Source organism: Heterocephalus glaber, unplaced genomic scaffold (genome assembly GCF_053883595.1).
Source record: "Heterocephalus glaber isolate CG9 unplaced genomic scaffold, H.glaber_assembly_v1.0 deba00001688, whole genome shotgun sequence".
Lineage (NCBI taxonomy): Eukaryota > Metazoa > Chordata > Mammalia > Rodentia > Bathyergidae > Heterocephalus > Heterocephalus glaber.
This window is the reverse complement of record NW_028258413.1, coordinates 2,217,996-2,362,174: the sequence shown is the minus strand read 5'-3', so window position 1 is coordinate 2,362,174 and position 144,179 is coordinate 2,217,996. Positions and strand designations below refer to the sequence as shown.

Genomic DNA, 144,179 nt, shown 5'->3' with positions numbered 1-144,179 from the left:
GTCTGTAATGCTCAATACAGATGCGAGTATTTGGTTGAACTCATGAATGCCAAATTCATGCATACAGAAGGCACCTGCGCTTGGCTTCTCTCGTGGGACTGTAGTCTAGAAGTCTGCGTGGGCTTGCCTGGGTCTGGCTCAGGGAATCAAAGTTCAAAATCAAGATGTCCTTTGGACAAGCCTCTTGAATCTGGAGGCTCGGGGGAAAATCCACTTCTGAGCTCTCCTGGTTGTTGGCAGAATTTGGACTGGATTTCCATGCTTTTGGCTGGCTGTCAGCCAGATCCCTGTTTTCTACAAGCTTCCTGGGGTTGGGCACACATCCAGCACCACAGGCTTCTCCTGTTGAATCCCTTTTCTCTTTGGCTGGCAGGTGAGGAAAACCTCTCAAGTGCTTCTAAAGGGCACCCAGGCTTAGCTCATGCCCGCCGCAGACCCTCTGTCCTAATTCAGTCATCCAGTTAGTGCACTGATTTGCCAGGGCTACTGTCAGGAGACCTAGTCACTTAAAGAGCAGACACTTCCTTTGTCACCGTTCTGGAGGAAAGAAGCCTTGTCAAGGGGTGGTGGGTCGGTTCCGGAGAGGCCAGCTTCTCCCTGCGTCCTTGCCTGGCTCTGCTCTGTGCCTGTGCCTGGGCTGTCTCCTTTGTGACCTCCTTTTTATAAAGATGGCTGGTCAGGGTGGAGTAGGGTCCACTCCAGCAGGCTTGTTTGAATTTACTCAGCTCTAAAAGCCCGGCTTCAGCTTGAGTCACATTCCGAGGCCCCGGGGGTTAGAACTGCAGCACTGGAGAATCTGGCAGGGAGGGGAGGACCCGGCGGCTCCCACCGCAGGCTGAGCCCGGGGCTTGCGCTCAGTGAGGCTGCTGTCAGAAGTCACACTCTCAGCCAGGCAGGACCGAGGGCTCCTGGGGATTAGGGCTCCCAAACAGGAACCGGGGCCACCGGCAAACCGAGGCCTGGAAAGAGCTCGACAGATTCACTGGAGAACAGCTCAGCCTCAGCGTCAGCGTCCACGAAGCCACTTCCTGGTAAGTGACAGGAGCAAATCATTCAACTCTCCAGGCCTCATTTCCTTAACTGAAAACTAGGCGAATGCGCATATGCCTATCACAATAGGTGCTGGTGAGACTGAACGAGAGAAGAGAAAGAAGGCAGTCGGCCTAGGGTCTGGGAAAGGGTAAAGGCCGGATGAGTGCTGGATGTACTATGGTCACGAAGGTGACCTCATGGGGCCACTCACCCTTCACGATGAGACCACAGAGGCCGAACAGAAGTGGAGCCGCCTGGTGCCCTGTGCTGCCGCAGGTGAAGCTGATCCCAGGGCTGTGTGCCTGGGACAGAGCCGCCTTGTCATGGGAGTGGCCCGAGACAGCGATGGGACCCTCAGGGAGGATGAGACAGAAGAGAAGTAGCTGCTGGACCTGCCCCCAGGCAGCCCTGCGCCAGCACACGGAGTCCCTTGCGCCGACAGTGGCCACGAAGCGCACACAGAAACCCAGCGAGAAGGCCGCGCTATGGCCACGGCAGGGCCAGCGCAGGATCCCTGCCCAGACACGGTCGCCTGGCCGCCCTCAGCCGACCGCACTGGCCTCTCTCTCTCCCCCGGCCCTACAGAGGTTAGGCCTGCGGTGTGGGCCGCGTCTGCACCGCGCAGCTCACCGGGGAGAGGAGCCCTGAGTCCAGGCTTCACCTCCGCTGAGGGCAGCTGCGAGCAGGGCAGTGAGGCGCAGGCTCCGGTGAGACCGGGGGGAGAGTGCACAAGTCCCTGGGAGGTGAGCAGACATGGCCCTCGGGAGGGGCGCCTGGGACGCCAGCCTCCTCCAGCTCCCCTTTCAAAGTCTCTCAGACTCACGCTGAACACCAGACAACCAGTTTTTAAAAATAAAATCTATCTTTTCTCTGTGAATTTATAGGGAGTATTTTTAAAACAGGCTTTTTGGTGTTGTAATTAGTATCTTGGTCAGTGGAATTGACCCTTTTAGCATCCTAAAGTGAATGTTGGTATTCAGGTAAATATTCACCAGATTTTCTTAGGTTAGAAATTTTTGCATACATATAGTGAGTTCTCTTCACATGAAGGCAAGCTGACCAGTGAAAATCCTTAATTTGACCCTAAGGAACTTGATAACCAGGCACAGTGGCACCTGCAATTCCAGGGCTCGGGAGGCTGAGACGGGGTGATCCCAAGTGCACGCCCAGCCTGGGCCACTTAGCAGGACCTTGCCTCAAAAACAGAAACAAAAACTGTTAAAAAGGAATGAGTTTAACCCCAGAGCCATAAAAATAAACAAACAAAAAACCCAAAATAAACAACACCAAAAAGCAAGAAAACTTGATTACCATTCAGCAGCCTGACCAGTGCTTGGCGGGGCATCCCTTCTCACCTCCTCCTTTAACCCTTAATTTCTGTATCCATCAAATTTAGCAACTAATGAAGCCCAGCTGAGTAGGCAACAGAGGCCCCAAGCATGATCCTACCTCTAGTTGAAGTACGGATGCGAGGAGGCAAAACAGTTTGCTGCAAAGAGAGTAGGTCTGCTCTGGTCGTGCTGCGCTTGGGAAGGTGCGAGCACATCCGAGAGGCAGGCGTGGAAATTTTGGGCTCTGTGGCTGAGAGCAGCCGCCAGCAGGGAGGAAATGTCCAGCTGCCGCAGTGAGTGACAACTTCCATGGCAGAGGTGCAGCTGTGAAGTGAATCGGATGCTAAGCATCTTTGGGGAGACACGCGGCAATCAGGGGAGCTCAGAGAGAACCACAGCACCGGCCTGTGTCTGCAGCAGCAGTGCTGGGCGAAGCTGCAGCAGGGCCATGCTAGTTCTTCGAGCCTGAAATAAAAAGGAAGACCAGAAAAGAAAGAGAAATCCAGCATCATGGGAAAAGAATGTCAAGAAAAAGCTCTAAACAGTTCTGTCAGAAAAGACAAAGCAACATTCGCGGCCGCCACAGTGGCAGTCCACGCTGGAGAGGGTGCCAGCCGGCTTGCTAGGGATCGATGGGACATAAAGGGCGAGTCTCAGAAGGCAAGAGGGAAGGACCCAGCAAGGCGGCCAGGGCAGCATGGAAGAGAGGGGAGCAGAGGGTGCCGAGCGCAGAGAGAGAACAGGAAGCTTCTTTTGAGGGGACAGGGTGTCCATGCAGTTGCACGGAGCTAAGCTGCAAAATGTTAGGGCGAAGCAGTATTTTTTTTTTAATATTCACTTATTTAATAGAAAGATTAGCTTAGCAGCAGCATTAAAAGCAACTTCTGTGTATGCACAATTCATCCTTATGATTGTAACTAAAAGTACACTTTGATTTACCAACGTGTTTAAGGGCATGAGATCATCTGATTAATTTCAGGGCTTGGCCTTTATTTCCCTGATTTTAGAATTGTACTTAGCTTGTTCCAGCCCTCCTCAGGGAGACTTGTTTGCTCACCAGCTGCCTCAGATGCAGGCAGACGGCGACCTCTTCCCAAAGGTCTTTGTCCAGCTTTAGGAGCAGGGGAGCTAGTAAACTAATTACACTGCGAGCTTAGGAAAGCATCCCTCCCTCACAGCACACGCAAGCCAGAAGGCTCCCATGCACACACTGCTAGCCTCAGGCTTTTATTTCACACTTGGGAAAGAAAAGTGGTTTTGTTTTGCTTCATTTCACTTTGGCATTCTATAGTGAAGCTCAACAGATTCGAAGAATAAAGCTATGCTTGGATGGACGATACCGACATTGCACACATGTGTATGTTACCCGTTTGTCAATCTGACAAACTAGCAAAATGTCCTTTAGCTGTTGAAATTTTGAGATGGCTTAAAAAGGGGTTAACTATTGATGTCTCAGAAAGAAAGAAACGCCATGCATTAGCCATTGGCTGGTGAAATGTACTTTCTGGCCAGGCCACACAGCTGAGGGAACTGGAATTAGCGGCTTGTGCCTTCTGACCCAAAGCTGAGACTTTCCAGCACATCGAGCTGCACCATCCCTACCTCTCAGCCCCACCAAGAGAAAAAATAAAATCCTCCCAGCCATGACGATCTTACTCCGAGTCCTGAGCAGTAGAGGGCAGGAGAGCTTGCTCCAGCTGAAGATCAAACTTACCAACCTTAGAGTGCAAATGCCGTGCAGTTTTATGCCGAAGAGGCAAGGAGTTTTTGACAGTTTCTCTTCATTCAGCCAGCTCCGAAGACAGCACCTGGTACGCCATGGTGCTCCATATGCTTTCCATGTGAAAATGGTTCTGGTTAGGGTTGCCTAGGCTACTTAGCAGGCTATGGACCCGCCTTGAAAGGCAAGGCTTCCCTTGCTTAGGAGCACGCAGCCCAGGCACCTGTGCAGACGAACGGAGTGCGCTCTGGCAGCTGCTGACACCCGGACCGTGGCCGAGACAAGCTCAGCCTACATGTCCGTCCTCTCTCACCAGCGCTTCCCCTCAGACCTGGCGGCTTTGGCTCTGTACCCCGAGATTTCTTACTTCCTTATGGTTTCTCTGCCTAACGTGTTCATCTCCTTACACCCCCCAATTCCACCCATCCTTTGAATCTCCACATGAATTCTCTTTTCCCAGCAAAACCCCACGGTGCTTTATCTGGGTCACTCCTAGCACCGGTGAGTCCACTGATGATTAATGGCCATGGTGCACCTTACCCACAGTCCACGAGGGCCGGGAGAACCGGGTCTGGAGCGCACTGATCTTTGAATGTGAACGATCCTTTCTACTCTTGGAGCCCAGTCTTTAAGCATCACACACTCAACAAATATGCACTGTGTTTGGGGGCATTAATTTGCTCTTTACCATTGTGTGTGTGTGTGTGGCACAGGGGATTGAACACAGGAGCTTTGCACTGATCTACATCCTTAGGCCCCTTTTAATTTTTTATTTTGAGACAGGGTTTTTCTGAATGGCTAAGTTGCCCAGGGTGGGGTCCAATTTATGATTGTCCTGCCTCAGCCTTCCAGGGTGCTGGAGTTACAGGTGAGCGCCACCACACCCAACTCAATCCTTCGTATTCTACCTGTCCTGTCCACCACAAAGCTGATTAGTCAGCTTGACTGGTGGAGGGGTGAGTTTCCCTTCCCCGGGTCTGGGCTCCTGCAGGGCACCTCCCCACAGCCCAGGCCTCCAGGCCTCAGGCGCAGGGCGGGGTGAGCAGCCAGGTCCTGCCTGGCCCTGACGCTTCTCCTGCCCTGGGCTGAGTTGTGGGCCAGGTGGGAACGTGGAATTAGGGTCAAGGCTTTGCAGCCAGCACCAGTCTCTCTGCGGGAATCACCACGTTTATCCTAAACTTGCAGCCTAATACTATAATAAAAACAGCACCTGCTTCTTTGGCAGCTGTATACCAAGAGTTCTTATAAATAATAAAATCGTGCTTGCTTCTTTAGCTTTGTTCTACAACTCACACGTTCTCTCTGTCTGTCTGCCTGCCTGCCTGTCTCTCTCACCAATTCATGAACCTAATTTGTCCCACAGTTCTGGGGAAGGTGGGTGCGTTCACATTCATGCGAGGAAGAGGCCGTAATCGTGTTGTCACCTGATGGAGGTGGAGTTTGTGAAGAGAAGCAAAATTTTGCAGAATGCTTCAGTTTGCTGACTGAATTGTTTACAAAAAGAAGTGTTCTTGATCCGAGGTGTTACTGTGTGTTATTATATTTACATATCAATCAGGACTTGCCTATACTTGGAATGAATAAATAATAAAAACAGTGAACTGCTCGTGTACAGCTTACTACTGTGGTGCTTCATGTGCCAGACTGTGGTCGAGCACTTTGCCAAGCCATGTACTTAACACCCACGACAGCTCTGTCAGGTAGATATCGTCATCATCACCACCAGACGGATGTCGGAGGTCCAGGGAGATTAAGCCACTGCTAACTCTTGACAAAGCTGCAGTTCAAAGTGGGGCCATCCAATTGATCAGCTTTTCTAATCATATTGAAGTTCGAGTCCATGAAGAACACAACAGTTAACTCAGAACAAATGCAAATAATTTAGACTTCAGTTGTAAAATGCAGAAACATTGTTGCCATATGAGTTTTTCTGTTCATTGAGTTGACTCCCCGCCAGTATTTAAAACAAACTCAAATATAAAGTTGCCCACATGGCTCATGCACATGCCTTTACTTGCATTTTATCATTTCATTAAGGTGACTTCCCATCACAAGCATCATTGCTTTTTAGTTAATGAATATAAAAATGTACAAAATGTACAAAAATGTACAAAATGAATCTGAATCTGTGGAGCACAGTGTGGAGCTTGGCAGCGCAGGGAAACATGTCCACACAACTGCAATCATTTTGTCATGAACATGTAAAGATCAGCATGTGTGTCCATGCAGGGTGAACTAATATTAACCTTTACTGCAAGTCTCCCTGAGGGATATCTGGTGTGCAATGCTGTGTGGTCTCACCCGATTCTCATGATGCCGTGATGAGTGAGCTCAGTCTTGCTGTTATCCTGCCTTTCAGATGAAGTAACTTGAAGAGATTAACTTGTTTATCTGAGGTTGCTCAGGAGATAAGCCAGGGAGCAAGAACCCAAGCCCACATGGACCTCCACAGTGTCAGGGGGCAAAAGTAGAGCAAATGGTTAGCTCCAAAGCGGGAACATGAAACCGCTACCTGGTGGTCCCCCACCTCCCTGTCTGTCAGGACTATTGTGGAGCAGTTGCAACCAAACCAAACTAAACCAAAACACACATGCAAACATGTTTATGTTCGCAGGCTTATTCTTTATCTCTGAGGCGACATCCAACCATCTAGAATTTTAAATGTTTCCAAAGGTTATTCTGATGTACCGCCAGAGTTAACTCTGTACAGTGTTTGTAGAGTTGTAGAAACTTTCCTTTTTTATTACACAGGCATGATATAAAGTTTTTATTGAATGATTCAAATGATATAGGAGCATGCAGAGCAAAACAAATCTGGATGCATTTCCATGGTGTCTTTACTTACTGTCTCATTGCTGGGACAAAATACTTGACACACACAAGTTACAGGAGAAAAGATTTATTTTAACTCACAATTTGTAGAGGTTTCAGTCCATAGTCAGCTGGTTCCAAGGCAAGGCATCATGGCAGAGGGGCATCACAGAGGAGAAACAGTCCATGGCAGGGTAAGCAGGAGGAAGCAGCCAACAATAGCTTTCCTTCTGCTTTTCCTTTTATTCCATCCAGGGTACAAGCCTATTGGCTGGTGTCACCCACACCCATGGTGGGGCTTCCCATTATCCACACTTAGAACTATGCTAAACAAATCAGTGGGCTAATCTAGTACCACACACCCATAATCCAGTATCACACACCCACGATCCAGCCACTCTCCAAGGCCCCATCTATGAGTGTAGGAGGCTTTGGGGGCATAGCTAGATATAAGCTGTAACACATGGTGTTGTTTTGCTGTTCTCTTTCTGGTATTCCAGCACACATTCTTGTATGTGCTGACAAAACTTCTCATGAGAAGCGGATTGCTTGGAAGGCAAGGTGGCTCTTCTGTCAACTTGAATCACACATATCCCTTGGCCAATTTGCTTTTTGTGTATCCTGTTCCCTCAACAAATTGATGTCATTGTCTAGATGCCCAGAAGTCTTGTGGATTGTGTAAGGCAGGAGTCTGCTGTGTGAATCACAGTAGGTCCCTTCCTCATTCACTGGCTGCTCAGTCATTCTTGGCAGGACCTGTTCCTGCCTGCAGCTCTGCCTTTTCCCCATGGGCCTTTGGCAGTTTGGCTTAAGACAACTCCCCTTTTCTCTGACTGCTGTAAGATACATCAGTCAGGCTGCCCAGGGCTCTTCAGCCGTTCTTGTTCATTTTGATTTCTCCAAAACTTATATTCTACTGCTCTCCAGGATGGAGGATAGATGGAGTGGGGCTTTCTCATAGGCAGAGAGGCACTGGCTGCACTGTTCCCTGATTCAGGCAGCCCTGCAGACCGTCTTCCTTGCAAGATTCCTCTTCCTCACGGGGAGGGGCAGGAGTCCGCTGTGGCCAGCAGGCTGATTCGATGAGGGTTCAAGAGTCACAGCCAAGTGTGCTGCACACAGGTGTGCAAGGTCACAGTGAACCACTGTTCTGTAAGATCGGTTTGCCTAATAAATTAAAGAAGGAGAGAAGGAGGGAAGGAGAGGGGCAGAGAGGGAGGAAAGAAGAAGGAAGAGATAGTGGATCAGTAATGACTTAATTGTTCTGCCTGGCGACCTTGGTTTCCTACAGTTCATTCCCTCGTCTGAAGAAGGTTCTCCAGTGCGATGCCATGGTGCTTCTTTAATCAGTAATGTCTGCCAGTGAAACCAGCCATATTCAAAGTCATAATGGAAAGCTTGGAAAGCGCTGTCCTCTCGAAAACAAGGTGAAAATGGGAGGAGGTCTCCTTGCCCATCCCGGCCTCAGGGTGCAGCAGAGAGTCTGCTCCCCTGCTCCATGTCCTGGGAGGCTCATCTCACGGGGCCTCCAGATGTCAGTACCCTGGCACCACAGGCAGGGACTCTCAGCAAGGACAACCGAGGTGAACCACGTATGCCCTGGGGCTCCTCTCCTCAGGGCCACCAGGGGCGAGCTGTGCCCTCCAAGCTAGGTGGTCTGTGATGCAGGCAGTCCAGTTTCCTCTCGGCTTGGGTCCCAGCAGGGCCCCACAGCCGCTGGCTTGTGTCGTAGCCTGGCCCTGCTGATTTCTCCACACACTGCCCGTGCCTTGGCACACTGTCCGGTTATTAGCTGCTTTTCTTGAATTTCCGCGTTGGTGCTGTCTCCCGATGGCCAGGGAAGGATTCTGAAGCTGTGAGAAGGAACTGAGCCAGCTCTACCCCTGGACAGGCTTTGTGGAAAGGGGATCTTCGGGACTACTCAGTAGGAGGTGCTGGAAGGGTTTTGTTAGGCCGAAATTTAAAAATACATGGAGGAATAGAGCAGACCCTCAAGAGAAAGAGCAGCATTATTTTCTGGAATGGGAACATTTCTGCTTCTCTTGAGGGAGTGGAAATCCTGGCAAAAGGTGACCAACTCACCTGAAGAGACTGGCTCGTATTACAGGGCTGAGCCTAGTTTTTTAAAGATGGATAATTTTAGCATTCTTCGAATTCTCTCAACCTGTTCCTTTATCTTAGGCTCAGGTTCCTGCTCTTTACCTTCTCAGTGAAGCCAATTTCTGGGCTTTCAGTAATCCCGAGGAATTTGGGGTGTGATGGGTCAGGAAGGAAAGGGGCCTAAATGTAACCAAGGAAATGTGGATATGGATTCCACTGGGTGGCTTCAACCAGGTGGCAGAAGTTGCAAATTGTCCTTACAGTGATCCACCTCCAAAAACAAAGTCAGCTTCGGTGCCCGCATAATGCAATAACCTCCCAAACGGGTGAGACTCCAGATCTGAGCCCGCACCTCCTCTCATAGTGTGACAGCCTAGGGCTGCTCAGGACAAAATCGTCACCTCACCTCGTGGCCCTGGGCGGCGACACAACACCTAGTGTCAGGCACAGGCCCTTGTCTGCCTTCCATCATGAAAAAGCAGGTTTTCTCTGACTGCAGGAAGGAAAGAAATCTCCCTTTTCTGCCCTAAACTGACCACAGGTTCAACAGAGTTGGGCACCGCCGTGGGGAGAAGGGAGGACACACCCGCCCTGTCCAAGCCTCAGGTTAGACTCCTGCTGCTCCCACTGGAAGTCCACCACTGGGCTCTTCTCTCTACCCACAGAGAATTATGTCAAAAGAAGACTGAGCAAAAGTACTTATCATAGAGCAAAAGCAGAAAGCAGCATTTATTGTAAAGCAAAAGCAAAAGGCCCTGCAGAGACGAACCGGAGGAGCCAGAGCGGGCTTCCCAGGAGACGCTTTGTCTAGGCTTTCCATGGAAAAGTGACTGCATCTCAGCCAAACTGAGACCAGCCAATGAGTTACAAGCAGGAAAGTTTGATTTAGAAGTGGGCCTTAGGAACTCGGGGTATGCAGCAGGCTTACTTTTGCAAGCACTGTTAACTGTAACTTCTACATAGCATGAAGACATTCTTCAGAGAGGTTTGAATATCAGTCCTGGGCGAGCAAACCCTGCTGGTCCAATGAGGCCTGTTTGTTGCCTGTGGTGCCCTGGCCGGGGCCCTGGTGCCCTTCACTAAACCTCCCCTGGCTGGCTGTCCTGCCTGCAACTCTCTTGCCAGAGCCCTGTCCACCCTCCTCCCACTGACAAATCCCCACATCCCTCCCTGAGCAGGGTCCTGGAGGTGTAGATTACTGTTCGGAGGAAAGGAAAATGACCTCAAAGCTTAGAAAATGGGCCCTAAGCCCAACCATGCCAGTATGCGGGGCTCGGGCTTCATTCTTCCCGGGTCTCTTGTTAGCTCCCTGCTTCCATTAAGTAGCAACACTGATGCCGGGCGGAGTTGCTTTTCCTCCTCCTTTCCTCCTCACCTTCTCTACACACACGTACACATGCCCGTGAGAAATTCCCCCTTCAATTCCATTCAAAAATTAGGGCCCTTCAGCCCTCCACACTCCAGTCCTCCAGAAGAGGACGCTCCTGTGAGTCACTGTAACATCACTCTTCCATCTGGGAAATAAAAGTCATTGAGAGTTCAGCAGCAACATCCACCACGCGGCTCACAAACAGATTCCCTCGGTCCCCTACATCCTTCATTACTAGATTTTCCTTCAAGTCCAGGATGCAATCCAGGTTGACGTACCACCGTCTTTGGCTGGCATTCCTGTTCAGACTCCTCCAATGCTGATCTGTACCATTACTCCTCCGGTTCACAGTATGAAATCTTTGAAGAATCCCACAGAGCATCCTGTGCTTTGAATTTGTCTGTTTCCTCATAGTTAGGCCCAGATCGAACATTTCTGGCAAGAGCACATTGTGGGCAACACTATTTAGCTTCCTCAGCATAACCTTGGGGGACAAGAGGTCAGGCCATCCCCGTGGTGGCCCTAGAAAGTCTGACCATTCGGAAGATGTGGTAATTTCTCCATCAGAAAGGCATATCATCTTACCATAAATAAATAAGTCATCTAGGGCTGACAGTTTAAAACTACAAGACCATACTGTCATCGCAGAACTTTTCCCCTAATAGTTTAAGCAACTATTTTTGATGGCCTGAGTCCATTTTTATATTGGAATTTAAAAAGGGTTTTCTTATCCTAGTATTTCTTTCACGTTTTGGATGAAGTGTGCTTTACCAAACACTGAATAAAAGGACAAAGTTGCATCAACCAAAGGAGTACTGACGATCTCATCCCCAGGTTAGCACTTCTGAAATCCTGGCCCTAGTCTGTTCAGCGGCTCTCTCCGAGTCCAAGGGCAGACTGTGGGGTCCAGAGGTGCTGGGAAAATCCCGGGGCCATCGTGCGTTTCCAGCTCCGCCACACTGGAGCCCATGGCCTAGGCCCCGCCCCCTCACCCCGTGGAGCGGTTGTGCCCTGGGAAGTCTCTCCCCCGTGACCCAGGGGCAGGCAGTGGCTTCACTTGTCACTACCTGCACCCACGCAAGCTCCCCCAGAGCACCCCTGACATCTCAACGTGTGAGTATCGTGCTCATTTCCTTCCCATGGGCCCATGAGGACGGCTGCCTCGTCTTATTGGTCTTCTTGCCCGTGTCACCTGTTGGATTCTCAGCACAGACTGAACTAACAGTGATGATCTAGGAGCCAGGTGCAGCTGTGGGGCCAGTGTGCTTGCCTGACATGTGCAAGGCCCTGGGTCCAGTCCCCAGCTCAGGAAGTAACAGTGCGTGATCTGAAGAGGCCCCGAGAGTTAGGTGGGGTGCATGTCACCGTTCACCTCAGGTAGCAAGCTGCTCGGGGAGGGGGTTCCGTCCAGCCACCGTGGGCTGAGCTGCTCACCCGGTGCTTTCAGGGTTTTCAGGGATAAGGCAACACTTCCAACATTCCTTTCTGTCACCGAAGCTCCTGCTTACTTCCTCCGGCTCGGCTCTCCCTCTGTTGTACATTCTCTCCTTTCTTCTGATTACTAAGGCCGGTGTTTAACCTCATTAAAGGGGAGGGAGAGTCAAAGCAAGATCTAAAACCCTGCCCCATCTCGCTCCTGGGTACAAAGTGTCCAGGATTTACCCGCCCCCAGGAAGGACTTCGGTGCTCCCACTTAGGAGCTTAATCATCGCTTTAGAGACAAGAGTCTGTCCTGGCAGAGAACCTCGCAGGCAGGAACTTCATCTCCTCGTTTTCATGGAAAAGTTCAGTCTCAGAGAAGGAGCCGGCAACTTCCCAGGCCACTTAGTAAGGAGCAGAACTAGGCTCTGAGCCAGGTATAGGGCGCAGGCCTGTAATCCCTGCTCTTGGAAAGCTGAGGCAGAAGGGTTTAAACTCAAGGTCAGCCTGAGCAACTCGGAGACTTAGTGAGACCCTGCCTCAAAGTCAAGCAAATGTTTAAAGGGTTGGGGTTCATGCCCAACAGCCTAAAGACAGACAGACAAGCAGCTCAGCTTTTGAACCTGCTGGTGCCGTCACAGCGGAGCTGCTGCCTTGCTCGATCTGCTGCCCTTGCTCCTCGCACTCGGCCGGAGCACACCCAGAGGACGGAAGCCGCCCTGTCGGGAGCATGTGCTGAGACCGGCCATGTGCAGATCCTCCTGGCACCTGGCCTCCGTCTTTTCAGCCCACCCAGCTGCCGTCCACTTGCAGTCACTGAGCTTCCGTCCCAGCGGAGGAGCTGGATGGGAACATGTGAGGAGAAGCAGCCCAGCGAGGACAACGGGGCAGGGGTCCCCTAAGCCTTGGGGTCCACGGCTCAGGGAACAGGCTGCTGCGTGTGTGCGTCACCTTTCCCTTGGGACAGTCGCCGTCAGCGTTGAAGTAACAGTGTAGGGACAACTGGGAAAGTCACTGACCTCAGCAGAGCGTCGGAAAGCACCATTGGCAGAGTTAGTGTTGCTCTTTTTTTTTTATTGGTCCAGATTTACGGTACAAAATGAACATGCTCATAGTGGGTAGTTGATAATGCGCATAACACATCTTAATTCTTTTACTTCCTCTTTCCTCATCCTCCTCTCCCTCCCCCATCTTGGTCCCCTTCCCATTGGCACAAGATCTGTCTCCCTGTTTCCCATGTCTACCTTTTATTTCGTTCTTTGATTACTTATACTTTGGGTTTCTCACAGAAGAGAAACCATGTTATAATTAAGCCCGTGTGTCTGATTTGGTTCACTCATTATGGTCTCAAGGGCATCATTTTCTACAAATGACTCAAGTTTATCCTTCTTCATAGCAGAGTAGTGCTCCACGGTGTATAAACACCACATTTTCTTTATCCATTCATCTGTCGATGGACAGATAGACTGCTAATCACCAACTTTAGGTCCTCATAATGAATGAAATTACAATAGGTGGTATTTACTTTCTTCTTCAATAGGATTTGTAGTCAATGTTCTCATTTAAAGCTCCATATATTAAATGCACATTGATAAGAGAAGAAGCTAACATGACAAGGCTACTGCTCTACACTTTCAAACGCAGGACACTTTGGAAAAGGAAAACTACAGAGACGCTAAACTGCCAGTGGTTTCCAGGGATTTGGGGGAGGAAGAAGGGATGGGCCCAGGGCACGCAAGGGAGTTTCAGGACAGAGGAAGCTTTCTCTGTGGCACTGTCTCACTGCACATATGTTATTGCATGTTTGTCCCATGCAGTGCACGCCAAGCACTAATGTGAGCTGTGGACCTTAGTTAATGGTGACACATCAGCGTTGTAGTAACTCCACCGCACAATGCAGGGTGGCAACGGTAGAGGAAGGCATGAGCGAAGCGCAGAGGGGAGCGAGGAACTCTCAGTGCTGCCCACTGATTTTTCCATAAGCCTAACACTGCTCAGACAACAGATCAAGGACTTAAACACACAGGCAGATGCCTCAATGGACAGGCTATGTTTAATATATTGCATCTATATAACAGGAATGGGGGGTTTCACAACAGGCTCAGTGCCTCATATGATAAAATGCAGGGTTTTGTTGTTGTTTGCTTAGCCGTTTTTTGAGACAATCTTGCTGTGTTGACCAGGCTGGCCTTGAACTCACTGTGTAGTGCCGGTTGGCTTCCCATGTTTAATTCTCCTGCCTCAGCCTCCCCAATGCTAGGATCACAGGCGTGTGCCGCTGTGTCTGTCAGAACATCCTCTGGATGGGTTTAACCGAACCCTTGAGTTATTCCTAGTGAAGCACGCTACTTCAACAGGGCTGAACAGCGGGGCCACGTCCTGTAGGAGGCTAAGGGGCCTTTTCCTCCTGGGAAATAGAGCTGTATTAGTGATGCACATCCCTCCAGCCTATTGGAAGCAGCTTCAAGCTAGCTAGCTTCCTCCCTCCCTCCCTCCCTCTTTTCTTTTCCTTTCCTTTCTTCTTTCTTTCTGTCTTTCTTTCTTCCTTTCTTCCTTCCTTCCTTCCTTCCCTCCTTCCTTCCTTCCCTCATGGTACTAGGGATCAAACTCAGGACCTTGCACTTGTGAGGCATGTGCAGTGCCACTGAGCTAAATCCCTAGCCCTAGCTTCAAGCTCTTTCTAACTTAAACAAAACAAGTTTGTTGGCCAGGAAAACCCAGGTCAGTTTGCCCACCAGAAAGACTGACATGGGAAAATATTCCTCTGGCTTTTACACAGGTGTATTTGCTCTTCAGCCCAAGTTCCTGTTTCTGAGAGCATGTTCCAGCCACAGAGGTGGTACAACATGCACCACAAGAGCTGTCATAAAATTCCTCTTGGCCAGGAGCCCACACCGGGTCAGAGCAGAGACAGAGCAAGGGCTGAGGGCGCTCAGTGGCCTTAGCGCTCCATGGGGTGTGGAGAACAGTGTCTTCCGGATCAATGAGTTGGGCAGATGAGGATACACACATGGAAAGCAGGGCCTCTGTTTCATTTATCTTTTCAAAATCAGGTCATGAACACGATGAATTGGAAATTAGAAAGAAGGGGCAAAAATCCGAGAAGGAGGCTGTGTTTGTTGGGAAAACCACATGCCAGTAAGGTCTTGTCTGGGACATACTCACAGACCCATAAAATCAGAGGACATGGGCATGGGAGGGGGGACAGGGGTTAGTGACCCTAAAAGAGGGAGTATAAATAGAGAAGAATTATTGGGGTTCTGGTGGTGGTGGTGGTTCTGGCTGTCTTCTGAGTGGGAGTGGGGTTTAGGAAGGGAAATGACACAAAGTCCACTATAAACCCCGTAGATCCTGTGGTGCTGGCCGGGTCTTCGGAGCTATTAATCAGCCCCCGAGCTTCCACAGTGTGTTCCATGCAGCCCTGGGGATTTCCAGGCTCCTCTGGGCCATGTTTGTGGAGAAATCTAAATCAGCTCAGCTGTGGGCCATCTGACCCCCACTTCTACCTGCATGCTTCGGCTTTCATGGTTTTGATATTGAGGGTGCACATAAAAATATTTGTGCACTTGAAAAGGTTTTCACCTCTTCAAAGAATATATTTTTATAAAACCATCAGTTCCATCAGTTCAAAGAGAGAGAGAATCCTCTGAAGCTATTGAAAGTGCCTGTTGTCATTCATCCAGGTGAGAAATAACTGAACGCAGCCTCCTTGGCCCTCACTTTTACTAATGAAAAATCTAAGTACACAAAATAAATCCCATTACCCCCCCCAAAAAAAAACCTCTCTATGGAATTATCCAAATCATTATATTGTCCTTAGTAATGTTTGAATAACAGGTAATATTTGACAATTTTGTTAAAATGATAGTAAGCCATAAGTTACCACTTTTTTACAGAAATAGATTCTTCCAGATGTTATGGTTTAGATCTACAATATCCCCCCAAAAGCCTCATGTATTCAGAGGGGGGAATTTCGGAAAGTGGTCGATCCTAAGGGTCCTTGCATCGTCGGTGTATTAACACACTGATGAGATCATAATGCCGTGGCAAGATAGGAAGCTGATGGAAATCTAGGGTTGAAGGGAGAGGTCGTGGGGTGTGACTTTGGGGATCATTTCCTGGTCCTAGCCTCCTTCCTCTCAGGCTCTTTCTCTTTCCCTCTGCTTCCGGGCTGCCACGAGGTGAGCAGCGTCCCTCCCCCATGCCCTCCGCCATGGTTTCTCTGCCTAACCACAGGCCCAAACGCAATGGAGCCAGCTGACCATGAACTGAACCCTCTGAACTGCAAGTCCAAGAAAGTCTTTTCTCCTTTCAAATGATTTATCCCTGATGGTTTTTGTCACAGCAATGAAAAGCTGACTAACATACTTATCTTTAGGGATAACTAACTTTGATTGGACCAAGAGATGGGGGGAGGGAGGGGAAGAGGAAGTAAAAAGGACTAAGATGCATTGAGTTCATGTACCAGCTCCTATGATGAATGTAGTCATTATGTGCTCCAAACTTGTTCTAATGAAAATTTTTTAATGTTAAAAATAAAGTGTTCATTTAATTTAATGGAATCTTGTATGAAACAAAGTCTTACAATGACTTGGTCCTTACTCTGAAATTAGTCTTCATTGTGGTTATAAATATAGAAAATGTAAGAAACTTGGCTGAACTTGGCTTTTCTTTGAATTATATCTTACCAGACAATTTTTAACCCTGTGGGCCCATCACCCCTCATTTGCCTGGAGCATATGAGATTTTCACTAGAATGGAATTACCAGACCACAGGATATTAAAATGTTCAAATTTACTAAAAAAGAGCTAAACTGTTTCTTTATTTTTATATTTTTCAAGGTATTACATTTTTCAGGTATATTTTGAGAAGCAGGTTTTAAATGAAGTTCATCAACTTTTTATTTTATATTTAATAACTTTTTGTGTGTCCTAAGAAATCTTTGCCTGTTCCTAAACTGTTTTTTCAGTATTGTAAATTGAACCCAGAGCCTTTACATTGAGCTACATCCCCCTCCCTTTTTTTTTTTTTTACTTTGAGACAGGGTCTTGCTTAGTTGCCCAGACTGGGCTCAAACTCATGATCTTCCTTCTTCAGCCTCCCAGAAATTTTATAGTTTTATTTAAATCTCTGATCAATTCAAGTTAATTTTTTGTGTGGTGAGATATTAAGGGTCAGGATTTTTCTCTATATAACTGTCATCTGTGCAGTTATTTCAGCTTTGTGTGTGTGTGTGTGTGTGTGTGTGTGTGTGAGAGAGAGAGAGAGAGAGAGAGAGAGAGAGAGAGAGAGAGAGAGAGAGAGCTCTAGGTAACAAAAGGAAGAAAGAAAAGAAAAAACAATCCTTTCCTGTGTAGGTATCTTGGTCTCTGTCAAATTTGATTGTCCATATCTATTTACCTGCCTCTGGTCTCTTTGTTCTGTTTCATTGTTCTACACATCTATTCTTACACTTTATCTGTTGTTTACTGAGCTTTATAATGTTTTAAAATCCAAAAGTTTAAGTTTCCCAAAACTTTAATGTCCTTTACAAAATTGCTTTGATTCTTCTAGGCTTTAGGCTTTTATATTAAATTCTGAAGTGGCTTATAAATTTCGACCAAAGCACATCTATTAGAATTTTGCCTGGAATTGAGTTGAATCCCAAGATCACTGATACCCTAAAAACAATGGCCTCCCAATCTATGAATATGGTATACTTCTTTATTTGGGGAATTTTTCAGCTTTATAGTTTTCAGTATGTAGGTCTGATACATATGCTGGCAATTTTATTGCTAAGTACTTGATATGTTGGGAAGTTAGCAGAGTTTGGTGATTTCTTGGTGGGTGTGTGGGAACTGTGATTCTCATTTATAACTTTGTTCCTGCAGTCACTGCCTCTCAGTTCTCCGACTCTGCACTCAGGACTCAGCTATGCTCCCTGTGCATCTTTTTGGTAAAAAAATAAGCAAAACCCTGTGTTTCTGGCTAAGTAGATTCCTTAATTACTTATTTTCTGTTTCCTATTGTCAAGAAATTAATGGATCAGGGCCAGGGATTTAGCTCAGTGGTGCCGGCTCCTGCCTAGCAAGTGCAAGGTCCTGAGCTCTATCCCCAGTACTGAAAAAAAAAAATAGGTGAAGAAATTAAGGATCAAGACCCCTTTTGTATTTTGTACTCATCTTTCTTTGTTCAGTTCAGAGTGACAGTGTTTCCTCCCTCAGAAGCTCTCCACAGCCTCTTGCATCATGTTACAGTGCAGTGTTGGAAGAGAATAAAGAGAACCGTGTAAACTTTGCTCTGGTATGGCTGCAATCATTCCTGATTCTGTGCTATTGTTGTCTGATAAGTCATAATCAATTTTGTATAATTTGATGAGTTGTGAAGCAGTGTAGAGAATAGGTGAGAAACATACAGGGCCTCTTAAATCAGACCACGTGTCTGTCCTGCCTGTAGGCTGTAGTCACTGTCTCGTTTCATTCGCTTGCTCCACAGCAGATCGGTTTTGCTCCCACTTCATCCCCACCCCGTGCTACCACATCCCCATGTCAGACCTTACGTGTCACTGTCCTAGCGACACATTGGGGTAGTTATTGTTCTGTGCAGTTATCTTTTAAAAGAGTTAAAAGAACCAAACCAAACAAAACATATATATTCTGTCTCTTGTATTCATCCACATAATTACCAGTGTACTTTCTATGGATTTGAGTTGCTATCTGATGTTATTTTCAAATTTTCTCAGTCTGTTCATTTTGGGGTGTTTTTAATTCAGTTTGTTCTTGAAACACATTCTTGCTTGTTAAATACTGCTTTAAAAACTGAGGCATCTACCTTGGGTATAAAATTTAAGAAAAAATGAAAATCTCAGTTATGGAGATAAAAAAATTTTAATGCCATATTTAAAATTAAAATGGGCCTGGGCTCAGTGGTGCACACCTGTGATCCTAACAGTGTGAGAAGCTGAGGCAGGAGGATTGCAAGTTCAAGTCCTGCCTGGGTAACTTAGTGAGACCAACCTCAAAATTTAAAAAGTGAAAAGGGCTGGGGATAGAGCATAGTGGTTGAGCACCCCTAGGTTTTACCTCCAGTATTAAAAGAAAGATGTAATGAAACCCATGAGAGCAAAATATCAAAATTGAGAATAGAGACAAAATCAGTATTACACATTTCCTTTTGGCCCAGGCTTCTGTGTGGCATGTCTGCACTGCTGGGTGTAACTCTCTGGGGGTAACCCTTTCTCTTTCAGAATTTTTACTTTTTCCCATCCCCTTTTTCCCTAGCTGCTTTCTGGTCAGCGCTGTTCCTGATGAGAAGTCTTCTGGTCGTGGGATTCCCTTGAACATGAGGCATTGCTTCCTTTTCTTGCCACTTTTGAGGTTCTTTCCTTGCCTTTGGCTTTGCATGGATCCCTTGTGAAGCCTCTGAGAGTTTATTTCCCTCTATCTTCTTTGAGCTCCTAGGGTGTGTCTGTACCCTTCATCAAATCTGAGAACGCGTAGCTGTTTTCCTTCTAATGTTTTATTTACTTGCTCACCTTTTTGGAAACTCCCTTACTCCTTTCGGGAGCTCAGTGTTTCTCATGGACCTCAGGCTCTGCTCATTTTTCTCTATTTTTTGTCTCTCTTTTCTTCAGATTGGGTTGTCTGTATTTTTTAACTTCATCTTGATTCTGTTTTTCCCTCAGCTCATCTTTACTCTTGAGCCCCTGTAATGAATGTTTTCACAACTCTGTATTCCCCAGAAATTACTAGAAAGCAACGTCTAGCCTGGGAGGCAGCTCTGAGGTCGGGTGTGTGCTTAGCACGCGCCAGGTCCTGGGTTCAGTTCCCAGCACAAAAGAGAGATGTGATTTCTGCCTTTCCTGGTAATCCGTAGCCAGGGAGTCCCAGCATCTGCCTTAGTCCCTCTTAGAGCTCCACTCCTAGCACCTGCCGTGCTCCTCACCGTTCTGGGCCAGAGGCTCTGGGCCAGGGTGCGGCCTGGGTGTGCCCTTCAGCCAGCAGACTGGATTTCTTACTGCGGCCCCCAGGGTGAAAAGGGGCCAGCAGCTTTCTGGGCCTCCGCAATGGCACCAGCAGTCCCAGTCACAAGGACTCGGCCCTCATGACCCAGCTTCTCTCTGAAGTCCCCACCTCCTGACATCACATCTATGACTGGGCTTCAGACTGAAGTTTGGAGTAGAACAAAGGCTTAGACCCTAGCAATGTCGTGCTTCCTGTAAGTCTTTTTTTCTTTTTCTTTTTTGGCAGTATTGGGGACTGAACCCAGCTCCTTTGGACTGAGCCATATCCCATACTCTTTTTTAGTTTTATTTTGAGACAGTATCACTAAATTGCTAAATTGTCCAGGCTAGGGTCAAATTCAGGATCCTCCTGCTTCAGCCTCCCAGAGTGCTGGGATTACAGGCACGCACCACTCCACCTGGCCTCCTTTAATTCTTTAATCATAGTTTTCACAAGTTTTAGAAATATATTTATAATTGTTTGCTTTTATTTATAACGGTATCCATTCCCTACCTGGTCTCATCAAGACAGCTTCCATAGCTGGGTGTGGTGGCCCACACTGTAATCCCTGCACTCTGGAGGCTGAAGCAGGCGGGCTGCAAGTTCAAACCCAGCCTACATAGCAACTAAGCAAGTCCCTGTCTCAAGATACATTTTTAAAAGGGCTGGGATGTAGCTCATAGTTCAGTGTGAAGGCCCTGGGTTCAGTCCCCATTACCACAGGGAAATAAATAAGACAGTTTCTATTGTGCATGGGTTATATTTTCCTTTTTGTTTTTATTGTGCTCATTGTTCTGCTGCCTCATCGATTTGAAAGCTGGACACTTTGGAGGATACATTTCAGCAGCTCTCTCTTCCCCGCCTAGTGACTCCCTGAATGAATTCCCTGTGTTCTGTCTCCCGGAGTACGCGGCTGTTGATGCTCTGTTTAGGTCTGCTTATCGATTTACTGCCGTAATTTTACAGCCCGATGCTGGGGCCTTCTCCTGGGTCTGCCTGCCTTGCTGTCCCCCAGTGGGTGAGGGAGACGGAGAGGCCCCGCTCTGCAGCGGGTGCAGGGCCTGCTGTCTTCCCTGGGGGCCCGGCAGCCTGGAGCCAGCTCGGGGAGCCGACCAGGCCCTCACCGTCTCCCCCAAATCTCCATAGCTGTCCCTGATCGCTGACCTCAGCGCTGACCACCTGCCCTGTGGCCACCACACCCCGAGCTCTGAGTCGAGAACGGGGTGCGCCCAGGGAACCCCAGCCTGGGCCCCCACTGGCACTACCATTTTTACCCAGGTCCAGCAGCCTTTCCTGAATAAATCCCTGCAGGTTGTTGGGTCTTTGGTCAGTGCCAGAGTCCTGGAACTACTGCTCTTGGAACTTCTTGACAGTTTTCTCTGGGTTCCGAGGTGCATGTGCATTAAGCTCCTCTCTCGGTTGTTCTGGAGATGGAGGCTTCTGGACACAGGAACACCCTTGTGTAACCACGCTGCCCTGTTCTTGCCAGAGAGAAGAAAAGACATATTCAAGAAGAGAAAGAGAAGAAACGATAGAAAACAGAACTTTTATTTCAGATTTACAGTGCAAAGCCTTTGGAATGCCCAAATTATAGTCAATTTAAGCAAAACATAATGCACATTTGAAAATGTGTAAAGAAGGCACATTGAGTAGCTGCAGGAGTATTTCATGGTACTGGGGACTGAACCCAGGGCCTTTCCCTGAGCTACATCCTCAGCCTTTTTAAAATGTATCTTGACACAAGATTCCAAAAAGTCATCACCTGCCCTGGCCGGGCTGAAACCACCCTCCTCCTGCCTCAGCCTCCCACAAGGCTGGGGTCACAGAAGTGTGCCGTGCCTGGGTCTTGTATGGAAAAATCAAAACAAAACTTGACGTGAAGCAGCTCTAGGGGAAAGTTTGGTGAGGAAGGGAGCCCTGGAAGTTCACACTGTGGTTCACAGTCGGGCTGGCTCCTGCTGAGGGGACACGGGGCATTTCCTGGGCTGGGGGTGGGGGTGGGCGGGCGGCACCCTGGTTAGGAACGAGGGAGCGCGCCAGGGCAGGCCTTGCTGAGAGCCCGGTCAGGATGCCAGCCGCTGCATCCCAGACGGAACCGGGGATTCCCGAGGCTGGCTGCCCTCGTGGTGGCGGCCCCTCCTAGCCCTGTGCCCCGCTGGCTCAGCGCCTGGCTGGCTTGGGCCCTGCCGCATCCCCTTGCGCCCGCCTGTGTAGCTGTAACCCGGGTGAGCTCAGGGCACCTTGCGTTTGCTTCCTGCTTTTCCAGATGTCTGGTGTCTGGAACCACTCACGTCACATCCCCAGTTTTTCATTTCAGATGGGGGACAAATCTAGTCCCTCCAAATCCACCCGAATCCATTCAGACTTAAGTAATCTTCCATGTTAGGGAGGAGCATTGGGGAAGGCCATGCTTTTTAAAGTGTCTGAATAAATCTGGGCGTGGTGGCACTTACCTCTAATGCCAGCACTCAGGAGGCCGAGGCAGGAAGGTCACTAGCTCAAACTGAGGGATATCATCTTGCCTCAAAGTTGAAAACAGAAAAGTGGAAAGGACTGGAGATGTAGCTCAGTGAGAAGGCCCTGGGTTTAATTCCCAGTACCAAAAAAGTCTAAATAACAGAGATTTAGGGATGGCAATTTATGGAAAGAAGGACGTAAAGCACTTTCCCTATATTAGAAAACTCACTTGGAAGGAGGCGTGGGCAGGAGCACACTATGCCTCTGCATCTCAGTCTCCTCCCACCCTGAGGCTTTTGAGAGTTGCAAATTTGTTCTGCATTCCCTCAACACACTCAAAGGCCACTTTTGGAAAGTTTTACCTGTGCAAGTTAAAATTGTACCTCCTTCCTGACACCTTAGCCAGAAGAACGCCTGACCGCCACTGAGTAAACTCCCACTGCTGGTCCAAAGGTACATGGGCCCCACAGGTCCTGTCCCGGCTCTCGCCGTCTGGCTGGGTCCTGTGGACGCGTGAGACACAGCGGACGCGTGGCAGGGAGGAGGTGCTGACCCTCAGGCCTGGGACAGCACGAGGCCACCCCAGCCAGATCCACCCAGTGTCCACATTTAGGGGGACACAAAGCGGCTAGCACACCCAGTGTGGATCCCGGGTGACTCTCCAGAGTGGCGTCCTGGGGACGTCAGAGGCAGAATGAGCCCCTTTCGTGGGCAGAGTGGATGCCCCAAGGCACTGCCCTGTCCAGTTCCGACAGAGACAGTTACTTCCGGCCCCTCCAAGACAGAGGCTGGATTTTCCAAGAACCCACCCCCATTTGCTCACTGGGGAACACTTCAGCTTTCAAGTTTTAAAGTAACTTCATAAGAGTGACAGCTTTGGATGCTACTGGGAACATGTCTGCAACAGAAGTGCCTGAGGTCGAGTGGGGAAACTAAGTCACACATTGATTGGCAGTGACACAGGGAAGGGAGGCACGAGGAACCACAGAAACCTGGGCTAGAAGACAGCACAGGGCCATCAGGTGGATGGCAGAGAGAATCACGGTATTTCTAAACTCAGAGGGGTCCGAGAAAATGTGCACTCACTGCGGGGGGGGGGGCTCCACGGCCTGGGGAGTTGGTGGGGCTCGTGCCACGCCTGAGGCGACTGCAGTGAGAGCATTCTGAGTGCTTCCCCCACAGGATTCACTGTGGCTTATCACGCAGAGCTTTCACTTCAGAGCGGAAGGGAAGCTGCGAGAGAACCAGGATCCCTGGGGAAAATTCACCACTCCAGCCAGGGAGGAGGCGCACACCTGTGATCCCAGCACTCGGGGAGGCTGAGGCAGGCCGATTGTTAAACTGCATCCAGCCCAGCCACTAGTGACTCAGTGAGAGCCTGACTCAATAAAAACTAAGAAAGATTGGGCTGCAGCTCAGGGCAAAGGCCCTGGCTGAATCTCTAGCACTGGAAAAAAATCTCCACAGCAGAGACTGAAACACAACTCCTCAAGACAGGGAAGAGTCCAACTGTTCCCTGGTCCTCCTGCTGCAAGGTGGGCCAGAATCGTCTCTGAACTCTTGGGGAGGTGGCGGGGAGAGGCCGGTCCCCAGGTCGGCTCGCTGAGCGGGTAACAGCTGGAGAATCACCGTCCCTGCAGTCGGTGCTGGCCAGGTGCTGGCCAGGACTGAAGGACAGGGACAGAGCCACCGGCGTGGACACCAGGCGGGTTGGGAGCATCTCCAGCAGGCCGCTGCTACAGCCTAGCTGAGTCCGGAGCCGCTTCCCAGGCAGCAGGGAGGACACGGTGACCCAGCCGGCACACAGAGGAGCAAGTGCCCCTCATGCACTGGAGAAACCTCGCATGGAGCCGGGCAGAAGACTCGGGAAATCGCACAAATGCATGAGCTAAGCCGGGAAGAGGGACGTGCCCAGCTGGGCACCTGAGAGAGAGTCAGAGAAACGCACCCAGGCCTGGAGGCAGGTGGGCAGGGGCACCCACGCTGACCTCAGCGTCCAGCGCCTGCCTGGCTCTGAAGGACAGAAAACCCAGGGGCCACTTCCTGACCTCACGAGATTGCAGCCTGCAAAATAGAGATGAACTTCCAAGCCTCTCCCGAGAGTTAAAGGCGCCACTTACCGTGACCCGTGCACACCCACGCTTCTAGCAGCACAGTTCACAATAGCTAAATCCTGGAAGCAGCCTGCATGTTGTTGTTTTCTGGGGCAGGGGGGCGGTACTAGGGCTTGAACCCAGGGCCTTCATACTGAGCTACACCCCCAGCCCCATCTTTTATTCCCCAACCCCTTTTAATTTTTGAGACAGGGTTTTCACTAAGTTGCCCACGCTGGTTTGAGCTTGAGATCCTCCTGCTTCAGCCTCCCAGAGGCTGGGCTTACAGGCCATGCACCACCCCACCTGCTATAAGCTTTTAGATATGAGGCCAAAGTCCTGTTTTTCTTATTCCAGTACTTATCAAAATTCTTAAATGCATTTCCACTTGAAGAATAAGTATTACAAATTAAATCCAAGAGCTCTACCCTAATTTATCTTTTGTCAAAGGATAAAATTATAACAATGTGGTATAAGGCTCTTAACTGGCTTTATTTTGAGGTTGTGGAATTGTAAGATGGAATTAATGTTCCCACGTGGCAGGCAGAGCAGGCTGGTTTTGTAGACAGAAAAGGGCTGAAGGGCACAGGAACAGGAGACGGAAGTGGGCCAGTCACTTCCAGGTCACCGTCCCCAAGGCACCGGTGATGATGCTAGAAGCCAGCTGACGGGGCACGGGCTCCTCGTTCCGGTCAGGACTGAGACAGGGAGCCCCACCTCCCTGCCCTGGCACCAGCCTTCGGGACACTTGCTGTCACGCCCGCCCACCTCGTTCCCTGGGTGACACGGGCCTTCACTGTGAGTGACTCCGTTCTGGAATCAGCCAGGCCTGTCGGGCCCAGGACAGAGTGTGAGCCCACAGCAGGGCCACCTGAAGTTTTCACTTAACATTAAAAAAAATAACAACCAGCCGGGCATCGTGACGCAGGCCTGTGATCCCAGCACTCTGGGAGGCCGAGGCAGGAGGATGGCACGTTCAAGCTCAGCCTGGGTGACTTAGTGAGACTGACTCAAACACAAAGTAAAAATAGGGCTGACTACGCAGCTCAGTATGAAGGCCCTGGGTTCAATCTCCAGTACTACAAAAAACAAAGAATCAAAACAAAACAAAGCCACAAAAACCAGCCAACCAGCCACTGTGCACTGCTGGCGTCAGTCTACCTTGCTTACGTTTCGATGTGGGCATGGAGAACAGAGACCCTTCCCGGCTCATCCACCTAGCAGTGCTGACTGGTGCTGAGGCTTGGACGCAGATAACCACAGCAATTAGTACTGAGTCACGTGTGCTACGCATGCTTGTGTCTTACACTCTCAAAACACAGAGGTCAAGGAGAAGCTCCAAGGTCATCAGCCACTGGGCACATGGACGCCAGACCCCTGCCCTTACAGGCATTTTCAGGGCTCGAGCTGCAGCTCAGGCTGAGCACCGGCCTTGTGTGCTCGGCCTGGGTCCCACGCCAACTCTAGATACACACAATTAAAAACGCTAAGATGTCAGTTCACGGATTATCAGTTTTACTGATCATCCTCCACACACTGGGTGTGGTGAAGAAGAGAATTTGTACTGCAAACAGTGAAGTCTGCAAATAACGAGCCTTGGGTTTCCCTTCCAGTGGAAGAGCCCTGGGCCAGGTGCTCCACCTTCTTGGGACCTTTGGAAGATTTCCTAGCCTCACCCTGGGGTTGGCTCTTATCTGTTCATCAGATGCTATCAAACAGAACTGCAGCTGGGATTCCAGGTGCCTAAGGAAGATCCGCTTAGCTTTCGGGTTAGCTCAGCACAGGGCAGATGGTTCTGGGGCTGAAGCCCAGCCTGGAATGCATCCCGACCCGAGTTTGGAGGCAGTCCTCAGCCTGCGGGTGGACGGAGGCCCAAGGCCAGGCTGACGACACGGCAGCTTCCGCTGGACCAGAGGTCCCCAGCGAGCAGATGCACTGGTGGGCAGCCTTCACCCCAGGCAGCAGCTCCAGGAATCTGGCGCAGGTCGAGGGCAGGGAGTCTGAGAGCCACAAGAGTCTGCAGTGGCCAGGAGGACTCTGCCTCCCAGGGAGGCTGGCATGATCCTGTCCCAAACCTGGAGCCCTTCCCCCAGGCAAACAAGGCGCAGGAGACAGACACCCCTCGAAGTTCTATTTTATTTCAATTCTCAAGCAAAGCAAAAATACTACGCAGCTGCTGTGCACCTGTCAATCTGAAGCAAGGTGCACACAGGGCGCCCTTGCTCCGGGAGCCTGGGGAGGTGGGTGACATGCACATTAATAACCCCGGGGCAGAGAGGCTGTGAAAAGTGGGAAGCGGTTCAGCGGGATACAAAGTGATAAAGAGAGCCATACACCTGTGATCCCAGCACTCTGGAGGCTGAGGCAGGAGGATTGCCATGAGTTTAAGGCCAGCCCAAACTGTACAGCCTGACCCTGTCTCAAAAAGAAGAAAAAAAGGAAGTGCTAAAGTGGAGTGTTAGAGAGGAAGTGAAAGGTGTGTCGTTAGTTATCCAGTGCTGAGGATCAGCCCGGGTCCTACACTTGATCTTAGCCAAAAGGCCGAGAAGCAGTCAGCCCAGGTCCTTACCCACACTCGGTGGCCCGGATCCCTGAGCCACGTCCCTCTGTAGTTTGTATTCCTTTTACTCAGGTCCTTGAGCTTGCAAGGCAGGCGACAGGACCACTGAACTAAATCCCTGGCTCTACAGTGTGTATTCTTTTTTTTTTGGTACCTGGGATCGAACTCAGGTCCTTGAGCTTGCACAGCAATCTTTAATCAAAATCAGATGGAAAGACATGAAGGTTGCATTATGCGCACGAGGACCAAGTGTCAGGAGTCTCAGGAGAAGCCGGCTTGGGTGTGCTTGGTGTCTGAGCCCTGAGACTGTGCTGTGAAGCAGAGGCCTAGGTTGATGGGAGGCATGGAAAGCTGCAGATGGGGAAAGGTTTAGACCCATCTGAGCAGAGCACAGACAAGGGTGGGAGAGGGGTTTGAATTTTGTTCGGAAAGAACATGAATGTCTCCTTTTGGTTTAATTTAATGGGTCAAGATTTATAGAGTTGTTATTAATGTATAGGAAACTAACAAATACTAATAAAAATTTAAATGTTTTTCAGAAGAACATTATAATATGGGACGTGTTCATTTTTTGTGGAATTCATAAATGTATCTGCAAAAAATACTCTAAACCAAAACAAAAGGAAAACAACAACATAAAATTGCAAATTAATTTTTCCATAATTGTACAATCACCAAAGAAAGTCTTTAACATATATCTTTACAACAGCAATTTCGGATAGTACATATCAGCTTGGGTTTTTTGTTTTTGGAGACAGGGTCTTGCTAAGTATTCCAGGCTGACCTTGAGCTTGAAGTGATCCTCCTGCCTCAGCCTCCTTGGTGCTGGGACTATGGGTGTGTGCTACCATGCCCAGCTATCTTGTTTGTTCTTTATCACTTTATGTATATATACGTTACATTAGTAGTTTTCTTCTTTTTACATAATAAGCCAGTATCTGGTTAGGAATTTAAACAGTTAAATAAAACACTATACTAAAAATGATCAATATCTTATAGAGAAAGGCTGGTTAAACACTGTTATATAAACTACATATAACAGCATTAAAATTTTATGTGTGGTATAGTTAAAATTTTAAATTGGCAGTAAAAGGGGGCCATGAATCCGTCAAGCTAAATTTGATCTGGCTGTAGCTCCATCTGCTAATTCTGTCTGTATGGTAATAATAATAACATCTTCTGTAAACCTGGAACCACCCAGGCCAATGCAGGGAGAACGGGGGCTGGAAATCACAGTAGAGGACGCTGACCTCAAAATCCTGTGCTAGGAAAAAGATACACCTATGTCGAGCAAGTGGGACATGATGTAAAATGGCAGAGGACAGGGGACAGTATGCATGCGAGCTCCAGCACCTCAGGGAGGACAGGAGGGGGGTCCAGGCAGCGAGCTGTGCTGGGCTTGAGCCCCAGGAGCACAGCAAACCTGAGCAATCTGGAGGTACACTGCCCACCCAGCCACATCAGTACTGACCACTGGGAATGTGTGCCCAAACTAAGATATGTGTGCAGCCGGCTGATGGAGGTGCACACCTCCAATCCCAGCACTCAGGAGGCCGAGGCAGGAGGATTGCCTCCAATTGAAGGCCAGCCTGGACTACAGAGTGAGACCCTGTATCAAAAAAAAAAAAAAAAAAAAGGGCCTGGGATTTAGCTCAGTGGCGCTGCACCTGGCTCACAAGCACAAGGTCCTGAGTTCGATCCCCACTACCAATAAATAAATAAATAAATAAATAATTGAGATGCACTGTCAGCATAAAATGCACTAGGTTTGATAGTATAAAAATGTAAATTCCTTAATTTTTTATTAAGTGCATGTTTTTATTTTGTACACAAAATATTTTAGACACACTGTGCTAAATAAATTATAATATTAAAATTAATTTCTCCTGCTTCTGTTTTATTTCCTTGTATTCGTTTTCTGGGAAGCTCTCACGAGGTCATTCAGGCTGGTTTGGTACTCGCAATCGTCCTGCCTCAGCCTCCTGAGGGCTGGGATCACCAGTGTGCACCCCCACACCTGGTGGTGGACACTTTTCAGTGGGTCTAGTAGAAAAGTCAATGTTGTGCACATGGCTCATCCTGGTTTTCTGTTAATACTGCTCTCGGCTGTTAAAACGCAGACAAGACACTGGCGGCTGAAGCTGCCCAGGAGCGGCGTGGATGGCGTGGACGGCGTGGACGGTGCGGAGGACGTGGCCCTCGGGCAGTGGACACGCGGAGGCCGCGCCGCGAGGAATTGGCCAGAAGCGCCTCAGGGGCAGCGCGACTCCTGTGCGAGTGTCGGCCCCCACGTGCAGAGGGAAGCGCAGTCCAGGTGCGGTCCGGGGGACGGAAGGTCGAAGAAGTCGCTACCCATGCGCGAGAGGCGGCCCTGGACCGCAGAGGTCACTTTGCCCGGATTGTCAGGTTCCTCGCCTGCATAGGCGTCAGGCCGACAGCTGCGCACTCTTTCGCGCCTTGGAGCGCTGGAACCAGTGCCCGGCTTCAGCGGCTAAAGAGCAGCAGCGCAGTACGGGGCTCTAAGCTCGGGTGCAAGCGACGCGAGCAGCTGTGGACGGGCAGTGCAGGCTTCCGAGGGACGCGGGACAGGACGGGTGAGGGCCACTGAGTCGCTGGATTGGCTCAGACTCGAACCCCCGTCTTTGTTCACCAGGGAAACAACGCCTTCAGCCCCCGACTGTGGCCATGGCTGAGGTCACCCCGGGCCATAATGCTGGAGCTGAAGCACACGGAAAATCAGCCAGCAAAAAGATGAAACTGCTGGGTGGGGTGGTGCACACCTATACTCCCTGCACTTGGGAAGCTGAGGCAGGAGGGTTTTGAGTTCGAGGCCACCCTGGAGTATACAGCAAGACTTTGTTTCCAAAAACAATGAACGAACAAAAGAGAGAAAGAAAGGAAGGAAGAAAGAAAGAGAAAGAAAGGAAGAGAGAAAGAGAGGGAGAGAAAGGAAGGAAGGAAGGAAGGAAGAAAATAAACTTTATTAAAATAATCTGAAAACTAACTCAGCTATTCAGCCCAGCGACTTACTTGGGAAACAGAACAGCGAGCAGATCGCATCCATCACAGCGTAGTGCACGACACTCCCCAGTGCCATTCTCTATTCTAACATTCGTCACCAGGACGCTAATAAGGTGGGCCGTGTGTGCACTACCTCGATTACAGGCCTGTTCTGAACACTTCGTGGATGGAGGCCGCCCCAACACTGGAGGGGGCAATGAAGGCAACGACTGTCGTGCAACACACCGATAACAACTGAGAGTTAAAGAAAAGGTGTGCGTGAGAAGAAAGCCCAGTCCAGCCCCCGAGCACCTGTTGGGGCGACCTCCCAGTGTGCCCAGTCTTCCTCTCAGACACACGCGTCAGGCCTAGGATGTAGTGGATTCTTCACGAGAAACAAAATGATAACATGGTTTGTTGGCTCGACCATCTGCAGAGGTCTGTGTGGGTCGTGAAGTAGCGGAAACAGACTGCTCGGGAGAGCGCAGGCGCTGGCCTTGGACAGGACTGGCTCCTCCTGAGAGACCCGAGACAGCCAGCTGGAGGGCGACAGCTGGGCTCACAGCAGCTGGATGCTTGGAAAGTCCGTGGCGGAAGGGCATCTGCAGCCAGTCAGCGCCAGGGGGCTGGCCGTGCTCCCTCCAGCCCGTTCCTCCTTCCCTCCACCCAGATGAAATTACTTCTGCCCACACGTGCTCCTTGGCATTCTGCAGGGCAAAGAGAATGATCTTTGGGAAATGAGTGGGGTGTGTGTGTGTGTGTGTGTGTGTGTGTGTGTGCGGGTGTGTGTGTGGCCAGTCTGGGTTTGGAGCTCAGGGTTAGCCAGGACAGACACCGGGGTGCCCTCCGTCTCCACGCTCAGCTTCCAAGTTCGGAGATGGCTGGCTTGACCGTGGGGCCGGAGAACCAGCGTCCTGGACAGCACTGACCCGAGCGGGATGGAGACCAGCTGGTCCAGTTCCTCTAGCTCCTAAAATGCAGACCACTCTGCGGCTCTGCTGTCTTCATTGTGAATCTAGCTTGCTATTTCTGTCATTTTCCTGAATCATGGGATTCAGCAAAGATCAACTGACAGGACTGAAGGAGCAGCCAATGGTTACAAGGGCCGGGGATGTTTCTGGAGTTGGTCCTAGTGCTTGGTGAGCCACAGCACCCCAGGGTCACAGAGGCCAGGAGCCTCTGTGGAGTGTGTGGTTCCTGGACCTAACAAAAGAGCTGCAAAGCGGAGCTGCCTGCCAGAGCAGGGAGCCGCAGCCGGCTAGGCAGTGTCAGGGTGAGCCTCCTGCCTCGGCTGCCTGCAGCAGGGAGGCCTCACCCAGCGCCCGAGGCCGGATGAAGTTTCCAATCCTTGTCTCCATGGAATCTTTCCCATCTTCCTTGGAATTTGAACTGGTTTTGTTTTGCCTCAACATTCCTGGCATGTTATATCTACAAGCCCCCATTCTGGATTCTTGCTGTTCTTTCCCTGCCTTGTCATTTGTGCATTTGTTACTCAGTAAATAACCAAGAAACATTTATTGTGTGTCAAACGGGGAACAGATACTGGACTTTGTACTTGAAATAGAGGATGATGGCAAACACTGTCAAAAGCCTAGGACAGTGATGGCGAACCTTTCAGAGCTTTCAATGACACAAACAGCCCACTGCGGCACACGTGCCAGAGGTTCGTCACCACTGGGCTAGGACCAGGGTGAATGGCTGTCCAGGCACTCCACCGTCCTGCTCAGGAGCAGCCTTTCTAACTGTGTCTAACGTCGCGTCTTCGCAGCACGATTATCCAGTGTGAAGCATCGATCTAGAGGATGTCCTATGACGGTTGTTCGATCTCCGTGTAGGACCAGACGCCCTCTCTCCTTCTCCTCCGCCCAGGGGCGGCCTTGACCGGACCTTGGTCGGATCGTCAAGGTCTAAGACTCGCCACAGGCGGAGGCTTCCAGTGTCTGTGACAGGCAGGACGGCAGGCCCTGCCGCATGGAGAAAGCTAGCGGGCTGAATTCACACCCTAACGTGTGGCCCCCAGATGCTGCCCGCTCCCACGGCTATGTGCTTTGCTCTGTCCATTAGGCCACCCTGGCTCGCTGGTCCTGATAGGAGGCCGTGTCCTTTATGGGGTGCAGTCAGCTTCTGTGGGTTGGTGCTGCGATGTGAGCCTTAGACCCCAAATTTGTGCACACGTATTTCCCATGTGTGTTTAATGCACTTCATTTCTTCCAGTAAAAAATGTGTACTTTTATAATGACTCCCTTGGGGTGGAATTTCAGGCAGAGTAGGAGAGCCAGCGTACGGCAGTGGTCATTCCAGTTCCCCACAGGGTCCTCCACCCCAAGGCCTGTTACTTCCCCTCGAAGTCCAGCAAGGGTCTGGTGTTGAGATCACTGACTCCGTGGACCAGGTTGATTTCAAGTTAGCTCGCATATGTTTGCTTATCTGAGATGTTTTTTTCAATGTGTCCAGCTTAGCCTAATTTATGCACGTTCTTCCAAAAGGTTTTCTTTTTCATGTTTCCTTTCATTAAATTGAGGTACAGCTGATCCACATTTTGCCTTTTGTTTTTGAGACAGACATCACAATGTCAGACCCATCTAACCCTTAGTGAAATGTCAGATGCTGTTTTCATTTTTTTTTTTTCTGGTACCGGGGGTCGAACTCAGGATCTTGCACTTGCAAGGCAGGCGCAGCGCCACTGAGCTATAGCCCCGTCCCCAGAAGCTCTTTTCAATAAAAGTGTTTTGAGTGCTAAAACTCAGGAAGTCAATTTGCCAAATTTAGACACACTGTGATCTGAGAGAGTTTAGGGTTGCTTCGGAATGTGAGATTAATAAGCCACAAGTTGGACTTATAATTTAGAAAAACTTTATCTCCCTTTTCATTCTTTCTCCTGTTATCCTTCGAGAAAACAATACAGTGGACTATTTCGCCTTACATTACTTTTGCGTTTTTGTTCGTTTAGTTTGAAATCGAGAGTGGTTTCGAGCAGCATTTCTCACCCTCAAAAGCTATTTCACCAAAAAACAAAACAAAACTATTTTGTCCACTGAATGTGGAAATCAGTCCCCAGTGTTTCCTCTCCTGGAGCCTCACGCTGGGTCACCATCTGGAGGTGAAAGAAGAGATAGGAAAGAAAATTTTGGCTTTATTTAACCCATAACTGCCTGTTCTGTTCCAGTCATTTAGATGCAAAAGATTTTCATTGATCATGGATTTCTCAGTAGGCCAAGTTTTGCGTCTGGATTCTGCTGCAAACCTATGAAGTATGATCACAAAATACAATGAATGTTTCAATTTTGAAAACTATTACAGTAAATATCACATTGCCACAAACCCCCCTAAAAACCCTTCCCCTTTCTTCAAACATGCTCGTCCCATCGTCCTCCTCACTGTTTGAGCAGCTCTGGAGTTCTCTCTCCTGTGAGTCCTTAGCTGTGCTCTCCTGGCTGCCTCCATGTCCTGAGCTGACTCAAAGTGTTCCCCTTCCGAGCTCACTTTGACTTTGGGGCAGAGCCAGAATCTCAGTACCAGACGCGGTGACGAAGGTGGAGGAGGACACAGCATCGTGTTTTACAAACCTGCCTTTCTGTTGGATGGCAGTAGCCAGCAGCGTGGCCTGTGGTTTTGATCACACCTTGTAAAGTCACTCGGGAAAGAGGACGCCAGAGGCAGCAAGAATAGGATGAGCGTGTTTGACAGGAGTGGAGTGGTTTTTCTATTTAAATAAATATCATATTTTGTGATCGGCCCTTGTAAATGACAGCAAGGTCTATAGCAGTCAGTCTCACCTGGAGACAACTCCAGAGCCGGGCTTCCCTCTCTCTCTCTCTCTCTCTCTCTCTCTCTCTCCCTCTCTCTCCTCCGCTATTTTCCCTGGTTCCTTTGTGTCCCCCCTTTTATCCAGCATCATCTGAACCGCTTTGGGGTGACCAGGCTCTACTTTCCCACCCCACCAGTTCCACAACGATTTCCTGCACACCCACGTGACCTTCGAATTTATGAATCACTCCCAGCACCGGCTCTGGGATGGGCTTTTCCAAAAGGGCAGCACTGGAATGTTTATACCCTACGGGAGAAGAATGAAAACACTCAGCTTCTTTGGCAGGCGACCGATAAAAAGTGAAATCCAAGAAGCCCTTGCCTTCAGCAGCCCCTGGAAGCCCGGCAGGAAGCAGCCTCTGGCAAAGGCTGAGTTTTTCTCTGGTCATTGCAGCTCCTAGCCAAGCGCTTTCTCTGAAAGCTGCTGACCAAGCCTTGGCAGGAGCCCCATCCTCCCGGCCCATAAGCCGCCCTGTTTTATATTTAACTATTTAACTCGGCCCAGGCAGAGGGAGGGCGGGCCGGGGTGCGCGGCTCATAAGGGGGCAGGTCTGGGCCGCTGGGCTCAGCTGTCTCTCGGTGCGGCCTGGAGGGCGCCGGGCTGCAGGGGCCGCAGGGAGAGGCCGCGTCCATCCAGGCCCGGGGAGCCAGCCGCCAGGCTGCTGCGTTCAGCACCTTCCCCGGTAGCCTGTGACTTGGAGGCAGCATGAAGTTCGCGGACAAAGCGGACTCGGGGAGACACTGCATCCGAGCCAAGCACGTGGCGGTCATCTGCGCCGTGGTGGTGGCCGTGGGGCTCATCGTGGGGCTGTCCGTGGGCCTGACCCGCTCGTGTGACGCTGCAGGCGGCACGGGGCAGGGGCCGGGGACCCCGGCTCCGCCGCCCCCGTCCGCGGTCCCGTCGGGGGTCCCCCCGCAGGACCAGAGCGCCTGCCCGGCCAGCGAGGACGCCAACGGGCCGTGGGCCGGCTTCCGGCTGCCAGACTGGGCCAGCCCGGTGCACTACGACCTGGAGGTGCGGCCCGAGCTGGAGCTGGACACCTACGCCGGCAACGTGAGCATCGCGCTGCGCCTGGAAGCGTCCACGCGCCACCTGTGGCTGCACCTGCGCGACACGCGGCTCACGCGCGTCCCCGAGCTGCGCTCGCCCGCGGGCTCCCTGGTGCGCGTAGCGCGCTGCTTCGAGTTCCGCGCGCAGGAGTTCGTGGTGCTGGAGGCGGCCGAGGAGCTCCCCGCCTCGGGCGCCGCGCTGTACAGCCTGCGCCTGGAGTTCGCGGGCCGGCTGGACGGCTCGCTCGTGGGCTTCTACCGCACCACCTACACGGAGGGCGGCCAGCTCAGGTGAGGCCGCTCGCTCCCGGCTCTGACGCAGGGCCCCAGAAGCCCCCTGCTGTGCGCCCGCTGTAGCGCGAAAACCAGCCCCGAAGGTGGTCCGGGGCGAGCTCGGAGGAGGGGCCGGGCAGGCGGGAGGCGGTGGCCCCAGGGACGGCCGGCGTGGAGCCGCGCGTGCTGTCCCCCGGCGGTGAGCGCAAACTAGGCGCCTAAAGCGATCGTGCCTGAGATCCGTAAAGGCGGGTTACCTTCCTCCATTCCACGGAGAGTAGGGACAAGGTGGGAATGTTCCGGGACTGCCAAGCGCCAGCTCCATCTCGCATGGCCAGGCTGTCCCGCGGCCCGGCGCAGCCTGCTCGGCGCAGCGGGGTCGCTACTGCTGCTCGCAGAGAAACATGCAGTGGATACAGAGTATCAGATGCAGACGCAGAGTATCAGATGCAGATACAGAGTATCTGATGCACGATGCGGATACAGAGTAGCCAGGGACGGGAGCCGCCTGCCCAGCGCCCCAGGGGAGGCGTCTGTGGGTGCGCGGAGCTCGCGCACTTGGCGCGCTCGGCGCGGCAGAGCGGTTCAAAGGCGCCGCTCTCTTCCAATCTACAAACTTCCGGGGCCGGGCCGTGCGGCAGGGAGGAGGGAGCCGGGTGCGAGGTGAGACCTCGGCCTCCTAGGAGTCCGCCCGGGCGGACGTGGGAGCTCAGCGCGGGCGCCCACGAATCCCTCTGCCCCGCCGTCGGAACCTCTCCCAGAGCGAATTCGGCAGGACTTTGGGTCAAAATTCTCCCCACTCCTGTCGGAGAGGTTCAGGGAGCAAAGAGCAAATGCTTCAGTGTCCCTGCATAACTGCGTGGTGCACAGACAGATCGAGTAAAACTGATAACCTGAAGAAAATATTTGAATCCCAACACTCCCCGGGATTGCAAGTTCAAGCCTGGCCTGGGGAGCGAAGCAACTTAGCAAAATTAAAAATTAAAAAAGGGAGGGGATGCAGCTCAGTGTGAAAGTCCTGGGTTCAATCCCCAGCGCTGCAAAATTGAATACCTAAACTAATTAATAATTAACTAAAATTAGATGGGCTACGATCATATAGATCTTATATCTTAATGTTACCAGTAACAAAAGCTTATTTACTGTTCCCATTTTTCTATCTATAAAAATTACACTATAAAAGGCATAGGAAATTATTAAAAAGGAACTGGGCTGGGGATTTAGCTCAGTGGCGCCACACCTGCCTCCCCAGCGCAACATCCTGAGTTTGATCTCCTGTACCAAAAAAAAAAAAAGACTTATGCAAGTTTCAAATATTTTTCTAGGTAATCAAAATTGTAATTGCATTGTGTCTGTCTAGCTATCTGTATGCCTTTTAAGTTTAATATGTTATAAGCATTTTTTCTTATTAAATATTCACAGGAACCTGATTTTAAGGATCATACATGCTCCACCACATGAATGCACTGAAAATCTTGGCTCAGTTCCCTATTCTTGGCCATATGAGTTGCTTCTAGTATTTTATTATTATGAACAAGTCAGAAAACAACACAGTTGTAAATTCATCTTTATATGTTTATTTTCTTAGGATATTATCCTCAAAATAGAATTGCTGGGTCAAAGTATACAAATATAGCAAGAAACTTGTAACCCTTCCCTTGTTTATCATTACATAAACAATATACATTTAACTGGGAAGATAGAGGAACTAGGAAAAAAGTAAATATCTATCCATCAATTCATTCTTTAAGTACAGATAACAGCTGCATTGCTAACATTTAGGCAGAGCAGATACTCTATCTTTTTCTGACACAGATAAATATAATGTTGCTCTATTGTACAGTAGTAATACACTTTGTTGACATGCCATCAACATTTCCACTGTGTCATTTGGTATTTATCCAAAAATGATTTGGTGAGTATTTTACTGACCATTGTATAACTCTAATGTAATTGTCAACTTTTCCATTAAATATAGGTATTTGTTGCTCCTAATTAATGCAATGAACTTCCTATTAAATTTATGAACTTTTTAATATTTAAAAATTCCTAGGGAATTGGCCCAAATCACAAATGTATGAATGCATTTACACATGTGCATGGCTCTGTACATGTTGTACACATATAACCTAAGTGCAAGAGCACACTTGTGTGTATGACTCCAACTGGCTTTCAAGCTTTAGGCCCCAAATCCCACCAAGAGTGTATGAAAGCACCTATTTTTCTGAGCTTTTAAAAACATCATTATATTTTAAAATATAAATAAATATATTTATATAATATATATTTTATTTAATACATAAATTATATTTATATATAATATAACAATATTTTAATATAATGATTTATTTATTTATTTATTTATTGGTACCGGGGATCAAACTCAGGTCCTTCCACTTGTGAGGCATGCAGTGGAAATGCTGAGCTAAATCCCTGGCCCTGTAATGATTTTTTTAAAAAGTGTTTGGCATTTCATAGAGGCAAAGAAATAAGGTTCTTAACAGTGTCACTCAAAAGAGACGCTGAAAAATTCATCAGTGTAAAGACAAGTCAGGATTTCAAAATTATCACTAAAATTTTAAAAGCCATGGAAAAATTTATCAAATGAATAAAAATTTATACACTGCAGGAAAGGCCCCATAATATGGAACAAGTTTCTATTAATAATTTGTTACATAGTTTGTAGATTCTTTTAAAAAGATGATATACCTAAATGTATGATATTCAGTCTGACTCTGGGTTATTTTTCCTTGCCAGTTAACTTTACCCCAAAATATGTACTGGTCAGAGCCACTCTGCACCTCAGCGGGCTGAGGGTCCAGCGGGCAGAACCTGCAGGCAGGGCCCGGGCCTTGGAGCTCGCTTCCCGGTGGAGGTGCTGGCCACAGGGCTGTGGCCGAGTCTGGGCCGGTTCCGGCAGCTGCTCAGTAACTTCACTGAGGCCAGTGGAATGCTCTTTGTTTTCCTTGTGAATATTCCAAGACAGGAGAAGAGTGCATGATGTTGTTTTTCTGCAGCCTAAGGTGTTGTTTGCCAGTGCAGCGCTCCAGGGTTCGAATTCGGAGTCCACAGGGGACCCCAGTGTGGGGTCATCATCCCAGTGTTGCTTTTCCTGCCACACAGTGAACGTGGCTGCATATGACATTCACAGATATGTTTTTATGTACTCACTTGTTTGCCTATTTATTCAGTGAGACAGGGTCTCCTTATGTCAGAAGGGCCGGCCTAGAACTTACTGTGTAGCCCAGGCTGATCTTGAACTTGTGATCCTCCTGCTTCAGCCTCCCAAATGCTGGAATCACAGGCATGTGCCACCCCACCCACCTGACAATTTTATTGGTGCATTTTAGGTTTGCAGTCGAGATGCATTTTCTTATTTCTTCGGCATATAAAAGTGTGCATGTATGCACTGTGTAATGTTCAGATCAGGGTGGGCATGTCTGTAGCTCTTCAGACATTTATCAGGTCATGGCAGTGAAAACATTCACAATTCTGTCAGCCAGCTTTTTGAAATGTGGAATTTGTTAGCATTGTGTACTGTCCACCGCTGTGCTGCGGCAGCTGTAACTCAGCCCCCATTCACCGGCCTTTCCCGGCCCTCTAACCCTGCTACACCCTCCGGTAGCTATCCTTCTTCTCTCACTTCTCTGAGGTCGGTGTTCTTCAGTTCCACATGTGTGGAAGCTCAGGCAGTGCTTGTCTTTCAGTGCCTTGTTTATTTCACTTAGCATCATGTCCTCCAGTTGTGCTCGTATAGCTGCAAACAACGAAATCTCATCGTTTTGTGGCTGCATAGTATTCCACTGTGTGTCACTTTTTCTCTATCCATTCATCAGCTGATGGACTCTGAGGATTTTCCCATTTCCTAGCTATTGCCAATAGCTCTGCAGTGAACAGGGGAGTGCAGAGGCCTCTTCGGCATACTGATTTCATTCAGTGTGAATATCAAATTTAACTCTGGGATTGAGTTTCAGTGCTTTGGGATATTATGCAGCTACCAGTGCAAGCTAAACACGGCTGTGCTCAGTAACCCGGGTGGCTGGGGTTGCACTTGGCAGCAACCCAACCCACTTGATTTCTTAGACACAACCAGGACTTGAATTTCACAGAGAGGAAACCACAGTCCCAGAAGCTTTCCCTCAGGATTGCGAGGCAAAGGGAGAGGGACAAAGAAGGGAGAGAGGTAAGGATGCCTCAGCAGTCCTGCCCACGGCGGCTGGCTGGGGAAGGCTGCGATGCGGCTGGGGGAGCGAGGCTGTCCTTCCCGGGCTCCTCTTCCTGCCCTCCCGGAGCTCCTCGCCCCGTCTCCAGTGTGGATTCTCTTCTCCGGTGCTCAGTCTGCCCTCTGGGTCCCTGGATCACTCTGGGGCAGCATTCCTCCAAGTGAGTCCCATGCATCTGGCCCGTGATCCCTCCCGGAAGAAACGGCAAGGGAGGGGTGCTGACCCACAGTGCTGTGGGCGAGGAGGACACTGATGTGTGCGCTGAGTACGCATCTTGGTTTTTCTTTTTTTTGAAGGAGGATCTTTTCTGAAACTTACCTGATGCCGCTCAGTGTGAGCTCTAACAAACCGACAGAGCACACAGTGTCCCACCACCTGTGGCCTGGGACTGGGGACCTCTTCTGTGAGCCCGGAGGAGGACAGCGGGGCTGCTCTTTATGACCCAGCCCCCAGGAGCGCTTCCCGTGGTGCCCGAGGCAGTGCTGTCTCGCACACGAGGGGTGGCAGCCCCCTGGCCCCTCCCCAAACCATGTCAGCTTTCACCGTCACCTTCTCACTTAGCACCTCCTTTCGCCCACCATGCAGGAAGGAAGTGGGTTGTGTCGAACCTTTTTTGACTTTGGAAGGTGGCCTTTGTAGTTTAAGGGCTGAGAATCACTGGAATTGATAGGAAGTACAGCAAGAATTTAGGAAAGGGACAGCTCATCTCTAGCTTGTGTTTGGGAGAGTTCTTCACAACACTGGTATGGGCTGAGCTGAATTTTAGGATTTTATAGGATTTCAATAGGCAGTGGCAAATTGAAGGTGAATGTAGACAGAAGGGTAAGGCACCAAGTCAGAAAATCATGAAGAGACAGGAAGGGTATCTAAAAGCCACTGGAGAGAGAAAGGGAGGTTGGCTATGAGAGACACCGTGGCAGAGCACTGCCCAGTGGCTCTGTGGATGTGGATGCTGAAGTAAAGGGTTACCTCAACCTGGGGCAATGAGAGCTCCGACAGGAGTCCAGGAAAGTGACCCGGGACAGGAGGGGAGGACACACTGGAAGGCAGTTTGGAGGGAAAGCAGCCAAGACGTGGTGGGTTGAATACGGACTATGGGGAAGGGTTGGGGTGAGGTTACGGGTGTACGTGCCCTGGGTGTCTGATCTCATGCCCGTCTCCTTTCACTGATGTTGGAATGGGAAGAAAAAGTGGGTTTAGAAGGGGAGAGGCCCCAGGTCAGAGCTAGTCCTGCTCAGGACCTGTTAGACAGCTGAGAAGAGGCAGGAGTTGGCGTCTGGATACATAGGCCTGTGGTGGAGGTTAGGGTTTGTGATAAGATGCAGGAGTTGAGGGGAAACATCAATGAGATGCTCATATTGAAGTGAGTGTGTGCGTGTGTGTGTGTGTGTGTGTGTGTGTGTGTGTTCTCACATGCATGGGAATTTACATTTGAGCACGTGTAGTTTTGGTCTTGAGATTTTAGTTGCAGTCTGCTTAGTCTGTGTTCTTAGACTGATGTGTCAGCCTGTCACCATAGTCACTAAGGGAACTTTCTTTACTTGTTGGAGGAGGTTCAGTAATTTCCTTCATTTGGAAGCAAGGAAACAAAAAGAAATTTTGCTTGATCTTGAATATCTTCTGCATAAAACAGCAAAGCAATTGGACATCAACTAATTAACTGGTTCATCCAGGCCACCAGAAACTACCTTGAGGTCCACATAACCTGGGTGGGTCCCTGGCTTGGCCGACCACTCCGTGTGCACGCGTATGCGTGTGCGTGTGTGTGTGTGTGTGTGTGTGTGTGTGTGACTCTGGAGCCGTTACTGAGACAGGTGGACTTGGCACTCATGGCTGCCTGTCCTCCACCCGAAGCCTTCTGCTTAAAGATCTCACCGAGACGTTGCTGTTTATTTGGCTGGCTCAGGTTGTGAAATTCCTGGGAGTCTTTGCAGGAAGAAATGTGCCCCTTGATTTATGCGATGATCAGGCAGTCTTTGGTTTTTGTTTTGCTGAAGTTGGTTCAGAGGCAACTGGATGTGTTCTGTGTTGTCGCCTCCTCTAGGGTCACCTTGGCCACTCGGGGAAGTCCGTGGACCTTTGGTGAATTCGTGGTTTAGGGTGCTACGTCCAGCGAGGGACTTAACAGGGCCAGAGATGCCTGAGGGAGTGTTTCATTCCCACCCCTGCACCAGCACCACTATTCAGGACACCAGGAGCTGCTTCTGCAAACTTTCTGCCGCTACTCGGGCTTTTCCCATCCATTTGCCACACAAGTCATCAGATTTTAAAAAGAAGAAATTTTAATCAGTGAATAAAACCTCTACAGAGAAGCTATGATCTGAAGTCTATCCCTAGAGCTATCCCATATACCTGGCTTTCAAGTTTGCATAATGTTTAGAAACATTTATAATTTGTAAATAATAAAGTGCAAGTATTTATAACAACTTACAAATGTTGCTGAATAATTCAAAAATTTATCATTTATAGATAATATACAACAGTTTACTCTTGACAGAATTGACATACATAATTCGAGGCTTCTGGGTTATTCAGTAGTCCATGAGGAAAATAACAGCTGGCCATTCTGAAAAATGGTTCCACTGCCTATGTATTTATACACAAAGTGATTTTGTTCTCCTATATATTCTAGTCAGGTGAGTGAATTTTAAATGCTGTAGGTTGTGGAAAGTGCTATGTCCAAAAGCATACTTAGGCTTCTAGGTTACAGGACATAGAGTAAAGGGCCCCTCAGCAGGTAAACGTCGGGGGGATTTCAGACATCCCGTGTGATCACCCTGCTTCATCCCCTCACCTGGGAAGAGGCTGGATTCACCTGGTGACACTAAAAGAAAGGTTCTGGATGTGCTCAGGGTCATTCACAAGGGGTCAGAGTAGGATTAGAATCGAAGAGCTTTCATTCTTAGAAGAGTTTCCCTCTAAATCTCATGGCTGTGCACTCTAACAGAGAAAAGACACTCTGCAGCACGGTGGGGGTGACGCCCCTGACCTGCCCGGCAGAGTGGCAGAACTGTGGGATCTGAGGTGATTCTCATTCTCAGGTGAGGACCAAGACAGCCAAGGCCCACAGCGAGGTCTGCAGCGCTGCTGCTCTGGCCACAGACAGATCGGGAAAGCTCTATCTCTGCGGGGCAGTGTTGGTCCACAGCCGAGAATGCAAAGGGTGGAAAAGCCCGCTCGTGGGTCTCAGGAGTTTATGTTCTAGCATCTGAGAGAGAGTGAGGCAGTGTTTAAAGCCAGCACCACGGCAGCTATTGCTTAGGAAGGGAACTTCTGCTGCCTCCTTACGCTCTGCCTCACTCCCAGCTTTGTTAGCTGGCTCATTTCTGCGGGGTGACATGTTTCTAGGGGGTGAAATTATCCCTTCCTCTGCCTCAGAAACCAGGAGAATTCAGAGGAAGAAAGACAGCTGCTTAAGCATGGAGCCGGAGCTTGGTGGGGCATAGTATGAAACCCCAGGACCCCGGGAGCTGTGCAGCGCACATCCCTTTGTGGCACAGTGTTGACGGCTGAGTTGCGCCTGCAAGGTGTCAGGGCCTTCTCCGTGCTGAGCTGATTGGCGGTTACTCTATTGCAGAATTCGTTCTTGGCTGAGGCTTTTCTTGGACAAGTTTTTATTTGGACACAGTTTACAACTTACACAAAAGTTACGAGGAGAGTGTGTGAGGCTTCTAGAGAGAATTTGCCAGACTCGCCAATTACCCGCAATGTTTGCTTTACTTCTTCCTCTCCCTTCCTCCTTCCGCCCTCCACTCTTCCCCCTTCTCTCTCTCTCCCTTAGAAAGTGCATGGAGACATTGTTTCCCTTCACTTCTTAGCCTCAGGGCAGAGTTCTTAAGGGCAGGGGAATTTTCTAGCATAACCACAGTATAGTTATTAAAACCAGGAAGTCTAACGTTCATACGATTTTGTGTATAACCCGTGGCCCATAGTTAGATTTCATTCATTAATCAATAACGTCTATCAGGTGTTTTCAGTCCTGTATCTGTCCTGAGGTCATGCATTGCATTTAGCACCTTGTCTGTTTATACTCATGTAACCCGGAACAGTGCCTTAGCTTTTCTTTTTCTTGAGACAGGGTTTTGCTATGCAGTTCAGGCTGGTCTTGAACTCACGCCATTCTCCTGCCCCAGCCTCCTGAGGGATGGGATCATAGGCGTGCACCCTCATGTCCAGCAATGTTGATATCTGACGAGCACAGGCTGGCAGTGTTTAAAATGTCCCTCAATTGTAGTTTGGCTAAACTAAATGATTTACAATTGCAAGTTAAGCATGTCTGTCAGGAGCATCACAGGAACGACCCTATGCCACTCTCCAGAAATGACACCAGGAAACACATCTTATTGGCTTTGTTTAATTCCTAGGGATGCTGCCTTTAATTGGTTGCTGAAATCAGCATCCAACAGGTTTCTCCACCACAAAGTGATAGTTGTTTCTTTTTATAAGTAATTATCTCAAAATTCTTTGAAAATCTGCAAATATCCCTTCCTCTTCCAACTCCATCTCCTGTTTGGGCAACCACTGATAGTTTTCTGAATCTATGACTCCAAAAACTACTGCTCTATAACCTACTTACCTAAGAGCTTTCCCTTCCCCTCTATCTGTTTATTTATTCATTTAAAAAATGAGTGTAAGGGTTCACAGAGTCTTATGTTATTCAGGGTTATAACCCCGTTGTTATTTACTGTGGTTCCAGTTCCCCCAGGTTTGGCCCGTGGGGATCCTGTCCAGCAGCCCTGGGACCTTGGACCCCTTCCATGGTCCTTGCGTACTTCCTGTGTGGCTCAGACAGATGTCCCGGGGTCACCTTGGGCTTTCTCGACCCAGCATGAGACTCGGCCATTCCTCCACGGAGTCCTGCTTCCTTTCTGTGGAAAACAGCGCCTCAGAATCATCGTCTTGGAACTGACTGTCTCCTGACCGCGAGCTCCTCCCTGCATCTAGTGTTGCTCCCAGACACAAATAGGAAATGTGCGTCTCTTTGTGGGTGTCTTTATTGACAGTCCTTGAGTTCACTGAGGCCTGCCACTGTGGCTCGCTGTCACAGAACTGCCCCGGGTAGCAGTGAGAACCACCTGGCACTGCCTTCCACTTTCAGTTTTTATTTGCCAAGCTTAGAAAGCAGAGTTGTTTCCAGATGGCTAACACAGAGCCACTGCAAAAATATTTGTTTGTTACTGACTTACACTTTTTCAGGTGAGATTTATACACATGGAAACACACAGCTCTGGTGAACACGATTCAGTGAACTTGGACAGATACCCATATCTCTGTTGCCCCCATTTGAGAAATTTCCCTTCTCCAGGCAGCACTTTCTGGTTTTAGTTCTTTTACGTAGATTTGTTTTCTTGGCCAAGTTTTTAATAAGTAACTTTCTTTATATCTAGAAGGTTTCTGGGGGAAAAACCCCTGAAGTTATTTCTCATAGATAGATGTTGACCTATGGTACATCACTGCTTAGACAAATCAGTGTCCACAGTAAATCCTTGAAGCAAAATCAAGTGCAGATTCCTCCTCAGTCCACATTATTCCCTGGCCTCGCGAACCCCGAGCCCGTCTGGGGTTTCTGTGGGCTCCAACCACCCGACACGGTGGCCTCCGGCAGCCACGTCCAGGTCCCCTCACCAGCGAGCCTGCTGGACCCCTTCCCCTCATCTCCCTGCTCTCGGGCTTTGTGCGGTCAGCCCAGCTCCGGTCAGCCCAGCTCCGGTCAGCCCAGCTCCACGACATCTTGGAGTCCAGGCGCTCGCTCCCTTGCCGGCTGCCTCACCTCGCTCTGCCCCTTTCCTGCATCGCCCGCGGTCACTGCCTCCTCTGTCCCAGATCAGTCACCTGTCTTGTTGTTGTTGTCTCCTAAGATGCGGAAGACCTGCTTGATTCGTCTCTGTTGTTTCCTCGACACTTAGAATAACGTCTGCAAGTGTGCGCATGCGTGTGTGTGTGTGTGCGTGTGTGCACAAGGACGCAGCTCACTATTTGTGGGATGAAGGAATGATCTAGTAATTCAGCTTGGTACTCTTTGCGATATACCTTCCCTAATGCCGGAAAGTCCTAAAGATAAAATATTTTCATTATATAAATTATTGATGAATATAAATCAACATTTCTTTACTTTTCCTTTCTTATACCTTTTACTTTGCTTAGTTCCTCAATGAGCAAATATACCCTGTTGTTTTACTGTAATATGCTTACATGTAAAAAGTGTATGTTTATTGATTTTTTGAGCAAATTATTCAGAAAAATAGTATTTTTACTTTGAAATTGTAGAAATACTAAACATTAATGTTTTAGCAAACACAAGCATATGGCTAGTAAGAGTCATAAAAAATGCTGTCTTTTTTCAAAAGTAGCTTTTTAAAATTAAAAAAAAATGTATTTTGATGCTGGAGATTGAACCCAGGGCCCTGCTCTTGCTGAGCGTGTGGTCTCCCAGCGAGCTGCTCCCCAGCCGCAGAGTGGACTTCATACTGGGCCACAGTGTACGTAACCTGGGAGATGACTCAGCACCTCCCTCCCACGAGCTGAACCGGGGTTTTGTCCCTGATGTAACACAAACAAGAAAGAATGTGTCACTAGGGACGGGAGCGGGGATGCTGGGAGATACTTCCCCGGCCGTGACGGGACACAGCTGTCACCGTGCTAGCTGGAAGCAAACCTTTGAGTTTGGCTTCATGTTTGTCTCCTTGTTGCTCAATGGCTTTGGGTTGCAGAGAGTCAGAGTTCATAATTGGATTTATTTTTGCTCATTGAACAGATTTTTCGGTTCTAGCACCAGAGTATCTCAATATTCTGATGAAATATGGGAAGCAGTCTCTCTCCAGATTTTCATTTATTTGTTAACCTTAGAGTTCCAAGAGAGACTGTGCCAGTTACTTGAGTGTGTTCTAGATGGGAGCTCGAGTTAACCAATGCGGTAGTTGTAATTCCATAGGTAGCTCATTGTTTGCTGTAGGAGAGAAGCCGATCGTGAGTGGAGGTGGTATGCACAGGTCTGTGTTTGTTTCTCAGGAGCATTGCGGCCACTGATCATGAACCAACAGATGCCAGGAAATCCTTCCCCTGCTTTGATGAGCCCAACAAAAAAGCAACTTACACAATATCCGTCGTCCACCCGAATGAATATGAGGCACTTTCCAATATGCCAGTGGAGGTGAGCATTTTTAAATGTCTCATTTGTGCAGATAGTCTGGTCAGTGTCAGTTAAATTACCTGATTTGCCATGCAGGAAAAGTCCCCCTGAATTCTAAAACTAAATGTGCACTAATTGTTGATTTACAATTGAGAGTATAGTTTTGCGACTTTTTTCTTTAACTCCTAGAGGACATCTCAGTCCAGCAATAAAATCACTTTGGAGATTTTAAGCAAGAGAGAATTCAATAGACATACAACAGGTAATCAAAATACATAGTGAATGTTAAATTTTAAAAAATTTATTACAGTTGCCTCGCAAGCACAAGGTCCCGAGTTTGATCCCTGGTACAAAAAAAAAAAAATGTATTACAGTAAAAGGCATTGCCATTGATAGGCCTCAAAATACTCCCTTTGCAGGGCCAGGGATTTAGCTCAGTGGCGCTGTGCCTCCCTTGCAAGATCCTGAGTTCAATCCCTGGTACTGGAAAAAAAAAAATACTCTTTTTGCTTCAAACACACCCCATTGTTCTAGACACTTTCTAAAACAGTTCTGAAAACCTCTTTAGTGAGTGTCTTTAGAAGGTATGATCAAAAATATGGTGAATGCTGCTGCTGACCACCATGACTTTTGAGTTTCACAGAAGCGTACTTCTTTGCTTTTCCCTAGGTGCAGAAGAGGGAGAATATTCATGGTCATTGGGAGATCAGAACTGATATGCTAGGTTTTCTTTGTGGAATAACTTTGCTGGAGCCCCGACATTTTTATACAAGCACGTGCATGCACATATATGCACGTGCACACACACACACACCCCCCCACACACGCACACAGTATTAATTATATGTGGGTTTTAGTCCAGCCTGCCCTGCTTAGTCTCCTTCTGCAGCTTCTCACTTGGTGGCTATGAAGGGATGCGGAAATGTTTAAACAGTGGTTTCAGGAATTGGGGAAGTGTCCATGGTTCGAGTGTTAGGACGTCATTGGCACAGCTAGTGAGGACCCAAGACCAGAAGGCCTGGTAGTTGGGCCACGCTGTGGAATCTTCTCTCTCCATGGTCACCAAGGTAATGATGACCTTGGATAGTCAAACCACGGGCCTTCGATGTAGACAGCCAGAGGTGGAAAGAGACCCTGATGTTCACTTATTTCCAATACAGTGATTGAACACATAGCACACAGTCAAGTTAACATCTACTCAGCTCTCCCTCTCTGAGTGCTAGCTTTTGCTTCATGCAGGGATCACAGTACCCCTAGAACATCACCATCAGGACGATGTATTTACTGAAGAAGACAAACTCCTATCCAGCTGACGCCACGCTTGGAATTTCTCCCTCACAGTCTGAGAGTGTGTAACTCAGTCACTGACAGAACTGAAAATTAAGTGAATTTTCCTTTATTCTTCTGAACATTACCACAATTTTACTCCTAAGATTTGACAAAGGAATTCTGACTACAGAATTTGGTTTGGATTTATCTTGTGATTAATCTTTTGATAAATAAAAGATTACCTTGTGTTTCCCATAGAAAAAAGAGCCACTGGATGACAAATGGACTCGAACAACTTTTGAGAAGTCTGTCCCCATGAGCACCTACCTGGTGTGCTTCGCTGTACACCAGTTCACCTCCGTACAGAAAACCTCAAACAGTGGGAAGCCTGTGAGTCCCGTTAACGCTTCAAAATTTACTGCCTGTGCATTTAGGATGAATGTTCTGCTTTTTAAAATAGTTTTATGTGTGTCTGTTTTCACACAGTGGGCCAGACAAGTCTGTTAGTCACCAGGGTTTGTGAGCTTGATGACATGTTGAGCAATATGGAAAAATGTTAGCTGAAAGGACACGGGGAAATGAACAAATGTGGTCTTGAATTATTCTGAGGGGAAATGCTCTGTTAATCAAGAGCCAGCTCCTAGGTACCTCAGCATGACCCATTAAAGTAGCCGGGCACAGCCAACGTGGGAGGTGGGGTCCTGGGGGAGGTCCTAGGTATGGACAGAGGGAGCAGGATAGAGAGACGGCATAGCACTGAGCAGGGCAGGTCTCAGTTCACAGGTCGTTTGGAGCAGGGCAGCAGCAGAGGGTCTGAAGCATTTTATAAAAGTATGAGAAAAAACCAAGATGATAGTTCAACCATTTCCTTTGGAAAAAACAATACTAGCGGGGGATTTAGCTCAGTGGTTCCACTGCCTGCCTCGCAAGAGCAAGGACCCGAGTTCGATCCCCGGTACCAAAAAACAAACAAACAAAACAAAACAACAATACTTTCACCTATTTTTTTAAATTCTGGAGTCCCCCATTTTACTCATTCCTTCTCTCCATATTTCCATTTTTATGTGTTTCCAAATACATATAAAAGTCAAGATTCTTCCACCAGTTGTCTCAGAGATCACACAAAGAAGCTCAGTGTGCAGAGCACTCACTGGTGCCCTTCAGCCTGTCTGCTTTGTACATGCTCCTCCTTCAGCATCTGCTTAGTCTGTACCCGAGCTGATCCACCTCTGTGCCGTTTGTATATAATATATACTGCTTATATTATGTAAGAGTATGCGTATATGTCTGTTAATGTAACTTAATCACAGTGTTTGCAATATTATTTTATAAGGAAAAATCACTGCCCCGTTTTATAGATGGGGAAACTGAAGCTCAATGAGTTCAACTCATTTGCTCAAGGTCTAGCTGACCAGATTCCTAGGGGGACACAGATTCCAACTTCTTTCCACAGAGTTCACCCTGCTGAGCCTTCTGAAATGCGATACTGTGAAAATACCTTTACCCCTTTGCCAGCTGTGGGCATGCAGGGGTGGATGGTCTCCTTCCTTCAGGAGAAAGTGCTCGGGAGGCGCATCCGCGCTGCGTTTCCAGCTGCCTAGACTGGTCCAGACTGTGGGGCCTGGGAACAAGCAAACCTCGCAGGGGCCACATGAGTACCAGGATGACTCACCTATTTTCTCCTTTCTCTTGCCATGTGCCTTGCTCTGACCCGACTTTCAGGGGGCCAAGGGCACTCATTTCCGTGGCGGACAGCTAATACCAGCCGTGACAGACACTGCGCTAGAGAGCGGAAGCTATCTCTCCTGGGTGCAGCTGACGCGCCTCTTGCTTGTGCGTCAGTCAAGCCACCTGCACATGTGACCAGGGCATGCGTTCCTTTTCATTCTAACTCGGAGAGGGCATAACACACATTAGCAGTGGAACCTTACATCATATGCAGAATATCCTCGCTGCCTAGGAGGTAAAATACTGTAGCTCTGAAGGTAGTCCAGAGCCCTTCCCAGTCTGCATGTCTTCTTTGTGGAAGAGTGGCTGCATTGCATTTTGAGTCAATCCTGAGAAAATAGTAAGAGAAACTTGAAGAATTACTCAGAGTATTTTTTGCAACAATAAAAGGCAACCTCTGATAGAAGGATTCTTTTTTACAACTTTTGGCAGGAAATGCATTTCTGAAGACTTTTTTAAGGTTTGTTTGGCTAAGGGTTTTCAAAGTAAACAATATCACTGAATTCCATTCCAGAAAAACCAACAAAACCCAAACTGTACAAAGTACAGAGAGATTATATGACTTTTTGTAAACTAACTCTTCAATTACAGGCTTATTGTTCTCTTAGGAGTCATAGCATGGGAAACAGTGAACATATTGTTAGCTCAATATTTTAGCTCAAACCATCCCTCTGGGATATACAGTGGCACCTCAGTTCACAAATGCTTTTGTTTGCAAACAATTTGGTTGGAAAACAGAAGCGTTTGGCAAAATTTTGTTTTTGTTTGCAAATTGCATCGGGTGACAAACATGACCAGAGCTACCATTTTCAGAATCATAGAACAAATTAAGCTCATGAACTGAGACATGGCATTGTGATTCATTTTCAGATCCAGAATCATGAGGATTTAAGTGTATTTTACAGTATTTTACATTATAGGTTTAATATGCATATATTATAGAAAAACTGGAAGAAGAAATTGGAAAAATCACCCCTAGTGCCTCAGGTAAAAGCGTTTTAAGTTGCTAGGTTTGTGATGCCTTCACACGTACAGTTGGTGTACAGTGCCTGCCAGAATTCCTGAGCTTTGAACCTACCTTCAAGGAATCAAATTCAGGACAAAGTAAATGGCTCGGTGCACCTGCTCTGGAGCAATCATAAATTCTAGTTAAGCCCTGAATTCCTTTGGCAGACTCAGCCTCTGTCTTTGCAAAGAGGGATGTCCAAAAAGCAGCAATGACCTTGCTGGAGATTACTTCAACTCTAGCCAAGGTTTTCTTGACTTCGCTGAGCAAAAGAGAAAGTTGGGAAGGGAATGCTAGTTGCAGGTATCACCCATTGAATTAGGTATATACAATAATCATATGAATTCTAGTAACTCAGTAAGATTATACTGTGCTTCCTTCCAGCAGTTCTTACAGGTCAATCCCTGAGTAGTTAACTGTATGTAAAACTATACATTTGAATAAATCCTACTTTCCTGTAACTTCTTGGTTCCTTCCATCATAGTTTATTGTTTGTCTGGACTAAAAAGATCAATTGAGGGCAAAGAGAATGCATACCATGAATTCATTTTTAGGAAATAAGCATTATACTATAAAACCATTTTAAGTTTTGTGCCATGGTTTTTAATTTATGCATTTCTCTTCATAGAAATAGTCTTATGAGAAAAATTTGTTTCAATACTCAGATATATTTTTAACTTATTGTGAAATAGTTTTAGATTTACAGAGAATTGCAAAGATACAACAGAGTTCTACTCTTAGTTTCCTGTAATGCTAACATTGTACATTACAGGGCCAGGGACGTAGCTCAGTGGCACTGCACCTGCCTGGCTAGTGCAAGGTTCTGAGTTCAATTGCTGATACTAGAAAAAGAATTGTATATTACATAACCATTTTTCATACATTCACCAAAACTGAGAGATTAATATTTGTGCAATACTGTTAACTAAACGACGGTCACCAGAGTTTCCAATATTGTGCTCGTTCTGTCCCAAGATCTAGTAGAGGACACAACCACACATCACGGAGTCATCACATCGGCTTAGTTTCCTCTCTGACGTTTGCTGTCTTCACTTATTTTTTATGGCCTCGACAGGTGTTCTTTTTCAAGTGAACATGACCTCAAGATTTTACTGTCTTCATAATGGACCAAAAGAGGAGGCTGGGAATGGCCCGTGGCCCCATTTTCCTTCCCTCCCTGTCCACCCAGCTCTGTCCCTCTGGCTGCTGTCCCTGGGGGCCTGGGCCTCTTGCCCTCCACCCGAAGCAGTCTTCTGGGTGGTTCCAGCCCGTTTTTGGAAACCGGCTTTGTCCACCCACTGGGGCCCTGATTTCTGTCCTGATTCTACCTCCCTGGACACCCAGGGATCCACACCTTTCTCATCCCCTTCCCTCTGCAGGGCCTCCACTTGTCACTTCTTCTGCGAGTCCAGGGTGTTCGGGGACATTCACCACGATTTCAGGAGCACTACAGGGATGGGGCAGAGTGCTGGTCAAGTATCGTGTGGACTGTGGCTCAGTTTGGTGTGTGCAGGTTTCAGAGGATTCCGTTATCAGGGGTCGTAGCAGCGATGCCACGCATGGGCAGTGCTAACTTGGGTGGCTTAGTTTGGAGAGATTTGCTGTTTTATTTTTCCCTATCCTGTTTGATGGTGAGGATCGCTAAGTGTGGTCCACATCCATGGGGAAGGGAATGAAGTTCCACTGCGTGAGGCAGGAGCTAAAGGATTTATGGACATGTGTTACAGCCACTACAATAAATAAACACTTAGGGAGAAATCAGTGAGCTATGTTAGCATCTTATTTGTTCTTAGAGTTTGGACCTTTCACACGTTCATGGGTGGATACTGTCTGCAGCGACTATTATTCCCGTGTTGTAAAGGTGGCTTTCTATTTTCCTCAGAGCTATTTTTGACATAGATTAATTTTACTATTTTTATTGGTGTATATTTGCCATATACAATGGTTGTGTTTGTTTTAGGGAACTGGTACTTGTATATAACATACCTTGATAATTTTCAATCCCTTCACCCCTACCTCCTCTTCCCCCAGTCCCCTTCCATATCTTCAAAAGTCTGGCTTCTCGTTTCCAATCATCTCTACTTTGGTTTACCCATTTATTTGTTTGTATTTTAAGTTTTGTTTTCTTATAAGAGAAACCACACAATATTTAATTTTTTGTGTCTGACTTATTCCACTTAACATGGTCTTAAATTCCACTCATTTTCCTGCAAATGGCATAATTTCATCCTTCGTTGTGGCTGAGGGATATCAGTTGTGTGGATGTGCCATTTTTCGTTATGCATTCATGTGGTGGGGGACACCTAGGCTGTTTCCAGTGCTTAGCTGTTGTGAACTGCAGTGCTGTCAGCATGGGTGTGCACTTATCACTGTGGTTCGGTGTTTTTTAGTCTCTCGAGACTTTTCCAGGAGGGTTATAGCTCAGTCCAGTGGAATTTCTAGTTTTCTTTTTTTGAGGACTTTCCGTACTGATTTCCCCGATACATTCCACCAACGGTATAGAAGGGTTCTTTTTCCTCCACACCTCCCCAGCATTTCCTGCTTTTTGTGTTCTTGATGATAGGCAATCTGACTTCGTAAATCGGGACACAGCATTGGGTTTTGGGTTTTTTTTTAATACCAGGGATCAAACTTGGGACCTTGCGCCTGTGATGCAGGTGGTGGTACCACTGAGCTAAAGCCCCGGCCCTCAGTCTGCTCTTTCTTATGTGCAGAAGCTTTTCAGTTTGATGCAGTCCCATTTGTTGTGTGTTGGTTATTTCCTATGCTTTGGAGTTCTGTTGAGGAAGTCCCTGGCTGTGCTGCTGGCTTCCGGTGTTTCCCCTGTGTTACCTTCTAGCGGTTTTGAAGTGTTTGCCTTTGTACCTGGGCTTTGGTCCATTTTGACCCCATTTTCGTGCAGGGGGAGTGAGTGATCAGGGTCTGGATTCGGTCTTCGGCACGTGCATGCCGTTTCTCCAGCACCATTTATTGGAGCGGCCGCATTCTCTACTGTAGCCTTTGGATCCTTTGTCGAAAGTCAGAGAGTTCAAGGAGCGAGGAGTGGTTTGTATGCTTTCTGTTCTGTTCCATTGGTCTCCATGTCTATTTTTGTGCCAGCACAAAGCTGTTTTCGATACCATGGCTTTGGAGCCTAACTTAAAATCTAGCATTGTGATGCCTCCACTCTGCTGTTTTGCTTAGGATTGCTTGGCTGTTGTGGGTCTCTTTTGGTTTTATATGAATTTTAGGACTTTTTTTTAGTTCTGTGAAAAATGTTGGTATTTTAATAGGATTGCATGAAATCTATAGATCACTTTTGGTAACAGAGTCATGTCACTTTGCCTATGTTAATTCTGCCTGTTCAGATGCAGGAATGTCCTTCCGTTTTCTAATATTTCTTCAATACCTTTCTTCAGAGTTCTGTAGTTTTCATTGTAAAGGTCCTGCACTTCCTTGGTTAGGTTCATTCCTGTGTATTTAATTTCTCTTTGAAACTATCATAAATGGAATTGTTTTTCTAATTTCTTTCTCAGTACGTTCATTATTGTTGTACAGGAATACTATTGATTTTTGTGTTGTTTTTTTTTTTTAATTTTTTTAAATTAAATTCTTTTATTGGTACATTGTAGGTATACAACACAATTACATTTCTCATTGGGAATTGTACCTTTACATAATGAATCTTGGTTCTTATCTTTTCCCCATTCCTAGCCCTCCCTTCACCCCCTCCACCCTTCCCTATTTACAAAGACTTTATTTCCATTTTTTCCATTTCTCATCATTTTTCCTTTCCCTTCTTTCCTTTCCCCTGCCCCTCCCACTACCCCTACCCCTTTGGACCTTTTTTACATTTTCAATTATTCATTCTAATCATTGGTACATTTTAGGTATACAATATAATGACATTCATCATTGGAAATTTGCACCTTTACATAGTCTCTCTTGGTTCTTATTTTTCACCCTTGCCCAGCCCTCCCTTCAACCCCTCCATTCCTCCCTATTTACAAAGATTTTGTTTCTGTTTTTCCATTTTCTCATATTAATCCCATTCCCTTCTATCCTTTCCCCTAGCCCTCCCACTTCCTTCCCCTTTGCCCCTTTTCTTCCTATTTCACATGACCTATTATACATTTAGTCCTTATTTACACTTTCAGTTTCTCACATCAGAGAAACTATTCGGTATTTATTCATGTGTGTCCTATTTATTTCACTTAAGAGTATTGCCTCAATGTGCATCCACTTAGCTATAAATGTGTCCAATTTCTCATTTTTTATGGCTGAGTAGTACTCCATTTTATTAAAAAACCACGTTTTCTTTATCCAGTCTCCAGTTGATGGGCATTTGGGCTGTTTCCAAGTTTTAGCTATTACAAACTGTGCTGCTATGAACATGGGTGCACATATATCACTGTGGTATGATTCTTTTAATTCTTTGGGGAAGATCCCCAGCAGTGGAATAGCGAGGTCAAATGGGACTTCCAGTCCTAGTTCTTTGAGGTTATCTCCATACTGATTTCCACAGTGCTTGCATCAGTCTACCCTGCCACCAGCAGTGGAGCAGGGTTCCTCTTTCCCCACAGCCCTGCCAGCATTTGTTATTGGTTGATTTCATGACAGCAGCCATTCTTTCTGGAGTGAAGTGGAATCTCAGTGTTGTTTTAATTTGCATCTCTCAAATGACCAGTGATGTTGAACATTTTTTCATGTATTTATTTGCTATTTCTACTTCTTTGTCTGAGAAATGTCTGTTCATTTCAGATGCCCATTTTCAGACTGGGTCTTTAAATTTGGGAGGTCTGATCTTTTGAAGTTCTTTATAGATTCGAGATAGTAGACCTTTGTCTGAGGAAGAGCTGGTGAAGATTTTTTCCCACATTGTGGGTTGTCTCTTCACACTGCTGGTGGTTTCTCTTGCTGTGCAGAAGCCTTTTAATAAGAAGAGATCCCACTTGTTGATTGTTTGTGCTAGTTCACGGGCAACTGAGGTTTTGTTCATAAAATCTTTTCCTACACTGATGTCTTCAAGGGTTCTACCTATCCTCTGTTCCAACTGGTTCAGAGTTTCTATTTTAATATTTAGATCTTTAATCCATTTTGATTTTAGTTTATTGCATGGTGAGAGATACAGGTCTAGTTTTAATCTTTGGCAAGTTGAAGCCCAATTTTTCCAGCACCATTTATTAAAGAGGCTATCTTTTCTCCAGTGAGGGTGTTTGGCTCCTTTATCGAAGATGAGATGGCTGAGTGTGTCTGGCATTGTTTCTGCATCTTCTAATCTGTTCCACTGGTCCTCAGGTCTGTTTCTTTGCCAGTACCATGCTGTTTTTATCACAGTAGCTTTGTAATATAGTTTCAGGTTGGGGATTGTGATGCCCCCTGCCATGTCTCTGTTACCTAGAATTGCTTTTGCTATTCTGGGTCTCTTCTTGTTCCAAATGAATTTTTGGATTGTTTTCTCAAGGTCTATGAAGTGTGCTGCTGGGATCTCCATTGGAATTGCATTAAATCTATATAGCAGTTTTGGAAGTATGGCCATTTTCACTATATTAATCCTTCCTGCCCAGGTGCAGGGGATGTCTGTCCGTTTTCTGATATCATCTTCAATCTCTCTTTTCAGAGTGCCATAGTTTTCAGAGCAGAGGTCTTTGATTTCTTTCATTAGGATGATTCCTAGGTATTTCAGTTTTTTGGATGTTATTGTGAAAGGAATTATTTGCCCTATTTCTCTCTCAGTGAGTCTGTCATTGGTGTAGAGGAAAGCTATTGATTTTTGTGTGTTGACCTTGTAACCAGCTACTTGACTGAATTTGGTTATTAAGTCTAGAAGACTTTTGGTGGAGTTCTTGGGGTCTTCTATATAGAGTATCATGTCATCTGCAAATAATGACAATTTGACTTCTTCATTTCCTATCTTTATTCCTTTTATTTCTTTCTCTTGTCTAATTGCCATGGCTAATGTTTCCAGAACTATATTGAACAAGAGTGGTGATAGTGGACATCCTTGTCTTGTTCCTGATTTTAGTGTGAAAGATTTCAGTTTTTGACCATTTAATGTGATATTGGCTGTTGGTTTTTCATAGATGGCTTCTATCAGTTTGAGGTAGAGACCATCTATTCCAATTTTTTGTAGGGTTTTAATCATAAATGCGTGTTGGATTTTGTCAAATGCTTTTTCTGCATCTATGGAGAGAATCATATAGTTTTTGTCCTTGGCTCTATTGATATAGTGTATTACATTGATTGATTTTCACATATTGAACCATCGCTGCATCCCTGGGATGAATCCCACTTGATCAGGGTGTATGATCTTCTTGATGATCTTCTGCACTCTGTTTGCCATTATCTTATTAAGGATTTTTGCATCTATGTTCATTAGTGAGATTGGCCTATAGTTCTCTTTTTTGGTTGGGTCTTTCTCTGCTTTGGAGATCCAGGTGATGCTTGCTTCCAGGAATGAATTTGGGAGTATTGCTTCCCTTTCAATTTCATTGAAGAGTTTAAACAGTAGTGGCAGCAGTTCCTCTCTAAATGTTTTGTAGAATTCAGCAGTGAAGCCATCAGGGCCGAGGATTTTCTTAGTTGATAAGTTTTTTATTACATTTTCAATTTCATTGGTTGATATTGGGTTGTTCAGAATTTTTAGGTCTTCTTCGTTCAACTTTGGTAATTCATATGTATCTAGGAATCTGTCCATTTCTTCTGTGTTGTCCATCTTATTGGCGTATAGGTTCTGGGAGTAGGTATTGATGATCCTCTGGATTTCTGCTGGGTCTGTTGTAATTTCACCCTTTTCATTCCTAATTGCATGGATTTGGGCCTTTTCTTTCCTTTTTCTGACAAGGTTGGCTAAAGGTTTGTCAATTTTGTTGATTCTTTTGAAGAACTAACTCTTGGCTTCATTGATTTATTGTATTGTTCTCTTAGTCTCCATTGCATTGATTTCTCCTCTGATCTTTATAATTTCCTCCCTTGTATGAGCTTTGGGGTTGTCCTGCTCTCCTTTTTCTAGAAGCTTGAGGTGCAGCATCAGGTTGTTTAATTGGGCTCGTTCTGTTTTCCTAATATGCGTATTCACTGCTATGAATTTCCCTCGTAAGACTGCTTTCATTGTGTCCCATAGATTCTGATATGTTGTATTGTCATTGTCATTTAATTGAAGGAACTGTCTGATTTCTTCTTTAGTTTCCTCTGTGACCCATTGGTTATTCAGAAGTGTGTTGTTCAATTTGCACGTGTTTATGAAATTTTTTGAGTTTGTTTTGCTATGGATCTCCAATTTCATTGAGCTATGTTCTGATAATATACAGGGGATAACTTCAGTTCCTTTGCACTTACTTGAACATGTTCTATGTGTGAGTATGTGGTCTATTTTGGAAAATGACCCATGTGCAGCTGAGAAGAATGTGTATTCTGATTTTGTGGGGTGGAAGACTCTGTAAACATCTGTTAAGTTCATTTGTTCAAGAGTTCGATTGAGTTCTAGTATTTCATTACTTATTTTTAGTCTAGTTGATGTATCTATTTGTGACAGTGGGGTGTTGAGGTCCTCCACTACAATTGTATTAGTGCATATATGACTTTTCATGTCTGTTAGTATTTGTTTTATATAGTTGGGTGCACTCGTGTTTGGTGCATAGATATTTATGATTGTCATCTCTTCCTCTTGGATTCTTCCCTTTACAAGGATGTAGTGTCCTTCTTCATCTCTCTTAATCAGTGTTGGTTTGAAATCTACTTGATCTGCCAAGAGGATAGCTACTCCTGCTTTTTTGGGGGTTCCTGTCACATGGAGTATTGTTTTCCACCCTTTAACTTTCAGTCTATGGGTTTCCTTTTGAATTAAGTGTGTTTCTTGTATGCAGCATATTGTTGGATTTTGCTTCTTGACCCATTCTGCCAGTCTATTTCTTTTGATTGGTGAATTGAGACCATTAACATTAATGGTTATAACTGCAATGTATTGACTTGTCATTGCCATGACTTTTTCTTTTTGTTGGGTTCTCCCCCTTTACATTTAATTTCTTGTCATGCCAGATGGGTTCATTCTGCTTTGTTTCCTGGGGTTGTGATCCTCAATGTCTGTTCCTAGGCTATTGTGTAAAATTCTTTGGAGTGCTGGTTTGGTATTCACAAAGTTCCTAAGGTACTCTTGGTCATGAAAGTATCTTATCTCTCCATCACTTTTGAAAGATGGTTTTGTAGGGTACATCAATCTGGGTTGGAGGCTGTTTTCTTTTAGGGCTTGGAATATGTCACTCCAAGCTCTTCTTGCCTTGATGGTTTGTGTTGAGAAGTCTGCTGTGATTCTAATGGGCTTTCCTTTGTATGTGATTTGTTTCTTTTCTCTGACTGCTTGGAGAACTTTGTTCTTCTGTTGTGTTTCTGGAATCTTAACAATTATATGCCTATGTGTAGATTTTTTTTTGATCAAGGCTATTTGGAGTCCTATATGCCTCACTTATGTGTATGTCAAGCTCTTTTCCCCTGCTTGGGAAGTTTTCTGCCATTATTCCTGTGAAGAGATTTTTTTATGTCGTCTCCACTCTCTCCTGTTTCTTCATTGAGCCCAATGAGTCTTATGTTATTCTTCTTTGCATCATCTAGCAGCTGCTGGATTGATTTCTCATGTTCCCTTATAATTTTGAAGCAATTTTTCTTTTCCTGGTCACTAATTGCAATCTTATCTTCTATATCTGAAATTCTGTCCTCACACTGGCTCATTCTGCTGTGTAGACTTTCAATGGAGTTTTTCATGTCCTGGAAATCTATTTGCATCTGTTTTATGGATTCCATTTGTTTCTTATGTTGGGATTCCATCATGTTCCTCAGCTCCTGTCTAGATTTATTAATCATGTTTTGCACTAGGGGCACAATTTCTCCTGTTATCTGAGAAATTATTTCTGATTTCATTTTTTCCAGATCCCCTTTTGTTGCCAGTTCAGTGGGTCCAGGTGGTTGAGTATCAGAGTGTTCCATCTCATTTCCCTTTGGGGTTGCTGTAGGTGATCTGGAAGTCTGGTTTTGAGACTTATTTATGTGTTTTCTCATTTCGACTGGGGCGGGGGGCTGTTAGTGCCTGCACGGATTACCTCCTTTGAGCTGGGAGAGGTGGGACAGGGGCCAGGAGCAGAGGTAGGGATGCTGACCCAAAAGCCCTTTCCTGTGGGCTGGGAGCAGTGGGAGGGATGGTGGCCAGGAAGCCCCTTCCTCTGGACCAGAGTGTCGGCCCCCAGGTGCAGAGGGAAGTGCAGTCCAGGTGCAGTCCGGGGGACGGAAGGTTGAAGAAGTCGCTACCCATGTGCCAGAGGCGGCCCTGGACCACAGAGGTCACTTTGCCCAGATTGTCAGGTTCCTCGCCTGCATAGGCGTCAGGCTGACAGCTGTGCACTCCCTCGCACCTTGGATTTTTCTTATTAAACATGTTACTTAAATTAAGAATTATTAATATCCCTTGAAGGAATGTGCTTAATTCAGGAAGCCATGGAAGTTTGCGAATGATTCTTATTCCTAATTTTAATTTATAAAAATATAAAATAGATAAATACAAAGTAACTTAAAATTGTGTGAGGTAAAAAGTTAGTCTTTTGAAACACTTATTATTTTAACAGTTCTAGTGCAGTAATAGTCACTAAGTGTCAAACAACTTATTTTAATGGAAAGTTAAGCTGCCAATAAATGTTTCGAGTAACCTAAGCGAGTATATTGTTTCTCCTCAACAGCAGAAGCTGCACAGCCATGGCAGAAAGAGAGAGAGGGCTGGGGATTTAGCTCAGTGGTCCCGGCGCCTGCCTTGCAAGTGTAAGGTCCCGAGTTCGATCCCCAGTACCAAAAAAAAAAAAGAAAGAAACAAAGGGAAGGAAGGAAGAAGGAGGAAAGCTAGGCCATATTCACCCAAACTCTGAGGAAAGGTTTTGCGTGACTGGTACATCACACTGAAAAGGCAAAACTTGAAAAATCAAAAACAAAACAAAACCCCTGCCGTGTCACCAGTCTTTTCTGCCGAGTATCCCTCTCCCCGAACTTTCTGCCCACTGCTAGGAGGACATTTAGAAGAACATAAACCCCTAACATTCAACGGGGGACGTCATGTTTAGCAATAGCAATTACGTGCGTTCAGCACGGATGAGCAGAATTTTGAACAATACGGACTCCCCTTCTGCCCTTGGCTACCTCAGTTTTGATTTTCTTTTTTTTTTTTTTGGTACCCGGGATCGAACTCGGGTCCTTCCGCTTGCAAGGCAGGCGGCGGAACCACTGAACTAAATACCCAGCCCCTCAGTTTTGATTTTTAACAAGCGAGACCAGTCCCTTCAGTCGATTACCTCCTAAGTCCCCGGAACACGCTCTGTGTGCGCGAGAGGTCGCCGGGTCCGAGGAAGGAACGGCCAGGGCTCTGCGCCCATCGCGGGTGAAGCCGGGGCCTCGCCGCAGCCGCCCGGTGCCTCCGAGCGCCTCAGCCCTGCCCCGGTGGCGCCGGCCTTCTGAGAGCGGCCCGCACGGGTCCTGGCTCGTTGAACGGGCGCCCCTTTGGAGCAGGTCGGGTGAGAGCCCTGCCGGAGCCGCAGTGCGAGGTCAGGCTGCTGTAAAGGGAGAGCGACCATGGACTTTATCACCTATGGAGCCTGAATAACAGGGAGAGGCGGGAATTGCGCTGGCCAAGAGCTGCGAGCGGACAAGCAACATGGGTCGCTCTGGCATCAACAGACAGGCGCTGTAGAGCTGGGCCGGGGACAGCTGAGCCGCGCCCCCGGGCCTGGCGGGCCTGGCCAGCGTCTGACCGAGCAGAGCGGCAGTCCGGGAAAGCCAGCTCCTTTCCATCCGCGGCCTTTCCAGCAGCGCTCGCTTCAGACCCAGCGCACCCTCCGGGTCGGGTCCTGAGCCGCTCACTGCCTTTCCTCCTTCCCCTCCTCTGACCCCGGGGAGTCTTTCCTCTCCTCTCCTTGAGACACGTCTGCAGGTCTCTGCCATTCTCTCTCCGACCTCACAGCAGAAATTCTGTGATTCGCTCTATTCCTGGCTTTCTGTTTGTTTACTGCTAAAAGCCTTTCAGAATAAGGGTCTTGAAAATCAAAGGGTTTTGGCTTTCAAGTTTATTGTGTGAGCATCAAGAGCCTCCTTTGGGTGTCAGAATGCAAATTTACCCTCCTTGCATTCCTCCCGCGTTCCTGATAGCTACTGGGAACAGCAGCGAGTGACATCACTCACACCTAAGGACGTGCACCAAGGGAAACCCCAGAGCTGAATAATTCATGTGTTATCTGTGATGAAACCGATGCTGCCTATGGGACACATAGAATCGGTGTGTGTCAGTCCCTTGTTCAGTCCCTGCAGCAACTCGGTGATGCTCGCGCTGCTGTTTTCTCTAACTTCAGCTAGGAATTTAGAATTCAGTCTCACCGGTAAGAGGCCGCGCGGTACAGTAAGAACCAAACTTCTCAATTCTAGTGCCACTTGTGCCTTGGTCTTTATTTTTGTCCTGCATACAGTGAGGAAGTTTGTTGTGATATCCTTTTCAAGCTCTGAAATTTCAGACAGGGGTCTGAAATCATGTGTGATCTCTGTGACCAGTTGTACGCTGGGATCCGTACCCTTTTAGGTTTGCGAAAGGCATTGTGTTGCACTGGTGTGTAGGACCTGGGGCGGAGCTGCATGACCCTCAGTGATGTTCTGCAGCAGTTTGGAACAGGGAAGGATGATGATGTACAAAGTCAGTTCCTGTCAGATGGTGCTGCCAGATTAGTTTGCTTAGAAAAGCTTTTGATTTTCAGAGCTCTTTGGATTTTGTAATTGTGGACAAGGGGTGCTGGGAACCAGACTGGAAAAAGGGCTGGCATGAAGCAACCCTCGGTAATGCAGAATGCTGTGCTCTGTTTTCATTCAGAGTATCAGAGTCATAGAACCAATGTCTAGCAAGCAAGGGACCCTGCATGGGAAGTGATTATTGCATTCCCTGACGAGTTTTAGGTAGTAAAAGACTTGTAAGAGATCGTAATAGTTGTGCTGCTGAACTTCGCTCATGGTCTTGGTTGCAGAGACATAAATAATCACTGGACATAAAGATGGTACGGGCCTCATCTAGGGCTTCGGGACAGAAAAAAGAGGAAGGAAACAATGGACAAATCCCCATTCCTCTGTACTATTTCAGAATGGCTAGCCATGCACTCTAAACATGTCTCCGTAAAGCCAGCATGTAAACTAGAAAGAGGGCCATTATTATTAAAAGCCAAGGGTAATTGCCTGCACTTTGTCCTGGACAGAAATGCTAAGCAGATGGTGGAGGAGACTTACCCACCTCTGCCGAATCCCAGAGAACGGCCAGGGGAGGTGGACAGAGCATTGTTGTGGTACTGGGGATGGAAGCCAGGGCTTCACACATGTGAGGAAAGCACCCTACCACTGAGCTACATGCCCTGCCCTTTTCATGTTTTATTTTGAGATAAAGTCTCACCAAATTGCCCAGGCTGGCCTTGAATTTGCAGTCCTGCCTCAGCCTCCCAAGTATCTTGTATTATGTGTGTCCACCACCAAGCCTGGCTGCAGATGGAGCATGTGCTGCATGTGAGGCCGAGGTCACAGGGCAGGAACAGTCTGGCAGAGGAAGCACCAAGCTGTCTGGAGAGTGAGGGATGCTTTTGTAAACCCCCAAATCCAAGCAGTTCTGCAGCTAAATGCATGCCGCACATGGCACGTGGGAGCTGACAACGTTAGCAGGTTGGTGGTTTTCAGCGTAAGGATGCGTTCCTGACCCACAGCAGATAGGACACACTCGTAGATAGGCTCTGGCTAATTAAACTGCAGAATCAATGGGCTGTGTCCATATGCTCTGTGATTACTTAGCTCAGTTAATCGAAGAGGTGGTGGTAAACTGTGGTCGATGGCCCTGCTTGGAAGGCACAGGGACCATAGGTCCCTGCAGGCTGCTCAGGCTGTCCACAGCACACTTCTGTGGGTGTGGCCTCCTCAGAAACGGAAACATAGGAACTGCTTTTATTTTGATTGAACTGACATTGCCACCAGTCTTATGTAAAGCCACCACATTTCTGCTGCTGACACCAATGTGGAGCATGAGAAATGGAGGCTACTTTTTAGATGCATACTGCTGAAAGGGAGCCCATCTACCAGCATGGGAAGTGGGAAAACCTTAGCGAGAAGAGCCTTTGAGTCTTTCTACTCCCCACTGCTTCCCCTCCACCGGGAGCCTCCCTACTGCCTGCTCTTCCACTTTCTCAACTTTTTCCAGTCCCTAAGCCTGTGCACCACAAAACCAGAGTGTGTGGACGACAGTGGAGTGAATCAAGAAGAGCTGCCCTTACTCCAGTGTGAAGGGTGGAGAACAAGTACCGCAGGCCATCGGGGGAGTTTACTGAGTGTCTGAGCCTCTCACCGACAGCGCAGCGTGGTGGCTCTGTGGGAACAGATCAATTTGGGTTTCATGTGGCCAATTGCCTTTGCCCTGTCACCAACTGGCTCCCTGGTTTCACTTAACTGCTTGGAAAATACATGTCATTGTTCCCCAAGCACACAAGAGGGCGGGAGCGGGAGATGGAGCCATCACATCTGGAAACACAGCCAAAGAAACAAACACTCAGAGCACTGAGGTGGTCGTTCAGTGAGCTGTGTTGCTCTGGAGGCGAAGATGAACACATCTGTGCACAAAGAAGGCAAGAATGTCATTAACCAGTGGAGGGAGAGTCGAGAGCCAGGCATGACAATTTCAAGGATGCTCTTTCAAAACTTTGTCCTTTATGGATCTTTCCTCTGCTGTTTATTTCTAAGAAAAGATGACTCAAGCTGTGAGCCTAAATGAAGAGCAACACTAGCAGTGCATTGCGAATAGTACAGGAAAAGTGTAGGCGTCATTTCTCTTTCTCTTTCCCTTTTTTTCTTTTAAATCTTGAGTCATCCAGTCTGGGTAGGTCAATGGTTTTGAATTTGCTAAATGAGTGCATCTTTTGCTTTCCTTAAAAGTTTTGGACCAGGGCTGGGAGTTGGCATGCATATCTCATTTAAATTTCTCGCAAACTTTAGCAGACCCTACTTGTCTGAAGGACTCTTCTTCTCCCTTCATACGCTGAGCAATGCAAACACCTGTGATATTCCTGTTACAGCCCTGCTGTCTAGGGGACCTCATCCACTCCCAGGATGCTATGTTTAAAAGGATTTCTGATACTTGTGTAAAGGTATACATGCTAGAATTGGAAGGAAAGTCTCTGTTTGGCTCAACATGTGTTATGTCATTGCAACATACAGCTTGAAAATTGCTGTCACTTTCCACGGTGCCTCCCAGAGAGGAAATTTTGGATCATTATAAGCTCTGGGAATAATTGAAATATCAGAGGAGTAATTTGCAAAAGCAGGATGGAATAGCACAAAGGAAAAATGTGTATCCCAGGGCTCTTTAGATGGGAAAAATCCCATTCATTCATTTCTTCCAAGACAACATGCAGAGAAAGACAGAGAAAGATGAGTGGGCTGGTGGGGGTAGGAATAGAAATAGGTTCATAGACACTAAGACAACATGTGTTTTAAGTAGGAAGAGTAATAACACCTCTTAGTGTCTGGAACAAAGTGCCAACCGTTGTGGCTTGCACTGTTTCTAGTCACTGAAATCACTGATTGAGTTATGGAATTTAATTCATGTTTCACATGAGTTTCAGAGATGTGATTTGTCCAAGACCGCATGGGCAGTATGAAGCAGAACCTGGATTCCAGTTAGACTTATCTGACTCCAGAATCCTCCTTCTTTCAACTATATCATGTATCATAGTTTTTTGTGCTCTATCAATGAAGAATAATTCTCATTGAATTTTTTGTGTTTTGTTTAATAGCTCACTATTTATGTCCAGCCAGAGCAAAAACACACAGCTGAATATGCTGCAAACATAACAAAAATTGTGTTTGATTACTTTGAAGAATACTTTGGTATGAATTATTCTCTTCCTAAGTTAGGTAAGAATTATTTTTTATTTTCTTATTTTTTACTATTGTCTTTCTTTTTACCTAAGTTAATTTATTCCACCCATTCTATCGCCATTAGTTAATGGTCATGCCTATAGTTTGTACCTAACCCTTTATACATAGTGAAATACCCATTCTGGATTTCTTGAGAATAATGTGAATACTCTCCCTTCCTGACAAAGGGTGGTGAGCACTGTGCCCAAAGCTGCACACCTATTCACGATAGAACCAGAAACAGCACTTAGCTCAGTGGGTTTAAAACTTCAACACTGGTCCTCATCACTTACCTGCCTTCCAGCATCAGAGCCTTGGAAATGACGGGGTAAATGAAGTGGTGAGTCCCACGTGCTTCCAGTCTTCCCATGGTTGAGTAAAACCAACTCCAGATTCCTCAGCAGTTAGCCCTCTCACAAGTATAACTTTTTCCACCGTATGGAAGGAGGAATGCTTTTTTAAAAACAAAAATATGGCTACAATCAAATGGTGTAGATATGGCATTGCCATCCATAGCAGAAATACTTTATTCATAGACTTGAGGCGCATTAGCAGAACTTTAAATGTAAGCTCCCTTGAGATGGCTGTAGGAGCAAAATGAAGGCAGTAAGGGAACCAACCAACCAACAATTGGCCTCCCTGTGCTGTTTTTGGCCTTCCTTTCATAAATTATCAGTGCAAAGTACCTGGGATGCCAAGGTCTCCTCAGGAGGGCAGCTTGGTTCTGAACAAGCTCCTAGATGCTGTATTTTCTCTTCAGTGGAAGTGGTGTCCATTTTTTATTGCTTAACAGCTACTGGAGGAGACAGAAGGAACCAGCAGCCTTTCATCAGCGTCAAAAAAATAATTAATAAAATGTCAAGCTCCTGAATTGCAGGGTCTTTCCCCCCTTATCCCACGTGCAGCCCCTGTGTGCGCTAGGGAGTGGGACTCCACTTCCCCCTCTGCTCTCCTGTTTGTCCCAACCCCCATTCGCTCTTCTTTCTTTTCTCTGTGCATTTTCAACACTTACAGAATTAGCTCTACCACAGGCCTCTTGGAAATGTGCTGGTGCTGATTAGTTATAGTGCCAAGACCCACCAGAGACATGGGATAGCAAAAATTCTTTTGTTCAAGGATTAGGTGCATGTCACACTCTGCAGCATTACAAAAAGTACTGGCCCTGGCAGGAGGGACTCCCCCACTCCTTAGGAATGTCCTTACAACAAAATGGCAAGCCCTGAAAGTATAGATAACTTGAAAAGAAGCTATTACCATGCTTTCGACCTCTACCTCAGATACATCATTTTTGTTCTTTTATAAAAAGCTTGACAAATATTTTAACCAGAAAGAAGGGCCTTTCTTACATGTCAGATGAAAAATTCAATTTATTTTCATTTCTGTGCCTCATGTGAGTTATGCATAATAATAAAGAAAGTACTTTCTGATTAGAGTTCGTTAACAGAGAAGCTGTGTTTTCTACTAATCGACAGAGCATTTTCTATTTTGGGATGGAACGTAGAGCTGCTCCACGCTGCCTCCTCCTGTGAACTACTATGTCCAGGGTTGTAGACCCCAGCGAAGAGAAAGAACAGAAAGTCTTCATAGAATCTGACTTCTTAGATCTTGGAGAGCACTGGGAAGAATATGGTCCACTCCATTTTTCTCTAGCTTCTTTAATACATCTACATGGTGGTGACTGCAAGGCGGGTCAAGTTGACCTTGAATCATAGGATTAGGGAGGAAAACAGAAGTTTATGTTCTCCCCACTCTGTGTCCTTGACGACTTCTATTTCTGTGCACTCAGAAGCAGCTGTGCATCCTTAGTCCCCATTTGAATGCTTTATTCTTTTTCCCCACTGCTCATCCCCGAAACAGGCGCTTCCCATTACCGAGGTGAAAACCATGGGAGAGAAAAGCTCCTCGCTGTGAAGTACTGTACAGACAGGAACAAATGATGCAAAATAATAGAGGCCTGGAAAGAAACAGCCCTGAGGATCCTTGTCAAAAAAATAAGGCCACATTGATGCCTAGAACGAGCAGGAAAAGCACCGTGGAAAGTTTGAGCGCATTGGGACTGAAATGTTTGCACAGATGACTGCTGCTCTCCGCTCTAAGAAATTATTTTTAGCCTCTAAAAAAACATTCACCCAAGGAGCTTAATTGGGTTTAAAAAGGCTGTGAACAAATGGAAAGAATGTCTTTCTTACTGGACTTTTTCTTTTTCCGCAGATAAAATCGCGATTCCGGATTTTGGCACGGGCGCCATGGAGAACTGGGGACTCATCACGTACCGGGAGACGAACCTGCTCTACGACCCCCAGCAGTCGGCCTCTGCCAACCAGCAGCGGGTGGCCACTGTGATCGCCCACGAACTGGTGCACCAGGTACAGGGTCTCCACCGCAGGCCGGCTTGCACAGAACTGGCTCAGGGCCAGAGGAGTCATTTGGTTACGATTTAGCACGTAAACAATAACCAGCTCAGAAAATCCTGCTGAAAACTAGTCTTCCTGCTAATCAACACTGAACCATAAAGAAGCTTTCAAATCCATTGTTTTACCATTAGTCAATCCATAAGCAGCCTTTCTATAACTTTAATATTCCCAGTAGAACCTAAACAAAGACAGTAAACCAAGAAGCATCTAATATTCAAAAATCAGGATAAATAAAGCAAGAAATAAGTGTCAGGTGCAGTGCCTGCCACTTCCGTGACACAGTGACAGAACTCTCTATCATGAGAATAAGAATTTAACTATCTCTGTGCTGCTTCTGATTTCAGTGGTTTGGAAATATCGTGACCATGGACTGGTGGGATGACTTGTGGCTGAATGAGGGTTTTGCCTCCTTCTTTGAGTTCCTGGGAGTAAACCACGCAGAAAAAGACTGGCAAATGGTGAGCCCAGACGCGTGAGCTCCGGGTGTCTGCATCCCTCATGCAGAGCAGACTGAGAGCTTGGGGCTCTGATGGGCCAAGAGTTGGGCCAGGGGTGGTGGGGACTGGGAAGGACCCTGAGGGCAAGGAGGAGCCAGCCTTGCTGAGAGCTGAGCCAGGCCCTGAGGAGCAGCTGGCCCCGAAGCCCGGGGAAATCTTAGGTGGTGTCACTCAGACCAAAGGTCGAGGCAGGACCAAGGCATCAAACGCAGAAAATGCCAACCTGTGTCCAGGAAAATATCCAGCAGCTGACTCTGAAGAAGTCATGTTCATTTTGTAAACTGCTCTCCCTAGACGGCTGCTAAATCGGTGCGGTGAAGAAATAAAAGTCAAACTCAGTGCACAGGCTCAAACCCTGGACACATTTCTCAGGTGCAGAGATGTCAGTTCTCTGTTCCCTGTCCCGTAAGGGTAAGCGCTGCCCTGGGCATCAGCATACTGTGTCCCTAAGTGGCCGGGAACAGAAATTTCTCTGCACCCTGTAGATTTTTTTAGAAAAGCTACGTGTGTGTTGTATGTATAGTTAGAGCATGTGAGTATTCTTATCTGATTGCATGTAGGAATGTGTGTGTGTGTGTGTGTGTGCACGCATATACAGACACAAATGTGTGGATGTGATGTGGAATACTGACCTCTACTGGCAGAAATAAAAATAAGATGCCGGAAGCCTTTGCCGCTCTAGCTCTAACCTTTCAAAGTGGGAGAGTGATTTGCAACAGTTGCTTCTTTCAAAGTGTAGCCGCACCAGGGCTTTTCAAGGATGGGCTCTGCTGCTGACATTTGGAGAAAGACAGTTCTTTGTGTGCGAACTGTCCTGGGAATGAAAGATGCTGAGGGCATGCCTGGGCTTTGTCACCTTCTGCTTCAGTTGGTATCAAGCAAGTGTCCCATGCGCTTCCTCATGGCCCGGGGGACAGAAGTGTCCCTGGCTGAGAGCCCTCATCTACATGAAAACCGCTGATGGCACTGTTATCAGGAGTCACCGCATACATGGAGAATTATTTTACCTTCTGATTTGCCTCTTGGAGTAGCCCGATGCCCTTTTTTTTTTTTTTTTTTTTTTTTTTTTGCTTAAATTCTTTTATTGGTACATTTTAGGTATACAATACATTTACATTTATCATTGGGTGCTTGTACCTGTACATGATGCATCTTGGTTCTTATTTTCTCCCCATTACCTGTGCGCCCTTCACCCCTCCACCCTTCCTATTTACATAGACTTTGTTTCCATTTTTCTCTTTTCTCATCATTTTTCCTTTCCCTTCTTTCCTTTCCCCATCCCCTCCCACTTCCCCTACCCCTTTGGATCTTTTCTTCCTATTTCCAATTATCAATTATTCATTTTAATCCTTATTTACACTTTCAGTTTCTCACACTAGAGAAACTATTCGGTATTTATATGTTTGTGTGTCCTATTTATTTCACTTACGAGTACGACCTCAATGTGCCGATGCCCTTCTTATATCTAAATGCTACAATAAATTATGACATTTTAACATCACCCAATGTTAAAATTTCTAGGTTTACAAAGCACTGAGTGGATTCCAGAAGAATTTGGTATGCAGGTCTTGAGATTTCAATGAAACTTAATCACATGGTACAATCATACGCACCATTCATTCATTCTTCATTCAGTGAGTGCTAAAGGGACCCAAAATGGATAAAATGTTGGTTTAGCCTTTAAGAAGTTATGGATGAAGAGATCAGATAAATACAGTATTTTATAAGACAGCTTGATAAATACTGCTATAATGGAACTTCCTTTCATCAGTGAAAAATCTGAGGGCCAGGACTGTAATGAAACTGACAGTTACTAAACAGACAAATGGTGTCAAAGGTGAGTGCAGTCAGATTTCCTGGTGCCAACAACAGGATTCTTTCTACTTACCTAGCCCTCTTATGTGTATGAAAAATCAAAACCCAGATCCAAATTGCCTCGATTGGCAGCTATCACTTAGCAACAGAACCTTGCCTGCTATAAATGGAAACCACAGAATTGGAACATGTAGAGTAATATAGCATGCTTCTCTTTTGGAAGTGTTAATTAGATGGGATCAATAAAGTTTTTGAGTTTTTAAATTAGTAATGGTTTAACAGATTGGAATCTTGTTGCTTAAGAATTCCCATAATAGCAGCTGATGTGCTGGATTTTCACTCTGTACCAGGTGCTAGGCCAGGTACGTAGTACGAGTCATAGCTTTGCCTGTGTGGAAGTCCAGAGTGTAGATGCCATTGTTGCCCTTATTTTAATGAAAGAGGGCGCTTGCTTAAATACCAAGAGAATGGAAAGACCGAGCCTTGAACCCAGGTCTGACTGTCCTGCTAGACCTCTCGGCCACCCTGTTTTGCTGGGAAAAGCCAGGACTGAAATGACAGTTGATTATTGGAACTAAAGATAAACTCTGTTTTCTTTGATTAATTACAAGTCACCCAAATTCCATTGGCAAGATGACATGAAGTAAAAGCCGAACATCAGCTCTGGCAAACTGACACGTTGCCGCACTTATTTCTCAGAACCAATGTGGGAACTGATGTTACTGCACAGCTATGGAAACGGCCTGGGAACGTGGGCACATGTCCACAGTCAGGCGAAAGTGGCTGAAACAGAATCCACAGTGCCCGCATTTTCTTGGCCTGTCATGTGGGAGAATTCAAGGGAGTTATATACAGAAGAAGGGAACGAAATCAGTAAAGAGCAATATTAGGGTTGACCTCTAAAATGTCCCCCAGAGTTGCATGTGTCTGGGAGGAGCCTGGGTCATGGGGCCACTCATCTGTGGGTCCATCCATTGACGAGTTCACAGCTGAATGTGGAGTGCAGCCTGGTTGGAGGTGGTGCCTAGGGTGTGACCTGGAAGGTCGTGTCCCTGGCCCTTCTCTTCCCTCTCTGCTCCCTGGCTGCCCTGGGATGAGCAGCTGTCCTCTCCAGGCCCCTCCACTGTGCGTTTCTGCCTTGGAGCCAGCTTACCATGGAGTGAACCCACTGGGAACTGTGAGCCGAAAAAAACCGCTCCCCCTTAAAGCTGAGGGCGTTGAGTATTGTGTTCCAAAGAGGCTAATACCAGCAATCAACACAAAATATAATTCGTTTGTTTTTTTGTGGTTTTTTTTGGTACCGGGGATCGAACTCGAGTCCTTGCACTTGTGCAGCAGGTGGCGAAACCACTGAGCTAAATCCCTGGCAAAAGATAATTAGTTTGAAGGCCTAATATTTGTTTTAAATAATTTGAGTCTTTTAAATTTATCCTCTCCATTCATATCGTATGTGGCATCATAAAACACAAACAAGTGTTAAGCAAATGCTGTATTTCTTTGGCTCATTCTGTTGTTGCAGCTGGACCAGGTGTTACTTGAAGATGTATTACCTGTACAAGAAGACGACTCTTTACTGTCTTCTCATCCAATTGTTGTCTCCGTGGCGACCCCTGCTGAAATCACATCTGTTTTTGATGGAATATCCTACAGCAAGGTGGGGAAAATACAGCATTGTTTTGAACATCTTTTTATTTATGACTTTTCTTCTAGTAGATGCTTACATATGGTGAGAATGGTTCCAGTGAGCTCTGAAGAGTAGTCAGAACGTATTCTCAGCGATGGGTATTTAACAGCTTGTGCTTTTCAGAAGAACTGAGTAGTGCTGATCATTGCCACATGATTTTGAATCCAATTTTTAAAATTTTCTCTTTTCACCTTTGCTTATAACTGTTTTCATTTTGATAAGTCAACATCTAGGCTTTAGGCAACAAGTTAAAAATTTTTTCCTTAATGACAATATATCTTACTTTTCTGTATGGCCAGAAAGGAATATCATATATGTGGGCACCTTTTGTAGTAGAATCTTTTATTTCTCTCAATAAACATTTAAATCCAACTCAGTTGAAGGAAACATTTTTTTTGATTTTTACATGAGATCTAAGGATGGCTTTGTTCACATATTATAAATGTGGCATTTTTACCCATTCAAATTTTGTGAAATGTTGCTGAAAATATATATCTGAAAGTTTTATGTTACCCATTCTCTCTCATAACACCTCATCCAGATTTATTCTTTACCTATATGTAAAATAATTTTAAATTTTATTTTAATAATTTTCTACCCATTTCTCATAGATTCCCCACTCCATTAAGTGATTCAAAGGCTGCTGTAAATTAATCCATTTTGTTATCTGGAGTGATGCCTAAAAATATTACTATTTGTTTATATTATAATTATTAAAATGAATACTGAAACCAGCTTGGATGAAAAAACTACACAGTAGTATTTGGAATTTATGGCATCATATTTTGGGGCTCTCCATATATTGTTTTCATGGCATCTTTCCAGGGTTGTCTTCTTCATTTTTTCACATTATCAATGATTCTCTTTGTTTTTGTGTTAAAATGAAAATATCCAGTCTACTTATAGCCACTTGTAATAACTCACACAGAAGAAGTTAGAACCGATTTTTCCCCAAGTCCTAGATACTCCATGGGCTAAGATATTAGATCATAAATAAATAGGGCTGGGGGTTTAGCTCAGTGGTTCTGCTACCTGCCTTAAACACAAGGTCCTTTGATCCCCAGTACCAAGAAAAAAAAAAAGAGAGAGAGAGAATGGAAGATCATAAATAAATAAATGCTTCAAATCCCCTAGCCTTCTTAGTAGGTAGAAAAATAGTTTAAAATGTTGGATAAATTACAAAATAATTACTAAGTTAAGTGGGGAGAACATGTTTTTCTGATGTTACTTGGAAATTGATTTAAAACCTTACAAATAGTGCATCTTGTTATTGATTTTATAACACATGAAAGGAAAGTAGGAAGCAGAGGTATGCATCAGATTCTTCACATGAAAGAAAACCAAATGAGATAAAGTGTGATTGAAGAGAAAGTTTATAATGCCTAAATGACATAACTATTCATATGAAACAGATAATTCTTCAACTCTCTACTTATATTTTTGCTAAATATAATTATTTTCCAGTTTTGAGATATATTTAATAAATTGCCATCATTTTACCCTGAAACAATGTTTTTTCATCAAAACCTCTTTTTTAACTAGTCCTCTCTTTAGCATTGCTCCATCTGCTGGTTCCTGTGAGGAAGTGCAGGTGTTATTGGCCCTCAAAGCCTCTGAAATGACAATTTTGCCAACCTCTCTTTGCCTTTTATTTTAGAAGCATAGATTTACAAAGAGTGTACCAAGTGATATTTTTATCCTAAAGTCATAGAACTATAACCATGCAGTTTAACAGAATCATGTCCAAGAAATATACTTTCACAAAATGATCATGCAATAAAGGTCACGGTAGCGACGACTGATATTTGTTCCTTTTCATAACCTCGATCAGCTTGGTTTGCGATTTTTCTCTGCCACAGGGAGCTTCCATTCTGAGAATGCTGGAAGACTGGATGACTCCGGAGAAGTTTCAGAGAGGATGTCAGGTGTGATTTATGACTTTTAGCGATACTGAAAGTAAACTGCCCTGACAGGTGCTGGTGAATGCTGAGGATTCTTATGGTTAGTTCCCTTTTACCTTCCCTAAATGGGCCTGATAACATAGCAGAAGATAAAAAGCAGTTTCACCCCTGACGTCTCGTGGGGAGGTTTAAATGGATTAGTAGCTGCGATGCCTGTCACGTGTGCATTTGCTCCAGCTCCGTAACAAACTAACACAGACCAGCTTGGGCAGTAGAACCTCCTCTCCCACGGCTCTGAAGGCAGAGCAGCCCAGGATCAGGGTTCCCACGGGGTTCCCTTCCTGGCCACCCCTCTGGCTACCACCCACCTTCCTCCTGAGTCCACCCTAGTCTTCTCATTTGGCCTCACCAATGCTACCCCATCTGGACCAGAATACTTCCCAAAGCCCCATCTAAGAACACAGTTGACTCCAGAGCAGTTCGATGTCAAATTTCAATATCTCTGAATGGCTATTCCCTTACAGTGAGTACAAACTTCTTCCTTCTTGGTGGACTGGAAAATGACTATATTCCTTTTACAATGGAGTCACTGAATAAAGGGCCCACTGCTTTGAGGAAAGAGAAATAAAGGCAGTTTTTCTAACACTTTCCCCACATCCCATTTAAGCATATTGCTCTGGTGGGTATTTTAGGTTCATTTTCATTTTTCTAGCAGACCCTCAGCCAACAGTCCCAGAGCTGCTGCCTTATAAACTGTGACACTCGAGTCTTCAGTGTGAAGTCTCCTGGCAGCAGCTTGGTCCTGCGGCAGCCCAGGACTGGACCTACTCCGAATCCTGGTGTCCTGTCTTTGTTCTCCCTACTCTGATAGCCAGATGTTAGGGGCATCCACCCCGTAACGCAGCACCCTGTGAGCACACCAGGACTTCTTTGGCACGCGATTCCCCAGGACAGGGCCGCCAGCCCCATTACTGCTGTCTTAGTGGCACCAGCTCTTCCTATGATTCCCCAAAGGAAATGCTTCCACTCGGACCAATACTAAAATTTCTTGGTGACTACTAAGGTAACGAGTAGGACTGAGGTTTAAGAACAACGCGAGGAATGTGCCATTTGTAACTTTCCCATCAGCTTCAAACTCAGATGTCCTGCCATCTTCTCCCTGGGAGGCTCTGCATATCTTTGTGTCTGCTCCAGCACCTGGCACAAGGCATCACACACAGTAGTAGGTGGATCAGAAGATGTTTGTTAAATGAATGAGTGAATAGTCTATGCCAGTGAGAACACAGTTAATAAAGAGAAAGGTTCGTTTTCAAAAATTAAGTTGAAATTCCACTGGCATAGTTTTCATTCCTAATTAAATTGTCATTGATAATAAAATAACACATCTTTGGTATCTTCAGAACTGACCTCAGATGAAATGATCTTTCATTTTCCTCTTTTAGGGAAGCGCCAGAAGAGTCCTTAAAAGTGACTAGATAGAGCGAGAGACATAGCTTACAGACAGAGGGCTTGCCTGGCACGCGTGAGGGCTCGGGCTCCACCCCGGGCCTGCCGAAGGGAAGAGGGAGCAGGAGGTCTCATGGTCCACTGCTGCGCTCAACACTCCTTCAGTCTAGCATCCGTGTTAAGTCGATTTTAAATCTTGTCTAAAACTGATTCTTCTCAAGTTGAAACTTTCTCTACCCTGTGAGCACAGGTAGTGCTGCCCTGAACTCTGGTAAACAGGTGGTGTTTTCCTGTGCTGGTGTAGCGCCGTGGAACGGGTTTGCAACCGACCCCCCCCCAGCGCTCTTTTCTTCCATCTTCCAATACCAGCTAAAACCGGAAACAGCCCGCGATCAGTGCGGCCGCCCTCAGGAAGAGCGGCCTCTGGGCTGCCGCTTCCCAGGTCGGAGCTGGGGGGCACCCTGTGCTCCGCCCCGATCCCGTTTCCCGTTTCCCCTGCCAGCTCTCCCTTTTGGCCAGTGTGTTCCTCCCGAGGAGCCCGCTGGAGGCCGAATCTGGGCCCGGCCAGGTGTCTGCTCCTTCTCCTCCATCCGCGTCCCCCAAATCCCACTTGCAGACGGCAGAGTAGCGCAGAGTCGGAGAAAGCAAAGCAAAACCGTCTGCTGCAGGATCCGCGTGCAGCAAGGGCAGCCTGTAAGCGGGCATCGGGACAGCGTGGTTACCGTCGCCAGACGGCAGCCGGGAAACGCGCCTGTCTTGCTCCTTCCTCCGAGACAGACCGCGGCGTTGCTGCTGACCGGACGGGCTGAGCCAGAAAGCGCCCTGGCTCTTTCTGGGCCGCAGGCGGGCGAGGCCCTCTGGTGCCTCGTGATGGTTCCAGTGAAGTAAATTTCTTAATGTAGGATACTCAGGAGCACTAATTAGACAAAATAAAATCAGTGCCTTTTGCTGCAGTGTTTATATAAATTTCCATTGGGCCTGTAGTTCAGGAGAAGCAGTAAAATGCAATTTTTAAAATTTAGTAAATTGCAATTTAAAACACAGCCGTGATGAAAACCGTGCACATTGGTCCAGGGTCCAGGGTTCTCCTCATAGCGGTCCGGGGCCCATCTCTTCCCCTCTGCGGGCGCCAGGCCGGGCGCCTCCCGCGCCTCCGAGACGGGGCTTTGTAGTAAATCCTATTAATATCCATTCTGGTCGCTTAGATGGCAAACTCTGTGAGTAACACATACGTGTTATAAATCAGTTTTAAAAGGTGTATTCAATATAAGTTTACCACACAGATAAGGTTATAATTTTAGAAGACTAAGCATCCGATTCTTTAATTAAAGTACCGCGCTTCTTGAAATCCCGGGAGCAGCCGCGGACAATGGTAGGTTAGCCGCCTCTGCTGCCCTCTGGTGGTAATGTTGAGAAGTGCAGCGGCCGAACCCCTCCGGGCTCGGAGTTCTGAGAATTCTGTTTTCTCCCCCGTGCATGCAATGGAGAAGAATTTAAACCCTACCGTGACTTCGGTACGGCACCTAGTGAAAGTTATGGCGAGTTAGATAGAAAATGATGCGTGTAAGGTTTAACAACTGGGGACATTTACGAAGGAGTTGGGGCTGTGGCAGGACTCCTGCCCAAGGAGCCCAGCTCGGCACTCATGCAAAAATCCCCAATGTAAGAAGACTCCACTTCTGTATTTCCAAGACTTCCGCCTCTAAAACAGGACACGTAACTCTAAGCCAGCAGGGACGTGGACGTGTCCCGAGCCCCCGCCTCGGGAATAGCCACGCTATACCTGACAGCTCGCGCACAGGTTTATGAGCAGCTCTGCCCAAGGGGACATTTTCTGCTTAAAGATTCACATTTCTAAAATACCTGAACAGCGAAGACTTACTCGGTAGAGCAAATAATTTTCTCCTCCGCCATTATTATCATTGATATTCAGGAGGTTTCATATTTGTTTTTTTTTGGAGCAGAGATCAGTAAACTTCCCTATAGGCTGAGGGCCGGGGATTTAGCTCAGTGGTTTCACTGCCTGCTGCGCAAGCTCAAGGACCCGAGTTCGATCCCCGGTACCAAAAAACAAAAAAACCCCCAAGAAACTCTATAGGCCGAATCTGGCCCACCTCCCATTATTTCAAGGTTCATGACCTAGAAAAGGGATCTGTATTTTAAAATCATTGAAAAATCAAAAGAAGAGATTTTATAACATGAAAATGATATAAAATCCCACTATCAGTGTGCATAAATGATATTTTATTGGAAGTCAGCCACGCTCACTAATTTACACGCGGTCGGTCACTGTTTGGGGGCTGCCGTGAGGATGAGAAAAGCCAACACTGAGTTCTAAAGTATTTATTATTTTTCACATACAGATTTACTTGCAAAAATTTCAATTCAAGAATGCAAAAACTTCAGATTTTTGGGAAGCCTTGGAAGAGGTAAGAAAGAGGACGTCCCCGAGTGTTTCTTAGATTTGCCAACCGCGTCTCTCATTATCTGCTCCTCTTCCTCTCCCTTGGTCTGTGAATGAGCCCATCTCCGTTTTCCACGCCAGGCCAGCAGCCTGCCCATACGGGAAGTGATGCACAGCTGGACCAGCCAGATGGGCTACCCCGTGCTGACCGTCAGCAGCGGCAGGGCCGTCCGGCAGCAGCGCTTCCTGCTGGACGCCAGCGCGGACCCGGCGCAGCCGCCCTCGGCTCTCGGGTAAGGCTCCCGGCCGTGCGAGTCCGTCCCGTCCGCGTGCAGGCCCAGAGCCGCGCGGTACCGGCCCGGCTGGCCCCGCTGGGCTGCGCGCCTGCCGGGTCTGCTGCCCGGACCCCGCCCAAGGGCGAGCGTGAGTCGTGCGGGCCAGGGCGGGCCAGGGTGAGGAGGCTGCCCGGGCGGGCGGTGACCCGGGCGAGCTCGGCAGAGGGAGCTCAGGGCCCCTCCTCCTGCCTCCCACGGTGCAGCTGCCCGGTGGAAGGGGCGGGGCGCCTGGGCAGGCCTGGCCGGGGAAGCGGCTGCTCAGAAACACACTTCCTCCTCTGATCAAGGAAAACCAGCTTAGGGTGTTTTCTTTTCAGTGCTACAGATGGAATTCAGGGCCTTCACACTGAGCTACATCCACAGCCCGTTTTTCATTCCTTATTTTGAGGCAGGGTCTTGCTAAGTCACTAAATTGCCCAAGGTGGGCTTGGCCTTGCATCTGCAATCTTCCCGCCACAGTCTCCCAGAGTACTGGGATTACAGGTGTGTGCTACCGCACCAGGCCAGCTCTTCTCTCTTTAATATGAACGGACCATCAAGGGTCACAGGATACAGGAAAAATACACACGCATAAAATGTTACAATCTCATGGGAACAAACAAACAAAAAATCTGACTCTAGAAGATGCATAATGAAGGAAACAAAATAAACTTCTGAAATGATTCAGAGATCAAAGAATAAGACAGGATACTGGTACCTGGGTTCACGAACTCGCATCTCTCCACGATTCTGGTCACAAATGAAACTGACAAGAACCAAATCAAACTTCCCCATAAGGTCGGCATAGAGCCTGATCGCTGAATTTGATCTGGCTCTTGTCCAACTCAGTTAGCGGCCAGAATCGTGGAAAGAATCAAGGTACTTGGAAGAGACAAACGGATAACACAAAAGAGTTCTAGAAGATTCCATTTTTGCTTGTCAAAAAAAATATTAGGCCAATTGGAAGTAAATTTGAGAAATTCTCCAAAAATGTAGTGCAAACACACATATAGCTAGGAAACATAAAAGAGAAGACAAATGTGGAAAACCTAGCACCTGACTAATAGAACGCAGAAATTGAAAGGATGAATTATATATATATATTTAAAAAGATACAAGGATTCTGATTAAAAGGTGCCCATTAGTACACAGCACAGAAAGGAAAAATAAAAATAAAAAACCAGGCTGGGGGTGCTCAGCGGTAGAGCAGGCACTTAAACCATGGCTTTTTAACACCGGCTCTTCTAGAGTCTGATTAATGAGGAGCTTATGTACAAAGTCTCCTGAGCATTTAAGCAGCTCTATTTCGATTAATTAGATACTTAATTAAGCAAATGCTCTTGCATATAACATTTATAGAAACCGATCAATGTAATCATTCTTCTAAACACTACTAGTTAATATTTTATTAAATTAATTTCTAATTTCAAAATACAAACACCTAAATAAGGAGGTTTATAAGTCTATTTGTAAAAATTTCCTTTATACTTTTATAAATCTAACTAATTAAAACACAGATATATTGTATCAAAATTTAAAGATATTTTATCATGTTAAAATCAAACCCTTGACTTTATCAAACAACATTTTTCTAGACATTTAAACATAGCTATTAAATTACTGTTTTCTAAGTATCTTAATTAGAATTACAAATCCAGAGCCAGGTGCGGTGGTGCACACCTGTAATCCCAGGACTCTGGGAGGCTGAGGCCGAAGGATTCCAAGTTTGAGCCCAGCCTGGGCAATTTAGCAAGACCCTACTCTGTCTCAAAAAAATAGAGTCTAGTAGAACAGAATAAGAGCTGGGGGTGTATCTCACTGGCACTGCACCTGCCTGACAAGTGCAAGGTCCTGAGTTCTATCCTCAGTATAGGGGGGAAAAAGACTAGAATAGAATAGAATAAAAAATAAAACAGGGCTGGGCATATAGTTTAGTGCAAAGCCCTGGTTTCAATTTCCAGTACCAAAAAAATGTTTCATTACAAATCCTTTATATCTTTTCCTCTAATTTGTCTCAGATTTTAAAAAGTGTTTCCAATAATGTAAAATCTGACAAAGCACGCACAGCACCACAGGGATGGCAAAACTAGCCTCATTTGAAGGACTATAACCTCTCCAAAGTCTTAGCACTATGAACGTTTCTGTATAATTAAGTCGTTACTTTCGTACATATTTCTGGGGCACCAACCACCCCTTCCCAGCTGAAGGGAACAAACCCAGTCTCACATGCCCAGCCCTGGGTCTGTCCCCAGGAAACCTCACTCATCCTTTGGGACGTTGTCCCGGCCCTGCGTATCCAGCTGTGCCCTGGAAGCACAGATGCAGTGACCGGAGCGCACAGTGGGTCACTGGTCCCAGGGGCTGGAGTTAGCTCCCCACCCCTGGAAGAGATGCCAACACCCACAACCTAAAGGAGGCAAGGTTTACGGCACTCACAGTTTCAGTCCATGGTCCAAGGCAGCAGCAGGATGGCAGAGGGGCCTGGCTGAGCAGATGCTCGCCCCATGGCGGCCAGGAAGCAGACAGCGAAGGGGGGAGAGAGGAGGGAGCAGAGCCTCCAGGCCATGCCCCGGTGACCCCATCTCTGATGAGGCCCCACCTCTGAACAGCACATTCAGCTATGGACTCACGAGGGCATTAATCCAATGGCGCGTATGGCGCCCCGTGATCCAGTCACCTGAGGCTTTTGGGGGACATTTAGACCTAAACCGTAACACTGGGCAGTGTTCAGTTTCACCCATGCCCCATTTTTACTGTCCCCCCTTTTCAACTTTTCTTACTGTACTTAGTGGCGGTAGAACTTCATGCCTATGCATGAGGGTCCTCTGGTCTCCATGGCCTGATTCTCACTGAAGGACTCTCTGTCCTCTTTACCTCCTCCCTAGTGGTTTCATGGTCATTATTTCATAATCACATGTGTAAATTATCACAGCATCAGTGAGTAGAACCACACGAGAAGAAGGGAGAATTTCCAGGTGTGCAGAAAGCATTTCGGACACTGTTCAGTGACTATAAATTGGTTCCTTTGTAGTTACTGTTTTCTATTCTAGCGCGCTAACTTGGCCAATGTTTGGACTGCTCAAGCCTGTAGATATTAAAATCTTAAAACATTTTCCCTCTTGTGAAGCAGGCTTCCATTTGGAAAGCGGCTCAGTAATTAGTCTCTGCTGTCACATGGGGCCCCGATTGGGGCGGGAAGCGTGGGCTGAGGTCACAGATGCTCATCCCCAGGATGCGATATTGAAGGTGAATAAATTCACCCGGGCGGGGTGACCCTCCGGGATGTTAAAACAGCAGCTGTAATACGCGCGAAGGCCCCAGAGTTAAGAGGAGCCAGCCCCGCACTTACTGAGCACCAAGTGGCTCGCATGATTTGAGGCACAGTGAGTGTATTTGTAAGAGCAGGTGAAGCAGCGCGTGATGGAGGAAGTCCTTCAGGGTCACCTAGAGACAAATCCGGAAGTCCTGCCTGAACACAGGCTCCTAGGAACCGACAGCCCTGAGCCGCAGGAGGTGTGGGAGCGGAGGTGCAGGGCAGGCCCGCGCATGCACCCACGCTGAAGTTCTGGACGGTGGGGTGCGCGGGTTCCGGGCAGAATCGTCATGGTCAGGATCCCGCAGCATCTGTGAAGGCTCCCCCGGCTGCGGTGTGCAGGGCAGACCGGGCACGGGTCTGGGTGGAAGCCGGGAGACCCCGGTGACAGGTGTGGGAGGCGTGACAGAGGAGGGCCGGGCTGCCTCGTGCGGGTGGTCCGCAGATTGGGGTGGAGCGAAGACTTTCTCATTAGAAACTAAACCGTTCGCAGGAGACCCGGCCAGGTGAGTTTGCGGAGAGCAAGCTCCCTCTAGACCTCTGTCTTCACCTTGTAGGCCGGGGTCCAGCCGTATTTCTAGAGAAGGAAGGACGGGCTTGGACTTGCCTTCAGATTTTAATTCAGTTGCTAGAATCAACACAGGAGTCTTCCGTAATCGTTCTGTTAACTATAAACTGCTTCTTTTACGGTTACCGTTTTATGTTCTAGCAAAGGAGATTGGATTTATTTAATGCTGCTGGAGTCTTCGGCTATTACGATAGAAAGGAAAGACATTCTCTTGCAAGACGAGTTTCCATGGGGAAGTTTCCCCGGAGCTGTCTTGTCCTTCGCTATGGATCCACAGATTGGTGAAACCCGAAACAGCCCACACTGGTCTGGGTCCACAGGGCTGGATTTTTTAACCATTTCTTGGACATGAATTCTTTTCCACACAGACAATTTTATTACCAAGTGAATTAGATATATCATCAGATATAAAATCACTTTTTAAACAACAAGCCTTTAATTTTATTCACTAAGACCTAGAGAATGGGGATACATTAACATTTACACTTTTTTCTAGTATTTGTCTTTATTGTCTGCCCTCAAGTGTGGTTTTTATTTTATTTATATTCATAAAAGCATGATTTTTAGTGGTCATTTATCATAAAGTCAATACACTTATTCTGGTTTTGTAAGGAAAAAAGTTTCATATGAATATGAAAAGAAACTTTAGAAAATAAATTCTTCCCTGTTGAGAGCATTTGTTAAGAATCAATAGTAGCTGCTGACTGAATAAGAGGGGTTCCAGCAAGTGAGTCTTCCTTATTTTTCCTGTTATTTAAAAAACTAAATCATGGTAAGTGCCTTCCCATACCCAGAAAGGAAGGGGTTCTTTTCTAAGTTTGGAGGCTTGAAAGCCCCCCCTCCCCCATTCCTGTGTACTCTGTCTGGGAGGCAGTGTGAGCGGTTAGCTCTTCCCGGAGTTGCACGGCGCCTCTGCTAGTTGCTCACTGTTTAATTGGAGATTAGAAACACTTAGCAACAGAGCTGTTAACTCAAAAGGGCCCAAGGAGAGTACAGGACCATCTCGTGTAAATGGAACACTCCCCCTCCATCAGAAGGACTACCTCCCCTTCCTGCCTGCCTTCCTCTCCTTCTTTCTCCTGTGGTACAGGGGATTGAACCCAGGGTCCCCGTGTGCTAGGCCAGCGCTGTAGCTCTGGGCTCCATGCCCAGTGTCAGGTGGGCTTTCAGCCTTTGACAAGCCTTTCCTTGTGAGCAGGCAGCACCCCTGGGGCTGGGTGTGTCATGCTGGGGCAGTGAAAGTCAGTTTCTGTGGAGAAAATAAGATGCGCCACGTTTAATATGAAGGGAGCCTGTTATATACCTAGGGCACCAATTATGCCCTTAAAAGATGAATTCTGATTCTCTTGAATTTTAGATGGCATGGAGAATACTCTATCATTTCATTTACACAATTTTCATTTCTTGACATTTTACATTCCTAAATCTGACATTTTACTCAGTTTAGAGAAGATTAAACTCTATAACACTAAAATTATAAAATTACGTAGCCTCACCCTGCCCCTTTTGTCTTATGATGTCTTAAGGATCTCCAGGCAGCGTGTTTGTACCCGGCCTTGGTAGCATAGCTTCCAGCTGCTTTTTTGCTTCTTTTTTTTTTTTTTTGGTACCGGGGATCGAACTTGGGTCCTTGGGCTTGCAAGGCAGGTGGAGAAACCACTAAGCTAAATCTCTAGCCCTCCAGCCACCTTTAAGCGTGGTGTGGTCCTGGCCATCGTGGCTTAGCAAGGACAGTCAAGATGTGAAATCTCTACCATGCTCATAGGTTTCTGCCAGCTCTGCTGTTTCCATCAGGCTGGTCCTGGGGAAGACGAGGAGGAAGGAAATGTCATTGTATGGGCAACGCCAGATCAGCGAATCAGTGGCAGAGTGAGAGGTATAGGTTGAGGCTGCTTTAAAATGCTTCCTCGTGAAGGATCAACTTGAGTCATTTGTAGGAAAATAGATGCACCTCGAGATCACAATGTTAAGTGAACTAAATCAGACACAAGAGTTTAAATATCGCATCGTTTGTTATATGAGACCAAAGTATAAATGGAGAGCAAAATAAAAGATAGATCATAGGAAATAGGAAGATAGATCTTGACAAAGCCAACCAAGAGATGTGGCGTGGGAGGGTGCAGAGGGGAAGGGGAAGAAGAGGAATTAAGATGTGTCATAGCATCACAACCCTAAAAGAGTGTAGTAATCATGTACTGCAAGCATGTACCAGTAAAAATTAAAGTAATAATAATTGAGAAGCGCTTCTTTGTCTCCAAGCTGCAAGGCTCTTAGGGTGGTCGCCCTGAAAGCAGAGCAGAGATGGCCACTGCCATGAACGTGACTCCCTAGCGGGGTTTCCAGGGGAGACGGGGCGTGGAGGGCAGGCCCCCGGGGAAGGTCGGGCTGGGCACAAAGTGCTGCAGGTGATCCTGAGGCGTGGGGCAGGGTGGGCCTCACAGCCGCTGGGCATGGTGGATGGCAGTGGCCCAGGAACCCGGTGTCGTGTCGGCGCTGTTAGGGGAGGTGTACTGGCGTCTGGGTGTGCTAGGATGACAGAGACACAAAGGTAAAGGTGACGCAGTCCACGGCCAGTCCCAAGAAAATGATTTACATATGACTTCATGAAACGGGAAGCCCAAACAGTGCCCTGCAGGAAACTCCAAAAGGCCTAGTAAAAGTCCTGCAAACTCCTTCAACAGTTACAAAGCAAAGGATTACTTCTTTCCTGTAGCTAGCCCACGTATTTTCTCCTTGAATGACATCAGTTTTACTGTTTCTTATGAGGAAGAAATGCCAACCCTAACTCCCCGGTAAGGAATCGAGTACTAACAGCTGGCCCAGCGGGGATGGAAATTCAGAGCTGCCGTTGGCACACGGGTCTGCACTCTGGATTGCCTGTTCTCTCCAATATATGAGATGATGTGAGGACAAACTGTCAACAAGACACTTCCGGTCTCCTTTCTGAGACTTCTGCACAACAGAGTAGCTAGCGAGAGTGACTGGAGCCCCAGAGCATGCCTATCTTAGGCCATCCCCTCAGCAGCTGGGTCCTCCTGATCCTAACTCACACATGTTTAGAGGGAGATGGCAGTGGTGATACAATTTCAGTATTACTTCTCTCATGTATTTCATTCACAGAATTTTACAGATTGCCTTTTGAATTCTAATAACATTTTATAACTATAACATACTAGAGTTTTAAAACTCCAGCATACTAGAGTTTAAACAAGTATGCATGCATACAAATGTGCAATATCATAATGTCTTGTATGTATGCAATTTATGCAGCATCTGTATTTCAAAGCCTCAAGAATAATTTTCCTCAGCTTTAGCTACTTTTTGATGCAATTCTGTATTTTATGGATTTCTAGAAATTGAGAGCAGTTGGGCTATCTTCATCCCTAAAGGTTTTGCATTAACTGTGTTAGTTGCATACTGCACACAGGGCAATTAGTTATAATGCAAATGTGCTTGTCTATTGTTTATTACTTTTGAAATTTTATCTTTTGCTAATAAAAGTTAAATTTTTCTTTTTTAAAAATTTTAGTTACACATGGAATATTCCAGTTAGATGGACCGAAAAAAATCTATCAGATATTACAGTCTACAATAGGTCAGAAAAAGGAGGTAAATATCAATTGATTTATTTCTTCTTTGAATCGATGTGCTACATTAATCTACTATAAGCATAAAAATCAACAGTGACATTGGAAGTTATGTAACTTTTAGCTAAAAGAGATTTCTTAAATAATTTGCCAGCAATTCCAAATCTTTATCTATATTGAGGACTTTTCTACCTTGAGATACTGTTTTTATGATTTATCAGGAGTGATACAATGATACATACTCACAATCAAGGATAGAGGTACATACCCAACCCTCGGAAGACGACGAAGGCCTACACTGATTTCCTCCCTTCCGTCCTATCAGATAGTTAACCCATTGAATTACTTAAAATGATATATAATGAGCCTTTTTAAAAATGCTCTGATTTAGTCCATTCATTCTCTTCAAATATATTTCTATGTTCTCTTTCTATAGATTTGTCTTTTCCTCACTTGGAAAATCTTATGTGAAAGCAATGAAATGTTACCACAGACCTCCAGATCACTGGGAAAATAATAAATAAAGCAGGTTTTACACCAGTCCCAACAGGTTCTTGCTCTTCATCCTTTTACCCTTGTACTTGTTTTGTGTTTCAAACAGTTCTTATCAAAGACAAATTGGCCTCTTCTTCCCTCCCTGCCTCCCTCCCCTGGGGACTTTGCCTCAGAGTGGCATTTGGTGTGGGGCCCTCTTGAGGCTAAAAGTAGAGCATTCATCCTCCATGTGGCCATGCCCGCAGCAGCGCGACCCTCTACAATAATGCCTGGCACGGGGATTTTACCCGTTTCCAGTAGGATAAAAGAAAAGCATGATGTAGATACAACTCACATACCACACAACTCACGCATTTGCCTTACGAATTTCTTTATTGTCCTCTGTCCCCAAGGTACTGCCCCAGCCCCAATTCCATGTACACTCCGGTGGTCTTCGTTACATTCACAAATGTGTGAAATCATCGTCATAGCCACTGTTAGAGCATTTTCATCACCTCAGAAACCCCACCCCTTTAGGCGCTGCTCCTCTACCTTCCCATACCCCACCCCAAAGAGCCACTGATTCTTTATTTCTCTATAGCTTTATCTATTCTAGACAATTGCATATAAACAAAATGACATACGTAGTGTTTTCTATCTTTTTTCAATTAATATTTACAGGATTTACCCATGTTGTAGCCTATGAGTGCTTTATTCCTTTTTATTGCCAAGATATACCCCATTGTATAGATAAATCACCTGTTCTTTACCAGCTGATATTTGAACCATTTCCACCCTTCATCGTGTATGAATAATGCTGCTGTGATCATTTGTGTACAGGTTCTTCTGTAGCTCCAGTACGTTCTCTCAGCCTGCTTTTTTTTTTTTTAACTCTTTATTGCAAACTCTTATGATTATGGTTTTACTGTGAACTCTACCAGCTTTGGTGTCATGGAAGTAAGGCTCCTGCCTCTAGGGCCTTCTTAACAGAGACCACTGATACAGCCGAGCTTTCCCTTCATCATTTATGTCAGCAGTTATTATGACACTGTGTCAGCTGTCCTCCTGAAATCCCAGTAATGCCATTGTGTCTTAGTATTTACTTACATTTTGGTTGTGTGTGAGCACCAAGTTCTTTTGTTTTTTTCTTAAATTCTTTCATTGGTACATTTTAGGTATACAATACGTTTACATTTATCATTGGGTGCTTGTACCTGTACATGATGTATCTTGGTTCTTATTTTTTCCCCATTACCTGTGCACCCTTCACCCCTAAACCCTTCCCTATTTACATAGACTTCATTTCCATTTTTTTTTCTTTTCTCATAAATTTTTCTTTCCATTCTTTCCTTTTCCCATCTCCTCCCACCACCCCTACCCCTTTGGACCTTTTCCTATTTCAAAGAATCGATTATTAGTTATTAATCCTTTTAATCCTTATTTACACTCTCAGTTTCTCAAAATAGAGAAACTACTCGGTATTTACACATGTGTATCCTATTTATTTCACTTGAGTATCGCCTCAATATGCATCCATTTAGCTATAAATGACTCTACTTTCTCATTCTTTATGGATGAGTAGTACTCCATTTTATAAAAAAAAAACCACATCTTCTTTATCCAGTCTCCAGTTGATGGACATTTGGGCTGTTTCCAAGCTTTAGCTATTATAAACTGTGCCTCTATAAACATGGGTGCACATATGTGGTATGATTATTTTAATTTTTTGGGGAAAATACCCAGCAGGGGAATAGCTGGATCAAATGGGACCTCCAGCCCTAGTTCTTTGAGGTATCTCCATACTGATTTCCACAGTGGTTACACCAGTCTGCACTCCCACCAACAATGGAGAAGGGTTCCTTTCTCCCCACACCCCCGCCAGCATTTGTTATTGGTTGATTTCTTGACAGCAGCCATTCTTTGTGGGGTGAGGTGGAATCTCAGTGTTGTTTTCATCTGCATCTCTCAAATGACCAGTGATGTTGAACATTTTTTCATATGTTTGTTTGCTGCTTTTACTTCTTTGTCTGAGAAATGTCTGTTCATTTCAGATGCCCATTTTTGAATTGGGTCTTTGAATTTTGGGGGGTCTGATTTTTTTTCAGTTCTTTATATATTCTAGATAGTAGCTCTTTGTCTGAGTTACAGCTGCTAAAATTTTTTCCCACGTTGTAGGTTGTCTGTTAGCTCTGTTGGTGGTTTCTCTTGCAGTGCAGAAGCTTTTTAATAAGATGAAATTCCGGTTGTTGATTCTTTGTGCAAGTTCCCATGCTATTGAGATTTTGTTCATAAAGTCTTTTCCTATGCCAATGTCTTCAAGAGTTCTACCTAACTTATCTTCCAGCAAGTTTAGTGTTTCTGTCTTAATATTTAGATTTTTAATCCACTTCGATCTTAGTTTAGTGCATGGTGATAGATATGGGTCTAATTTTAATCTCTGACAGGTTGAAATCCAGTTTTTCCAACACCATTTATTAAATAGGCTATCTTTGCTCCAATGAGGGTGGTTGGCTGCTTTGTTAAAGATGAGGTGGCTGAGTATGTCTGGAGTTGTTTCTGCATCTTCTAGTCTATTCCACTGATCCTCAGGTCTGTTCCTTTGCCAGTACCATGCTGATTTTATCACAGTAGCTTTGTAGTATAGCTTCAAGTTGGGTATTGTGATTCCCTGAGCTGTGTCTCTGTTGCCCAGAATTGCTTTAGCTATTCTAGGTCTCTTATGGTTCCAAATGAATTTTTGGATTGTTTTCTCTAGTTGTGTGAAGTATATTGTTGGAATTTCAATTGGCATTGCATTAAATCTATGTACTAGTTTTGGAAGTATGGCCATTTTCACTATATTGGTTCTTCCTACCCAAGAACAAGGGATGTCTTTCCATTTTCTTATATTCTCCTCAATCTCCTTTTTCAGGGTGCTGTAGTTTTCAGTGTAGAGGTCTTTTGCTTCCTTTGTTACATTGATTCCTAGATATTTCATTTTTTTTGGATGCTATTATAGAAGGAATTATTTCCCTAATTTCTCTCTCACTGAGTCTATTTGTTTATAAGAAGGCTATTGTTTTTTGAGTGCTGACCTTATATCCAGCTACTCTACTGAATCTGTCAATTAAGTCTAGAAGTCTTTTGGTGGAGGTTTTTGGGTCTTCTATGTAAAGTATCATATCATCAGCAAATAATGAGAGCTTAACTTCTTCCTTTCCTATCTTTATTCCTTTTATGTCTTTCTCTTTTCTAATTGCTGTGGCTGATGTTTCCAGAACTATATTGAACATGAGTGGTGATAGTGGGCATCCTTGTCTTGTTCCTGATTTTAGTGTGAAAGTTTTCAGTTTTTGACCATTTAGTTGGCTATTGGTTTTTCATAGATAGCCTTAATCAGGTTGAGATAAAGACCTTCTACTCCAATTTTCTGTAGGGTTTTTTATCATGAGCGAGTGCTGGGTCTTGTCAAATGCTTTTTCTGCATCTTTTGAGATGCTCATATGGTTTTTGTCCTTGGCTCTGTTAATATGGTGTATTACATTTATTGATTTACGAATGTTGAACCATCCTTGCATCCCTGGGATAAATCCGACTTGGTCAGGGTGTGTGATCTTCTTCATGACCCTCTGTATTCTGTTTGCCAGTATCTTGTGGAGGATTTTTACATCTATGTTCATTAGGGAGATTGGCCTGTAGTTCTCTTTTTGGGTTGGGTCTTTCCCTGGTTATGGAATCAAAGTAACACTTGCTTCCGGGAATGAATTTGGAAGCCTTGCTTCCCTTTCAATTTCCTTGATGAGTTTAAAGAGTAATGGCGATAGTTCTTCTTTAAATATCTCGTAGAATTCAGCAGTGAAGCCATCAGGACCTGGGCTTTTCTTTGTTGTAAATATTTTATTACATTTTCAATTTCACTCATTGTAATTGTAATTTAGAATTTCTATATCTTCTTCATTTAACTTTGGCAATTCATATGTATCTAGGAATCTGTCCATTTCTTCTGTGTTTTCCATTTTACTAGAGTATAGTTTCTTAAAGTAGGTATTGATGATCCTCTGGATTTCTGCTGGATCTGTTGTGACTGCTCCTTTTTCATTCTTAATTGCATGGATTTGAGCCTTTTCTTTCCTTTTTTTGATAAGGTTGTCTAAAAGTTTACTGATTTTATTTATTCTTTCAAAAAAACCAACTCATTGATTCATTAAGTTTTTTGTATCATTCTCTTAGTCTCCATTGCATTGATTTCTGTTCTGATCTTTATAATTTCCTCTCTTGTGTGAGCTTTGGGTTTGTTATTCTATTCTTTTTCTAGGAGTTTGAACTTCTGTATTAGGTTATTTATCTGAGTTCTGTCTGTTTTCCTAATATGGGCATTCACCACTATGAATTTCTCGTGTAGAACTGTTTTCATTGTGTCCCATAGATTCCTGTATGTTGTACTGGCATTATCATTTACTGTGAGTACCAAGTTCTATCCCATGTGGTCCACCTTCTGCCCATTTCCTTCCCCATAAGCACTTTTGCTGAAAGAAAATGGAGAAGAGAGAAAAAAGACACTTAAAAATATGTAACAGCACTAGTATAAGGCATAGAAAGAAGGTTAGGATTTCACTGGGTAGTTTTCAGTGGGTTTGGTAAAACTATGACCACATATTTTCCCCACTCTTCACCATGTTTAAATGAAGGTTGGAAGAAAGTCTTGGCAGCAGCTTGATTTGCTGTTTACAGATATAAAAACATGAATAATTCATCTATCCTAACAGAATTTATCCAGCATTTTCATAGAATGGGAATAAACTTATACCATTGAGTTTACCAGATAAATAAGCCTTCCTTTATAAATTTACTTATAAAATAAATTTCAAAAGTTGAGAATAAACATTCTTTTTATATTTATTATGTGTTTACTAGGTAAACCATTGGAATGCTGAATTTAATCCTCAGTCAATTAGTTAATTCTTTCAGGGAAGCATTTATGGCACATGCCTATAATCCCAGTACTGGGGGCGGAGCTTGTGGCAGGCGGACTGCAAATTCAAGGCCAGCCTAGGAAGCATGGCGAGGTCTGTCTCAAAGATAAAACAAAAAAGCAGGTATTATTAAAGTGACCACACCCGCCAGATGCAGGGTAGGTGTGGAGATAGTGCGGGTGGGGGAAGCACAGCCCTCCCCTGTGTAGACGCAGTGCAGGGCCAGGCCAGCACATGGGCACAGCATGGCTCTGGGGCGCTGGTGTGGCGATTCAGAAAGTGAGGGGCGAGGGCACAAGCGCCCCAGCCTGGACTGGGGACAGGACAGGCTACTTCAAAATGACAGCTAGCCGAGAGTTGAGGAGCTGGCTGTGGAGAGGAGCGGGTGACGGGATTGGCCGAGGGTGGGGACCTGTCCCAAGGACAGAGGGCTGGCGGGGGCGGGGCCCCTCCTCCTGTCCCCCTCCGCTGAGGTTCGCACTTTTGCTCTGACTGCTGACTTATCTGTGCCTCTCCTCCCCTCGATGTTCCTTGAGGAACTGGCACTCTCCCTGTTGTCCTCCCTGTCCTAGCTCTCCCAGTGCTATCAGTAGGCACCTAACGCTTGCTTATGGAGTGGGAGGATGCAGAAATGAGGGAGGCAGTGGATGGATGGATGGACGATGCCTGAAAATGCTCTCACACAGCCTTGATGACAAACGCACCTTTATCTGGGGCTTCAGGATCATGACCGGTCACTTACCCACAAGCAAACTAGACCTCTCCTACTTCAAAGGGCCTGCTCCATTTTTAGGCTGTGCACTAAGTTCCTGTTTCCTGTTTGAGGACATCTTTGCTCTCAGCTCAGGGCCAGATGACAAACATGTCCTGAGTGTACTGAATGGGCGCTCGGCTCATGTTACCCACTGCCCTCCTCCCGTTCTTTGATGATTCACCAGCTAGAAATCCCCTGGCCAACAGTGGGACTGCCTCGAGATCTCTCATTTACAGGCACCTTGTACATGATCTTTTAAGCATTAGAAAAAAATGAAACGTGTACTTTTCAACAAGCAAAAGGACCTCTATCAAAAAAACTTTTCTGGCTATTCCAACCTATCCTAAAAAACCCTCTCATTTTAATAAATACTAACTGGATCCCATTTTGAAAGTATTTATTCTTACCAAATAAATTTATTCTTTTTTGTATTAAATTCTTTTATTGGTACATTGTAGGTATACAACACAATTACATTTCTCATTGGGAATTGTACCTTTACATAATGCATCTTGGTTCTTATTTTTTCCCCATTCCTAGCCCTCCCTTCACGCCCTCCACCCTTCCCTATTTACACAGACTTTATTTCCATTTTTTCCATTTTTCATCATTTTTCCTTTCCCTTCTTTCCTTTCCCCTGCCCCTCCCACTACCCCTACCCCTTTGGACCTTTTCTTCCTATTTTACATTATCGATTATTCATTCTAATCATTGGTACATTTTAGGTATACAATATAATGACATTCATCATTGGAAATTTGCACCTTTACATAGTCTCTCTTGGTTCTTATTTTTCACCCTTGCCCAGCCCTCCCTTCAACCCCTCCATTCCTCCCTATTTACAAAGATTTTGTTCCTATTTTTCCATTTTCTCATATTAAGCCTGTTCCCTTCTATCCTTTCCCTTAGCCCTCCCACTTCCTTCCCCTTTGCCCCTTTTCTTCCTATTTCACATGACCTATTGTACATTTAGTCCTTCAAATAAATTTATTCTTACCAAAGCATTACACCCTTCCTTATCCTTATTGCTGCTCTTTCCTCATCAGGATTTTTACTATAAAACAGTCTTTAGAAAGACTTTTTCTATAGAATATTTCATATTAGTTTCATTTGTCCTTATTCCTAGTATTGTTGCATTGTACTTTAATCAAGGTAATAGTAATTTAAGTTGCATATGCTCTCTCTTTTCTTTTTCAACTAAATTATAAACTTGAAGACACAAGCTACACACCCTATTTCTTGTCCCCGTCCACATAATAACAAGGCACTGTGTACACCCGAGGAGTCTGATAGGTCCTCGTCTGCCAGTCTGCTGTATTTTCAGAGATCACTTGTGTACACTTTAGTTATGTCTCTAGCTGTAGTGTCAGCTACTCTCTTGGCTGTCAATGCATCTACATTTAGCAGTATACTATGCTTTTGCTTTTAATTTGCTGCTCTCTAACACTTAGTGTGATTGCAGCAATCAGTCTTCCAAAAACAGCATCTTTGGATAGGCATCCTGAGAACACAGGGTCTGAGACAGTGTAAGTCCTGAGGGAAATAAAGAGTTTGCTGTGGCTACTTTTCTTACTCCTAGATTGGAAGACACCCTCTGGCTACTTCAGATAACCAAATTCTGACTATCACAGAAATGGGTTTGCTAAAAATTTTAATAGCTATACTTAATTATGTATTCTTAAAATAATGATAAGCATATGTTTCCATATAAATGAATAAGAAGGAAAGACTTTTTTCATTTTTTCAAGCTAGGCTTCATGGAATGTACAAACTGTGGGTGATTATGGATTTGGTTTTGCTGGTTTAGAAGCTCAGTTCTTCAGTTCAACTCTGGTCAACCTCAAGTCTTGGAAGATTTATTCACCTAAACCAAACATACAAGAGATTAACCAAGAATGCTAATTTGCTAATTTACACAGATAAAATATCCTGGCCTAGTGAACCAGTAAACTCATGTCAGCTAATTAGGTGTCTCTTCCCAGGAAGAACGTTTACTTAGTAAGGATTAGAGGAGAGTTAAGGCAGATCGATTATTTTAAAGATGTCATCAAGCTGTGATAGCCAGATATATTGCATGATCCAAGTGGGCCTAATTATTGCATTTAGAAACTATCAATGGTGGCCTGATGCCATAAAAGTTCCTTGTTTGTGCAATAGTTCACAAAGAGATATTCCTGGCTTGCCATCTCTCCCAGGTGGCTCAAATCCTGTTTTCTTGCTTCTTGTAGTTCTTACAACCCCTGGGTGTTGGCTGCCCTAGCTGGATCTTTTGTATCTGAGAAGAGGGGAAGTTAATAGACAACCAGCCTAGTAGTTCATCTGTTACTTCTGTCTATGTTTTGTGGCCAGTTCTCAACTGTGTGCTACTGCCTAACTACCATGATGCATGTAGTCTAACTCTGTGCCAGGAGACCAGAGGGGATCGTGGGTAAACAGCTCACTCTCTCTGCACATATGGACCAGACCTCTCAGAGGCCTGAGCGCTTTGTACACTCAGCTGGGCACCTACTTTTCCCGGGCAGTTGGAGACACCCGGGCAGATCTTCACCGTCCAAATCTCCTTTGCAATTATTCTTCCCAAGCCTCACATCACCACTGGCGATAATCCTTCCACATGATTGGCAGGTTCCATTTTTTCAGATTCTTGTTTGTTGCATGTTACATATTTAAACTACATCTTTTTTTCCAGGCAAGAAAAAAAGTACTGAGATTTGAGGGAGACCCTATAATTATTATCTCAGTACTCACCACGTACTGAGATTTGAGGGAGACCCTATAATTATTACTGCCACAGGCACGAATGCTTTCTTGAATACTTTCTTGAAAGTATTACCAGATGGATAACCAATCCATTTACAATAGACCATGTTAGCCTTAGTTTCAGGGTTTGAAGTTTTCTACCTTGACCCCAAATTTGATGGTGTGTCTTACTTGAAAGTTTCAGCTCTTGAAGCATACTCTGTATGTATTAGTCCCAAAGTACCACTCTTGTACCTTCTAACTCTTTTACTGTTAAGTGTGCATAACTCTTTCATATTACACAGAAAAATAATTTGCTTAAAAGAGTAAAATTATACACTGCCTTTAGATCACCAAAGATGTTCCCCTTATGTAGGAATCTCATGTTATTGCAAGTTATTTGTCTAATTAGTAATTATATAATTACTTATATAAAATAGTAACAAGAGTAATTTTTATATTCTTCCATCTACTTTATTTTTTATATTTTCCAAGTGTTCCATAAAGAACACATATTATTTCTATAATCAGAAAAAAGCTAAAAGGAAACATATACCTAGAACAGGCATCATTATTTCAGTCCTGCTTACTCTTTTTTTTGTACTGGGGATGGAACTCAGGACCTTGTGCTTGTGAGGCAGGCACAGTGCCACTGAGCTAAATCCCTGGCCCTTGTCCTGTTTACTCTTATGTAACTAAACTACTGCAGAGTATTTTCCTGCTGACCACTGTCCTGAAAGTAGTATGAACTTGGAATGTTCTTAACTACTGACTTCCTGGGTCTCAGCTTCCTCATGCATAAAGTGAGAAAAATCACAGTAACTCGAGCCAGGCTCAACTGGGTACATATAATGCATACTAAAATACTGCGGTATTTAGATGGATTGCCAGGAACTTCTCAATGTTATTTATATTTGCTTTGCTATTTATAGAACTGGCAGTGTATCCCCTTTCATAATAATGGGGATAGTTACCATCTGCTGGACACATAAGACAGAACTATGTGACCAACACTTTGCCTATGTTATCTTATTTAATCTTCCCAGCAGCCCCAAGAGGGATTTTTACCCATATTTTCCTCCTGGTGAACTGAGACACAGAAAGGTCAAGTGATTTGGCTGAGGTCACCAGACAGTAAGTCCCAGAGAAAGGATTTTATCCCAGGTCTGTCAGACGCACAAGTTCACGTTCTTCATTCTGTAACATATGCTTTATGCTTAGCAAGAGACACTCCTCCTGATACAAACATCCAAAGGGTAAGGTTGCCAAAAGATTAGCTTCCTTTCAACAACTTGTCCACGGGAGAATGACAAAGAAAGATTAATACCACAGGAGTGAGGTAAGGGTTTATAATTTGTCAAGTCCCTACTCCGAAAGGTCCTGAAGAAACTTACTGTCTTGTTGAAGAGCTTCTTCATATATCACGAAAAGCTACTATGTCCTGGACATCTTCCAGACCTTGCAAACGCCTCCAAAATTTACATCACCTTCCCTCCCTAACTGACCGACCCTCCGCCGCCCTGTAACCATTTCATCTGACCATGCAAGCGCCCTCCCTTGCTTCTGAATGTTGACATCAAGTTGGAAAAGGCCGGTGTGATGGATCTCTTGGAGGCATCACCTTCCTCCTGCTCATCTCCACATCCTTTGCCCTAGACCAGTGGCAGTGAACCTTTTAGAGACGAGTGCCCAAACTGCAACCCCAAACCCATTTATTTATTGCAAGGCGCCAACACTGCAATTAAACCCGATATTGAGGTTTTAGATTAGTAAAAAGAACCCATACATTAACATCTTTTGTCTTAAGAGCAACACACGTGCCATGGGTTCGCCCCCACTGTGCCTAGACTACTACAGTGGCTTCTAGCTTAGTCTTCTTGTCTCTAGAATCTCCTCTAAAACGTCTTTCATATTGCTAGCACAACAAATGCCTCCCATATTCCTAGCAAACAGACTTGAGGATGTTACTTTCTTGCTTTAAAATCTCCTCTTGCTCCCCATCTTTCAGAAGATGGTTTGCTAACATGGCGCATTAGCTTCACGCTGAAGCTTTAGCCTCATTTCCAGCCTCAGCGTGTATTTCCTGGGATCACTGCCTACATCACCACCATATTCAACTATGTGAGATTCTTCACATACACTGTTTCCACGCCATTATTAAGTTGTGTATTGTCTATATCCATAAAGATGATGTGAATTGGGAAGTAGAGGAACAATGCTAATACTAATCATGTCACAGCATAGCTATTTTTAAGTGTGCATGTTTTACCTAAAACATAAGTCTCTGTTCCTTCGAGGCTGGGCTTCTAAAGTCTGCTTCTGGAACTCTGTAAATGTTGAGCTAATTTGGTAAATCCATTGATTAAAAAAACATTGTTATAGTCGTTGAAATGAGGAAGTAGGAGACCTTACAGAGATAAATAAAATGGGAAGAGCAAGTATGGAACAGATTATACCATCAAGAGTGTTGTATTTGGATTCTAATGGTATCGCAGGCTTTCTTGACATTTTAAAGGCATTGCTGATTCTCAGATCTTTATTCTGCTTAGCAGTAGCCATGTCTACCAGCTTTGATGGCTGATGTTAACACAGCATTGTTGTAAATGTTTACATTTTTGTCCCTTCCCCAGGCTGCCCAGTGAATATTCTTTACGTAATTAACCCATTATTGTCAGGAATATATGCATTACTCCCAGAAGGCCTGGACCCTCTGCCTTTAGGCATTGTTTTCCTTTAGTGAAGTATTGGCCAGCACAAAATTATTTCACCCATTTGGCAAGCTTCTGCCAGTAAGAAGTGTAAGTCGCGAAGGATAGGATGCATACTGACATTATTTCTTTTTCAGCTTCCTCCAGTGACATTCTAAAGTTAGGCAACTAAATAAGAATTAGGCTTTGAGGCTTTGGATTCTAATCAAACTTGACTCCATGAGCTAATATTTCTTTTCTTTTCCTTTTTGCCCTCGGGTTCTAATTTTCCCGTGTTTACAGTATATGCAAACATGTTTCTCATTAGTGTTTATCCACTACCGCAGGAATCACTTTGAACTCCCTTGATCCTACTGGAAATGCTTTGCTCAAAATAAACCCAGATCATATTGGGTTTTATCGTGTAAATTATGAAGTACCAACTTGGGGATGGATAGCTTCTGATCTTGACTCAAACCACACGGTAAGAGACAGCAATGGTTATGAATTGTTTTGTTTTTATTCTAGAACAACATTTTAATGATACTAATTGTTGAAACACACTCTGAGAATCATGCTCGTTCCTCTTTTCCCTTCCTCTTTGCAGAACTTTTCTTCTGCTGACCGTGCAAGTCTTATTGACGATGCTTTTGCCTTGGCAAAGTAAGTTTTGGAATAATATTAGATCACTTAAAATAGCATGAGTCTTTACATGATTTTTTGAATAAATCACAACACCATTTATATGTTAATCAACTTAGTCTAAACTGTCAAAACCCAATACTTTAAATATTATTTTTCTTGACCTCTCTTAAATGTGCATATGAGCCTTACATCCAGAGTTCCTGAGACTAGCTCTTACCATTTGAAAGCTCACCTACCCCACTGGCTGTGCGCAGGTTCTGTTCGGTAGCAGAGTCCTGGAGCTAATCAGGAGTGATGTTTGCAAGACCTCAAAGGTGCACTTCATAATTTGATTTAATAGAAGGACGAACAATGTGATTCATTAATTTAGTTTGTTGAGCCTAAGCTCACAGTAAGATTTTAGTGCTAGAATTGTCAGATCTTGCTCCGGTCTTTGGGGCAGGAAGAAGGGCCAAGGTGCTTCAGGACTGACCTGCGTTATGCACACTGAGGAGCTGCCTCTCCTCCATGACCTAAAGGTGGCCTGCACTCGGGCAAGGATCATCAGCATAGGTTGGGGCCGTAGGGCTGGTAACCCTGGCGCCTCTATGTGCGTTTCAGGTCGTCAGCACTAGTAGCAAGTTTGCAGGACTTTGTAGGAGCTGGAGACACAGCATACTGTATTTCTCTGAGTTTGTTGTGGCCTCGTTCTGAACCTGAGCAAGACGCTGAGAGGGAGAGGGAGGCACCTCTTGCTTAGGTGGCCTCCTGTGGCTCCTCGGTGGGGTGGGGGCCTCTTAGCCGCCATCCTGCCCCACAGAGTTACACTGTGACCTGTGACCCTGAGTATCACAAGGCAGACGCCTGAGCCCATGACTGAGGGCTGCTGCACAGGTTGCTCAGTAAGTACCAACATGCTGCTCAGTAAGTGTTAACTAAACAGGTGGCAGCTGGGATGGTGGGGCAGCAGTGCAGGCACGGAAGAGGTATTTCACATGGAGTTCTTGCTGGCACATTGGAAGTCAACAAACCTTTTCGGCATTTTTCAAGCAAGAATTGCAGGGTTTAAAAGTGGGCTTTGGAACCTGATGAAAATCCTGGTTCCATATAAACTCTTTACCTCAATTTCCTTGTGAGTAAAGTAGGAGTGACCTTATAAGACTCTTGTGAGGTATAAATAACAGATATAAAGTTCCTCAAAAATTCTCTGGCTTATAGAGAATGCTCAATAATAAATAATAATAATTGTATTATTTCTAGCACTCTGGAAGGCTGAGGCAGGATGATTAAAATTCAAGCCCAGCCTGGGCAACTTACCAACTTGGTAAGATGCTCAGTCGATCAGTCAATCATCAATCAGGCGGGACTCACTACGAACGCCATGGATTTCATCCCTAGTACCGGCAAAAGACCATATGTATATATATTTATGCAAATATATATATATATATATATTACTTGACAAAATGCACCCATCAGTGATTACTAGTGAAGTTCCTCTGAATTGTCATCTAGATTTCCTTTGTAGATGGCATACACTGTGTGTGCTTTTTAGTGAATCTTCAAATTTAGGCTTCATGTTTAATCCCCCAGATATGTAATAGATCATTTGCTTCACATTTTAGTATCCTATTAGCCCATTTAATAAATATGTTTTAAGCATCTAATATGTACCAGGCACTAGGTTCATCCTGGGAAATTAAGTAGTGAAAGAAGATGAATAATAAATATTTTAAATATAACAAAATCACTTAGAATTTTTTCTGGGAAACTCTCTAGATGCACCAGGCCCATGACCCTTTTCAATCCCAGCTTCTTGGCTGTTAAATTCACTGTGGTTAATTTCTGTCACAATCCAACCCAGGAGGTTTTGCTTTACGATGGGGTGAACACTGTGGACCGCTTTCTCTCTTGGGAACTGGATATAAAGCAAATAACTGACACTATTAAAAGACTGTCATACATTTTTCAGCTCCTTGGCCAGAACCTCATACAATTTTAAGAGTTAGGGAAAGGATGAAAGTGAAACAAGTTTGAAAACCAAACATATGTCGGATCACACCACAGAGCTGGAGACTCCTGAGTTCTTACCTGGCCCCATTTCCTCCTCTAACGCATGAGGAAAACGGGATTCAGAGAGGAGCAGATGCCAGCAGGGCTGGGAGGGCTCTGCCTGGCTGCTACAAAACTGGTGGGGGGAAAGGCAGGAATGTGTGTGAAATAGACCAGTGCCTGTGGGGGATAGAACGCACATGGGTCTACTGAGGTGTTCAAACAGAAATGTATTGACTATGTTTCATAATATGCCTAAATGCCTGCATCTGAAAATAGAGGCATTCTTTATGCTCTTCAAACTCAGTCTGAGGAGCTCTCTTACTGCACTGGTGAAATATCTAGCTGGGCACATGACTTGGTCAGGAGAAGGAATAAAAATGCACCCCATCACTTCTGGTCCCCACTCCATCTCTGTTCATAGCATACCCAGTCTAGTAAAATCAGAGAAGATTTCAAAGCAAGCAAAGCTCCTGTCTGTCCCAAACCCAGCCCAGCCACCTGCAGTGGGATGGGGGCTTGATTTTCTCTTCTTTTCCCTCTTTGGAATCCCCCCTTCATCCCACCTACCATGCTGCCTCTGGTTCTTTCAAAATAATGCAAGAAGGGCAAGGAGGGAGAGTAGGAAAAGCAAAGGAAGTCCTGGCATACTGTCTGCTTGGTCTACCTGTGGGCTCCTCTGAACTCTGCATGTGTTTTGTGCTGGCTCTTCTCTTCATGGGATCTTTGCCACCCATACTCATCCCATCACTAAGAATCTTTTCCATACGCTTCCTTTGAGGGAGACAAGGCCCCTCTGCTCTATAGGAAGTATTTATGCATCCTCTGCCCAACAGTGTCTGGAGGCAGGGCCACCCCACACAGTGCCATCTCCTCACCCTGAGGTCGGAGCTCAGGCCAAACAGTCTCTGCTCCTTAGACTTCTCAGAGTATTAGACACCAGGCCGCAGCAGCTTCAGGCTCTAGGATCACATAACAACCTCGCTGAGTGACCCCACTGAACCCTCTGCCCAGGCTCGGCATGAGGGCGCGTCCTGCAGCCCAGCCCCTTGGGGGCCTCACGCTCTCTGGGGCCTCCACAAGCCATTGTGCAGTGTCTCACTCTCCCCTCTTCCGTTAGATGTTGGTGGCTTATCAGCTGAGGGTCACAAAGCTCTGTCCTTGACCATGCTAGTCCTGCAGCCAGGTTCCTGCATCTTAGTTTGGAGCAAGGGTCTTGGTCTTGGGGCCTTACTCAAACTGAAACAGAATCCTTTCTCCCCACCTGTTATGGCAGTTTTGTTTTGTTTTTCTTTCCAATGGCTTATATTGTGCGCACAGACTACTCTTTGCTATAGTCAGGAAAAGGAAGGGTAACAATATAAGGGAAAGCCTGTGAGTGAGGACAGGGGCCCCTAGGTGAGGTGAAAATGATGGAGAAGATGACAGAGAAGACCACCTACGCTAAAGATTCGAGCAGAACGGACATCCAAGAGGACCATACTAGCAAATAAAGACCACTAGGTGAGTGAATGTCAGCTGCCAAGCAAGAGTCTGGACCTCTGTCCCAGAATAAATTTGCATAGGCATGTAGAGAGGCAGGGACAGAACTCCGCAGACCTGCATAGGTAGCTCTTGACACCCTCCATGGACTATCCTTAAAAAGAAAGGAGGAGGAAAACAGGAAATGAACCCAAGAAGATTTAGCTGATTGCAAAGAAACTGTTTTCATCCAGAAATCTGAATTTAGTTGGCAAGTTCATCAGCTGGGAACCTGCAGTGTCCTCCACACCATGGAAGCCTTACAGGAGAAGTGATGACCAGGGGTCACGTCTACACACTACACACCTCTCACAACCACTTGCGCTGTCCTACTAAATGGCCATGTCTGACAAGATATTTTTAGCTCAGGCTCCTCTAAGGAGGACTGTGCAGTCTTTCCAAATCATTCCCCCAAATACAATACAAATCTGCTGCGAGAGGCCCCTGACCTTCCTAAGGGCCTTAGCTCAAGATAGGAAAGCAAGAAAGCTCTTTGTGTCATCTCCGTTACATCTGCTGAGAACTCTGTCACACCTCCCATCCTCTCTGTGCCGTGGATTGGAGTCCAGCTCCGTGAATAAGTGCCACAGCCTTGGGTCTCAGCATCTAAGTACAACAGGTTTGAATTAAGAAAGGTGTCAAGCAAGTCTGGCCTTCAGAACTACCATTTGTGTACAGACTTAACAAAAGGACTTTGAGACCGAACGTTGAGTCAGAATGCTGTGTTGAATTGAGTGCCCCAGAAGCAGAGGCAGAAATGGAGGCTCTTCAGGTGGTTTTTGAAGTTCATTCTCTTGTGATCTAGGGAGCAGGAGAAGCAGGCTAGGCCAGGGAAAATGTGATCTCATCTGAAGTCCAGCTTTGCCACATCCCACTAGGAAGTCACAGATTGGACCAGAGCGTAGGTGAGCTGGCTTGTTGGCCTCTGTATTTCTAAATCGGGGTGTTAGTAAGCAGGGTGGTGTTGGGTAACCTCCCGGGTGAGGTGGATGTACTTGGCCCAGGGCTCCTCTTTGGAGAAGGGGCAGACCTGAGAGACTGACGCTGAGGGAATCTGGGGCAGGCACTGCGGATGTCTTTGTTCCTCCAACAGTATCTGCCTTGGAACTGGTGAGAAACGCATAGTACTGGGCCCTGCTGGGAAACTGAGTCAGAAGGGCTGGGATAGGTGTATTTAACCAGCCCTCCAGATGTCGCTGGTGTGTCCTCCAATGTGAGGATTCTGGTTCTCACCGACACTGCTCTTCTGATGTGCCACTAATCCAAGCACTGCAGAGGAGAGGAAAAGTACACCAGCTTCGCTCCCAGAATATTCTCCCCACGCTATCAACCAGCGGCAATGCACCTCCGCCGCAGGGTCCTGACCCTGGGCCTCACTGACTGGTACTAAAGTGGAACAACTGTGTAGCCGCCAAGTAAACTGGCAAAAATAAGGCTCTGGAATAGGACGCTGATTTCTCAAGCATTCCAATATGCAGTACTTGGCCCAGGCCTTTGGCTGTTGGGTTTCTTCCTTACTTCTGCTTGTGCTACCCCTGTGGCCAATTCTTTCGGCTCTTGTGACCAAGGCTCATTGCTTTGAGTGTTCTCATGTTCACGAAATGTGCAGCCAGCCCACGTGGCTTCCAACCACAGCATCTATTGTTCTTCCTAGAGTTTCATTAACCTTTTCATTAACCTGATACTCAGTTACAAATGTTCTTTATACATTTCCTAAGCGAACACTGATTGGGCATAGATGTTGCTCTCTCATCCTAGGAAAGTAGAGAATTGTTGAAGTTAGAAAATTGTCCATTAAGTTATAAATCGCAACAAAAAAATGCTACAATACTTTACTTAACAAACATTTTCAATAAAATATTTCATTTCTTGAAATTATTTATACTTGCATTAAGGGAAACTAAGTGCTCCAGAAGGAAAATCCTCCCAAATGAGTGAAGAAACTGAGAAAATATGAAGATAAATCAATTTTCTGAACTGAAAACAAATTCTGTGTCATATTTCTTCAGTACAAATCATATGATGTCAAAGGTTTTTACTCCTGTCTGTTTGTCCAGTACTAGTTCATGCTCTAAGCAAACTCCTGGGTAAAAAAGCAAGATGAAATTGCATTATTTTTCACTTTAAAATGACCTAAAACATAATAGTACCCAGTGTATGAATATTCCTATATTCAATAATTTTAAAAATCAACCTTTAAACTTTCAAAGTGTACTTTAGAAAGCCAGGATTTCCATCTGACATTCTTCCCAAAAGCTAGGCTAAAGTTGGAAGTATAACAGGTTCCTGAAAACATATTTCTGCATGCTTCCAAACTTCCTTTAGAGGGAGGAGAAGTTTGATTCTTTAAATGTTTAAATATCAATATTACCTTCAAATTTTCTGAAAGAGAAAAAATCCATTTTGATTTATGAAAATTACTGTAAACTGTAAGAAAGGGGATCATACAAAGGAAAGCATGAGCTCAATTTTAATATTTTAGCATTTGATTAATGAGACTATTGATATTTCCTCTCATATGCAAATATAAATGATTTCAGCAAAATACATTTATAATAGTGCTTCTGTATTTTATAATCAGCTTGTGAACTTAACATTTAAAAGCTTCTATCCATCAATATTAACCACACAGTAAAATGACTTTTATTTCATGTGAATTTTTGCCACCGTGATTTTTTAAATGTACATCTTTGTGTTGTTTTCCTCATTTCTAGTGAATGTATGAACATATCACTTCACACTGCACTAATAAATCATTTTGAAGAAAACCTTTTGATTTGGCTTCAACAATAAGTGCAATTTCTTAATTGTTTAATAGAAGAATTCTCATTAACATGGAATGTTAATTCCTAACATGGAATCCAAGGATCCCCGGTCCAGAGGAAACTAACCTCTATGGTTTTTAATTAATTGTGTCCTTTTTTCTTTCTTAGAGCTCAGCTTCTAAATTATAGTGAGGCTCTGAACTTGACCAAGTATCTCAACTGGGAACGGGATTATTTACCATGGCAGAGAGCCATCTCAGCCGTGACCTACATCATCAGCATGTTTGAAGACGATAAGGAGCTGTACCCACTGATTGAGGTGATGTTTAATGCTGCGGTGTAGCATGAAAGGAAGCGTTTACCCACTGGCAGAATAGAACATTTCTGAGAGAAAGGGCTCTGGGGGTCCCAGCCATTTCTCATGGGACTGATCAATGATGGGCTGTCTGCTCTTTCAACTTGAAGTGTGTCAGTGTTTGGGGTTCAGTATACTATATAAATGTATACATTTTAGTATCAGAAGGAATACAGCGGTTAATATTTTATTGAAAATTTAAAGCATTTGGGATCAGGGATGTAGCTCAGTGGTGTCACGTCCGCCTGGCAAGCACGAGGTCCTGAGTTCGATCTTAGTACCCTCCCCCCGCCAAAAAAAATGAAAGAAGATTTAAAGGACTTTAAAACCATAAATACTAACTTGGTCCTATTTTAACTTGTCTCTTAAAATGAATTTACTTTTATCAAAATATAACATTATATTTCCTCATTGTTACTGCTATTATTTCCACCTTGGGATTTTATGTACAAGATAGTCTTTCTAAATACTTTTGGGTTTTTTGCTGATTTCTACAGTGCTTTTGCAGGACATTTGTAATTTTTTTTAAAAAATCTGGATTCAAGGGTCACGGATTTAGCTCAATGATTCTGGAACCTGCCTTGCAAGCGCAAGGTCCCAAGTTCGAACTATGGTACCAAAAAAAAAAAAAAAAAATCTGGATTCAATTCCCTAACTTTCTGGAATTTACTAAATGAAAGACCTTGGGACAGTGATTTTGTACTTGTGGATGTTATTTCCTTTGTACAGTAAGGACACTAGTGCTTGCCTTCCTAGGACAATGGGATAACAAGAATCAGATGATGTAAAAGTATTTTGTAAATTGTGAATATCAATTATGTCTGTTATTTCATCAGTACTTGAACAATCTTCTTATTGCCAGAAATGTGTTGGGTGTTTTCCTCCTTGTTACACATGTTAACTAAGAAATGTAAGGTAATTAAAGGGCTGACCCCAAGTATTGTCAAACATTAGAGAAAGATCCAGGTGCCTCTTACCTTCAGGACTGAAGCAAAATTGCAATGTGATAAAAGCTAAATACACTGCTTTCTAAGTCAGGCTCAGAGTTCTCTGAGAGAGGAGGAAAGAAAGAACCCACGGGGGGCTTCAGATTATGAAGACTGTTCACAGATGGTAAATTATGTCTCATGGTACCTGGTGCTTTTATTTCAGGAATACTTCCAAAGCCAAGTGAAGCCCATTGCAGATTCTCTGGGATGGAAAGATACTGGTGACCACCTCACAAAGTTATTTTTCATCTTTTTAAAGCTAACATTCATTTAACATTTGTTGGTGTGTTTTAAGACATGAAGAAAAGTGCTTACAGCTCTGGCTTTGTGCTTGTCTGCTTTTTAAAGGTTACTCAGAGCCTCTGTGTTAGGCTTTGCCTGCAAGATGGGTGATACAGAAGCTTTGAACAATGCTTCCCAGCTATTTGAACTGTGGCTAACTGGGACTGTAAGGTGACTGCTCACTTTGTATCCTTAAAACCAGACTTAAAACTGAGAAATAAATAAATAAGTCTCTGAAACATTGTGTCTTCTTCCAGTATTCCTGTAAATCTCAGGCTTCTGGTTTACCGGTATGGGATGCAGAACTCTGGCAATGAGGCTTCATGGAACTATACTCTAGAACAGTACCAGAGTACTTCGCTAGCTCAAGAAAAAGAAAAACTGCTGTATGGATTAGCATCAGTGAAGAGTGTTCCTCTTTTGGCAAGGTAAATTAGTGGGGTTTTGTTGGCTTGCTTTTGGTTTTGTGGTCCTGGGGATTGAACCCAGGGCCTTAAACATGCTAGCCAAGTACTTAACCACTTGGATGCACTCCTAGCCCAAGGTGGCTTTTATCTCACTGATACGAATTGTATTTAATAGTTTATATGTTACAATCTCTTTAAGAGTTTGATTAATAAATTGTGATGTCATTTCCAAATTAACCATTAAGAATAATTTTTCCTGTAAGAAACAAAATATTTGTATAAGATTGGCCTAAAGAATAAAGACATTTTTTAAAAAAAATAAAGAAACGTAATCTCATATGAAAATATTCTGGAGGTAGGTAGTTTCCAATTATGTGCAATGGATCAACATTTTCATCCAGGACCTGGGCTATTTCTCTTTCCATTCTTCCATGCTCTGTGTAGTGGATGTTTTCTCACTTCAAGCATGTTGCCTTCACCCAAAGATGTCAAGTGAAGAAAGAACAGGAGTAAAAGGTTTGTTCTCTCAGGTTCTGTCTTTTACGCCAAGAGGACAGTCATCTTCTCTGCTCTGCACAATCTACAGCAGAGCCATACTTGACCATTCTGGGTCAAAGTCCAGGTCTACCATTTGAGCCTTTGCTAACTAAGATAAACTTGAATTCTTTTGACTGGTTTGGGCCATTATGACTCTCTAGGGCTATGGTAGGAGCTTACCTTCCTTAGGACCAGGGATAGCTAGCGACCCCAGAAGAAAGCTGAACTCTGTCAGCAAAGAGGAGTATCTGTGCCAGTGCACACGCACACACACACACATTCTACAGAGACCACTTGATACCCACCTAGGAATCTTTGCCCACTCCACACCTATGCCCCAAATTAACTCGCTTCAGTGACTGAATTGTTTACTTCATTTAACCAACACTTATGATGCTCCTTCTATGTATAGGAATAAGATGGATAGCTAGCTAGCTAGATAGATGAGAAAAAATTATTACAACCTGATACCTGTCCTTGAGAAACTTATAACTTTCTGATAGGCAGAATGTAAATATTATATTACAATATCAGTGCTTGCTTTGGCAGCAAGTAGACTAAATTGCAATACCAATTTGAAACTACCAGAAGTAGTTTGCTTTTACCAAGCAGGTCAGCAATACACCTTCCCACTTTAACTCAGCGCTGTGTCCATTCCACTTGCTCTCACAAAATAGTCCATCAAAAGCATTATAATCTTAACATCACAGGATATTTTGTTAATATGCACAATTTTGTTTTTATCTCAGTTAAAAATTAATTTAGATAAAAAAGAATTGGATCATCTTCAGACCCATCAAAATATTACCCTGATCATTAGTTTACAGCACTGCACTAATTATATCTGATAAGGAAATTAGAAAGTACTCCTGATTCGTTAGTAAGGATCCTTGCAAACTAGAGTACTGGGGATAGGTTGCACAAAAATGCAGAAGCCCACACCTTCAGTGCAGTTTCTGGGAGCTCTGAAATACTCCCTCCAAGACGAAAGGCAAATTATTGCACCTTGCATTAACTACCACAAAAAATTTATTTTCGTGGGTGTAGTAAGCTTTTCTAAAAATGTGAGACAATATATCCACATTTGAGAGTGTTATCCCAACCATTTACACAACTTTCAAATTTGAATCATGGCCAGAGCAAAGGAAAGCTCTGCAGTAAGAGCTTCCCTAGAATTCCTCTTTTATCCAAAACATGTACTAAGTGTGCCGAATGTCTTGTCAGTGTAAGGCTACTTGCTCCAATGCCGGTACAGACCAGGAAGTACTGTTACTTCCTGTCTTGTTCTCAAGGGTCCCCAAGAGTCTTGAGCTATAAGATGGGGAACAACTGACACAATCTTTGTCTTGGACTCTTTAAATTTAAGCACTCTCAGTTTTTAAATTAGTTGTTAAATTATAAATCTAGTTTAAATAGTCTCTTGGGGTAAATGTCCAGTCTTCTAGAGTCCCTTTCCTTCCCTAAGATGCTCCTGTACAGGGAGACATAAGTCACCTTGTAGTGATGGAGAAAGAAACTGTGGTCCTTACTGGCATTGCACTCAGTACTTAACTACGTTGATCCTGGACCAGATTCCACTGGGTCGTTATTGGTCATATTTTACCTGCTGGAACTCTGTCTGGCACAGATCAAAGTTGTGGTCCTGGTCATTTTCTCTTGCTCATGGAGTACCTCTGCTGTGGAGCATTGTTGTCTTCCCAGAAGCCTTTTCAGCACCCTGCACATCTATCATCAGACTGAACGACATCTCGGTCCCCCAAGGAACCAGGAGTCTCACCTGACACCCATTCACATCTTCATCTCACTTGCCCAGGATGTACTGTCCATCTCCCATACCGTGATGGATGCAGCACAAGAGTGGACGCTGAATGGAGGACTTTCCTCTCAGGCCCAGGCGGAGTGGTGTTTCCGGTTCCCATGTAGCGTACACTAACCTTCAAGCTTGAGCTTTCCCAGGCTTTCTTGGGATAAATTTCTGTGGCCAAGTATGCTGACCTGGCTCTTGATGTCTTAATAAAACAAAAGAAATGTGGAGATATCTTTTGTCTTTGATGAAGGCTGCCTCTCAGAACTACCTCACAATGCAAGTTGCACAGTGGTCCTTTTGTTGAAATGATCATCTCTCACCCTCTAAGGGTGTGAAGGGTCCAAGCCAGTGGGTGGGAAGGGACAGAGCAACAAGGCCAGAATGAGGAAGTATATCTGATTTATCAGCAGCAGATATCTCTCTTGGCGCACCCTTCCCCTACCAAATAAATTACGTACCAATGTTATTTGGGAATATTTTTCTAAGGACATTATGCACTTCTGTAGGGTCTTAGGTTATAAATGCAACTCTAGTTACAACCCAGGGCACAAATTTAATAGAATCTATTTAGTCATTTAAATTATCTTGGATCTATTTGCATTATGCTACAGGCATAGCCAACTAGTTTAACCATGTAGATTATATTAGGATTTTTATAATATAGGGAAGAGCAAAGAAAGTTTGTTATCCTATAGCAAATAAGAGTACAACTGTTTTTTCTTAATTTTCAACTGCTTTTTCAAAAAATTCAGTGGGATAATAGATAAGTGGATAAAGTACTTCTATTTAATAAACGTTATTTTAACAAATCAACCATTAAAATTCAGTATTTTAAAATTGTTTTAGTATTTCAGAAATAATTCCATTTTTAATGTTTCTGTAGTTTATACTTTACTAGTCCTCAAAAGCATAGGTTATTTTTTAGAGACAGTTATATATATTACAAACTTTTAAGTCATCTTTCATCATTTGTCACAGTTAATTCACTTTGTCATTTTATGCCTGAAGAATTAGATTGTTGGAATGAAAGCTATGTTGGACTGGAATTTAGCTAATGGTGAACATTAAAAGTTAATTTTGAGTTGTTTTCGTTTGCCTCCTCTTAGGTATTTGGATTTGCTCAAGGACCCAAACCTTATTAAAAGTCAGGATGTGTTTACAGTCATCCGATACATCTCATACAACAGCTATGGGAAGAGCATGGCCTGGAACTGGATACAGCTCAACTGGGACTATCTTGTCAACAGGTGGGAGAGCAGTAATGGCCTATTGTCTTCGCTGTCTGACATCATCTTCGAGCGCCTTCCTTTTCTCCTTGGTGTGCTTTCTCTGGCATCTATACAGTATCTGAAATGGGATATTATCAGAGGTAAAGGATCATGATATTTTCTTGCCAGGGAAACAAGTGCTAGCTAATTTTAGGCACAGTTTTTCTAGAAATGATTATTTTCAATTGAACTAAAGGACTCTGAAATCCAGAGAGATAACTAAATTGCTTTTTTGTGGGGATGGAGGGTTGATTAAAACAAGTGAGTATTATTCTGCCTACCGTGGTAGTACCTAGCACAATGCCACGCACATATTTAGTTGTCAATGAATGTCTGATGAAAAGTCAATAAGAATTGCTGGACTTGGGCTCAAATTGGAGCCCTGTACCTTACTGAGCTTATATGGGTGGTAAGGCTTACCTTTCCTGATCAGATACTTCAACTGTTAACCTGCTCTGAACAGTTCTCGAAAGGGAACTAACTGTATTTCCTAAGCAATAGCAGCACCGGGTGGGGGTGTTTTGTTTTTGGTTTTGGGGTTTTTTTGTGTGCTACTTATTGAATCTGAGATCCTGCTCTTGCAAAGCACACACTTTACCACCAACCTACATCCTGTGCCTGGCATTTAGAGTTTTAAAATGGAAAATGAGATAAAAGAAGAGAAAAAAAATCAATGAAAAAGATGCTTTTCCAAATTTCTTATTTCTTTGGCCCCACGCAGAAGAAATATTGCTATTTTGGGTTCTAGTCTAAATGTAATGTTTAATTTCCATTAAAAAGACATTTCTTTGACAGAGTAAAAAATAAAGAATAGAATAAATACCTGTCCCAAATAAATGTGTAAACAATCCTCACATTAGGAAACAGTTTCTGTTATCTTTCCTAATCTCCCGTCCCTACTGAAGCTTGGCCTCGCTGATACCAGCTGCCTTGCGGGAAGTGCTAACCACAGCAGTAACTTTCATATCTTCTCTCTACTCTGTCCTACACTTCACCATTGCCTCTGTGTCTATATTTTGTTTCCTTCTGAGATCCACATTATATCTCTGTCTTTCAACCAAGATATTCTACACTGTTTTTGCCTGCTTGTGATAGATATTTCTCTTTCTGTTCTTGTGACTAGCAAGTGAAACTATTTATTCATTACATTGGACAGTACACCACATACACTTGTATTGTTACTTTGTTTCTAATTATTTCCATAGAATACTTGGTTTAGAATGAACAAATCTACCTATTAAGAACTTGTTATGGGGGTGCAACTGTTCATATCATATAAGGTAACATCCTCTATTTTGAAATATTTATGCCTAAAAAAATGAAATATATATGCCTAATGACATGCACTATATGTTTTGTGTTTATTAAATAGAGTATTTTAAGGCCTATTTGAATAGAATTGGTGTGACTTATTTAAACTAATATAATTTTCACTTGTAAAAATGAATTCTTTATTATACCTTAAAAATTAAAAAGTCAAAAAATAGATTTTACCTTTTCTCAGAGGCCATAAATATCTGTCCTTAAAATAAATAAATTACCCCTAGTAAACTGAAGATTTTTCAAGGAAAATAAATTGATAAACCATTTCCAGAACTAGTTCCAAAAGTCTTGCCCCAGGCTTTTAGTATTTCTTCATAGTGTAGTGACTTAACTTTCATAAATTATTATTTCGCATGGCCCCAAACATAAAATTATATAATAACCACATGTCTGACAGTTACACGAAAAAGTGATATTGGGTTTTGTTTCAATAAATAGAATTTTCCCTATGAAAAATTGTATAAGACAAATTAAACTGAAATGAGCAAATCTTTATTCAAATATTTCCAAACTCTTGAAGGTTTTCCAAATTACAGGATGCATAGTCTTCCTGCTTCTACTTCTGAACAGTTTTTGCCACCCTAACTAAACAAGCTGCCTTTTAGTAAAACTTTTGTCATATGGATTTTTATGACAACTGATCACCACCCCATTAATGTTTTGCCAATTCAAGCCTTAACCACAGATTCCCAAAGACACTTAGAAATCATTCTCTACTTTTGTTTCTTCTACTAAACTTATAGGTGAATTTATGAAATTGAATGAACCCAGTAAGTCAGTAGTGTTGTGTATTAAGATTGATTTTGGTTTATGACTACTGATGAAAAATCAAAGCAATAATTTTGATTTAATGAATATGACTGAAACAATTTAAACACTAGCTCATAAAATAATAAGCATTTAACTAAAAGTTTTATGCATAGCCAAATAATTTGTTTTGCATAACATACTAATATATGACTATTAAGTCCAAGAAGATAATTTTATATAATTTTTTCAAACCATTTAAGATAATTACATCATTATTTTAGTTTTTAAAATAACCAGTATAATAAATACATAGCACATTCCCCTTTATTTTCTACACTTGATATATTTGTGCCTTGGGATGAACATATTTTGTTCTATCATTTATACTATTTATACAGGTAGTTGCTGTTTTTCTGCAATCCATTCATTGCTAGTTCCCAAGCAGGTCATTTAATTTTTGTCACTAACAACAAAGCAGAGAGAAATATTTTTAAAATTTTTATTAGAGCCTGTTTGCAGTACATTATTACATTCATTGAGGGGAATTGGTACATGTACATAACCCATCTCAATTCTTTTTTTTAGCTGAAAAAAATAGTATAGAAATTACAGGTCATTAAAAATTGTATTACATCTTATTGCAGCAACTCAGTGTATTTTCCCTTTTAAAATTTGTATATTCTTATGTTAAACTATGTCATTTTTTGTACAAAACACAGATAAGTAATAATAACAATAATTACCTACAGTGCAATCGCCTAGAAATAACTTCTCTTTTCACTGTTTTCTCTCAAGTCATTTTTCTATGGGCGTTAATTTATTGTACAGAAATAGAAATATGCATATAATTTGCCTTTTATCACACATAATTTGGATCACACTGTATATTGTGGATATCTTTTCAAGTTTTTATGTTTCTTGTTTCTTTTTATTATAATTATTAGCACTTATTAATTGAACAGTACAATGAGTTCCTTCATAATGTTTTCATACATGAAAAAATATCCTTTGATCTATGGACCCTCCTTTCTATTCCCCCTTACACTCTTTCCCGTTTCCCTCCCTTCCTAATAGTCCCCCTTCTGGATCTATGTGACCTTCTTTTCTAGATTGAAATAACCTTCTGCAGTGTTGTTGTCCTGGCCGAGTAGTATTTCAGTGTGTAGATAAGGCTCAGTTTGCATAGCCAGTCTCCATCTACTGACAATGGAATTGTTCCTCCACTGCTATCAGTAATGCATTGATGAGCAACACCTTTGAAACTGAGTCTCTTTGTTCTTTTGAATGTCCCTGACAATATCTTCAGGATATAAAGAACACTGGAAGTAATACCATGGGCTTAAAGAAAGTGTTCATTTTGGGGTTTCTGATAGATGGACAAAAATTACCCAGAAAAAGTTTACTAGTAACTGCTTATTTTCCCAACCCTCTCTATTACTCAGCATTGTCATTTTTAAATCATCTTGCTAGCTGAACAGATAAAAACGAGTATGTCATTTTAAGTCTTTCCCTCAGCAAACTATGTGGAGCATTTACGATGTGCTGCATGACAATGGCACTGGGGCTGCTGGAATAAGGGGGTTACCAGTAAAACCTGTATACTTAAAACTACTGCAACTGCCAACAGAAGAGGTTGGGGTGCACTGAGCTGATGTGAAGGGAAAGAGGTGGGGTGCCCTTCCGGAGCGGGGCTGGGTAAGCTGAAGGTCGAGCAGGAGTGAATTCGGTGTGCAAGAAATGAAGCATTCCTAGGTGGAGATCTGTCAGGAAAGGGAAGAGAGCGGGAAGGCTAAGTGTTGCAGAGTCATGTTAAAATCTGGGCTTTGTTCTAAGAGCAATAAGTCATGAATGGCTTTTACGTACAAAGGTGAAATAATTGATTTTAGTTTTAAAAGAAAACTGGTGGAAGGGGGCCAGAAAGGAGCTGGGAAGAGCAGTTAGCTATTGCCACGGTCCCAGCAAAAGGCAGAGGTTGACTGGCCTGTGCCTGTAAAGGTGAAGGCAAAGAGATGATGGGAACGTTTAGGGTTGGGTGGCCAATGAGGCCCGAGGGCCAGGACACTGCCGAGGGCATGGCTTTCAGGAAGCTCCCGGGGCCAGTGTCCTGCTCTGATGTCTGTTTCTCTTCTGAGGGTGAAAGTAGAGACGATCTCAAGGAGGGTATAGTCCTTTGTTGATTTGAGTAAACTGAAGACCAAAAAGGTCACTGGATTTACTGACCTAAAAGCCTTGAAAGAATTTTCAGTGGAGTAGTGGATGCAGAGCCAGCTGAGCAAAGTCAATGCATGACCAGTGAGGAACGGTCTCGGAAAGTTTGACTATGAATTGCAGCGAGGGAAAGATCTTAGGAAAGATGCTAGGTAAAGGAAGGTTTTCTTCTTTTTTATATGAGAAATATTTTAATATACTGAATGTACTTAAATGCTGATGAGAAAGATCCGATGGAAAATGAGATATTTCATATGTGAAACAGGAAAACACTTTTTTAAATAAGATGTTTAAGAAAGGGGGAATAAACAGCAACCAAAGTGCAGGGGAAAGAAGGAAGACAGCTGTATTTGTATACTTGTAAACTAAAAGATACAGGTGTTATTGTGCATTTTCTATAAGAAGTAGAAGGCGCTGGGATTTAGCTCAGTGGTTCTGCCTCCTGCCTCGAATGTGCAAGGACCTGAGTTCAATCCCTGGTACCAAAAAAAAAAAAAAAAAAAAGGCAAGGACATCTTGAGGTTGGGGGAGCAAGAGGCAAAGTGAAGATGGAAAAGGAATGGAAACTTTTTTAATTCAAAAGAAGCAAAGTAACTGGCCAAGGTAATGCAAGAGGATCATCAGTGTGAGGATCCGTTTGAGATGTAAATCCATGCATTTATAGTGAAACAGTGCGGGAAAGCTCAGCAACTTCCCTGACAGAATCTGACCACCAGATACAAACTCAGAGAAGAGGAACTTTATTTCATCCAAAATTGGGGTTTTGCTAGGCATAAATTATTAAAATGCCAGGAGGCTGAGGGTTAGGGCGAACGTGTAATGAAAATGGTTCGATCATGGTATCCAAACTACATAGAGAAAGAAATGAGAAAAGGAAAGGCTGATGTCTAGGTCAAAGTGGAAGTGGGGATGGGCAATGGGCCAGAAATCCAGGGAGAGCCCAGGAGTGGACATAGTGGAAACTAAACGATATATTACATCGCGGAGGGCACATAAACTTACGACTTTAGATACAGATTACTAAAGGTTATCACAGATTATCACGGGAACGGGGTGGCTGAGGTGGAGCTCAGGAAATATCACTGGAAATGCGGTCAGGAAACTAAGAGGCTAACGTGTGTGTTAGACGGATTCTCCACGTGACCTGGAAGTCCCCCAAGATGGCTCTGTGCCTTGGAGGGAGAGAAAGGGACCAGGCGCCTCATGCATCGTCCTCGTCCTCGAGAGGGAGATCAGGAGGAGCAGAGGTTTTCTAAAGCGGGCGGTGGGGCCATGGCCAGGGAGCGGCAGGGGGCTCGTGCGCACACTGGCCCGCGCCCTCACCCGGCACTGCAGAGGGGTGGGAAGGTAAACCTCCTGTAGGCGGAAAGTGGGCCCCACCCGCAGCGGCAGGGTCAGCCTCACCTGTGCCTCAGTCACGCTTGGGCAGTGAGCGGAGGGCTCAGGGATGAGAATCGAGGTGGGTTTAAATTCGGGGTGTCTGTGACAGGAGGGGGCCCTGGGCCTGGGGCGCAGAGGAGCGCGTGTGGTGACCACCGAGAAGATGTTGTCTTTTCCCGCCGGCACCTCTTCTTCCCTCTGCTCATTTCACATTGGCACATCTCGCCCTCTTTACCCGTATATAGTAAAAATGCGTGCTCTATCACATACGGTACGACGATTTCCAGCTGGAGTTTACTTTTAATTTTGTTTATTGGAAGTTCTGTTTAGTATAAAACTTTTAAATGTGTATAAGACAAACTCAGTTTTTAGTCTTCATAGTTTTTTTGCTTTTGCTATGTTATAATCCTTAAATATAAAGTGTCTTACTACTTTGTATCTATATATATTTTCCTGTCTCCCTTTCCAAGATTCTGGGGGTCAAATTTTATACTCTATTTTGTGACTGGCTGTGATTAGATCTGTATGTATGTGACACCCACGTACCTTATAGTCGATAAGAAAACTTTGGATTCTTGTTTTTGTTTTTTTTTTTTTTTGGTACCGGGGATTGAACTCAGGTCCTTGTGCTTGCGAGGCAGGTGGCAGAACCACTGAGCTACATTCCCGGCCCTGGACTCTTGTTCTTTAAGAGAGAATATGCAAGGGCCGGGATGTAGCTCAGTGGTGCCGAGCTTGCCTGGAAAGCGCAAGGTTCTGAGTTCCATTCCCAGTACTGGAAAAAAAAGAGAGAGAGAGAATATGCAAAAAAAAAAAAAAAAAAGAGAGAGAGACAAGAAAAGAACATCATCTCTAAAAGTCTATCATATTCTATTGCTAAGAACTGGGTCACAGGTCTGCACCCAGCTGTGAGGGTGCCTGAGAAACACAGTTATTAGCTGAGTGCTCAGGTATGCAAGAAAAGAGAATATATTTGGAGAATTCAGTGATCAGCCTACTACATCTGAGAAAATGGTGTGAATTGGTCTACAGAAAGAAGCACAGAATTTATTAAGAATTTCTCCTGAATGGAATTATTTTAAGTTAAACGAGTTTTCTCACTGTGTTTAGCTTACTTTGAAAATTACTTTAAACACACACACACAAGAAAAAGGAAATGTTTGCATCTAGAAAGAGATTTAAGGTTCTGGATGCTTAGGGTTCCTTTGACGCCTCTATATTTCATTTCAGATTTACGATCAATGACCGAAACCTGGGCCGGATCGTCACAATAGCAGAGCCATTCAACACGGAGTTGCAGCTCTGGGAGGTAGGAAGAGGACAGTTCCTCTCTGTTTGTCTAGAAGGAAACACATCAAACTCATTTCTCAAACAGAAATGCTGTTTGCTCCTCTCAGATCACAGAAGACAATGAGAAACAAATCTTAAAAATAAATAAATAAATAAATAAAACACATACCTATTTCTTCTAAACTGAAAAAAATTCAAATGAGCAGGAAACAAAATTTTAAAACTGGGGAAGGAGACAGCTGGGGACGCTTGGAGACCGTTGGGTGCAGCAGAGCATGGACACTGTGCCTCCCCTTTCCTGGTAATGGCAACTCTAGAATGCCCTCTTCAAGATTTGATTCCATTCAAAACTCAGAGTTTTGGAATTTCCAGATGAATTCCAAATCGGAATTCCCAGGAAGGAAAAGTGTCCATTCATGTTGGACAAATAGAGAGTGCAGGAAACTGGTATTGACTAGATATTGAAATATTAGGATTCTTGGATCTGTTAAGAAACAAAATAATGGTTATTTCTGTAACTGGCAAACAGTACTGTGGTTGAGTTTGAGAAGAGTTTTGGAGGACAGAAAGGAGGAAAGGACCAAGTTGAGCAAAGATTTTTTATGCATCTTTTGTAATTGAACTGGAAGCACATTAAAATAGTCCAGACTCCTAGAGAGAAAAGGTAGGCAAAACCATCATCTGTGGGCCACATTTTCCAGAGAACGCACAGAAAACAGAGAAATGAGCAGGAGCAGAAGTGGGCACCACTCTTGTCTCCGATGTGCCCTAGCCAGGGCCTCTGTTAGCTTGGCCAGCTGTCCCAGCGCCACACAATCTTGAATCTGAGACGTGGGCTCCGTCCAGTGCTGCACCGAGAGGCATGGCTTGGTGTGTGGTGACCTGGGCTTCTGTGGGAAAAGGAAGCAAGTCCATCTTGTAAGCGAAATTCTTAAAGAAGAGTAATCGGCCTTAAAACAACATCCTTAATTCTTTCCTTCTCTTTTCTAGATGAAGAGTTTTTTTGAAAAATATCCAGATGCTGGAGCAGGAGAAAAACCTAGGGAACAAGTCCTGGAAACAGTGACAAACAATATTGAATGGCTAAAGCAAAATAGAGACGCCATACGAGAGTGGTTTTCTGATTTACCAAAGAAGGGTTAATGTGTTCAAATGTCATTTTAATTTTATGACTATCGTTTTTCCTATTAAGCAAAACATTTGGTACCTAATTTACCAGCAGTGCAGAGGGACCTGATAGGCATGCTTCTGATGCTGCTGCTTTTGCTAAGTGCTGCCTCGATATCTTGCAAAGCTTTTAAATTGTTCTTCTTTGTTTGTGAAGGAAGATACTAATAGAGTATTTAATATACTCAGGGATTTCTTCTAAATGTACTTCATAAGAGATTCTTTACAAACTGAAGAGAATTTAATAGTCATTTTAATGTCTTTAAATATCATTCTTTGTATCTTAAATCTGTGAAAATAGAACAATTTGGTCTTAGCTTTACATTTTCAGTACCAAAGAAACACCACTTAATCTTCTCTCTTGATTGATTTTTAAAGTTTAAATATCAGTACTTGAGGGACATATTACCATCTTAATCTTTATTTTATTATTCTGAATTACACAGACCTAATATCATTTTATTCACATATGTCTTACTACTTTAAATCCTACCAAAGTAACCTGGGCTTAAGTTTTGCTGGAGGACTGCATGAATTAGCCAAAGAAATGGCTGACTGTTGGTTTTTCTCTTATAAAATCAACAAGAGAACTCTTCGTTCTTTTTAAAAATAAATCTAAATTATTACCTTGAAAAATATTGTTTTTCGGTGTCACTTTCTCCTAAATAAACATGACAACGGCATTCCCTGAATAATTTAGCAAGTCACATCTACGATTCAAGAAGCGACCTTTTTCATGCTTGGGACTTTCTCATCTTACACCCATCCCTTACAAAGCCCCTCCAAATGTGCTGTGAAATTAGAGGGAACGTAGTGTTTAACTATGCTCCATGGATTTTTACCGGAAAGAAGCTAAATAATTGGAAACTGTTCAGGAAAGGGAGGTGGCAGACTATTCCATGAAGCTAAATGGAATTAGCTTTTCACTTTGACCTAACCTAGCAATCTAAGTGTGAAAATAGAGAAACTCATGGAAGTCTCTAGCATGGCTCTGCATATCTGAGGATGTATCTTCTTATAGCTAAGTGTTAAAATAAACCCTTAGATCCGCATCCGTACAGAATAGCACTGACCAAATTTAAATGCCTGAATTGGTTAAAGACACCCATTTCATAGAAACCGGTGGCCAGAATAGGCTTAAGGTGGCACTTGATGTCTCGCAATCCACAGTGTACGTCCAAAGGGGAGAAGAGATGGAAAACTCCTATGTCCCAATCTGCTGTAGCCAGGGAAATCTCAGTTTATAGGCAACCTTCAGAACTCTAGGGCAATTTAGGATTGGCTTGATGAGAAACACAACCAATGGGTCCAACTAAAACCTTAGCTTCCAGTTTGTCTATACAACCATGTGTCACAGTCATGTACTCCGAAACGTCATCAACTTTCCTATTGCTGTTTCTTATGACTTCTTAATACACACAGCTAAACTAGCAACTTCAAATGAAGACAAAAAGAGATTTTTTAAAATTCCAGGTAAATTTTTAAAAACATTTTCAAAAATTATTTCAAAAGCAAAAAAGGACATGGATTTCCTAAATCACCAGGAAGACGCCACTAGCTGGAGATTAACATCCTAGCTTCAAATTCTAAGCCTGCTGAGAAGAGCCCTGGAAGCCAACACACTGCTTCAAGCGGACAAATTGGGAAGAGGCGATTAAGGCCTCTGTTTATGAAATAAACTCTTCGAAGAAAACTAGAAGTTTGAGGGGTGATAAATAAAGCAGGTCACAACTTGTCTCCGGTCATTCTCTCTCCTTCCATTCTAACCCTTAAAACTGAGAAGCAATTGTGGGGTTCTCTTGCCCCTACATGAGAAGAAGAGCTAGGCTTCATCCTCTAAGGGTATAAGGTTCTTCATCAAGTCCCTTCTCAAGCAGAATCTGGGTTTGTAAAAGGCTTCGCGCACACTAGATAGAGCTGTGTTTTTGTCACAGTTTTCATAGGGGGAAAACTACCACTGAATGTTGCTTTTACGTCTGGCATTTTTTCAAGCCTAGTGAGTGTCATGAAATGTGAGTCAAGGTCTTGGGTGTAACTGCAGGCAGAGGTGGTCTCCAGGGCCACACCTGGTTTGCCCTGCTCTGTTTTTCTCCTGCTACCACATCCGGCAGTGTTTCAGTCGGAGGCTACTCTCTTAGCTTGAATTCCAGGATTAAAAAAAAACAAAACCTGGAGCAGAATGTAGCCAACCCACAGTACACACTGTGAGTGAGAAATACTCCTTTGTTGTTGTAGATCAGTGAGGTTTGTGAGGTTGTCTGTTATTTGAGCATAATCCAGCCTAACCCAATACAAACAACACGTGCATATGATGCTATCCCATCATCATTTGCTTCCCATTCTGTCTCCTCCTTCCTCTGTCTCAGGGGTCAGCAAACGTCTGCCAGCCTGTTTCTGTAAGGGCTGCAGACAAGTCAAAACCGTTTCTACATTTTTAAATGGTTGGAAGTTGAAGTCCAATTTTTCCAGCACCATTTATTAAAGAGGCTATCTTTCCTCCAGTGAGGGTGTTTGGCTCCTTTATTAAAGATGAGATGGCTGAGTGTGTCTGGTGTTGTTTCTGCATCTTCTAATCTGTTCCACTGGTCCTCAATTCTGTTTGTGTGCCAGTACCATGCTGTTTTTATCACAGTAGCTTTGAGGTATAGTTGCAGGTTGGGGATTGTGATGCCCCCTGCCATGTCTCTGTTACCTAGAATTGCTTTTGCTATTCTGGGTCTCTTCTTGTTCCAAATGAATTTTTGGATTGTTTTCTCAAGGTCCGTGAAGTATGCTGCTGGGATCTCGATTGGAATTGCATTAAATCTATATAGCAGTTTTGGAAGTATGGCCATTTTCACTATATTAATCCTTCCTACCCAGGAGCAGGAGATGTCTGTCCATTTTCTGATATCATCTTCAATATCTCTTTTCAGAGTGCCATAGTTTTCAGAGAAGAGGTCTTTGATTTCTTTCATTAGGATGATTCCTAGGTATTTCAGTTTTTTGGATGCTATTGTGAAAGGAATTATTTGCCCTATTTCTCTCTCAGTGAGTCTGTCATTGGTGTAGAGGAAAGCTATTGATTTTTGTGTGTTGACCTTGTAACCAACTACTTGACTGAATTTGGTTATTAAGTCTAGAAGACTTTTGGTGGAGTTCTTGGAGTTTTCTATATAGAGTATCATGTCATCTGCAAGAAAAGGGGCAAAGGGGAAGGAAGTGGGAGGGCTAGGGGAAAGGATAGAAGGGAATGGGCTTAATATGAGAAAATGGAAAAATAGGAACAAAATCTTTGTAAATAGGGAGGAATGGAGGGGTTGAAGGGAGGGCTGGGCAAGGGTGAAAAACAAGAACCAAGAGAGACTATGTAAAGGCGCAAATTTCCAATGATGAATGTCATTATATTGTATACCTAAAACGTACCAATGATTAGAATGAATAATTGATAATGTAAAATAGGAAGAAAAGGTCCAAAGGGGTAGGGGTAGTAGGAGGGGCAGGGGAAAGGAAAGAAGGGAAAGGAAAAATGATGAGAAATGGAAAAAATGGAAATAAAGTCTTTGTAAATAGGGAAGGGTGGAGGGCGTGAAGGGAGGGCTAGGAATGGGGAAAAAATAAGAACCAAGATGCATTATGTAAAGGTACAGTTCCCAATGAGAATTGTAATTGTGTTGTATACCTACAATGTACCAATAAAAGAATTTTTTTTTAAAAATGGTTGGAAGAAATCAAAAGTAGAGCAATAGTGCATGACACGAGGACTCTATGAAATTCAAATGTGACTTATTACAGGGCCACACACATTCAGTTGCTTACAGCTGTGGCTTGCCTGCTTCCTGCAGCATCAGGGTTGAGCACTGCTCTGCTATGGTGAGGACTTCAGGGTAGGCGGCAGCACGGAGCCACGTGTGTGTCGGAGACCGGGTTGCCAGAGGGGAAGCCAGAGAGCAGGGTGGGAGTCAGGCTGTCTCTCACTCGGGGCCCATGGAAGTACCTGAAAGCTTTCCACGCGCCCACCCCCACTGAGTAACAAGCGCCCACCAGAGCCCACCGAACGGCCCTCCCACCCCCGACGATGCCACGCTGTGGTCCAAGGCCCCAATACACGAGTCACCGGGGAACATTCGATGTCCAACTTGTACGAACCATGTCCAAATCGTGCATGTAGGGAGTTAGACTTCCATGGCATGAAAGGGACTTGAGGAATAGGAATCAGAGGGTCGGGGCCAGGCTTCCTGTCCCTGTGGATCATGACCGGATGTTCCCTTAGAGTCTCATGGTCTCATAGGTGGGCTTTGGGCTGAAGACTGCACTGCGGGGCTGCGACCGCTACTTGCCGTTAGGCGGCGGGATGCACTGGGAGGAGGTGGCCCCTGCGTGGGACCTGGAGGCCGCTCTCCCTCCTCAGCTGCTCCCTTCATGCTCAGCTTCCTGGCTGCCATGAGGTGAGCAGCCTCCTCCCCAGCGGCTGACCATGCAAGGACTGAAGCTTCTAAAACATGGGCCAAAATAACCCTCTCCTCCTTAAGTATTTTTCCCAGTGAGGAGGAAAATGGCCGGGACACTGTCTTTCTGATCCAGGGATTACAGCTCCTAAGGTTCCCAGGCAGGGCCCTGCACACAGAGACGCTGACAGGTGGGGACAAGGAGCTCAGAGGCTGCCAGCCCACTCTGCCGGGGCTCTTTCCTGCACTCCCGCAGGAAAGCCAGGCTCTGCCTCTCCTCACCCTCCCTCCCAAATCGCACCCGAGTGCATGCCCAGAGGGACTCAGCCACACAGAGCCCAGAAGTGTGGTCTCTGCCACCTGAGCCCTGATGAAGCGATGCCCCGTACCGAAGCACAGCACCATCCAAACTGCTGTTGGGTTTAAATGTTTTACCTACATACGTGGCGGCAGTGTTAATATTGAACAGTTCCTCAACCATCCTCACTGGAGGAAAGATCAGATAGCCTCTTTAATAAATGGTGCTGGAAAAACTGGATTTCAACCGGCCAAAGATTAAAATGAGACCCATATCTTTCACCATGCAGTAAACTGAAATTAAAGTGGATCAAAGATCTAAATATTAAAACAGAAACACTAACCTTACTGGAGGATGTTAGGCAGAACTCTTGAAGACATTGGCATAGGAAAAGACTTTATGAACAAAATCTCAATAGCATGGGAACTAGCACAAAGAATCAACAACTGGGATCTCATCTTATTAAAAAGCTTCTGCACTGCAAGAGAAACCACCAACAGAGCTAACAGACAACCTACAATATGGGAAAAAAATTTTAGCAGTTGTTCCTCTGACAAAGGACTACTATTTAGAATATATAAAGAATTGAAAAAATCAGACCCCTCAAATTCAAAGATCCAGTTCAAAAATGGACATCTGAAATGAACAGACATTTCTCAGACAAAGAAGTAGAAGCAGCAAACAAATATATGAAAAAATGTTCAACATCACTGGTGTCATTTGAGAGACACAGATGAAAACAACACTGAGATTCCACCTCACCCCAGAAAGAATGGCTGCTATCAAGAAATCAACCAATAACAAATCCTGGCAGGGGTGTGGGGAGAAAGGAACCCTTCTCCATTGGTGGTGGGAGTGCAGACTGGTGCAACCACTGTGGAAGTCAGTATGGAGATACCTCAAAGAACTAGGACTAGAGGTCCCATTTGACCCAGCTATTCCCCTGCTGGGGATCTTCCCAAAAGAATTAAAAGAATCAGGGCCTGGGATTTAGCTCAGTGGTTGTGCTGCCTGCCTTGCAAGTGCAAGGTCCTGAGTTTGATTCCCGGTACCAAAAAAAAAGAGAAAAGAATCATAGCACAGTGATGTATGTGCACCCATGTTTATAGTGGCACAGTTTGTGATAGCTAAAGCTTGGAAACAGCCCAACTGCCCATCAACTGGAGATTGGACAAAGATTTTTTAATATAAAATGGAGTACTACTCAGCCATGAAGAATGAAAAATTAGAGACATTTATAGCTAAATGGATCCACATTGGGGCTATATTTATAAGTGAAATAAACAGGACACACATAGTTTCTCTGGTGTGAGAAACTGAAAGTGTAAATAAGAATCAAAATGTATAATAGAAAACGTGAAGTAGGAAGTAAAGGTCTAAAGGGGAAGGGGACGTGGGAGGGATAGAGGAAAGGAAAGAGGGCAAAGAACAAATATGAGAAAAGGAAAAAATGGAAGCAAAGTCTTTGTAAATAGGGAGGGGTGGAGGGGTTGAAGGGAGGGCAGGGGAAGGGGGAAAAATAAGAACCAAGAGAGATTATGTAAAGGTGCAAATCCCCAATGATGAATGGCATCATATCGTATACCTAAAATGTACCAATAAAGTTAATGAAAAACACTGAAGGGCCCCTTACTGAGCATGAGGCAGGGCACTGCTTGCCAGCTTTTCCTTTTCCCCCTGTCTCGCTCTCTTCCTTCCACCCTTTCGGGGCGCGGGTACTGGAGACTGAATCCGGGGCTTCGTGCGTGAATGCTGAGTGCTCTTCCCGAGCTGTACTCCCAGCCCCTCCATTCCCCTCCTACCTCATTTCCTTTTGTTTTCTAAAACCATTTGCTAATTAGGACAACCCGAACATGAAGTAGGGTTTATTGTATAACAGAAACATTAGAAGTAGAAATTCTGTGGCTGTGTGAAGGAAGGCCTTACGGACTGGGTGGCTCATTCATGTGGCAGCTTGGCGGGGCCCCGGGTGTGCAGGTGAAGCACTATTTCTGAAGGTGCTGGTGAGGGAGCCTCCTGACGTGGTTGGCCTCTGAAGCGGGACTCAGTAAAGTACGCTGCCCTCTCTACGTGGAGGCCACTGGCCAGTGCCTTGACAGTCGGAATGGACAAGATGGGGAAGAACCAGGGAGCTTTTCCCGTCTGTCATCTGCTTGTGCTGTCAGCTCTTCTCGATCTCAGACCTAAGGACTTGGGCTGAATCTCACCACTGACGTTCGTGGGTCTCCGGATTACAGCGGCAATTTGTGAGACTTCTTGTCCTTCTGATCACATGAGCCAGTTCCCCATGATAAATCTCCTTTCTATACTGCTCCATCAGTAACCTGAGAATAATGCTGAGGGGAGAAGATGAAAATACAGGAAGGGACAATATTTTAAAATGAAGCAAGACACTGTAAGCCCAGCCTCTGGGAGGCTGAGGCAGGAGGCTCATGGTGAGTTTGAGGCCAGCCCAAACTACGCAGTGAGACCCTGTCTCAGAAAGAATGAAGCAATACAAAGCACACTGCCTAAAGGACACTGACTAGTTAATTGAGCTGTGTCTCATAGTAAATCATGCATTTTAAGTGCCTGGGGAGAAGTGTAATTTTTATGACCGGTACCAATAAAAAACTGAAATATTACTTTTATATGAGAAAGAAAAAGGCTTAAGCTGCAAAGCCACATTGTACATGCTCAAGTCTCTCCTTCCTGAAAGGCACAAACTCATCTCATTGAAAGAGCGTGATGAGTCTAGGGTGGGATAAAGTGCACAGGCAAAGATGGGGACTGCAGCTGCAGTGAACACTTAGAGCTCTTTCCTTGCTCTCCATCATGTGATCATCTAACGGGACTCCTCTCACCGAAGGGCTGCTCTCTTCATTCTTCTCTTAGTGCTTCCTTTTCTGTAGAAAAGGATGATTATGAGAAGGGACTGTCTCTAATGGCAAGCACAGACCACTGCCCTGAACAGCAGCGCATTACACCTTCTTCTCTCCTTGGGGTTTCTTCTTCATGTGACTTCGGAAAGAACAGCGCGGGCAAGTCTGTCTTCATTCCTACATCTTCAGCGTTTCCTTCCCTTCTCCTCTTTGCATCTGTAGAGGAATGTTTCCTGTGTCCCCTGTGAGAAATAAAATCGATCGAAAGTGACCCGTTTGCAAGCATGCATTTAAGAAGTCCCGGAGTGAATGGTACCTTGAGAGAGAGAGAAAACAGCAAGAGCCATCTTTGCAGGGTGCAGGCATGAACAAGGGGGAAGGAGCGCACTTTCTTTTAGCTAAGGCTAAGTAGAAACATTGTAACTGTGTAACTGCAGGGTCACAGCATCTCTAACAAGAACATCTGCTTCTGGTAAAGAATAGACGATATTATGAGGAAACTCAGACTCAACTGGGTAACTCATAGGTGTTGTCCGGGAGGGTTGTGCATCCCATTGCTCAGCAGTGAGGAAAAGGAGGAAGGTACCGCGTGCTAGGGGTTAGATGGCTCACTGTGACTCCTGCATGTGGCTGTCCTTGGACACCCAGTCTCGAAAGGCCGAGTTGAAGCCTGGCGTTCAGTGCTGTTCTCCCCACCTCTGAGTCCATTCATCAGGTCTGGGCATGGGCGCACTTCTCACCCTGAAAGGACAACACAGCAAAGCAAAGCAAAGCAACAAACCTTTCTTGATCTCTTTTCCAGGACTCTCCTTACCCTTACTGCAATTCTCTCTCAAGAGTTGTGTGCATTCATCTAAAATCCCATCCTTCAGCCCATACCAACAGGGCTTTCATCCTCACTGTTCCCCAAAACTGCAACTGCTGAAGTCACCTGTTAAAATTCCACAGGAAATCCTCCAAGCAATGGTGCAGAACATCAAAACAGCACCATCCACATAGGAGCCTGCTGATGACTGGCTTGCCTAAAGTTAGGTTTAGGGTGCCTAGACAAGGGAAACGAACTGCATTCTGCAGAAAATCTCTCTAAAATGCTATTTTCAGTGGAGTTTGGGTAAGTTTTATCAGAACAAAAGTGAGTTTGAATCTAGGTGTTCTCTCTTCCTGCTCTAATAATCGGATGACTCGAGGGGAATATTGATGTATTCTTTTTTTTTTGGTACCAGGGATCGAATTCAGGACTTCCTGCTTCAAGGCAGGCGGCGGAACCACTGAGCTAAATCCCCGGCCCTATTGATGTATTCTTAATAAATCTGAAAGGCGGCTGTCTCAGTGGAATACACTGTGGAAGTAGAGCCCTGTGCAAAGGGAAGATTTCCCCATACAAATTTTGCATGTCTGTGCTCTAACACACAGGCCAACTGTAAGATCCCAAAGACGGCAGGTCACAGGACATTCTTAAGTCTGAAGATTTTAACAAGGTCCTGCCCAGCTTCTTCTTCAGCCATCTTCCTGTAAAGGAAAAAATAAAACAACTCTTGATAAGGTAATATAAAATCTATGACTTTAATCAGTATATCTTTGAAATTAACATTTCCAAGATCAACTGAACATGTATTCTAATTGGAAGGCTCTGTGTCAAAATTATAACAGTGATTATGCCTGAATGGTGTAGCTGATTCTTATCCAAGGAGTTAAAAGTCTAGATCTGGGGATCAATAAGAGCTCAAGTAATGGTATGCTCCTTGTAAAAGATTTATCTGCAGTTCGATAATAAGGGAAATCCATGCCCCAAGTTTTTGCCAAAACCCAAACTTGAAATTTATTTTAAAAAGTAAGATAAAAATTTAGGCAAAATGCCTGGTAAATTGATTCATAATTTGAGGTAAGTAAAGGGCTGATTTTTTCCTTCCTTCCTTCCTTCCTTCCACTACTCTGGCTCCAGCTAAGAGTAGTCAATGTACATTTTGATACCATATCAAAATTTAAACTTTCAAATCAAATGTGCAGCCATGAAATTACAGTGGGATGGAGCTACATGGGACTACAGCATTAAAAACATCTGGGCTTTATTTAGAAGGCTCAGGATGGGAGCTGTCAATGAGACCTGAACTGAAATCACCAAATTTATACAAGCAACAGTGGCCCAGGATACACGCTAAATCCTGGTGTGGCCTTCACATAATTATACATTTCTTCTGTTAGCGATAGAAGACAGGGGTACTTTATTTGGGGGCAGGGAGGAGGAAAGCCTCTGTCTGAGGAGAGAGGGTGGGTGCTTTGACTCCACGTGGCACTGCACATGGAGGGTCACGATTTGTGCCTCACTTGGTCAGCTATCGATCTTTTTCAAACCGGACACTGTCAATAAGAAGAAATTACAAAATAGTAACCCAATGATACAGTTATTCAAAAGAAAACTAAAGAATTAGGTGAACTTGGGCCCCTTTTCAAAGATGGTAGAGGAGAAAGATTCTTTCCTGAAGTTTCCCAGAATCTTGAGGCAAATAAATGCCATGAATCCCTGGGGAACTTGGCTGGCAGAAACCCTTCCTCTTCTTCCTCCTCAGATTCTGGGGTGAACCTGTTCCCACATCCCGACGAGACACCTTCTTGCTCAGCAGAAGTCCTCACCTTTCCCGTCCCTCGCCGGCGCCTCTTCTCCTCCTACACAAGTCATGCCCCTCCCTTCGCTCCTCCTTCTTCCAGGTGTCTACCTGTTTGAAACGTGTGTGTTCTGATACGCTTTCAACGGAGAAGCAAACTCAGCACCGGGGCTCCCTGTGCGGCAGGGGAAGCGGGATAAAGCCGTCCCAGGAGACTGGCAACAGGCGGATGAGTCCACGGTTCTTCAGGGTCCTCATTACTGCCATGCACCTAAGCTATATGCTCAACCCAGGCTGTTTGTAATAAGTCCTTATTTATCTCTCTGGAAATTCTGCCCTGGGAGGAGAGGGGAGGAAACATAAAAATTACTGATGCACTGAAAACCAACACAGATTTGGATTTACTTCTAGAACTGCACAAGCCTGTATTTGCTCAGATACTTCAGCTAAATAATGTGTTATGCAGGATTTGTGGATAACAGTAGGATTGTCTGACTAGCATTGCTTAGAAACAATCTTGGTTTTCCATTGTTTGTCTCTGTAGACACCTCTTTGAAGATATATTCATAAATAATTTGTTAGCCTTCAGCTGATATTTCAGTGACAGAACTTGATCTTCATCAGAAGTTACGAGAATCGGCAAAGTCCTGACAGACACAGGGCGTAGGCCTTGGAGGACAGCAGTTCCTGACTGAGGGAAGCACCTAAGCGGAAGGAGAGTCTGAGGCTTTTCGTGGATTTGCACACATGGAGAGAGCGAGGCACCAGGACCGCGGTGCAGAAGTGGCACCGGAGCTGGCAGGGGAAGGCAGAGAACCTGAGGCCTCTATCCTGGAAGCAGTTGAGGGATACTAAAATTTGGAACAGAGAAATAATATTGAAAACACAGAATAGAGGGCTGGGGCATCACGCCTGCCTGACAAGCACAAGGTTCTGAGTTTGATCCCTGATACCGGGAACAGAAAAGAAAGGGTAGGAAGGCCACTTTTGAGCATTTATGTTCACTTGCAAGCCGGATCCTACCTAGTAGGCAGGAACTCTGAGGCTGTGAGGGTCTTGGCTAACTTCCTTCTCTCCCGCGTCCCAACACCTCGGGAAGCGAGCTGAGTGGAGTTCAGCCTCTGCTCGGCCGCTGCTCACTCCCTGCTTGCAGATGTGCCGCTGACCCATTAATCACTAACCTACAGGGCATTTTCCACTCCTTACCTAGCTGAGCAATCATTGACAGCCCAGGTGAGCGAGCTTTCCTTCTCACTGCTCCGCCGAGGCTGCTCTCTAAAAGCACCACGGACTCGGAGGCCTGAGCCAGAGCAGAGCATTTTCTCACAGCTCTGGAGGCTGCAGGTCTGAGGCCGGAGTGGGGCGGGCCTGCCCCAGGCCTGCCCCTTGGTTCGAAGCGCATTCACCCTACAGGTGCACCTCCGGCCCGAACCTGCCCTTAGGGTAAGGACCCCAGTCGGTTGTAATGGCCCATCCTGCTGACCGCGCTGTAACATGACTGCATCTATCAAGACCCTGTCTCCATTAGGGTCATGTTCTGCGACTGTAATACATGTGTTTCGGGGGACACACTTCAACCCTGAACGCTCTCCTGGAGCCTTTCCTCTCTTGGCTTCCTTAGGGTTCCTTACCATGTACCTAACCGCTTTTCTCTTCCCGGGCTCCATCTCCTTCCCTCCCACTCCGGCGCTGCCCAGGATCCCCTCTTCTGATGCTATTGCACAGTTATCACGGACAGCTTACCTGCCTGATTTAAGTGCTGCCTGTACGGGGAGGCCTCCAAACTCTGTATTTGAGGCTGAAAGTCTTCACTGTGCCTCACTGAGACTTATATACTCATTCATTCATTCATTCAATACATGTTTACTGAGTGCTTGTGTGAGTTGCCCATTATTCTACCCAGTGGACCAACCAGACAGTATCTCGAGTCCCATGGACCTAGCATCCTAGTGGAGGTGAGGCAAAACCTAACAAATGTATAATTCAGATGGAGATGATTACATTAGATCAAAATTTTACAAGAACAAAATAAAGACTGAGGGATGCTACGTCAGGTGAGGTGGCCAGAGGAGCCTCTCTGAAGAGGGAGCCCTAAGGGCCCCAGACTTCCCAAAGCCAAATGGAAATCTTCAACTGCATAAGCCACAAACAACCCAAACTTTGTCAGGTCTCAGTTCAAAATGAATGTGTTGCCTACAACCCTCATGAATCTGTTCTTCCTGCATTTGTGATGCTGGCCAATGATACAACTACTTTTCTAGAAACTTCTGAATTTCATTCACCCCATATCTGGTTAACTAGTCACTTACCCTATAACTATATCAGTCCTGCTTCTGAAACCTCTCTCAAATATGTCTTTTTTCTTTTCTTTTTTTTTGGTCCTGGGGATTGAACTTGGGTCCTTGTGCTTGCACGGCAGGCAGCAAAACCACTGAGCTAAATCCCCGGCCCTAACACGTCTTTTTCTTACACTCACACTGATACCCTTCTTCTTATCTGTTCTCCCCTGCCTCCCTGTACCAGAGATCGAACTCAGGACCTTGGCCTTGCAAATCAGGCACAGCACCACTGAGCTACAGCACCACTGAGCTACATCCCCAGCCCTTAAAGTTCGATTTTTTTTTCTTTTTGTAGTTGTTGACACAAGGTCTTGCAATGTAGTTCAGGCTGGCCTCGAACTCAAGGTGATCCTCCTGCCTCAGCCTCTCGAGTGCTGGGATTACAGGTTTGTGCCACCACACCCAGCTCTTACCAGTTCTTACATAGCCTATCACAACAGCCCCACTCCACTCTACTAATAGTCTTTCTCTCTCTTTTCTCTTCTCTTCTCTTTTCAGTACTGGGCATTGGACCCAGGGCCTGCAGACTGAGCTACATCACCAGACACTTTTTATTCTTTCTTGGTGAGGCAGGATCCTGCCATGTCACTAAGTTGCCCAGGCTGGGCTTGAAGCTGGGATCCCCCTCCTCAGCCTTCCAGAGTCCGCGGTTACAGGCAGGCGTGCTACCATGCCTGGCTGAGAGTTGCCTTTCTTAATGAAAACCTCAACCTGCCAGTTCCGCAGTCCTTTGCTGCCAAGCCATTGCATCCCAGATTCCAACGGGATTCGGCCAAATGCTGTTCCCGCCTTCTGCAGATTTTAGCACTTGGCGAATACTTATGTAATCTTTATGACAATGTCCTTGATAGAGTTCTCTACCAGACAAAATGGCTCCGATGGTCCTGCACTCTACAATGGCTCCTGTTCCTAAAACGGCTCCTACTTACGGAAATGAGCCCCTTCAGAAAAGTGAAATCTAACCCCTCGGGAGAAGCAAAACCTAACTTGTTGCTCCACCCTGCTGCTCACGTGATCCTCCCCTTCCAATCAGCTGGTGTCCTTTTGCTCCACTCTCACGATACTTTCCCCACTGCAACGCCCTATATAAGCTTCACCCCAGTGAGTCTAACTTTCTGTCGCCATTGTTTGAGGCAGCCCAGCAACCCTTTGCCTCAAATAAAGCCCTGCCTCGGCTGCTTCTGTTTAGGCTTGTTTTCTTTCAGTTCTCCCCCCGCCCCACACCCCCGCCCGGAACTTCCAGCTGCATCCTTTTTTTCCCATAAGAGTACAACATTCACCATATCCCATTTCTAATATTTGTCTACATTTATAGAATATACATTTGTATATACATTATACATACATATTTATATATAATATGTAAGTATTTATACATTTTTAGAAGTATAAATGGCATTTGTGTCTTTGCAATCCCTATATATGCATGGTGCCTAGAACACCACAGATTCTGTAACTGAAGGCACGTACTCCGGTGAAGTCGAAGGACATCTCAGTGGAGAGAAGGTTGCAGAGAAGAAGGGAAGGAAGCCAGGGACCTGTGTGGCCCTGGATTAGTTTGAGGCAAGGGTCTGACTCCATGCCTAGCTTAACACAGACACAGGTGGCCACACACATAAATATTTACAGGTATGTGTGCCCAGGTGGTCAGGAAGCACCTCTATTTCCCTGATCTGTCTGCTGACAAAGACTAAAGGCAATGACACCCAGCACTTTTGAGCACATTTAGCATCCATGTCTTGGTTTCTAATATCATTCTCCAATAAAAGAGTCCATAGCTCCTTGGAGAAATGGCTAATTCTAGGATGGGGGAGAGAAATTTATAAAATGAGCATCTTATAGTGGCAGAAAGTAAAGAAGTGCTGGAAACAAAATGGAAGACTTCCCAATCGTGGAGACATGGAAAGGGACCACGAAGTCAGTTGAGGGAGTGGTCAGTGGCCAAAGATGGACCAATTTGAGCAAGAAAATAAAGTAGTATTGAATTATAACTGAGTGCAAAATAAATATCTATGAGCTCACACTTATCAGTTTTGTGTTGTTATAAGTGAATGCCACAGACTGAGGCTGGGGTGTCTAAAAGCATCCTGCTGGCATCTGTTAAATATCTGCTGATTGCCCTCCTGCAGGAGGGCCATGACATAGTGGAAGGCATCGATCCAATAAGAGTTCATTTTTATAACATGCCACTCCGTAGATAATTTGTTAATCCATTAATCCACAAGTGGATTCATCCATTCAGAAGGATCCAACCATCTCCCAAAAGTCCAACTTCTAAATGCTATCAAAATTGAAACTTTAGGGTTATATTTCCAACACGTGATATCTGGGGAATATATTTAAATCACAGCAAGACTGATATAAATAAACAATTAGATAAGTTAATGGAGGATACAAATCTCTCACATAGAAGTCCGAAGTGTTAATAATGATACTCCTCCCTCAGGGAAGTGCAGTATATTCCAGCCTCCTTAAATTTAGACTACACACAGCGACTTCCTTCCAAAGGATGCAGTAAGAAAAGGGAGAAGAGACCAGTGTACAGTGGAGAACCTGAAAAGCACTACGTCAGCCGGGTGGTCAGGCCAACCTGAAGAGGGAGGGATGTATCTGGCCGTCTGCACCCTGGGGAGGGTGTCTGAGGCCGACCCCAGACTCCTCTATCCATCCTACCCTTAACTCCAAGGTAATCATGAGAAAAGCATCGGGAAAGTCACAACTGAGGGACATCCTATAACACTCTATAATATCAAACCTGTCAAGGTCACTGAAAATGGGGACAGTCTGAGAAATTGTTCCAATTAAGAGTACCTGAAGACTACATGATGAACTAGATGTACCCTACTTGAGATTCTAAGCAGAAGCAGGACATTAGGTAAAAACTATGAAAGTGTGGATTGTGTATTAACTCAAGCTAATAAAAATAAACTGTAACAACCACTTGTGACATGTGGCTGTGCCCTCCTGAGCAGCACCCTTCTTCTTTCTGAACTTCGGTTGGTATGATGGGTCAGAGACAATGGGTGTCGGCACCAAGATCTCACTGTGATCTGATCTCAGCTTCACTGTTTGGTAGCTATCGGATCCTGAATAAGATACTTTCAATTTCACTGAGCCTATCTGTTCATCTTAGAAAGGTGATCATATCTGCCTCATGAGAACTAAGTAATGGTACATGAAACACTCACCACAGTAACTGGCACACAGCAGGGATCTGGTAGATGTCAGAGCCCATCCCTTTCTCAGGTTACAGCGAGGTGAATGTTTACTTTAAGTCTCATGATGTAGATTAATACTTTGCCATCTGACACTGAAGGGGTGGGCAACACTTGTCAGAAATTAAAATATTTTGAATGCAATGTGCCTTTGATAAGAGTTAAAGCCCCTACCAACTATTGGACCTTTTCATAAATCTTCACCTTGTACTCATCCTGTGTTTGCTTATTTGAGATCTAATTATAGCTTGCCAATTTGAAAAATCCTTTCTGAATATCTCTTATTTTATTAAAATGGGAATGGGGAAAAGAGGGAGACCAGTTAATTCACTATAATGGTTAATAAGAAAAGCAATAAACATAATGCACTTTGGTCATGATTGTCACTTAATTAAAAAATGCTTTTTTTTTCTAATAGCAAAAAGGAAATTTGGTAACACCAGCCCCAAGCACCTCGGCTATATATACTGTAATATTCTGAAATACAGAAGCATAAGCCAAAAGTAAGGGGATCAATTTCTTCCATTTGGACATCAACAAAAATCGAACAAACTAGTATAGTGGAGAAAAAAAAAAGAAAGGAAGAAAAGGAAAAGAAAAAAGAAAAAGACTATTAGGGGAAAACATTGAGATGTAGTAACAAAGTAATGAAGCTTCCAAAATAATTTCCAGTTGTTTATTGCTTGCACGGAAGAAAAATTTCTTCTCACTATATTAGTAAGAATTAGGAGCAGCCTCTAGTGGCAGATTAAAGAGTTTACAACGTGGCCTTGCAAAAACCGAACGCCTTCTATGTGTTTTCCTACTTGGCTCTGAGCTTGCTAATCAAATTTAGCAACTATGTGTAATTTCACCCATGTCCTTAATTGCACTGCTATTTCTTGTGTGTTCCTTTTACATGTCATTTTAAAAGCTGCTCCAAATCCTTTGTAGTCAGGGATGAGCTATTAACTGAATGTCCTTTGATCTGAATCACAGTGGGGTGGGGTGAGGGAGAATTTTAATTTAAGGAACAAACGATGGGCTAAAACTGTCACAACATACAGTTTGGATGAACTGAATTCAATTTCTCAGCCTTACCCATCTCCTTAAATGAGGAGCAGCCAGAAAGAGAGTGGCCCAGTGGGAAAGCAGTGGCAGAGGCTGTGTGAGGCCAGGGTTCGAGGCCCAGTATCCCAAGGCCTGCAAGAGGAAAAAGATGATGGCTTCGGCCCAGCCTGCTGACATGCCAAATGAATATCTCCTCACTGAACCCACTTCAGTTTCTACTTCCTCTTAATTCTACCATCCAGACACTTGCATTCTTGCCAATTAGGAAATTAAAAATGAATCATGAAAAAAATGTTCTTCCTCATCAGGTAAGGCTGTGAAGTACCGCATTTTACCTTTGTATAAAACTCAACAGGAAAGCTGGACTGCTAGGAAAGGAGGGCCTGGGCCTGCCACAAAGGCTCCGTCTGGGTAGAGACAATCCTCAGCCCAATCACTAACACTAACTGTAAGCTTAACCCGAGCCCTAAACCTACCCCTAGCCCTAGCCCTAGCCCTAGCACTAATCCTAACCCTAACTCTAGCCTTAATATTAGCCCTAGCCCTAAACCAAAACCAAACCCTAACCCTAACCCTAACCCAAACTCTAGCCCTAAACCTAATCCTAGCCCTAGCCCTAGCCCTGGCCCTAACCCTAACCCCAACCCTAACCTAGCCCTAAGCTAACCCTAGCCCTAACCCAAACAAGGCTCCCTGGGGTGTAGCTGATCCCTAGCCCCAACCCGAACCCTAACTCGCTCTCCTCAGAGCCTCTCCCCCTCGGGCTCTGACCCTGGCTTCGCCCTCTGGGATTGGAGCATCGTGAAGGCTGCAGCACCAGCGTTGGGGCCTTGCGGGTCAGACAAGGTGGCCGGGCTGGGCACCGGTCCAGGGTTGCTCCCTCTCAATCCGGATCTGGCCATGGGGTGCACACGGACCACAAGGAGGACCAGGCCTGGAAGGCAGCCCGGCCAGGAGGGCGCCTGTGGCCCTTCCTGAAGCTGCGGATTCAAATGCCTTTACCTCGAATGCCCCTGGATCCCACGGGTGCCCCCTAAAGTGACTTTGAGGGAGAATATTACCATCTCTCCTGTAATTAATATAATCATTTAATGTTTAGAGTTTCTTTGCTTGTCTCACACAGGTGCTTTCAAACAAGTTAATCAAGATGACATTTTGTTATATTTTATTTATTGAAAGTTCCTACTCTTCACAGGAGTGCTTCTGTGGTGAATTAATATTTGCTAAGCACCTGGAAGTGAAAACTGCGGCAACTTGATGGAATTATTCTAGTATTATTTATGCAGAAAAACAATAACTTGATAGGACCAGTGTCCCGGGCCATCTGTCATGTTAACTGAAATTACTCTGTGCAAAGGTTTTGCCCATTCTGGCCAGTGGTGAAGAGCGGGAATAATTATCTAGGTAATTTAAATTCTTCAGAAAATGGAAAAATGAGTCTCCTGTCTGATTTGGTTTTGTTTTTGCTCCATTATTATTATTACATTTTGTTATATAAATGGATAAATATTCCATTTTAATTTGTCTTTCCTGTTACTTGAAATGAATTATTTTAAGGTTATTCTCTGTTAACAAATTGAGAGTTAGATAATTCTCTTCCTTTCTTGGGAACCATACTATTGTGCTTTATATTCACATATTGTAATATAAATTTAAATAAACTGTAAAGAATTTCAAACACTTTTACATCAACCATTGGTTGTACAGTATTTCTGACTAGCAGATAGGAATAGGATTGATACTACCTAATTTTTGGAGGACTGTGGTGATCAGAGAAAGAGAGATGTTACTTCTAAAATGAGATTTTCAGCTAAATTTATTTCCACCAGAGCACTGTTTTAATTTTTAGGACAATTGTTTTAATTCCTTCTTTACTTTCCCCATGGTACCAGTTGTGTACCAAAAAATACTATCGAGTTTTATAAACAATTTTTAACACAGGATTTTCAAATATAATTCTAACCAATCATTATGAAATTTCTCTATACTCAAGCACAGAAAATACAGTATCACAAACTGGGTATAGTGAGATAAGCCTGTAATCCGAGCACTCAGGAGGCTGAGGCAGGAGGATTTTGAGTTCAAAGCCAGCCTGGGCTGGGATCCCATCATGAAAACAAACAATATAATATCACAAAAGTTGGCCAGACTACTATCACTAACATAATCATCATCATCATTTATAGAAAATATAATGACAGCAAGTGCCAGATTGCTGGAAAGTGAAGTAATGTTGTGAATTCACTAGAGGGAGCACTTCTTTTTAGTCAAGTGATGTTACTTAGCTTTAAATTTGTAGTTTTCCTGGAGTAGAACTAGACATTTAACACAAGTGGAGAATAAGAATGTGCAGGATTCACGAGAGAGCTCAGTGAAGTTGTATGGTCATTCTAAACATTCTTTAGATGTGTTCTTAAAATAACAGGAGAAAGGAGCTTGCAAATATAAGATAGAGCAATTCCAAGGTAATGATGCTTCAGCTAAGAATCTGTCAGCCTTGCCCATTTGTCTCAAGTTTTATACGTTTGTACTTTCAGATAAGGAATTCCTCCCCACCAAAATTGACACTGCTTTTAATCCATTAAAGTTCACATGAACAATAGCCAGTTTGAAGGACAAACACGACCAAACTCAGCCCAATTGAATAAAGCAACGTTAGTGACAGGTGTTCAGATCTATTCTTATTTCTGCCTTATATTCTTATTCTCATAATTGAGTAGAGCTGCTTGCTAGATATTTTAGAATTACATTTTAAAACCCTGTATTGAAAAATGCATTCTTATTTTTAGCTGTGCATGACTTGCCTTAACAATTCATTTAGAGTTGTGTCCTGTTTGATATATTTTATTATCTGGATTTGAGCCAGGAAAATATCTTTTAAGCAAAAATTAATATGGAGTTGATATATAGTGTTAGAATTACAGTGAATCAAGTCATTTTTCATTGCTTGTTAAATGTTAATGTTTAAAGATACAGATTTGCCCCTTGGAAGTAAAATAAAATGTGAATTATTACTATTGAATTAATGCCAAATTAAATAATATGAAAGATACCATATTTCCACAAATTATAGTTTTATTACAATTTTTGAAGGAATTTATTTAATACATATATAGTGAATTTCTCTCTGGTGCAGGCTAGCATTAAGATGTGATAATACAAAGATAAATAATATCTAACTAGGACCACAATTTAATGATCTATTTACAATAAAATTATTTTCCAACAATTTAATTACTTTCATGTGAGGAAAAATGCTATGTACTTTATTTATTTATTGTTGTACCAGAGATCGAACTCAGGTCCTTGCGCTTGAGCTGCAGGTGGCGAAACCACTGAGCTAAAACCCCAGCCCTTGCTATGTATTTTAAAACTTCAAGTCCCTTATTGAAAGGAGTGGCATTTTCCTTTTTTAAAAAAAATCAAGTCACAGTGGTTCTGCCGCCTGCCTCACAAGCACAAGGTCCCAAGTTCCATCCCCGGTACCAAAAAAAAAAATTGCATAAAAAAATCAAGTCAAGTATTTCTTAGTATTTATTTGCATGTGGATGAGCTAGGTAACTCTAAACTGCAGTCCCCAAATTGTAAGCACTACTCAAAACCCTACTCTCCAGAAAGCCATCTGAATACTTCCGCTTAGGTGCCGGTGGTTTTGATCTTGTTTTTACCGAGGGACGAAGAAGGAGGGCAAAGGACCTCAGGTGACGGGGGAATCCCCTGACTAGTGTCTTCCACACCAAATCTCCTTCTTCTTTTCTCATTAAACCATCTAAAATATTATGTAGTTCCACAGTGTCATAAAACAGAGTAAATGAAATTTATGAAATTTACTAATATGTCAAAGTATCTGTGAAACTATATTCCAAAATTGGACATGTGTATTCCTTGTTGCGCTGGGAGTGCCATGTCAGAGTTCTTTGTGCTTTGAATAAAAGTGTAAATACCAGAGCCCACAGGGGAGAAGCCATCCTGCAGATTGCTGGAGATGGATTAATTTTCTTGTGTCAAACCCTGAAAACTCACTTTAAGCTATAACTTAAAGGAGCAGAGTATTGGACGGTTGTAAATGTTGCACATGCCAATAATAATGAGCTGCTTTAATATTGGCATGTAACATATAGAGACAGTTGGAAAAAGTAGGAATCCAGACATCTTACATTACAAAATTTATTTTCTTTTAAAATTATGAGACTAGCTCCCATTGTTGAAAATATTGTATAAAAATAAAAATTACACTCAATGACATTCTGGCAATATTTTACTTAGTTTATGCTGTAGTGTCCTTAAAACTAAATCCTTAAGCATAGTTTAACAATAACTTTAGAATTAAAAAGAACTAGCCTTTCTAATTAGAGAACAAAATATGTTAATTTTTCAGTATTTTAAATATTTAATATAGAATCACACACAGCCACTCAGTATAAAAACTGGGTACTCCTGTCATTATTAGATATATACTTTCTTTTTAAGTTTTGCAGATTGTAAATCTGGACCTGAATTTAATTGCAATACACATTGAAAATGAAGGCTCTTCTGTTCTCCTTAATGATGATTAAGATTGCTTCATTTTACTCCTGCAAGGACAAGAAGCTCTACCTATTTGGAAAGCCTTGGCCCTTGGCTTTGGTGTGTTTGCAGTTTATAAATGTTAATCCCAGTGAATCCCAGGGACTGGGGAAGGCTCATAGGCTAGGAACGTGCTTTGTGAGAAGTGAGAAAAGCAGACATTTCCTCTCTGTTATAATACCAGGAATTTAAGAACTTTGAAATATAATTTAAGAATCTTGGCATCATAACTGAGATTTTGAAAGGTAGATATCTATGTTAGAATGTTGATATATTCATGCATGATTTGTCTAATAGATTATTTTTACTCAATCTATACTAGTAATATAAAACAAAAATAATAACAATGGAAAAAGAACTTGGAGGAATAATGATAAGAAAAGGTTTTGAACATAAGCTTTTTCCAAGACAGCAGTTTAAGAAGGGGCTTTTACAAGAGAAAGTTTCTTGGGGAAAATCTCAGAACACCAGGCCTCTATAAAGTCAAAGCAAAACAGAAGTTCACTTCAGACCTAAAATCAGTATTTTAATATCCATTATTCTAGTGAAAATTTGATTAATATCTTAATAAATTTTAAATATAAAACTTTAAAAAATATTTCACAATTAGACTCTTCATTTTCAAACACAAGAGGGAACACATCAGTGTTCAATATAAACATAAATCTAAATTTGCAGATGGCAAAACTGAAAATAAGATCCTTAGCTGCAGAGCAGTGGTGAAAGACTGTGGATTTGTTTTCCACATTTCTGTTTAAAGAAATATTATAAAATTATGCAAAGTTAATTTTGAATCGTACAAGTTTTTTCTAATCTACTAGGTTCTGGCTTTAAGATACAGCCAAAGTTGATCTGAGTCTTAGCTTCAGAAAATACATCTCTCCTACAGAAACTTTTTTGAGGGGGTGATCTTTATACCAAATAAGAATGAGAGATATTTTTATGAATGGTTGTCTCTGTTTTGTTCCTAGATGCTCTTGCACCTGAAGAAACACTAATGTAATCCATATATCTGTAGAAATCTCACTGTGTTTCCTAGGATGGCTCTGCCACAAGGATTTGGAGGTTTTTATGAGGGAGTTCTTCTAAGTCTGGTATTTATTGCAGATGAGTGAATAAACATATCTTAGATCAGACTGGAAAACAACCTTGGGGCCATTTGGTGAAGTTTAACCCACATTCTATGGAGGACTTTTCTGTACTACATTTTCTGTAGGTGGTAAACCAGCCTGTGGTTCAACTTTCCCGATGAGGAAATCATTATTTTGAAAGAGAATTTGAAGCATCAAAAAATGATTCCATGTGGTTAGCTGAAATCTACCATTAACGTTCTTTTCTCAGAAATGTGGGACATGCAGGAATATCCATTACGTCTTCCCTGCACTACTGTTTTTGACATATGTACAAGGGATACCATGTCAGTCTCAATCTACTCCAAGTTTAACATCACTAGTTGTCTCGAACGCACCTCAGTTGTACAGATGGTTGGGAACTTATGGGGGCTTTCATTTGGATTAAACCCACTGTAAATAGAACGTAGAAGTGGAAAATGCATTTAATCCATCTCACCTACCAACCATCACAGCTTAGCAACCGTGCTCTTTGAACTATTTCGTGTTTACCTTCATGGTCACTAGCCCAGAAAAAGATCAAAATCCAAAGTATCTATTGAATGTGTTTTGCTCTGACACCATCCTAAAGTAAGAGCCATTAGTGGAAACATCATTAAGTCCGAATCCTCTGTATTTTGTTGTCTTCACCATTCTGCCAGTCTCTCAGTGTTCTTAATATCTTTCAACATATATGGGTCAAACTGTATACAACCTTGTGAATTAGTGTGAGTCTAGAAGTGGACCATCATCCTAGGAGATTGGGCTCTCTATTCAGCTGAAGCAGCCAAAGACACATAACATTCTCTTTTTTTTTCTAACATAACATTCTTAATCAATTGTGTCATCCAGTTGCCTCATACTGAGATCGTAGTTCATTGTATTAGTTACCTATTGCTGCATAACACATGACTCCAACACTTCAGGGGTGAAAACAACAACACATCTTTTTTATCACACATAGTTCCTGTGGCTCAGGAATTTGGAAGCAGCTTAGCTGGGTGATTCTGGCTTAGTGCTTCTTATGAGCTTCCAGCCAAATCTCAGCTGAGGTTCTAACCCTCTGAAAACTTGTCTGGGGCTAGAGGTCTGCTTCTGCTATTGCTCACTCCATGGCGGCAACACTCAGTCTAGTCAGTTTCTCACTGCATGGGCTTGAGGAGACTGCTTGAGAGTCCTCATAACAAGGAGTGACAGCTGGCTTCCCCCGAGGACAAAAGAGGACAAGGCAGAAGCCACAGTATCTTTTATGTGCTAGCACTGCAAGCCACACGTTGTTCTTTCTGCAGTATAATATTGATTGCTGGTGCTAACTTTTCACCATTATGGCAAAATACCTAAGAAAAACAACCTAAGGGAGGAAGTGTTCATCTGTGGCCCCTGGCTTCAGTCCATGGTCAGCTGGCTCCATTGCATTTGGGCCTGTGGTGAGGCAGAGACACCATGGCAGAGGGCATGCAGGAGGGAGGCTGCTCAACTCATGGCAGCCCGGAAAGGAAGCAGAGAAGAACCTGGAGACATGATGTCTCTTACGGGCCACACCCCAGTGACCCACTTTTTCAAGCTGGCCCCCACTTTCTAATAATGCCGTAACATTATTAATCCATCAGTGGATACATGCACTAATGAAATTAGATTCCTTCATGATCCAGTCTTCTCTGAAGGCCCATCACCTGTCACCTAAGCCCCCGAGACATGACCTTTGGCGGAAATCAAGACCCACAGAGTTTGTTCAGGCAGCTTTATCCAGTGTGGGAGCAGAGTACATGGGAGGGAGAGTCTCAGGATTCCAAGGGATTCCTTGGGGGTCATCTTGCTGGCCGTCCTCTCTGTCTCAAGGACTAAATTTCTCCCACATGCAAAGTACACTACATCTTCTGTAGGCCCCCAAAAGTCTCATCCCATTACAGTATCATCACAGTCTAGAATCTTGCATCCTACTCAGGTCCAGGTGTACACAAGGCTTCTCAGTGCAGTTCCTTGGGTCCAGCTCCTGGACCTGAGGACCTGAGCATTAAGGAGATTGAAGTGTGTGCCCCCTCCCCCAGCACACAGTGGTGGGGCAGAAATAGGGGGGCTACTGTAGACATCGCTGTTCAAAATATAGAAAATAATAAGCATATAGGAATCACTAGGCAAACATTGGAAAGTCTTCACTACTACTCATTCTTCCTGCTCCCTGGGAATGACCTTGTATGAGTCTTGGCTTTGATTTTTGAGCTTTCATTTTTACTTTGTGAGTCAGCTTCTTTTCCTGTGAAAGGTAGCCTAGATCTGTAGCTATGTTATTTTCTGAGTCTGGTTTCTGACTGAAGAAATGTAGAGGTCAAAAAGAGGCTTTTTTTGCTCTGTTTCTTTCAGTCCAAGACGTTAATGCTCTAACAATTAAATGTTCTTTAAAACTCTGTAAGTCTCCTATTGTGATAGTTAATATGGTGTCAACTGAATAAGAAACATCTAGTGAATTAGTTTAGCTTAGTTCTTGGTCTGGATGATTGATTTGCTGGGGAGGGAAGCCCTACCCTGGGTGTGGGTAGCACCAACCAATAGGCTTACAGCCTGGGTGGAATAAAGAGGGAAAGAAGCATTCTTGTTCGTCTTTGGAGGAGTTCTAGGCTTCATCATCACCTTTGGATGTCCACTTCCAGGCTTCCAGCACAAACCCTTCAGCTTCCTGATACAGACTCACAAGGGACTCTGCAGTGAGCTCCAGGCCTTTGATTTTTGATATGATCCTCCAGCTCTCCAACACGAAGATGACCCTTTTGCATTCTACCAACCCTGACTCTCCAGGCAGCTGTGGTAAGCCTACTTTTTTTTTTTAGTACCGGGGATCAAACTCCGGTCCTTGCACTTGCGTAGCAGGCGGTGAAACCACTGAGCTAAATCCCCGGCCCCATGTGGTAAGCCTACTTTATAAATCATATATATGTAAACTGCACACATATTATATATGTTCCTCTAGTGAGCCCTGACTCACCCATGATTTTTACTAGGATTGATTCCATTATATAAAAACCTCATGTATCAGTCAACTTTTCATTCCTGGGACAAAATAACTGACACCTACAACTTATAAGAGAAAAGATTTAAATTGGCTCATGGTATCAGAGGGTTCAGTCCATGTTCAGCTGGCTCCAAGGCAGAAACATGATGGTGGAAAGGCATGGCCTAATAAAGCCACTGACCTCATGGCCACCAGGAAGCAAAGAGAAAAAGGAAGAATTGAAGAGAGACACACACCCTCCAAAGGCACAGCCCCAGTGACACACCTCTTCCAACCAGGCCCTACCCCTTAACAGCACACAAAGCTGTGAATTCAATAGTCCAATTCACTCATGAGGACCGTGCCCTAATGATGCAATTACCTTCCATAAGCCCACATCTAAATACCTGAGACTTCCAGGGGAAGTCCAGATCTAAGTCTAGATTTGTAGATTTACAAATTTAGCACTTTTACTGAAATTACTGAGGGGCAGTAAACTTTAGCTTTCTAGAAGGTCTAATATCTGACTGAATTGTTCTCTCAGATACAACCTTGGATTTTTAGAAGGGTTTAAAGGATTTTACAGCCATATCCTCAGCTTCATGTTTAGACTATGAAGTCTGGCAGTGCCTTTATTTGATCTTAGCCTAGAAGCTACTCCTTCATTTTAGCATTGTTTTCCACCTTGAAAGGTTGACAAATTTCAAGGCCAACAGGTACTAGTTCTTTTGGTTTAACAATCCTCCCTTTAGTTTATCATCCTCCTCTTACACTTTACTATAAGCAGCAAGAAGAAACCAAGTGTGGTGGACTAATAGTCAACTTGGAATGCCCAGCTGAACTGAATCAGTGTGGTTTGGATGTGGAAGACCCACCGGAGAATTATTGCCAACAGCATAAAAAGAGAACTGGAGGGGAAGATTGTTGGCTGTTGATTTCTTGGAGAAGCTTTGCAGGTGGTCTTCCTGATGCAAACTTAGCTGTTTGCTCATCACTGGAGGAGCTCAGGTCCTCGCTGTCACTGGGGATGGCTGATATTCTTGCCAGGGGAGCTCTGATCTTTGCCGAGAGCATCACTTCCTGGCTCCAGTGCAGATTCGTCAGCCTGGTGGCACAAGTCCTTTATCCTGCCAGTGCAGACTTTCTAGCTTACATCA

At 44.5% G+C, this 144,179-nt stretch overlaps 1 protein-coding gene across 1 annotated transcript; it reads left to right on the top strand.

The window, feature by feature from the left end:
- Positions 1-34,239: 34,239 nt before the first annotated feature.
- Enpep (glutamyl aminopeptidase) lies at positions 34,240-118,204 on the top strand. The gene is made up of 20 exons (XM_004867585.4): positions 34,240-35,023; positions 46,237-46,378; positions 47,885-48,016; positions 65,171-65,291; positions 67,506-67,660; positions 68,053-68,166; positions 71,540-71,674; positions 73,564-73,629; positions 77,415-77,480; positions 77,597-77,748; positions 85,180-85,259; positions 97,191-97,327; positions 97,451-97,506; positions 103,974-104,124; positions 105,313-105,386; positions 105,498-105,602; positions 105,689-105,859; positions 109,289-109,429; positions 116,342-116,420; positions 117,392-118,204. Exons 1-20 carry the CDS (start codon positions 34,389-34,391, stop codon positions 117,542-117,544), a joined length of 2,865 nt encoding a protein of 954 aa, XP_004867642.1. The 5' UTR covers positions 34,240-34,388; the 3' UTR covers positions 117,545-118,204.
- The last annotated feature ends 25,975 nt before the right edge of the window (positions 118,205-144,179 follow it).

Bases quoted from the DNA above. Each gene is read 5' to 3' on its own strand.
- Enpep (XM_004867585.4), top strand. From the start codon at position 34,389: ATGAAGTTCGCGGACAAAGCGGACTCGGGGAGACACTGCATCCGAGCC. The intron at 67,661-68,052 runs GTACAGGGTCTC...TTCTGATTTCAG, and splicing joins CCCACGAACTGGTGCACCAG to TGGTTTGGAAATATCGTGAC. The intron at 105,387-105,497 runs GTTATTTTTCAT...TGCTTTTTAAAG, and splicing joins ACTGGTGACCACCTCACAAA to GTTACTCAGAGCCTCTGTGT.